The sequence below is a fragment of the Acipenser ruthenus genome, chromosome 30 (assembly GCF_902713425.1).
Source record: "Acipenser ruthenus chromosome 30, fAciRut3.2 maternal haplotype, whole genome shotgun sequence".
Taxonomy (NCBI): Eukaryota; Metazoa; Chordata; class Actinopteri; order Acipenseriformes; family Acipenseridae; genus Acipenser; species Acipenser ruthenus.
The window spans coordinates 565,466-709,644 of NC_081218.1; the positions used below are offsets into that span (position 1 = coordinate 565,466).

A 144,179-nucleotide genomic window follows, 5' to 3' on the forward strand; every position below is an offset into this window, starting at 1 on the left:
ATCTGAACAAAGTAATCTTTTTAAATGTTTTTTTTTTAAAGGCGTTTGCGGTCCTGTTGCCCCAACATTGAGTTTTAATCACGTTCCCTGTTATCTGGGTTTCAGCTGTATGTACGCCTGATTATAATATCGTATCATAAGGTGCTCATTGTTTATTTTTAGTTCTGCATTCTATTTTTTAGGAACGTTGGCACCCCTTGCTCTATGCTGTAATTTTATTATGACAAAATTAATTAAAATGGATTATTATTATTATTTTCTTAGCAGACGCCCTTATCCAGGGCGACTTACAATTGTTACAAGATATCACATGATTTTTTACATACAGTTACCCATTTATACAGCTGGGTTTTTACTGGAGCAATCTAAGTAAAGTACCTTGCTCGAGGGTACAGCAGCAGTGTCCCCCACCTGGGATTGAACCCACGACCCTCCGGTCAAGAGTCCAGAGCCCTAACCACTACTCCACACTGCCTCCCCCGGATTGCATTCTAGTAATGGCAACTAAGGTATCTTCTGCCCTGCATTTCATTGATCAATCAGTAATTGCATGATTTTTTTTTTTTTAACTTGAAATTAATATTGTAACGATACTGCAAGCAAACAGATCTACTAGTATTTTATAATGCGTAGACGATCAACTCAGTATTGAGGACACAGAACCACTCGAAATGACTGTAAACTAAAATATTAAGGGAATGTAAAGAAGCTGCTGTCATGACACGTGATATCCTTAATTGAATTGATAATTTGCTTAATTAGACCTTTTGTTTTGAGCTCCTAAAATGTTGCAGATTTCAAATCGATTGCGATGCTGTGGTAGCCTATCCAGCTTTCTATAAAACAAGTTTCGGGTTTGTCAGGATTAGCAATGGCCAATAAAATACACTGCGGGCAGAAAGAAATGGGGAATTGATAGCAAACACCAGTTTACAAATTCAAGATTCAAGGCAGTTCGCTGTGCTTTGAAGGCTCAGTTACGTGCAGACGTGTTTCATAAGGTTTTGCTGCCATCTGCTGTTAAAAAGAAGGTACGGCAGATGCATGCTTATCCATTGCGGGTTTTTTTTTTTTTTTCAAGTTTAGGATTATCGACCCTGGTGTTCTACAGTACAGTTAGCTACCCAGTAACACAGTGTTCCTTAGGACCTTCGTGTTTTGTGGCCTTTATATTTACATGGAATGTTGGCCCAACACCTGGAGATATTATTTGATCATTTTTATTGTAAAGCGTGCTGGGATGCTCTGCATGAAGAACGCTATGTAAAAGTAAATTGCACTGTATACAAATAGCAGATTCCAATGAAAAATGTGTCTGTCTTCATGCTTTATTAGTAGTTATTTTAATCTATGTATTATATTACTAATGCATAATACTGTTTCCATCCATGTTAACAGCTGTGTTTTGTGAAGTCGCCTGCACAATTTATCTTGCTTTTGAATACTGAAGCATTTTGCTATTTGATTAGTGAGTCGGTTGCTGATTGCACCGCATTTTAAAGTTGCAAATAAAACAAATGTAGATGGTACCACTACCAAACAATAACATAAAAAAAGAGATAACTGACATTTCTTTTTTTTAATGGTATTTTTATTGGTGCATCAGGGGAAGACGTCAAATAAATAAATAATTGTAGAGTTCTTATTGTACGTCACCAGTCGGAGTTAACAGCGTGCAAGGTTTGATTAAAAATGAAATTCCTGCCGTAGCGCTCTTGAAAAAGTGTGGAGCCACTGTGGGGAGCAAGCCTGGAACGTCGTGAGGTGTTTAAATTGTTCTAGAGGGATATGTGACCATTTCTCGATGATTCTCCCTTCTAATAAGTGTAGAGTAGTGGTTAGGGCTCTGGACTCTTGACCGGAGGGTTGTGGGTTCAATCCCCAGTGGGGGACACTGCTGTTGTACCCTTGAGCAAGGTACTTTACCTAGATTGCTCCAGTAAAACCCAACTGTATAAATGGGTAATTGTATGTAAAAATAATGTGATATCTGTATAATGTGAAATAATGTATAATGTGATAACTTGTAACAATTGTAAGTCACCCTGGATAAGGGCATCTGCTAAGAAATAAATAATAATAATAATAATTCCTTCTGTTAAGTTGGGAATGTAAGTCCGGAGGGATCTATTCTCCAGAATAGTTATCACTTTTTGAAACTGGCCCTCATGAAAAGTTACTGCAGCCTTGAAGCAACTAAGAATCTGCAAACAACTCTCCTTCAAATCACATTTCCCATTGTGGGCCACATTCACAACGCGTTTACCTTTGTGCTAAATTAACACCAGGTTGCAGATGTTAAAAAGCTGCAGCTTTTAAATTAAATTAAAGGTTCAAAAATCCATTAATAAAGTCTCAAATGTACAGTTTTGAAAGAAACAAATGTTCTAAGAAACGTTTGTTTAGTTTAGAACATTATACCTGGTACTACAAGAAGTTCAAGAAATCTATTTTAGCATGCTGTGCTTTCAGACAGTGTTGCGCTTCCTTGGTCGTTTAACCTGGAGGATTAAATTTGTCTCCAACCATTCAACAGCTTCTTTCCTGTCATTAACTGGCTGGCTGCATTTTAAAAAGAAAACACATATTTGTTGTAACTTGTTCTTTCAAAAAAGCACATTTGATACCTAGGTAGCTAATGGAAATGAATAACAGGCGAGGGCTCCTACATGCACCCTTGCTTGTCGTTTGCTTGTTCTGTTACGAAAGCAGTTTTTTCTTTGTTTGTTTTTTAAAGACACTGCCCCGTGATAATTGCTTTTCATATGTCTTTATGTTACAGAATGTTTGTTATCGGTACGCATGTCCAGTTACAGTATGAAAGCGAAGCCCAAGAAACAGGAGGAAACTTTTCAAGCGACTTGTAGGGGTAGTTTACCATCCACTTCCCCAACAAAGCGATCGCTCTCCTCGATGTTTCTTGGGATCAAGGGAAAAGAACAATATGAAACTGACATTCAATCCAATTCACGCGAATTTAAAACATGCTTTCAAAGAAACAGCTTAGAAATAAACAACAAAGCAGACTGATTACAGAAATGAGACCTTGCATTCACTGATTACAGGGAAATCATTTATAGTGGTGGCACAAACATGTCCTAGTTCGGTACATAAGCAAATTCCATTTACAGGTTTCTCTTTATGGGCAGGTATAGAAGAACAGGCAACCATTTCCCCTGCTGTGATTTCCACTGTCTTTAATCCTTAGTACTACACTATATTAAAATGTTTCTTCATATCAAGAGGTTGAACCTTGAAACAAATGTCTCGCTGCCACGTTTTATAAACTTTCCAAGTATAATAAATAGGGCTGTATTTTTTTCACAGTGAAAAATGGCTTATTTTACGGTCTAAAAATAGGTATTTAAAGATCTTTCAGGATTTTAAGACATTTTATTTTCAAACAAAATAAAAACATAAAATACATGCAAAAATAACAACAGACACATGAAACGTCTCCTTCTTGTACTGGACAGAGCGATCTTTAGCAGAAATATTTCTCAACTTTGATACAGCTGCTGTCTTTTTCTTTAAAGACATTTTAAAGAAAGCATACAGCTCTATGCAGCGTGTTCAGTCATCTACCGGAAGCAAACTAAACCATCGGTCAGGTTCCTAACGCAGTGTAACAGGCAGGGCGTCAATAAGGCGAACATCTGCTGTATTTATTTTCAAATAATACAAAATATGTACATTTACACTATTCTTTCAGAAATGAGAATTTTCACCGGGGGAACTACATATTACATGGCAATGGGTACATTTCACAGAAATCGAGAGAACGGTGAAAAAAATACAGCCTTAATAATAAATAACAGATTGAAACAGTAAAAATAATTGTTGCTCAGTTTGCAACAGTTGTTCACTGACGATCGAAATCCTTTTTTCTTATTTAAATTTTTTTTTCCAAGCTAACACTGTTCACATTCTATCCAGGACACATGTCTACAGTAAAACCTTGATTATCTAAACACCTCTGTAACCTGTCATGTTGTGTGTTGTGCAATTCTGCTCTCAATCTCCGGCACAGTACTGTATGTTTTACAGGTAAAGGGGATGAATTATATATATATTTTTTGCAGTTCTAACGGGTCTCAAAGGGCTTGGAGGCTCACAGCTTGGATTTCTCCAGTCTCTTCTTGGCTGGGTTGGGGTACTGGGGGTTCTCCACGACTCCTTCTCCGAATTTGAGCTCCAGGAAGCTTTGGTGATTGTTGGGGGCGTAGGCGGTGATTCCTGCAAACTGCATGGGGACGAGCGGGTGCAGAAAGTGCTCTGGAAACTCCACATCCTGCTTGTGATCCGTCCAGCTGTCCTTGGTCATCACGCCATTGCGGGAGTAGAAGGGCCAAAGGTCAACATGAAGGTGATTGGCCTCGCTGTACTGGACACGGTAGAAATTCCCTTCAACGGCTCTCTCCCATACATAGCCATTGGCGTCCGTTAAGGAACCAGAATCCAGGCTCTTCAGGTAGTCGCAATTGGGAATGTCTTCCAGATAGATCCCCAAATCTACATCGTAGTCCCAAGGAATGATGTCTTGGTGGCGGGCTGCTCCCAAAAGGGTGCCCCCTTCCAGCCAGTACCGGACCCCGGAGGTCTCTAGGATATTGATGACGTATTTGGTCGTTTCTCGAAGAGCACGAAGGCAGCAAGGAGGAGTCCAGCGATCTAGGTAGAGATAATCCGGAGTGTCATCTAGAACTGTTCCGAAACACCTCTCCGTCTCTTTCCTGCACCCGTACCACTGGTCTTTCCCTTCCGCTTGAATGACACGCTTGATACCGAATTCCCTGAACAGCCGAGCAGTCGATTCCTTCAGTCGGCTGTCCACCTTCCACTGGTTGTGGGCTGAGCTGAACAAGGGCCGCCGGTTGGAGCCAAAAGCCGGCCCTTCCAGGAGTTTGACTTTCCATCCCCTCAAGGAGGTCTGAATAAAGATGGAGGTCATCAGAGGCTTGGAAAGTGGGGTCGAGAGATTAAAGAGGTCCTCCGTCCGGATTAGGATGACCGCATCCCCTCGTAACGCGGTGCAGACGCTGCCACTGCTCCCGGAGGCCGCTGGAGCGTAGGTAGCCGTCCACTCTCGGAGGCTGACCCTCAAGTGAAGGCACTGGACCGCGGAGCGCGTTAACACGGGGGCTGCTACTAAGCGAACGGGCCCCCCCCCTTCTCCTTCCAACTCCTTCAGCAGCCTGTCCAGCTGCCGTCCCAAATCCAGCTCCACTCCGTCCGGGACTACAAGTACGTATTCCGTCTGGATGTAGAGCTCCGGTCGGGAAACCTGCGGAGGCTGATCTGGAGCGGGCTTCAGAACCACCAATCGGACCCCCTCTGGCAAGGCAAGCGGAGGGTAGGGCAACGTATCTGCTACCACCACAAAAGGCAGCTCGGGCCTGATCTTCAAGAAGGAGCGAGCCACATCTGCAACGTAGTTTTCAAAATCCTCAAACTCCCGTACCAGTATTGTGATACCTGGACCTCTGCTGCTGCTGCTGCCAATTCCCATGCCAGGGATGGGTAGGGAAGCCCTCTTAGGTGCCCCCTTGCCTGGTTCACGACGTTTCTCCATCATCTGCTGCTGCGCCCTGGAGACGTAGTAAAGAATCAGAAGGTTAAGAACTATGGCGCCTGTCAACAAGCCTTGGCAGAAGCTGATTCTCATTTTTGGATTGGCTCTTGGCTTTGCTGTACTTAGATCTGAAGAGAAGTTGGATGTCTGCCCTTAGTTAAAATGATTTCAGAAGTTTTGGGATTTGTGGATTTGATCCCATTTGAAGCTCAGATCTTCACAGTCGTGATGGAACCTTTTGCATCTCACATTCTCAGAACTATCACTTTCTTTGTAGGCGTGGATTTTCGATTTCTGGTGCTATCATCATTGCCCTGCTCATACTACGGGTGCCCATGGACTGCAGGGGCTGCCACCTGCCTCCGTTAAGACTCAAGATCCTGAAAGACCCAATGGGGCCTCCCTGTGACCTGCCTGTTCCCAGTCCAGCTGCAGTACCCTCTGTCTGACCTGAAACAGTAAGGCAAAGAGTACCAGTCAGTACTTACACCAAATTAAATAATTTAGAAATGTGGCAAGACCCCATTTTTTTTATTCTTACATTCCCATATACAGGATTAGAGTCATTTGGAGGCAAAAAGCAGTGCATTCCCCTCAACCAAATGAGAAATCCAAAACCCATTCTGGAATGGGAAAACTTGGAACCATTCCAGAATGGATGAGAACAATTCCAGAATTGCTCCAAATACCTTTTTATTCAATGCCCCATTACATATTTCCATTGGCTTTTTCAATAACGTCGCTCTGTGCAAAAATATTATAATACTATTAAAGGCTCACTGTAACTTTACATGTAGACAACCCTACGACAATGAGCACTACCAATGACATCAGAATATGCCGGAGCCGGATGTCGTGGTTCAAATCACACCACAACAGAACTATAAATGACGCAAGTCTTTCTTTATTGTGCAAAGAGCCGTTCTCATTTGACAAGAGGTGGAAATCACCGTAATAAATACTAGTACACGGAAATAACAATGGCTAGACCCATTTCCATGTGTAGTTAATGTATGACTCCCGAGAGAATTCCTTACCACAAAGGATATTTTGCCTAGCAACAAGTGGACTCAGCCTGCTGCCACCGCAGCAGTATACAGCATTATTAATTATCGGTATAATATATTGCCTTTGCAGTTCATTCATTCAAATAGTAAATCTACCGGTAGCGATTGAGGAGTCCTACTACTAGTAGTGTTTATAAATATGTGTGCGTAGGACAGACAGAAATCGATGCACATACGCGCTCACTGTCTATGTTTTGAGGCTATTTTTGTGTATCAAAGCGTGCATATTGCATGAGTTTATTTATTGATGTACAGCAATAATGTATGTTTAAATATGCTATCGTTATTTCATGCAAACAAACATGTATCGCCGGTACCGTTAACACATATACTAAGGTGGGAATTGGTTCCCCGTGGCTATACGTGTCACTGTTTAATTTATACATACACACATTTAATCCTGCAGTCCAATATTATAAGGCATTCAACACATTTTATCAAACACTACAACGTATTTTTTTTGTTTGCTTCGTAAACGTCTGCATCCGACTGCTATATGAAAATAAGTTGTTTTTATGGATTTGTTTATCTAAATAAACCAAACAGCATCTACTATCAACGTAAATAACCCCAAATACATATTTTATATACATTTATACATGCAATACATGAAAGGCACATACGCAGGTGAATAGCTTTCAATAAGATTGATATTTTCCCTACACAACCCCCTTTTCCAGATGAACAGTAATCAGTGCGCTGCAATTGTATCCTGCTCTTAAGTGACTTGAACGAAAGAGCTGTCTCACAATGTGGCAGGAGGTGACCGCCTTGGAAGTTGTTGTTGGAAAGCTGAAGCGTTAACAAGGAGTTCACTATTTGGCAGGAAAACAGCTGCCTGTTTTTTTTAGTGTATTGGCAGCGACTCCTCTGTCTCCATTATGGAGGCGGATCGGTCCGGAGGAGGAGCGGGCGGGTTGAACTCGAACCACAGCGGTAATGGTTCTGGTCGGAACTCGAACGGTCCCAAGTCTTCTCCAGTGGGATTAGGAGCGATGGCCGCGTCTGCCCAAGATCCGGAGTTTCAAGAGGGGGAACCGGGCCTGTCTCTGCCCGGGATTTTACACTTCATCCAGTTTGAATGGAGCCGTTTTCAGTCCGAAAAATACCGATGGGAGGCCGAGAGAGAGGAGCTGAGGGTACTTGCACCTTTTATCTTTTTAATAAAACATTCTGCCAAAAAAAAAACGGGAACCGGGCATATGTGTAAATATTTAAGTCACTCGTAGTCTTTAATTCGGAGGTGTATGTTTTTGTGTTGGTTGAATGTGTAGACAATAGCGCCGCTTCTGGGATGATATCAAAATTATACATTCAATTTAAGAGAAACAGATGCGAGTAATCTGTGTTATTACAGTCTATATTAAATATGCAAACATACACGCATACAAAAGGAAAGGTAGTATAGTGCGGAGATTATGGACGCATAGTTTGGAATAAGACTGGAGAAGCAGATACATGTATTGTTTTTATAGTTGCACGTAAATATGCTTTTCATTTAGTATCCAATGTAAATAAATACATTTAAAGTTTAAGATATAGTACTTTTTTCTTAAATTATAGCTTACAGCTGTAATAAATGTGTATTTGTCGCTCACTTTTTCAAAACGTTTGTGCAGGTTTGGTGTGTTCTAAGTATATTGCATACTGCTGTAGCAATGCACTCGATCATATAGTGTGCCATGTTTTGCATGGGAAGTAGTGTAACGTTGTCTTAAAGATAAAGTTTCAATGTTTGCAAGATTGTTTTTTGAAGTTGACATACGGCTTTATTCACAGTTGTATTTCGAACCGAGGATAAGATCCCGATGTTAGAACTAGGGGTGTAAGAATATACAGTACCAATGTCACGATACTATGTGTGCCAGGATTTGCAGTATGCATCACGATACATCACTGTAATCATTAATAACATAACAGTATTGAAAACAGCAGAAAAAGTCAAGGGACTGGAATAATATAGCCTATATATATATATATATATATATATATATATATATATATATATATATATATATATTCAGTTTGTACCGGAAATTTTCCACATTTTACTAAAGTTCGATACTGTTCATTATACAACGTTATACTTTGCATTAAGTAAATAAATAATGAATTGATATTGTTTTAACATGCTGCAGTACTGAACTGTTATCTGTATGTGGCTGCTTTTACCATTCTCAGTGCAGTGTGACTTTAAATCCTAGTATTTGTTTAGTGGGAGGAAGCACTTATTGAATGCAGTTAAGACACAAAGCATGGGGCGCAGTGTGACGTAGATGCATCGCATTTTCATTTACTTGCAAACCTTTCTTCAAACCTGCTTATTTTCAAGGACTTCATCCTGTAATTGTTTGGGGGGGTGACAAAGTAAATCCAATTGTCTCATTTAACTTGGCTGTTTTTATATCCCATCTTTATATCCTGTTATGGGTTCTCTCTTTGTTCAAATCTGTTTTTGTTTGGTCAGATAAGAATAGTTGGATGTAAGTTGTCATATTTTTAAATTCTGGTGTGATCTTGCAAGTCGTAGCACTGAAATCAGTGTCGGCCTGAGACAGTACAAGCAACTGATCTGCATTTCTCAGATCCTCAAAAGTCCAAGCAGGATAGAAAATAACTCTTGAATATTAATAATATACAATGCAGTGCTGGCTGTGACCACCTGTGTATTTGTTTGGTTGCAGGCCCAGGTGGCTTTCTTGCAAGGCGAGAGGACAGGGCAGGAGAATATGAAGCAAGACCTGGTGCGCAGGATCAAGATGCTGGAGTTTGCCCTCAAACAAGAGAGGTGAGGAATCATGCTGAGCTGCATTTACTGTTAGACCACCATTAAAGTACCTGACAAAACAGTTCTATAGTATTTATCTGCCACGTGCATCCCATTCATTATATAGGTCTCAGATGTGTAGTTTTGAAAGATAAGCATGTATTAAAAAAAAATAAAAATAGGATATCTGGTACTACACTGAGTTTAATGGGAATTCTGTTTACAAGTCATGCTTTTAGACTGTCTTGTACTGCTTCGGTCATTCCTTCAGGAGAGCGAAATCGTCATCACCACTTCACTGGCTTATTTCCTGTTAAGAACCAATCAGCTTCTTCCCCTACTGACTGACAGGCTTTCAGACAGTAAAATTCTCTGGCGCAGAAGACTCTGCTGAGGTGAAATGACCCAGCAAGCGCAGCATAGAAATGGAGAGCTTCCTTTAACCTGAAGTAGGACCAGATCTCAGAACTGTAGCAGATCCTGTGTTGGCTGTAATGCATGTGTTTGGTTTTTTTTTTTTAAACCAGTTAGTCATTGATGATACAGGGATGTGCTGACCTACAAATGAAATATTCATTAATTACCAGTATAAGACATTGTCCTTGGCAGGGATACTGTATATGCATTATTAAGTTTCAATTTTATTACAATTTTGAAACGGTTTTAGATTCACTTTCAGGTATATCTAGATTTTTTTTTTTCAAGAGTATCAGAATCTAGTGGTATATGAAGGCGCCTGTCTATAAACTTCCTCTGTTAAGTGTGTATGTGATACGGCTCATGGTGGTCTACTGTTTCATGTCACCGACGGCTCTAATTTAGTACAGCCGCATTTTCACCTCATCAGTGGCCTGTGATGTATCTCCCTGACATGCTCTTTTTATAAACTTCAACAGAACGAAGCATCAGAAACTCAAATCGGGGAATGAACCGGACCAGGGCGAGAAGACGCTGGAGACGCAACCAGAACTAGAACAAGGTACTGGAGCGATCCGGACCGCTCCCAACAAAGTGCAGTAGAGGGAGTGTTGGGTGAACAGGGAGTTGTTTGTCCCTCGTACCCTACCTCACGTACGTGTGTGTGTGTGTGTGTGTGTGTGTGTGACAAAACCTACCTTATTAGTACACAGGATATTTCAAACATAAAAATGCAGCAGTTTTTCCTTTAGCCCCTGTAAGTTTCATGACTGTATTATCACCCCCCCACCCAACCCCCCCCTGCTTTCCCCAGGCCACTCTGGATTTAAGATAAAAAATCTACACTATGGCAGTCAATGTAACGTTCTCATAAACACTATAAACAAACGTGTTTGTGTGCATGCTTGCGTGTTTTATTTTGCTGAGTATTAGTGGTTTTTAATTGTAATGTATTCATTTACCTTGTCTGTTTTGTTTGTGTATAGTACATGTTTTTTTTTTGTGTGTGTGTATCAGCGTCAGTAAAGTCACATGGGCTTTGTTTTCAAAGGTTTGATTTTTAGTACGTTTTTAGGTAATAAAATTGCTTTTTGTATTTCTTGATTTGGTATTGACCGTTTAATTTTTTTGTGAATAAAATCTGCTTCAAATTTCATTAACACATGCCTTTCTTGTACTTGTCAGTCATTTGCTGCAGGAAAAAAACAAAACAAAAAAAACAAAACACTTTAACCCTGGATCTTGAAAAGAATAATGTAAGCTACCCCCTGCTGACTTAATGTATTGGTTACCCATTATTGGTATTAGAAATGAATTCTAACATTCCTTGTACTTTGCATGATTGCTAACTTATCTTTACACATCAATGGCAGTCTCTTTTTACACGATACTCCACTTTCATTTTGTGTTTACAGCTGTGATGTCTACTTTGAGAAAGAGCCCCGTCTTTTTAAATTCTAATGCTTTTTAGTATCAGGCTTTGGGGAAATACAGGATTCAACATTTAACCATATCTATGAATGTGACTAATGAATCTAAAATATACGTGGAAATGATAATGCATTAGAGGCACTCGTTAAAATGTGTTTTCTCAAATGAATCGGCACTATGTAATGCAGGGAACATAATTAAGTTATGTTCAGTACACCCTAATGTACAGCTATGGCAAAAAGATTAGCACCACCCTATAGAATTAACACATTTAGTTTCATAAAGTCGAATGAAACCTGCTGAATAATGTTACGTTAACATATTGAATTACATACTGCTTTGTAGTTTTCAATGTACTTAATGAAAAACTGACAAATTGAGTACTGTGACATTTCAAAGTCTAACATGAAATACTGTCCCACTTATAGCTTCAGGTAGACACTTGCAATATAATTTTGTAGTTTATGATTGCATGATGTCAAAATAAAATACATATAATAATAAAATAATTGTATCCGTGCTAAAATTCTAGGTGATGCACAACTTTTGGCCACAGCTGTACTAAATTTGCAGCCTGTTATGTGTATCGGAAAACAAATTCTTATTTTAAGCAAAAATAAGGTTGACAACCAATGGCTTGAAGATGTTAGAAGTATGGTTTTAAAATGTGTTTCCACTGCTCCTCAACACTCTCGCTAGCACAATACACAGAACAGCCCTCTCCTTAGGTTGGTCTGCAATAATAAGAGCCCCCACACCATTGTCCTCTGTGCTGGAAAAAAGGACATATTAAACTCTTTCAGTAAAGGAACAGACTGCAGTTCTTACTCTGCCCAGAAAATACTGCACGGTAGAGGACGGTGAGAACCTTACAATAAGGTGGCAGTGAAAATGGGTCTCAAGCTATGAATAGGTAGAAACAAGGCTTTAAAACTATAGGGACTGTACTTTTAAGTAGGTCTACAGCTTTGTAGGACAAGAATCTACCCCCTTGTGTCTGCATCAGGCTGTGCAAGAACACCATATAAGACAATATAGGCAGTTTGACCTACAAAAGATGCAACATTGGACCCATCTGATGGGATACAATTATTTGAATGCTGCTAAATCACCTAGTTAACTATTACAGCTTGTAAAAGAAAGAACCCCCCTGTTCTAAACTTGCTTTATTCAACTTTAATTTGTGCCCTCTTCTGCCACTCTCTGAAGTAGTGACTTTATACCATGTAGGATTTTTACAAACTCCCCCTTTTTCCATTTAAGGAAAATTCTTTGAACCTGGCCTCACAGCTCATGCCATGAAGTTCTGGGATTAGCCCTTCTCTGTACCTTCAGGTCAGATTTTTGTGGTGCTAGTGATCCTTTCCTGATTTGACTCCTGTGTTTGCTTAGTGTCCAATGGGCCGGCAGAGTCGGACTCCGAGCAGGGAAATGCAATGTCCTGGAAGGAAGGACGGCAGCTTCTACGCAAGTAAGTGCAATAAGTGACTCCTTCTCAGAGACAATGGCAGCATTTGGATCCGCTGCACTTCAGATCAATTAAATAGACCCCAGTGCCTCTACTGAGTTTAATTTGTGTTTTTCCGCTGTTGGTTGATGGACAAAGAAACCGTCTAAATCAATGGCTAATCCCTTTACACATTCAGCATGTCGGCATTTCTCTTGCTTCTTGCTAAAGGTACCTGGAGGAAGTGGGGTACTCTGACACTATCCTAGACATGCGCTCCAAGAGAGTGCGCTCTCTTCTGGGGCGGAGCAGCCCGGAGGTGAATGGCTCGGTTCCTCGACCTGGCCAATCAGAAGAGGAGCCCCAGGCAGGGGGCGGGGTTGGGGGCAGAGAGTCTCTCCTTGTCAAGCAAATCGAGGAGCAGATTAAGAGGTGGGTGTGTCAGGTGGAAGGGCATGTATATCGTACGTTGCCATGTTAATTTTTCCATTCCCATCTCTTGAAGTAAAGCTGTGTGACCCCCAGTTTAGAAATCAGTTGATCCAGTAATCAAAATGTATTCATATCAATGGCACAAGGTCTAGGTGGTGACTAGTCAATTAACAGACTTAGAGAAGCTAAAACAGAGCTTGACTTATAAGCCTTTTCTACAGATCTGAGGGAGACCATCTGCTACTCTCATTAACTCTCATTGCATTACTAGAAAGTCTAGTTTACAGCTAAGGCCAGAAGTTTTGCATTGCCCTATAGAATTAACTAATTTTGCTTCATAACGTCAAATGAAACCTGCTGAATTATGTTACGTTAACATGTTGAATTACATACCACTTTGTAGTTTTCCATATACTTAATGAAAAACTGACATTTCGAAATATAACAGGAAATACTGTACTGCTATTATGGCTTCTGATAGATTTTGCGATATAATTTTGTAGTTTCTTTGATTACATGATTCTAAATAAAAGATAACAATTATGTTCATATAGTTTATTTATTTATTTTTTTATTTAGTATGGCTCAGTCCTAAAATTCTAGGTGATGCAAAACTTTTGGCCATAGCTGTACAGTCCCTCAGTGTTACAAACATGTACTGCATGCTACTCAGTGGAACAGTATTGAAACAAATGGAGAGCTGTGCGTCTCATTCCTTGATGTTGTTTATCAGGAATGCTGGGAAGGAGTCAAAGGACCGGATCACCAGCTCTGTCATGGACAAGATCCCCTTCCTGCAGGGCTGTGAGGAGGAGGATGACAGCGATGAAGAGGAAGACTTCCAGGGCATCTCCACAGACTGCCTCGACAGGTCCCGGCAGCACAAGAAATCCAGAGCCAAGGTAGCGCCCTCAGGGCTGGGAGTAGAGCTGAGGGACAGGGAGGGGGGATGTATGGAGTTTAGGGACTGGGAAGGGAAGGATGTAGTGTGGCCTAGTGGTTATAGTTGATGGACCAGGAAGGAGGGGAGGCAGTGTGGCCTAGTGGTTAGAACCGAGGGACTGTGAGTGAGGGAAATGGTGTAGACTAGTGCAGTGGTTCTCAAACTGTTTGGACTGTGCCCACCTTCCTCTTGTCTGTGGTACTTGACCTCACCCCCCTTCACACACATGTACATAAACCGGTAAAAAAAAAACATGCCACTGACTTCTCTGTATGTCACTGCTGTTGTGTTTTTTGTTCTGTTGCACAAACCAGCTACCGATCCATCATAAAATAAGAGCAAACTTAACACAGCAAATAAGTTTACCGATTGTGTCCAATGCTTAGTAAATGTGCACAACTTCGTCCAATGATATGCAAGCTTAGAAAAAAGGTACCAGTCAGAAACACCTAGAAACTTTGATATGCCAGGAGGTGTCAGCAGTAAGATTTGCTTTAAGTTTATATATATAGGTTAAGATGTGTGCTGCAATTTTTTTCAAAACCTTCTCACGCCCCCGCCCCCGAGCCCCCCCCCCCCCCCCCCCGATACATTCTACGCCCCCCAGATTGAGAACCACTGGTCTAGTGGTTAGATCTGAGGGACGGGAAGTGGCATGGTTAGGGTTGAGGGAAGTAGTGTGGTCTGTTAGTTTGGAGTGAGGGACTAAGGTAAGGAAGCAATGTGGCCTCTGAGGTTTCAGCTGAGTGACTGAGTGGGAGTGGTGTTTTTGACCTAGTTTGCTAGAGATGTGTTATATTCTCCATCGAGTTAACAAACATATAACATGTCCAGCATGTTTTTTTTACAGCTGTACAAGGTACTGCACCTTTTCAGTCTAGCTTGCCTAAATAAGACCATAGCATCGCTGAAAGCATGTGGCACTAACTAAGTCCTAAGCTCTATATTAAGAAGATATGTTCTTGAGTCAACACTAAAAAGGTAATGATTTCTGATGGGTGTACAAGGAGGATTGAGCATCGGCACCACACAGGTGTTTGAAAACGCAGCGTTTCTCTCGTTGCAGATTGGAGCAGAGCCCCTGGGAGCGGAGGTGGAGCCAGAGGATGACGAGGAGGATGAAGACGACTCTGAAGATGCCCTGAGCGAGTTTGACTTCCTGGGGTCGGGGGAGGATGGAGAAGGGGCTGGTGAGGCTCGTATCTCCGGAGATGGAAGAGAGCTCGGTACAACCTCTATTACAATCCATTTCATTAGCTATCCCTTTCATCACCCAACATTATTGTTTTGTTCAGATTTTTCTAATTTTTCTAAGTTTTCCTAATTTTTGAAAAATCAAAGCAGGAATTGGTTGACACTGAAATCCTTCCTTCCTAAGAGAGAGGCTGCTCCCACCAGTCCAGGGCAGGCTTGAGGCATGGAGACTGCACTCCTCACCCCCTAAGAGAAAGGGTGCTGCCTCCAGTCCAGGCCAGGCTGGAAGCAATGTGGGGAAGATCACATTGCCATAGCTTGGGCTGTCCCTGCTTTGTTTTGTAAACAGAGAACTGTTCATAACTCCGTTCACGTTGTTAATTTCCTGTTTATCAGAAAAGCAACGGAATAAACTGCAGGGCATGCTGTCTGATTACAGAGATGTGGACGGGCTCTCTCCCAAAGCATCCATTCCTTCAGCAGGGCCTGGCCAGTCTCGAGCTAATGAAGGTACACTGTGCTTACTATGCATGTTAATAAACTAGGCAGTGGTTTGAATTCTGTCTGGTAAAACTATAACGGATGGCAGGCACTAGCTGAAATGTGACTTAGCTGTTTCTTAAAGTTTTACCTTTAGAATATTATGGATGGTTTCCAAATTTAAATGCACAAGCCCAAACAAACAAAAAAAACAGCTATTAGAATGGCTGAATTTTGAATCAACCACATATTATAATTGAAATTCCATTTGCTATTAACAATCAACCATATACAAACAGCAGGTTTCCACTGTATGTTTCACGTTCCAATATTGCTTTATTTCATTTTCAGTTAATCAATGGGAACTTTGCAGGAAGGAAGTGTAGTTTTAAAAGGTGACTGTTCAATGAAACGAACCATTGTTAAACTTTACATTGCTGTATGCTGTAATGCAAACCTGTTGACTAGATGTCTTTTATACTTTGTCAAATGGTTTTGTCTCAAATAATTGTACTAGTTTCTTTTAGTATTACTGTAGATCTTATTGTTATAGTTTTGGATGCAGTGTTTTCAATTGCAAAAGTGAAATTAAATAAAAATCGAACTTTTTTTTTTATATACAAGGGAAGAAATGTGACAAATTAAATCGAAATAAAAATAAATGTATCTGTGTTTGTGATGATCGACACAATTGATCGTAATGTTAAATCTTGCCCCGTTTACTATCCTATAATTTGTATGAGCGCATTAACCCTTTCAGTCCTGAATTATTTTAGTTGGAATTAAGTTATTTAATTCAAAAAGGAACTCCTTCATGAGTATACATGACAAATATTTTTTACATTTATTTCTACACTGCCTCATACTGGGATCTAGAAGTCCCGTGAGGTTCCAACTTGATTTTTCAACAGCATGTGTTAACAAGACTGAAAGAGTTAAGTTAATGTCCTCTCTTTTACCTGTTCTTGCACTCCTGTGCTTTAGGGGGCGCTCTGGGCTTCTCCACGGATGTCTTCATCCTAGACACTGTGGGGGGCGGAGACATGAATCTGGGGGAGCTTGCTGACCTCACTGTCGCCAATGACAACGACCTTACCATTGACGTGAGTATGAAAGGAGTGTTAAAAAGGTTATTACCCTGAAAGTCTACCTTCTCCATCTATTGAACTAAATCCTACATGTTCTGTACATTTACAGTAGTAAATGCATATACAGTAGTACTTTTTCTCCTGTTCTATAACAGATAATTCTACTATGTGATTTTCTTTTTGAATACTAGTTTCTACTACAATCATTTTATATCAGTTTTTCTGTTAGGGCAAAGTTATTTAGTATAACCACAAAAGTGCAAGCCGCTTTTTGAAATAAGGGTTCGGCAAAATCATGTGATTTCTTTAGAATCCTGAAGTAGAGAGTGCTTCACTGCTCACACCTTAATTAAACTCTATATTTTAATTTGTTTAATTGAAGGCCTTAACTCTCTCAAAACTAGTATATTTGCAACAATAAAAAATAAAGCTGAGGGAAGCACAGTGGTTTGAAACCTGGTTCCAGGAGACCTAGTTTGAGGCAACTTTGCTGTATCAAAACCTAAGTCTCCCCTGATGTGACCTGAAACCTAGTCTCCTGAAACCGAGTTCCAAGCCACAGAAAGTGGCTTCGTTTTCCCTCCGCTTAACGAGATGCCTGTGTTTGTCTTTGGGCTGGCAGCTGCAGGACAGCCGGGAGGAGTTCAAAAAGACGTGGAACGCGCGATTCACGCTGCGCAGCCACTTCGATGGGATCCGGAGCCTCGCCTTCCACCCCAGCCAGGCTGTGCTGCTGTCTGCAGCCGAGGACGGGACCCTCAAACTGTGGAACCTGGACAAGGCAATTTACTCCAAGAAGTAAGCAGCAGGGCTGGGTCAGGGGGCAGTGCCTGTCAGTATGGGACACAGTCATCTTGTTATGAAGTCCCTTGCAACTTCCACTGTGGGGCTCCAATTCCCATAAGAGGTTTTGAGAGTTTTATCATTTATGTTAAGAGTCACGAATTCCACTATTGTGCATGGCTGCTGAAGCCCTCTCTTTGACTCTTTCAGGAACACAGCTCTGGATGTGGAACCCATCTATACCTTCAGAGCACACAGGTGAGGAGAAAATCTTCACAAACACTGTGAGCACTGTCATTACCAGTGCCTTAATAATGAGCACTAGTCTAAACATTCCACTCTCAGCTCTCCAGCACTGTACCCTGCACCTTAATAATGAGCACTAGTCTAAACACTCCATTCTCAGCTCTCCAGCACTGTCATTACCCTGCACCTTAACAATGAGCACTAGTCTAAACACTCCATTCTCAGCTCTCCAGCACTATACCCTGCACCTTAACAATGAGCACCAGTCTTTAGACCATTTTCAGCAATGTCATTCCCCTGCTGACTGCACATTGCATTGTGCTGAGATGCTCTCCTGCAGCGTGCAATATTTTTTTGCTGTGTGTCTAGTGGTGCCGTGCTGTCCCTGGCGATGGGAGACAGCGGGGATTGCTGCTACAGCGGGGGTCTGGATGGGAGTGTGCGCTGCTGGAAGATCCCTGACTTGAACGTTGACCCCTACGACAACTACGGTGTGTACCCTGCTCATGAAAGACTTGGCCATTGTCGCTCATTCAGCTCCTCTGTGTTCCGATTGTGTGATGCATGACTTGTTGTGCGTTACAGACCCCAGCATTGAGAGCAGCGTGCTGGCTGGCCACACCGATGCAGTGTGGGGCCTGGCCTTCTCCCCGGCTCAGCACCGCCTGGCGTCCTGCTCCGCTGACGGGACCATCCGCATTTGGGATACCTCCAAGACCCCCGCCTGCCTCAGCGTCTTCAACAAGGCCAAGGGTGAGAGCCAGCTAGGACGTATTAACAACGCTGGGGTGCGTTGCCCCTGCTGTAAAGTATGAAGTCACTTTGTCTGCTGCGTCTGTTCTCCAGGATATTAAGTGAGATGTTGCAAATTCCTCCCAGTGCCTGCCTCTGTACTCACTGTGTGTGTGTGTCTGTTTCAGAGCATGGGATCCCTACCTCAGTGGCCTTCGTGAACTCTGACCCCACGCAGGGCGTGGTCTCTTACAGAGGGGGTGAGACGTTGCTGTATGACCTCAACACTGAGCAGAGCATCCTGGAGCTGGACACCAAGAGCAAGGAGGGTGAGACTCGCCCGGGACAGCGGTTCAGAAAGATTGCATATTAACAGGCCGACAACACACATGTAGGCCGGAGATACACAAACTGTGTTTTCTTGGCAACTCAAATTGCAACATAAATTTAACTGTGTTACTAACGGATTTTCCAAAAGCACAGTAGAAGTATTTTCAAGTACTGGACTTTCTCAACAGGCAAACCGGTGCCATCTTAAAATAATCTCCAGCATGCGCGTGGCACATTTAGCAACAGCTGTTCTGTTGTCAATTTTGTTATCCACTAGATTGACAGTAAAAATTGCTTGTGTATCTCCAGCCTTCGGATCAAACCCTAATATTTAGCCAGCCTAATGCCTAGGTGGCTTGTCTGTCTCTTTCTCCTCGCAGGCAGCGCTCTCATTAACCGTGTGCTGAGTCACCCTTCCCTGCCCGTCTCCATCACTGCTCATGAGAATCGCAGCATTCGATTCCTGGACAATAAAACCGGTACAGCCCTTCCTCACACCGTGTGTGCTTGCTTTACACTCAGGCAAGAGTGTGGAACCCACCATCACCTATTTCAATCTCACTTTTCTTTTCTTTTTTTTTTTCATTAATTTCAATTTCCAATTCCCATTCCCTATCCCTTTTAACCAATTCCAAATACTTTCCTTTTGAAGGAATTGGAATCGATTTATAAGGGAATAGGAATAAGGAATGGGGGGGGGGGGGGGGTTGACCCCAGACCCCAGACCCCAGACCCCATTGTTTCCACCATTGTTTCCACCTTTTGTAAAGGAGTGTTTTATCAAGGTTTTTAAATTCGTACATGTTGTTAGCACAAGCATCTTCATCACCGGCCCCCTTTTAATTCTGTTGAAGTGCTTTTTGGATCTTGGCTTGTGTTTTATGCTTCAATTTTGAATACTGTGCATCTCAAAGACCACACTATAGCTAATGTATTCATGTATATTTTCCTACAGCTAACTTTCAGCTAAATACACCAAACACTGTGACCTTTCTACATTTTCTGGAATGAGGAAAGGAAAGACAGTCAGTGGGTTTTAGCATTCATCAGCAGGGTGGACTGAGCTTTGTGTTGGTTAGAAACAGCTACATTGGGGAGGCATTAACTGTTCTTTAGCAAATACAATAGAAAGCACAGAAATATGGCATGTGACGCTATTAACACACCAGGATGCAATGTAGAAGGGCTATTCTGTTGTTTTCAGTTTTTCTGTATGGTTGTTTCTCCAGGTAAAGTGATCCATTCTATGGTGGCTCATCTGGATGCTGTTACCTGTCTGGCCGCGGACCCCAAAGGCGCTTACCTCATCTCTGGCAGTAAGTGCACAGCCTTTGCCTTTTGCTGTAAAGATGTGCGGAACCAATCGGATTCCACACTTCCTTGGCACTTCCTGGCTCTACTGGAGGGTGAGATTACCCCCACCCCTCCAGTGACTTCTTTCCCGTCATTAACCAACCAGCTGTTCCCCTGTTGTCGTGACATGCTTCCAGCCAGTAACAGGCTCTGGTAGATTCCCCGAGACCAAGGCATGGAAAATGAGAACTTTCTTTAATCTGACGTAGCTCCAAAAGTTTTAAAACATACATGCTTTCAATAACTTTCAAAACTACACCTAATGAAAGTGCAAGATTTCATTGAATTATTTTGTTAGCTACAATCCACATGGGTCATTAATAATTTTTTTTTTTTTTTGTATTTATTTATTTATTTTTGCAGGTCATGACTGCTCGGTTCGGCTGTGGACGCTGGACAGCCGGACTTGTGTCCAGGAGATCACGGCTCACCGCAAGAAACACGACGAGGCGATCCATGACGTGGCCTTCCACCCGAGCCAGCCCTACATCGCCAGCGGGGGCGCCGACGCGCTCGCCAAGATCTTCGTCTGACATTCTCACCCAGACCCTCGCCCGGGTGAGAGCCGCACGCACTCGCACACAGCAACTGAGGGGCGGAGCTAAAGCTGAGGGAACACAGAGACACTTTGTGGCTTGGAAGTCGGTTTTAGGGCACTGCACGGCACACCAGGGGAGACTTGGGGTTTGGTACAGCAAAGTTACCTCAAACTAGGTCTCCCGGTCTCCTGGAACCAGGTTTCAAGCCACTGTTCCTGAAAAAGCGTCTTTGTGTTGCCACAGCTTAAGAAACTTTCTTAGTCCAGTCGACCAATCGGTCTTTAATTTGAATCAGGTTTGACTCTCAGGTGGAAGGCAGGAGCGCTGTTTGTTAGAAGTGTCTCATGGTAACCTTGTATGGAGATGGATACAAAAAACTCTCTTCTAGTCTTTTTATGGGAACATATGGAAGAAGCAAATGCAAGATTGCCTCATAGGATGATGCAATTTTCGTCCCCATATAAAGCAATGGGGATTTTTTTTATTTTTTTTTTTAATAAAATGTATTGTTCAAAACTACTTTGTTCAGCTATTTAATATTTCATGCATGGAAGGGTTAAGCAGCTTGCCCCAGTGTATGTGTAATGTATTAGTTTCAAGCATGTTCCCATGGCTGTTGGATCAGCCCATTTATATTCTGTACCTCCATTTCATTGTGCTTTCAGGCTGATGTCCTCTCCTTACTCGGTGGCAGGACTTGAACCCGGGCTTTTGCGTACACAGCGTAGCACTCGGCTCATAAGCAGAGCGAACCACACCAGGGCAGGTTGGTCTTCCAAACCAACATCACAGCGCTGCATTTCAACTGTATGAATAAAGCAAACCAAGCTCAGGGCTCTAACATCCACTCCAGAACAGCACTGCAGTGTTAAAGCTCCATCTGCTGCATTTCACACTAAACTAAACCTCTCGGTATCGATTGGGAGCCGCACACCACAGTCTCTATGGGAGGCTATTGATTAGGGAGCGATAAGGGACCAGCGTTGATATTGACCTCTTCCATATGCTAAACCATGTGAAGAGATCAAAGTCACTCCTCTGTCTGAATTGCATGGAATTTTAGGATTGATAATTGTAATTTTAAAAATTTTAAAATCCTATATGGACATGACTTGGGTCACATTTTTCAGTTTTGGAAAACTACAAAGGCTGTATAATTCAATATGGTAATGTAACACTATTCCGCAGGTTTCATTTGAAAATGAGTTCATTCTACAGGGTGATGCAAAACTATTGGCGATAGCTGTGTGTTTAAACTTCCAACTTCATTTTAAAAGGCTTCAAGTCAAATTCAACTAGTATCTGCGTTGTTTGGGGTTGAGACTCAATTTGTTAATTCCAGCTTGTCCATTCGTGTGTTGGTTGCTATAAGCTATATTAAATACGATATGTATGGTTAAACGTACAATGTAACCTAATTCATGTAATAAACATATGGTGGATTAGGGTGGCGCTATTAAGATCTGTTGCTGTTGTAGATCATAACCCCCATTGTGGAGTTAGGCTTTCGTAACTATGAAATCTCTCAAGTGTGACTTTGATCATTTTACATGTGTGCTGTTTGTATGTGTGTAGGGTGGCTATAAAGTCCCACATTGCATCCGCTGTGGAAAAGTACAAAATAATAAAGCCCCATATTTCTCTGTTTTATTGTGACAGCAACACCCTTTTCAAGAGCCTGTGTTGTAAGTGTCTTTACTTCAAGGAGTGATTTTTAAAATCAATTGTTTTGTTAAATTAGGGATACGCAGGCATTTTTCAGATCCCGTTAAAAGTTGCTGTTTCTTTCTGGTTTAGTACCGGATCACTTCCAGTGCTCCCTGTAAATTTCGGGCCAATGGTCTAGCTGCGATCCGATCATGTGATCTACACTACAGGAAGTGGGTAGGTACAGGAAGCAACAGTGTGTGTGTGTATATATACCACATCTCCCAAACTAAATTAAATATATATAAAAAAAAAAACCATCACAGCGTGAAGGGTACCAGTGATAAGATTACTAGCACTAATGGTCATAACCCTGTATTCTTTTGATTGAATGGCCTTGCCACAGCCGCTGCACAAAGTGGACTATATCGCCATACATGTGTCTGTGTTTTAATGCATTTCAGGTCGCTGAGATATTAAGTGTCATTGTAAAAAGGAAAATGTTTTTGATTTGTTGTTTTATTCTCAGTGTGTCAAACCTGTCTTACTATTTACTGTATGAGGAAATAAAGAAACACATGTGAAGTGGCATATGGACATCCCTGTCTAAACACTAAAATGGGGTTAATCCTGATGCTAAAACATGTTTTAATCAGGGACCAGCTTGAAGGGGGGCTAAAACGATACCGAGACTTGAATAGAAGTCCTTGCAGTCTTCAGTGCCTCACCTTGTTTGCCGGTCGAATCTGGTTGTGTTTGTGTTAAACTCGCCGCCACATTCCAGTACAATTTCCAGACCTCTCTGAAACAGAATGCTTTTAATAGGATTTCCTGCTTCTGCAGGACTGCATCAGCTGATCGTGGTGGTGTTTGCAATAACGGTGGCATCGCATTAAACGGTATTCTGAGTGCTATGCTGCAACAAATCTGTTTTAGACTTGAGGCGAATTTGGAAAAGCGCAGTTCTAAATGTTAGGAAATAAATTTATAGTTATTTTACACAATATAGTTATTTTATTTAATGTAATTTGGAAAAGGCATTCTGTAAAATGGCTCAGATAGGACTGTAAGTTAGTTCAGATAAGTACCACCACCACTATGCACTTCTGTTACTATCAGTTCAATGAAAATCATGATCAATATTTAGTGTTCCACAATCATGTTCAGGTTTACGTTATTGATCCATGATGCTAGATGCATCTTTCCATGCCATAGTTTTAACCGATTGTGGATTACTTTGTGAAAAAGTAGATCATGCTTTAGGCTGTATTTTCAAGGTTATCTCTGATTTCATGATTTCCGTGAAATGTAACCATTGCCATGTAATATGTAGTTCCCGTGAAAATTCACATTTTTGAAAGAGTAGTGTAAATATAATTATATTTATCACAAAAAAAAACAAAAACAGCAGACGTTTGTCTGTTACACTGCATTAGAAACCTGGCAGCCGCTTTAGTTTGCTTCCGGTAAATTATTGAACGCACTGTGTAGAGCAGCACGATGTCTTCAACAAAAAAAGACGCCAGCTGCATCAAAGATCTGAATTAATAATTCTGCTAAAGATTGCTCTCTCTAGTACAAGAAGGGGACATTTCTCTAATTTATGTTAGATTTTTGTTTGAGAATTCACTGATGGTGAAAATAGGTCTTTTAAAAGGTGGACATTAAAATCAGAATATTCTACAATTTAGCATTTACTGTTTTTCAGGTAAGCATTTAAATCTTTAGGAGCATTTGTTGTATAATAACTGTAGAGAAAATGATCAATTGCGATTTTCTTCTGCTTTAATAAATATTCTAAATATTCTGATTGGTCCTAAAAGTAGTTTTAGCCTCTGAAAACGTGCTTTTATTGCTACTTCCAGTAAGACGTCTTAAAACTCACATGTAAGAAATCACCCAATAACTACGGATTTCTTAAAAATCATGTACATCTTCTCCTTTGTATATATAACATGCAAAAAAAAAAAAAAAAAAAATTCCTCAAATCATGACCTCCATTCCTGACCCCAGACCTTGGTTTCCAAGTGAAACTGGGTAACAGGAAGCTTTGGGGGGAGGGTGTGTGCAGGAAGGGTCTTTTATTCCACTGTTTCCACAGCGATACAGCGGGGGATGGAAAAACATACCCAGCGGCTGTGGAAAACACATTTGTTGTAATCGACACGCTGGTGATATAGAAGAGTAAACTGCGCACACACACAAAGAAATAAATAACCAACAGTAACCAAGCACTGCTAGAATTAAAACGCGCTATTATTAGACGAGAAACAGGTTCTCACATTACAGAGGCTATTAGGCACACTGATGTACCGGTTTCTACAGTTGTTTTTGCTTCATTAAACATACATTAAAACACTTCTCTCACACACACACACACACACAAATGAGGTACTTACTTTGCAAAGTATGCTGGAACAAGAAGTAATGGTTCCCGAAGTAAAAAAATAACAATTAATATGTTTGTGGAAACATTTTGGCTTGGGACAATTCTTCAAGCATGGCACTCATTGATCAGGTGACTATGCAAGAGGATGTGGTCTGCAAAACAGTTGCTAAATTTGATAGATCTGTATTCAATGTCTGTATACTATCTTGTCACACCGCTGTACCTCTCAATGCAATAATAACCCTCCGTTTGCAGAACGTTGGAGCTGTGTGTTATTGTGTGTTCTTTGATAATGTTTTAAGTTTAAGAACAACTGTTCTGTACACTTTATACCTGTGACTGCATTGTGTGCTCCTGTAACAAGTTATGGTGCTTTGGTATTCAGGTTTCACTCAGACTTCATATTGGCCCCCTCGTGTGGTCCGATTTCTCTATTGCAACCAAAAGCAGCCTCAAGTATATTGTAACATATTTAAACCTGTGATATCCCTCAATCAAGTTCAATTTTGCACATACAAACACCCCACCATTACTACATTCTTGTGCAGTTTAGCCTTCAGTGCACTCCTTAACAGATAGAAAAGTTGACAGTCCAGTTTGTTTACATTCTGTTAGTTTTAGCTGGAGAGACACTCCCTTGAAATCTGCGGCCCACTGTGTCATTAGCTGAGCAGGTGTGTTTCTCTTGCAGCGCCAGGAGGTTATAAAAGATATGCTGAAGCTAGGTTAAGCAGAAATTTAAAAAAAGGATTTGGTGAGTTTTATGGATACTTTTTTTTTCTGGTAACACCCACAGATCATGATCTTAATGAACTGTATGGCTTCCACACACTACACAAGCAATCATGTCACATTCAGAATACGAGTTGTAAAATATAGCCAGTGTTTTGCAGCTGTCAAATTGTTTTATACTGTCTCTTAAAAGAATATCTGATTACAGTAGTTTTAGAAATGCTTTTTTTCTGTACTTGCAGATGCTTGTAAATGATGTAAAAAATAATAGTCAATGCCAAGATAATAAAAGGGCTCTGGTTTCTTTTTTTTTGTTTGTTTTATAGCTTTACAACTTATCACTGTGTGATATTTTGTACATCGTAATTTACTGTAATCTTTTCATTTGATAAGACCCTCACTTTTTTGTAATGTTCTAGCTTGTATTTTCTTTTCTTTTTTTGTCCTGTACTGTGTGTTATTAAAAAGGGGAAAAAAACAAAATAAAAACATTTTGTACGTGGCTTTACTTTGTTCTTTACATGTTTACTTTGGAATACCATCAAACAGACTTTTTTTTATATAAACAAAATTCTACCTGTATCCATTGCAGAAGCATGTTTTGAGCTATAATGAATGATTGCACTGCAGAGTCATTCTGCATTGATAGTAAATTATATCTGGGGTAGCACTGACCCTGTGGGACTGATTTTTTTCTGTGCAATCTTGATATTTTTAAAGGAGGCGGTAATTATCTATTCATTTAATACTGCGATATTTAGTGAGCAAGGGGCGGGAGTTGGGGGGGGGGGGCATATAATGTTTGAACACAAGCCGTATTTTTGTAATTTGATACATTTCGACTTAACTTCTGCAGTTAACACAATTAGAGTAAGTTATAACAATATAATTATTAAAATAGCAGGTAGATGCCACTTAAAAATGATCCAAAAAAATTACAAAGTAACCTGTCCTCAAATGAGGACGATGGCACTTAATGGGTTAATAATGAGCACAAGTCTAAACACGCCATTCTCGGCTCTCCAGCGCTGTCGTTACCAGCACATTAATAATAATGAGCACTAGTCTATAGACTAAATTCTCGGTTCTCCCACTGTTATTACCAGTACATTAATAATGAGCACAAGTCTATAGACTAAATTGGCTCGGCTCTCCAGCAAAGACAGAGGACGCTGTAAACAACACAAGCTCGTACAGCCCTGTACTGCACCCACGCAGACTCGCTCGCTCATTTGTTTGTTGTCTGATTCATGGGAATGTCACCAAACAGGTTTTAATTGCTGGCTGCTGGGAAAAACAACTGGGGTCCTTTCTCTGTTTGAACTGATTTTTTTCAAACTGAGTTCGATTCGTTTTGGAAGCATGTGTGAACACTCCAAAAGAACTTCAAAAGAAAATGTTTCTGAATGATGTTGGTTAAGATACTGAATTACATACTGCTTTGTAGTTTTCACATATACTTCACCAAAAACTGACGAAAAATGTAACATTTTGAAATCTGACATGAAATACTACTGTACTACTATTAAACTTAAACTTTTGCAAAATCACTTTGTAGTTTCTTTGATTGCATGATGTTAAATTAAATATCTAAATTTATATATATATATATATATATATATATATATATATATATATATATATATATATATATATATATATAATTTTAATTGTCTCAAGCCTAAAATTCTAGGTGATGCAAAACTTTTGGCCATAGTTGTAGAACAGTAGGTTCTCCCTTTCTCAGTTCATTGAGTTTACTCAGTGCTCAGGCTATTCAATAATTCACAAACGCCCCTCATCGCTCCAAGCGGTTTAATTAATCACAATATAAATATGGTGAATGGCTGAAGGACAAAGAAAACCACTTGAAACGTGCAAACAATGCGCTACAGTATAGCAAACATGCTTTCCCTCCCAGCTGCAACACTGCTCCCCATTCGCACACAGCAAAGAGAGGACAATGGTCCTGTACTGAGAGCCAAAGGTAGCATGAGGGGAGCTACTTTGCTGGCCCTTTCCAATCACTGTGTCTACTGTGAGTGAGAATGGATTATATGTCATGCATCTTTAGTTAAACTCTTGGTAACACTTTAAAATATAAATGATTGAAAATTCATAATGCTGTCTGAATGCCACAGGAGTAAAACCGGAATATCTTCTGCACTTCCTCTGAGTTCTGAAGGAATGCATTTTGTTGTTCTTTGTAACAAATGATTTTTATCACATGAATAATGCATGCATTCATGCATGAAGTACATAACACTTCTCAGAATCCTGTGGTGGGTGAGTCAGAGGGTATGTATGCATGTGATCCAAGTAATTTGTTATAAAGAAACATGGCATGAATACAGTTCATTCAATCCGCATGAATTAACGGGGCTGGATTCAAAATGAATGAGTTCAGAACTCAGAGAAAGATATTCAGGTGTTATTCCTGTGTCTTTACCACTACATAGCTAGATAACACAGGCATAAAAACACAGCTACAGGACTGAAGAACACCAAGTATAAACAAGCTACTAGCTTTTCATTTTTCATTCAATTTGTTGTTTTTTTTTTAAAAAGTTAATTGAATTGAAATTAAACTTTTATATAACCTAAGTCAGTTTGGGTTTTTGGTCATGTAAAGAGATTTTATTTATTTTTTTAATCTAATGTGGAATCTTTGTTGTTTTGCAAAAAAGATTAGGTTTGTAACTGCCACCGTATCCTATTGCATCTAATCAATCAGTTCTATCAGATGATTTCTCCATTCTGCAACAGAGGGAGGTTTTGATTCCTTCGAGTGGCACAAACAGTATTTTCTTTGCCAGCACGCTTGCTGAAAATATTACCCTTTCTTTGTGTTTAGGTAAATCCAGGTTCACAAGTCCCAATCTTAATACAGATGGTCTTTCTAGATATATAAATAACCCTTTTATATTATCCTTTTCACCAGAGCTGTTACTGGTACTACAATTGTGTAAATGTTACATTTAAAAAACAAAAGGTATTACTTTTTTTTTTTTTTCCACCAGAAGTTCTAAAATAAAACTAGTTAATCTTCTACCCAAAAAATACGCTGCAGATTCTGTTAAGCACTGGCACATTCCACAATTAACACAATTACTTTGTCAATGTTAACGTGTAGAACATTCTTTTTTTAGGTCTCTTTCTGTCACCGTGGTGATAGGTTCCATGCAAACTGATTTGTGTTCTTGAGCAATGTAATCTAGTCAGCCATTCAGGGACACATTGCCATAGTGACGACTCAAAACGTTTCCTCTATAAATGAAAGAAATTCAACCTGGTGCATGATTTCATGAGCTGTGCCCTGACAAAAATGTGTGAGACTTTTAAAGTTTAATCTGCAGTGCATCTCCTCTTTGATATAATCAACGCAATAATGGAGCCAGCTCTCCCTCAGTTCGCCCCACTATACACTGTATTCAGAACCCCAATGCTGCACCCCTCTGCCATACCCGGGTCGCATTTACCCACCTCGGGATGTGGGTCGACACTCTTTGACCAGAAATCTGATTGTTCCAGGTTTCAGCCTTCATTTTCTGTTGCAGTTGGAAACACTACCATTTTTTAATCGTCCCAGTTTTACTACTGTATTTTTTTTTTTTTTTTTTTTTTTAAGTACAAAACTGTAGCAGTGTGCCCGGCGGGTTGTGCTGGCTCCATTCAAAACTAAAATAATCTTATGGGTTATGTGTTTAATTATTAAAATTCTGTCCTGGACCATGTCTAGTTTTTAAACATTTTATCTTGGTAGTGACACCAGCCAAGTTCACCTTTGGGTTTTGTATATGTCTCCAGTTTTTCACCCTGAAAATCAGCTAACCCTATTCCAAGTCAAGTGCGGTCAATGCTTTGTATAACCATGGCAAAAGCATAGGAAATCCTGCACAATCACAATGGACTGGATATGGTCTGGCACCATTTCAGACAAACTGGGGCTTTAACGTTTCCTTCAAAACTGTGCGTACAAGACCCAGATATAACAAAGTGAAGTAGTGAAGTTAGATTCAAATAAATAGCTACAGCCCCTTTTAAAGTTGTGATATTTTGAACCTAGAACAGGTTATTGCATCTGATAAATGCTAGCCTTGCTTTATTTTAAAGGAACAACTTCTACACACGCACGTTGACAGCCCAGTTTGTTTACATTCCCCATGTCGTTCCTCTCTCCCTGGACATTGCTTGATACTGCATGTTACACTTCTGCATTGTGAGAGTAGTAAAAGGACAGAATTTTATTCAGCAGTGTGTGCTTCTGTTATTCGCATTGTTGTTATTTACATGAGCTGTTGTTTCTGAAATGGGTATATAGGTAACAACCTTCTTATTAAACAATAATTGAAAACTATGCCTTGACAGTAACTCACAGCACAGTAAAGTACACCATGGTGTTCCATGTATTTGCCTAGTAAGTGCTTTTGCGTGTCTGTTGATTTAATTCATTGTAAACTTCCCTAAAGGCCTGGTTCATTTGATGACACAGGTGTGGAATGCTGGGTGTTTAAGGTTTAAACTGTAAGCCAATTAAACAAGGGGAGGGAATAAAAACAACTGCTCTCGCCGCCAGTCTGAGACAGAAGCATAGTCTAGAAAACAGATTGAAGCACGACTTGTCTGACTGAGAGAGAGAGAGGGAGGAAGGAAGGAAGGAAGGAAGGGGTCTGTTTTCACCAGGAGAGGAGAGAAAAGAAAAGAATAACAGGGGCTGGCTCATGACAGAACCACTGCCATCATCTGATTGGCTGAGAGGCCTGTCAATTGGAACACTTCCTTCTCATCGAAACAAAGTTCAGAAAGTAGAGGAGACTGAAAGAGAGAGAGAAAGAAGAGAGGGAGAGTGAGAGAGAAAGAGAGAGAGAGAGAGAGGAGGGGGGAGGAACGGAGGGGGGGAGGTTCCTGGTTGTCTGTCAGACACACACACACACACACACACACACACACACACACAGAAATTGAAGGCTGCCCGCAAAGCAAGCTGAACCAGGCTCACTCTCCAGTTTCCTGCTTAACAACCAGGAGGCCATTTTGTTACTTTCATGTATGTATATATATATATTTTTTTTTTCTGAAGCTGTATTACAGTACAGCTAACTTTGTTTCTGGACTTCTGTGAGACCAGAGCTGGTGCTTTATTTTTTTTTTGTTGTTTTGTTTTGTTTTCAAAAGGAACAAACTAAGGACTTAATTTTTTTTTTTTTTTTTATAAAGCTGCTCTTCTCTTGCTACTCTGTGTGAAGCCCAGGTTGGTCCCTGGCTCTCCCACACACCCTGAACTCTTGCCCAGGGTTTAGGGATGAATGTGTCAGCCAGTCTCAGCCTGTCTTCTGCAGCCCCTTCCTTACCTAGCCCTATCTTCTTCCCTACTGGACCCTCCCTGACTGGCTCTGTGATGGGGCCACACGGGGGGAGCGTTGGTTCCGGGTGTTTGGGTGCTGATTTTGGGGCAGGGTCAGGTGGGCTCATGTCCCCCTCTATCTCCACACCTGCTGGGGTGTCTTTCATCATTCAAATCGGACTCACCAGGGAATCAGTACTGTTGCCTTTATCAGCGGACCTGGCTCATGTCAAACAGCTGGCCTGTTCTATTGTGGACCAAAAGGTAAGAGAATATTTGCATTTTGGTTGTTGTGTTTTGAGCTGTGATGTTTACAAATTGTTTAGTGTTTTGTTTGACCAGGTTTGATAACAGGAACCTTTTAAAATATATTTTATATACCCCCTTTGGTCACTGCATGCATATTTGTATTTTGTTTCCTAGCTATGTATCTGATATAGGGTTTTTCAAAGTTTTGGCAAGGTAAACCCTATAGCGTTCACACAAACTATTTTAAATAAAAACATTTTTTTTCCTATTTTCTATTTCACCTGAAGAAGAGACATTTGAGGTCTTGAAAACTTGATTAATTATTGTTTAATTAAGGTATTACATCTCCTTCTCTGTCTACGAAGATAGTGACATTCATGTAAAACATGTTTTTTTTTTTATGTACTTTTTAAATTAAGAGGAGATTAATTATATCCTCATTTTTATTCATTTCATTTTTAAATAATAGAATCAAGCTTTTATTTGATCACACTGTTGAAGGCATCAGCGGTAATGTTTGTTAACTGGACTTGGCCTCTTGCTATGTAAGTTTTAAACTTGTTTTTCTACTACAACCACAATTTCACAAATGAGGCGGATTGCAGAAGCTGTAACAGAAATACATTTGAGCAGCATGTGAAAAAAAACTAAACTAAACTAAAACCATCAAGAGAATTACTGTACTCCAAATACATACTTGAAAATGTTCTTCACATTCATTTAATATCAACATGTGTCCTCCTGCATTTTATCTTTCAAAGGCTTGGTCTCAATGTAACAAATGGTTTAAAGTTACACTTTATGATGTAAATATCAACGCCTTCAGATACTTACTTATTTATATGCTGTTTTGTGTCAAATGTGCAACATGTCAGACAGCTGGCGACATTAAGAAGGTGGGAGAAGTTGTTTGATTCACACGTGCAGCTCAGATGTCTTTCTCTGTTACTGCATTCCAAAATATGCCATTTGTGTCTCCAATAGTGGTCGCACTGCATGAGAAACATCTGAGACACCTCCTGTATTAGATTGAAATGGGAATTTCTCATAGTCCTTCTGTGCTTTTTAATGATCTGACAGAGAGCAGTGCAATTCAATCTTTCTGCTTTAATAAGCCTGTTGTTGTTTTCACATCGCTCAATACAATTATTATTATTATTATTATTTATTTCTTAGCAGACGCCCTTATCCAGGGCGACTTACAATTGTTACAAGATATCACATTATTTTTACATACACTTACCCATTTATACAGTTGGGTTTTTACTGGAGCAATCTAGGTAAAGTACCTTGCTCAAGGGTACAACAGCAGTTTCCCCAACCAGGGATTGAACCCACGACCCTCCAGTCAAGAGTCCAGAGCCCTAACCACTACTCCACACTGCTGCACAATGCAGATACAGTGTGAACGGGTCCATATTTCTCTCATTTAGCCAACGGAAGAATTGTTATTTTCCATCTACCAGTAAGTGACATGCCTATACAGCTTGACATCACTCTTTCAATACTGCAGTCTTGTAAAGAGGGCTGGGGATAATGACTCCTCTCCACACTAGTTTCAGTGTCTCCACATAAAACACTCCACCTATTGAATATAGCAACTGCAGAGTTATCTAGTGCTGAGCTTAAAGCAACAAACAGTAGCCCCTATTTTACTAGTAATTAGACACAGTAAATTGAAGAAGGAATCTATGAAAAAGATCTAGGAGTTTATGTTGACTCAGAAATGTCTTCATCTAGGCAATTTGGGGAAGTTATAAAAAAAAAGGCCATCAAGATGCTTGGCTATATAGTGAAAAGTGTTGAATTTAAATCAAGGGAAGTAATGTTAAAACTGTACAATGCATTAGTAAGAGCTCATCTAGAATACTGTGTTCCGTTCTGGTCACCTCGCTACAAAAAGGATATTGCTGCTCTAGAAAGAGTGCAAAGAAGAGCAACCAGAATTATTCCGGGTTTAAAAGGCAAGTCGTATGCAGACAGGCTAATTGAATATTCAGTCTTGAACAAAGAAGACCTTGGGTGATCTGATTCAAGCATTCAGAATCCTAAAAGGTATTAACAATGTTGACCCAGGGGACTTTTTCGACCTGAAAAAAGAAACAAGGACCAGGGGTCACAAATGGAGATTAGATAAAGGGGCATTCAGAACAGAAAATAGAAGGCACTTTTTTACACAGAGAATTGTGGGAGTTTGGAACCAACTCCCTAGTAATGTTGTTGAAGCGGACACCCTGGGATCCTTCAAGAAGCTGCTTGATGAGATTCTGGGAACAATAAGCTACTAACGACCAAACGAGCAAGATGGGCCGAATGGCCTCCTCTCGTTTGTAAACTTTCTTATGTTATTATCTACAGTAGTCACACAAGGGAATGAATAAACATCAAGGCAACTTCACCAGCTTTACACTGCGACTCAGGTGGTCGTACTGGTTCAGTAGACTGGTGTAGGAGCTGGTTAAACTGGTCCAAGAAAAAATAAGTCGATTTAAAAATCTTCTGTAATGTTCTACAGTCAACAGTCGTCTAGCTTCTGTGAATCTAGCTTCTGTAAACCTTTTATATGCATTTTAGATCTCTACTGTTCTCAATACATTACTTCAAAACGCACAATGAAAATGCAGGGTATAGTAAAGCTTATATAAAAAAAAACTAAGTCATGCCGACTGAGCTTGTGCCTTCATCGGGAAACTAAAAATCTGAGTACACTGAAGCACTGGCCAAGCCATTTGTCTGCTTGACTTGTATTGGAGCTGTCCCCCTCGAAGCATGCTAGCAGGTAACTGTAAGTGTGTGTGTTTGCATACCACACTGCAGTTTTCTCTCTTTGCACGTGCATTGATTTGGTTATGGTTTGAACTAACAGTAACTTTCCATCCAGTGACTTATTCAAATCCATTGCACTCTATTCAAAACGGTGCTCTGCTCTGTGCAAGCAGCAAGCATCATTGCTCTGGCACGAATTCTGTTTTTTACTATAGCAAGTCAAATAACGCCTACTGAGCATGTTGTGTGTGTGTGTGTACAGCTATGGACAAAAGTTTTGCATCACCTAGAATTTTAGGACTGAGATATTTAATAAAAAATATATATATATATATATATATATATATATATATATATATATATATATATATATATATATATATATATATATATATATATATATATATATATATATATATATATATATATATATATATATATATATATATATATATATATATATATATATATATATATATATATACACCACTACTCCGGGCAGCAGTGTGGAGTAGTGGTTAGGGCTCTGGACTCTTGACCGGAGGGTCGTGGGTTCAATCCCCAGTGGGGGACACTGCTGCTGTACCCTTGAGCAAGGTACGTTACCTAGATTGCTCTAGTAAAAACCCAACTGTATAAATGGGTAATTGTATGTGAAAATAATGTGAAATAATGTATAATGTGATATCTTGTAACAATTGTAAGTCGCCCTGGATAAGGGCGTCTGCTAAGAAATAAATAATAATAATAATATAAACATAATTTAGATCTTTTATTTAACATCATGTCATGAAAAAAACTACAAAATGATATCGCAAAAAGTCTACCGGAATCCATAATCGTAGTACAGTATTTCGTGTTACATTTTGAAATGTCACATTTTTCAAGTTTGTGAGTTTTTCGTTAAGTATATACAAAATGAGTTAACTATATATATATATATATACTTGAAATGTATTTGCTTACGATTGTAAGTCGCCCTGGATAAGGGCGTCTGCTAAGAAATAAATAATAATAATAATAATAATAATAATAATAATAATAATATATTGCATTTTTTAATTATTTTTATGTATGCATTTTCTTTGGTTTTGTTTTGTTTTTAAACCAGATCTCATTTTGGAGTCTTGCATTCATTGATCTAAGGAAAGTGGATATCTGCGTTTCGCATTTTAATTTAGATGTTATCTTTTCTCTATACAGTCCACTATCAACATAATACTCCATAAATGTTTATGGAGTGCTGTGGTTTTTTCACTCATGAGGATAGCTGTAAACATTATATGGTGAACAACTACTGCATCATTCTCTATGTCCCTAACCAGATGAATACCTCAAACTTACCACCATTTATTCACAGTATCAAAATGGTGTATATGATGGAAACTGTCCATAATACATACAATGGACGTAGCTCTCTGAACTATTTGTAGTAAGAAATACTAAAAGAAACTGACAGATGTTTCCGTGTATTCTGTTAATCCAAAGTGTTTACAGAGTAAATGGAAATACTAAAAAAAAAAAAAAAAAAGACGACTTGGAAAAAACAGACAAGCACTTCAGAACACTGAAGACATTGAAAAAGACTTTTAGCCGAACCGTTTTTATTTTCATTGAATTTAAATCTCTTTAGTGTTTTAAATTAAGTGTTTAATAATTAACCTTGGCTGGAGATTGCTAGCGTGTTATAAATGATGTACCAGTGGGGATTTTCAAAGTACACTTTGAGTTTGAGAATGAACACTGTGTTCTCTGATGAGCCCTCGCTCTGTAAAATAAACAGGTGACCTCATCTTGGGTGGGTGCCAGTCTGAATGGAGGTCTGTGTGGGCCTGGCGCAGTGCTTGAGCCAGGGATTGTAGTCTGGATTCCAGCCTCTCAAGAGAGGGGATGTGTGGGGGTTCTTGTGCATACTAAGCCAGTCACTGTGTCAGGAAGATATCACAATGCGTCTGTTCATACTGGAATTCCAGTACGCCGGGGGGGATCTTAAGAGCCATTTTAAGTGTCAGATATTTTTTAAAGTATAGTACTCAACTTTTTTTTTTTTTTCTAGTAGTACATATTACAACAAAGGTCAGTACTTTGTCAGAACCTTTCAGTAATGTACAGCAATTCACTTATAACTTCTTCTGCTTTCATTATTGACATTTTAATGGTCTAGAAATATGTTGACTGATAAATATGAGTGATATTATCAAGAGCTAATTCTTTCAGTACCCTCATAAGTTCAATTCATTTATATCTCAAGCAAACACTTAACGTTTTACTTCAAGCATTGTTCAGTTTCGCATTCAGTTACGCTCTATAAATGTGACTTAAAGTTTCTAATTATTTTAAATACACTTCATTTGCTGTTCAAATATAAACTTCATTGTTACAATAGTTTTAGCTCCTGCTACTGCATGCAGCAGAAGGAAATACAACAAACATGTAAACGAAGGAAAAGCAAATGAGAGGTTTTCTTTATTCCAAACGGGGTTTGTGTTTTGAGAGCATTTTCTAGGAAACCCGACATGATCTTTTGAAGGAAACCTCCTTCAATCCTTTATCTTAAATAATGAGCATCAAGGCTCGTCAAGGTCTTTCACTTTTACGCTATGGCTCTTTGTTGTGTCCCATTCAAGGTTTTTAACGGATTTGAAAAGACTCTCTTGGGTATATAAGCAAGTACAGTAGAAGCTCAGAGTTACGCACACCTTGGGAATGGAGAAGGCAATATATTAGTTACTTATTAAACTTTCAGGAAACCCACCCCACTTTTGAAACTAAAGTTACGCCACGGTCAGGACCAAATTCCTATTTGTTCCACTTTAGGGGTATTGGATTCTGTTTAATTTAATAAACATTAAGATTAAACTTGTTTATACTTGCATAGAGAATGTTGGCTACCACTCTGATGAGCCATACAGTTTAAATAAATACAATAAAATTAGAAGTCTTGGCAGTCCCAAGGCTTCGTTTGGGAAAACCATCTTTCACCTTTCTCAAAAATGTAGATCTCTTTTACTTTATAGTATGAAGAAGGAATTTGACATGTTCTCCTGTCCTTTGTTCCATCCCTGTTTTAAATTGTTTTATTGACTCAATTAAACCTCCATCCAGACCCTGAAGTAGTTCATGATCTCATTTTACCTGTTAAACCTGGAGTGGAATGACCCCCCAGGACCGTGATTGGACCCCCCCTGATCTAAGGCATTCTTTTGTGGTTTGTGGTTGAAACAGGGCTGCTACAAACCGGACATCTAACAAGGCCTGCATTCTTGACGAGGAAGTCCACTACACAGCATGATAGTAATAGAAGGGAATTTGTTTAGAAAAGGTGAACCTGGTTCCATGATCTGTATTCAAGCCAGAACGCCGCCTCAATCCTGACCTACTCGCCATTCAGTCCTGGACAGAGCAGACTGCTGACTTTAATGCTGAAAAATGAACCACAAAACTCATCCCTCAGACCTCATTGTAGGTCCAGGGAAAAGTCCACTGTGTCACTCTAGCCCCCCTTAGGGTTGCCACCTGACCGTGTTTTCCCTGGATCACCCCGGTTTTGAGAAAGGTGTCCCAGGATTTCAATATACCCTCCCGGGACACTAAGAGATCCTGCTTTTTAATCGGATCCAGTTTTTAATCTTATGCTTCCACATCCGTGTAGATTATACAGCAACACTGCAATGCCAGTGCCGCACATTGAGCGCAGGTTAGAGCAATCAATATTACTGCAATAGACGCACGGCAATAATTGGTTGTCGCTACTATAATAGTAATATTATCAATGTTACCCATTGGATGACTATAGGAATTCTAGAGAGTCTAAACTTTTAACAGGCCGCCCTTCCGTTCAGATGTCCCGGTTTTCTGTACCTCAGAGGTGGAACCCTTGCACCAGTTCACTGATGTTCTTTTGAAGATAGACAATAAGAAGATAAACACGAGAGACTGCCTGTATTACACTGACTGTGTATCCAGAAACAGGAAGTGCTGCAACAACTACTCTACTTCCTGGCTGTCAGGAGATCAGGTTTGCTGGCTTTATTGTCTCAGATTACTGGCTTCCTGCTCTTTTTTTTAAAGCGACAGCCTGCAAAAACAAAATATCAAAAAGTAAACACTTTTTTTTTTTTTTTTTTTTTTTTTATTACACTACTGAAACCTTTGGAATATCCTTGCAAAGGAACTGAGTAAAATTGTCCCCAACAATCAGGGAGTAAGGAAAACGGAAGCTTAATAAAACAAATAGGCTTGCTGTGTTTATTACAATACCTTTTATTACAACTGTGTAACTAAGTAAGTGATGCAATCTTCAGCTTGTCCCAATTTAATGAAACTAGGCAACCTGTCTTTGAGTTTTGATTCAATGGGAAATAACTGTCTTGTTTTGAGCTGAGATTTTAAGATGTTCTCCTGAATAATGCAGAGTCTATTCGAACAAGACAAACTAACAGATATTGTCTGTTGTCTATTAAGGGAATCTTCAAATCTCTGCTCAAAGGTATTTTGGTTTTGCCGTAAAACACCTTGCCTTGCCAAGTTTGAAGTACAAAAAACCACGATGGACTCGCATCAAATTATTACTTTCATTCAAGGGCATGCTGTCAACCAGTGTGGAGTAGTGGAGTAGTGGTTAGGGCTATGGACTCTTGACTGGAGGGTCATGGGTTCAATCACGGGACACTGCTGCTGTACCCTTGAGCAAGGTACTTTACCTAGATTGCTCCAGTAAAAACCCAACTGTATAAATGGGTAATTGTATGTAAAAATAATGTGATATCTTGTAATAATTGTAAGTCGCCCTGGATAAGGACGTCTGCTAAGAAATAAATAATAATAATAATAATAATAAGCAGCATTTGACATGACATTGTTCTCCTCAATGTTTATTTTTCAAGCCAGAAAAGTGTTTATGGATACTTTCAAAGTATTTTACTAAGACTATTTCTGAGAAATGAAATAATCCAAGCAGGAAAACATGCTGGCTAATACAGTAGCTGTATTTTTTTTGTTTAATTATTTTTTGTAGTTTTTAGTTTCATGAAGTGATACTCAATGTAAAGCCAGTCAAACCATGGAAGATACATAGTCAAAAAACAATTGATATGCTTGAGACCTGGCGATTGGTGGTCTTAATGCTGAATGAAGAGGTGGTCTTGATTATGATGGTGAAAAACGTTTTTTTTTTTTTTTTTGCTTCTAGTAAATTGTCTGGGAAAGTTTCACTTCCCTCAGAACAATCCAAAATGATTACATCAGCAACACACTGTTCCTTTTAAAAGCAGGCACAGTTTTGTCAAAAAAGTACTTTCAAGAACACAGCAAAGAACACTTCTCTTCAGGCTGTGGCCTGTATTATTATTATTATTATTATTATTATTATTATTATTATTATTATTATTATTATTATTATTATTATTATTTATTTCTTGGCAGACGCCCTTATCCAGGGCGACTTACAGTCGTAAACAAAAATACATTTCAAGAATCACAGTACAAGTAATAATACAATTAAGAGCAAGATAAAATACAATGACTTCGGTTCTAGCAAGTACAAGTATAACACAAAATACAAATCAATATTGGAGCAGATAACAGTGTCAGTGATAGTTACATCAGGATATAATTAAATACAAAATACCCACAGATTAAACACTTGTGACAGATTACAGTACTCTAAAGTACAGGATTACTATGTTGTTGAATGTATGTTGAACACTGATTTGTTTTTAGGGGATACTTCTCCTTTAAAAGGCACACCTGACTTGTTGTGATGTAATACACTATATCAGGCAATAGGGAGGCCAGCCCTGACTTCGCTCCTAGGTAACCACGGTAACAAGTCCAGGGAGCTCTCTCGAAACATTCCTGTTTCCTTTTACAAGAGTGAAGGAAAATTAGGAAATGGAAACTTCCCAAATAATTCAGAAACTCTACTGAATTTTGTTAAAGGAATGCTTTTTCCCACCTCCTAGTACTTGTCTGTTTTAATATTGTATTATGTGACTTGTGTAAAATGACCTATTAAGAACATAAGAACATAAAGTTTACAAACGAGAGGAGGCCCCATTCAGCCCATCTTGCTCGTTTGGTTGTTAGTATCTCATTGATCCCAAAATCTCATCAAGCAGCTTCTTGAAGGATCCCAGGGTGTCAGCTTCAACAACATTACTGGGGAGTTGGTTCCAGACCCTCACAATTCTCTGTGTAAAAAAGTGCCTTCTATTTTCTGTTCTGAATGCCCCTTTATCAAATCTCCATTTGTGACCCCTGGTCCTTGTTTCTTTTTTCAGATCAAAGTCCCCTGGGTCGACATTGTTTATGCCTTTTATTGTTTTGGCTTCATTATTTGCCATGCTTACTAACCAACAATCTAAGCAGATATTAAACAGATAAGAAATGGATTTTAGGAAATAATGAGCTGAAGTATTTTGTAATTAATCGATCAATTAATGTTTCATCGCAAAATAAAAGCTACGGTGATCAATAATCGATTTCCTTTAACCTGATTGGTCAATCTGCGGTCCCTAATCTCTAAGTTCTTTATCCTGGTTGTATAGGAGAGTTTTAGTTTTCCACACTTCGCCGGGCAGACGTCAGCCGGTCTGATTTAGGCATGGGTTCCTCACATTGTTGAGAAGAGCGGCCTGCTTATTTTGGCAGAGAAACTGGGAAAGCCCCACCGGACTGTGTGTTACCTTGTTGTTTGCGTATTTCATTTCCTGTTTTGATAACTTCCCTTCAACTGGCTGACAGGTTTTATTTTTTTTTGTTTAGTTTTTAAACTAAACTAGGTGTTCTGCTTTTTGTCTGAAACTATACTTCAGTTTTGTCATATTCAAAGCTCCCCATTTTCTCTAGTTATTAGAGAACAAATTTTCCTGAAATGCTTACCTGAAAAATCAGTAAAAGCTAAGTTGTAGAATACTTTGTTTATGTCCAAGATATTCTACAGTATTTTCACCATCATCAAACAAAATAAAACCAGTAATAAATGTACAAATTGCATTTTAAAGAAATCATGCAGCTCGGTGCAGTGTGTTCTATCATTGACCAGAAGCAAACTAAACCGGCTGCCAGGTTCCTGAATGCAGTGTAACAGGCTTCAATGAGACAAACGTTTATAAATGGTGTAGTCGTAATTCTGAAGCTACCAGAACATCACTGATCAAAACTGCAATTCACAGTATTCTGTTAAAATGAGCTTCTCACAGTGGAAACACATTAATTAAATGGAAGTCGCTGTTTGTCGATTAAATTGGCTTCAAATGATAGCAGCTCAACAAGAACAACAATGATCATGTCTCTAAAATTTATAAATTCCAATTCCTTCAAAGGAATTGGTTTTAAAAAAAGGAACTGGAAACAAACCCAACCCTGTTCCCGAGTACTGCAGAGGCAGTATTAAGGGAATCTTTCCCAGACAATTTACTTGAACCAAAAAAAATAAAATAAATAAAACCGAAATGTGGCTTATCCCTGGAGACTAGTGGCTGATCAAATCAACCCTTAAGTGAAGTGGAAAAAGGCAAGCACCTTCACCAGAGAAATCCTTTAGACTGTCCATCAGATGGCTCTCGGGTCTTATGTGGCCCACTGAGCTTCACAGTATGGCTTTTTTTGATTGCATAGGGAAGGAAAGTTAAAATGCAAGTTTGGTTAAAGAGCTTTCTGTGTACAGGATTTATATTTGTCTTCTTTAAGAACGTTACATCAGGGTTGGTTAAAATGTTTGGATATATATTGTAGATCGCTCCATTTTTCTGTTCAACCTCTGTAGTAAAAAAAAAGTACTTCTGTTTTTGTGTTGGTCTCCTGTGTTTTATACATCACTAGCTATCACATTGTTACCATAGTGATTTTACTGACGACTGTTAAGATTTAGTGGTTTACCAAAGCAGATCAGAAATGGCGCTACATCACAAAATCCGCTGTGTTGCGTAGGGTTAAAAACAATATCAAAATAAAGTAAAGGAAACCCTGCAGCTCGCACCTCAGAAAATACTTTATTGCTTAAAAAAAAAAAAAAAACATTACAAAACTGACGAGTTTCGGTTTAGACAAAGGTATTAATTTACGAGCAAATTTAACAATAAATGAGTTAATAAAAATACACGACTAATCAGAGAAATAGTCGGTCAATTGGTACAAAAAAATTCAGTTGCAAGTGGTTCACGCAATCATTCTTTGTGCATGTGACAGAACTGAGGACAGAGAATGGGAGAGCACACCAGCCCTTATCATGACAGTCCTATGAAAGGTTTCTCTAACTTGGGAGATACGCAGGACTATTAATGAAAAATTCCCATCTCATATAGACCCTTTTAAAATGACCTTTCTTCAGGGTGGCCACCATAGACAGTTTGACTTGTTATAAAACAGGTAACAGAGGCTATCAAGTCCTTGAGTATAATATATGTTTTCTTTTCCGTAGTTTCCTGAATGTGGCTTCTATGGGATTTACGATAAGATCCTGCTGTTCAAACATGACCCCGGAACCAACAACATTCTCCAGCTGGTCAAAACTGTGTCGGACATCCACGAAGGAGACCTGGTTGAGGTGGTGCTGTCCGGTACGTCCTTTTCCCATCTATTCAGCCCTGAATGAGCTTCACTGTAGCAGTGACTCTGCATTGGCAATGGTTCTGGACAATAATCAATGCATTTGAACACTCAAAACAACTGAAAACATGCATGTGCGTATTATTACAGAGCTTTAGTCTAGCAACGTGTGCTGGAAGCATGTGTTTCTGGGTGCAGCTGAGCGGAGAGGAAGAAAGAGGAAGTCCCCTCTGCTCTAGTTGGTTTGAGGTTGCTGTGCTGCCACCAGTGCAGTGCATTTACATGCACTGTTAATGTGCTTCTCAGCCAGTTTGCAGCACACGTACAATACTGCAAACAACTGCAGCTGTAAAACTGGTACAGGTCTCCTGTATCAGACTGAAGTGGGCCACGTTGCTGTCGAGCTTTTTGTAAAACCTGGGGGAGGGGCATGCATGCTTTGTCCGCTAAGGACTGACATGCTTTGCACCCAATAACATGCTTTGACCCCTTAGACACTGCTGGGTTGAAATGACCTCGGAAGTAAAGCAGTACCAGACTTCCTGGCAGACAGGGCAAGCAAACTCAGTACTTTCTTTAACCTAGTGTAGTAGCAGATGTCTTGTTTGAAAATTGAAAAACAGGTTTGCAGTGTCTTTCTTTCAAAACTGTGTAAAGGGCAGGATGTGTGACATGATTTTACGATTTACTTTAAATCACAGTCTCGCCCCCAAAACCTTTAAATTAATCCGAACCAGAAAGATTTCAATATTTTTATTTCCTTTTCGGCTATCTCTACACAGATGCCAGTGCAGCACTATGATGTGACTATGGTATAGCAGTTAGTGCCATTGTCCTCAACATTATAAAAGAGGAAGGGTTATACTGTTGTTTATGAAATCCGGGGGGAGTCCCCTTCTATATTGGACCATGAGAGAACCCAGGGGACTCTGATGAAGATCCCCCACCCCCCTGACTATCACCAGCCATCTGCGCAAGGGGGTTTGCAAAAAGACTTTTTTGTTTTTTGTCAACTTCTGTGAGAAGGGTCTAGTCTGCTTGTAACTGAATGATAGACTGCCTTAAGACTTTTTATTTTGTCTTTTGTTTAAAACATATTTTACCTGATGAAGACTTTTTTATATTATTATTATTATTATTATTATTATTATTATTATTATTATTATTATTATTATTTATTTTATTTAGTTTATTTAGTTTTAGACAGTTTACCTTTCAAATAAAATGTATTTCTTCGACTGTTTGGACACCTGCTTTTTATTTATATTCTTGCAGCTGCTGCCACGTTTGAGGACTTCCAGATTCGCCCGCACGCGCTCAATGTGCACTCGTACCGCTCGCCGGCGTTCTGCGATCACTGCGGGGAGATGCTGTTCGGACTGGTGCGGCAGGGACTCAAGTGTGACGGTGAGTGCCGTTGTGTCCACTAGAGGGCAGTGGCGCCCGTCGCACTTCAGTGCAGTGCTGTAGCACCAATGCCAAGTGGCTGTAAATTGCAGTGTCGCCCAATCCTGCTCAATTTTTAAACTGCAATGTTCTCTGTTTCATCCCTTCTAGTTTACCTTCTGTGCCCTTTATTGAATGGCAATGGTTCATAATGTAGGTGCTCATTAGCACAGGCACATGGTATAGTAGACTTTAACCAGGTTACATACAGCTTTACAGTTTCCGTGCGCCTTCAAGTGAATGAGCCCTTCACCAGCTCTCTGTCTCCCCCTGCAGGCTGTGGGCTGAACTACCACAAGCGCTGCGCTTTCAGCATCCCCAACAACTGTAGCGGAGCACGCAAGAGACGTCTGTCCAGCACGTCCCTGACCAGCACTCCATCCCTGCGTCTGTCCACTACTGAGTCCATCACGCCCATTAGCGCTGTAGAGGACACCATGGTGAGAGTGAAAATCTATGTTTAATATTCCCGCTGCGGGATCTCCCAGTGGCTCGCCAGTAAAAAAAAAAAAAAATCGGGCATTCTAAATTGAGGAGCAAATGGGGGTTAGAAATATTGGCCACTATATATATATATATATATATATATATATATATATATATATATATATATATATATATATATATACTGTACAAATTGTGCTGAAAGTTTGTGAGGACATTAGCCCAAGTTATCGTATTATCATAAGTACAGAGTATGTTTTTTTTTTAATGCTTCTGCTATATTGGTGCAATATATGGACATGGGCTTATATTCAAGACAATACAGTATTGGAGAGTAGCTCTCAGTCTTTGTTTACACACTGTAAGCAGAGAGATATTGTGCCTACTGTTTCTGTACCACAAAGATTACAATATCACCTGCTTTCTCCAGTCTACAAGCCAGATGGCAACCAGCTATAAAGCAATAGAGGAAATTGATAAAGATTTCAATATTACAGAACTATCATAAAAACAAGGAGACGGGGGAGAAAATATGATTAAAATATGATTAAAATATTATTAAAATGTAGCTTTATGTCCTTCAACTTTTTCAGAGCAAGTTGGGTTGTGTGCTGATGAAGTTAATCATCTTTGTTTTTCCAGCTGTTAGCATGACAATACCCCCATCTGATGGCAGAAGCAGGTAGTGCAAGGTTACAGAATGTGCAAGCAGTTTTAAAGCTTATATCAGACTCACATTGGCAAAATAGACAACCCCAAGGTCATCCGTTGTCCAGGATCATGCCGAAAGTACAAACTCTATTATACAGTAGTGTGCAAATTAATTAAAACACCTGCAAATAGATTCTTTTAATGATGCTAAAGTAACTGAGATTTAAGTGAACGTCTTCTCTCTCCTCCTGCCCCCTCCTCACCCCCAGCCTCGGACCCCCAGTGAGGCGAGCAACCCAGCCCGTCGGTTCTACTCCGGACGTCCCATCCAGCTGGATAAAATGCTCTTATCCAAAGTGAAGGTCCCGCACACCTTTGTCATGCACTCTTACAAGCGGCCCACTGTCTGTCAGTTCTGCAAGAAGCTCCTCAAGGGTTTGTTCAGGCAAGGCTTGCAATGCAAGGGTAAGAGCATACAGGCAGCACCGCTGTACTCTCTATGCAACTTTAGAGTGCCTCAGTCTGAACAGAAGGCTGCTCTGTTGTTTTCTGTGTTTTAGTTTATAAGGTGTACACTGGAAATGCTCCAAGTTGCCTTACATCTCTGTTAGAGACATGCAACTACCGATGCGCTAACATCAAATGATGTGCCTCATTTTTTTAATTTGAGATCTAATATGTGCCTTTGTACATCAAGCACCTCCATCTTTTGGAATTGTCTTCGAATATTAAAAAAAAAACAGCTTCTTCACAATACTTTTTTTAAATAGTCACGTTTTGAAATTTGACCAGGGCTGCAAATCCAGTAAAAGCTCCCTTCAGTTTGGGTCACTTGAAACAATGTTATTGTGTCAAACCCTCACGTCACTGGCACGTTGCTGTGCAGTTAGTGGCCACTCTGTTACATGCTGATAGTGGATGGGTATGGCAGTGCATGGCCTTGTTTTATAGTCTTCTTTTCTTCCAGACTGCAAGTTCAACTGCCACAAGCGCTGTGCTTTGAAGGTGCCAAATGACTGCTTGGGGGAGCCTTTAATAAACGGGGGTATGTTGAGTTACTGGGTCATTTATCCTCCACACTTACTAAGGGCTGCTTCTGTTTAAGGGACTAGCTGGGATAGGTTCTACTTTTAACTTAACCCTGTGATGCCCAAACATTTTTTTTTAATTCTCTTTTTATTATCAGCTTTTAGTTTAGAACAGAAAAGAATATCATGTTAAACATATGGAAGCATACATAAGTAAGGATTAAATCATAAATAAATATATTATTACATTCAATAAATCATAAGAAGAAAATGATACAGCAATACTCCTCAGATACTACCTTTGTCCAAGTTTGGATATGTAGGTTCTCAAGTACTCCACGAAGGGCAACCACACCTTGTGAAACTTGTTCAATCCTAAAAGTTACTTTGTGACTTTGACCAAGAGGTCAAACCTATTTTCCACCTTCTGTTTGGTAACACTTTACATTGTGTCTCAAACGCATGTGAACTTACACATCATTACAATGTTATTATGCATAGTTACAATGTACTTTAATCTGTAAACAGTTTTGCATGACTAAACTCAATTTAACCCTAACCCTTCTGATACAATTCTGTACTTGCATCTGTCCTGCAAAGAGATGTACACATTAAGTACATTGTAACTATGCATAGTAACATTGTGATTATGTGTAAGTACACATGTATTTACAAAGTCACTAATATGTAAATACACAGTAATTTGAGACATTTAATATAAAGTGTAACAGTAATGCTCGTAATGTATTTAGATATGAAGGACTGATTCATTGTTTCAGTGGCTGCAGATAAATGCGTAAATCAGTAGATTGTAGTGCTTGGCAAAGCTGTGCATCTATTCAGTGTTCGTGGGCTGTGGCTTGTCCTCTGTTCAGGGTTGTGATCGAACCCGTTCTCCTCAGATCTGCTGAGCCCCAGCGTGGATGCCGAGATGCCAATGGATTTTTCCAGCGAGTACAGCGACGGAGACAAGGCCTCTTTCATGGACGACTCGGACGATTCCGGAATCATCCCTGGATCTCACTCTGAGAACAACTTCCCAGAGGACAATCCCAACAGAACCAGTGGAGCAGAGAGGTGTGGGAACGTGGGAGGCCCTTTACCAGATAAACAGATAGAGGTTTAGCCGAAAATTAGGTTTCTTTTTTATTGATCATCCACAGAGCTCTGGTGTTTGCAGTTCTAGCTGGCCTATTTATATATTAACTAACAAGGAACAGATAAAGAAATAATGTGTATTAACATGTATATTAGCTGGTTCTTAATAGGTGGCCCTTAAAATAAAGCGTGACCAAAATTCATATAACAAGGTCACATTCTGACAATTCAGGATATGCCATATGTATCACAATTCTTATTAAGGACCTGATTGTCAACTTTGCATGATGAGTAATGATTCTGCAGGACTGTATAAAGATCTAGGAAAAATAACAGCAGAAATCTATCTAGGAAATAGAACTCCACACATGATGGGCCATTTCAACAGATTTAGTTACAACTTTCAATACTAAGCAGCTACAGAAAAAAAAAAACCCTAACTACCATTATCGAAGGACAATTTGTCAGGCCGTTGGATTATTTGAATTCAGGAGTTCTGTGAAGATTTTCTCTGGGGTTTTTTTTCCCACTGGTGTGCATCAGCGAGTCTAGTGCTTTTGTTTGAAAGCCTAGTGTGTGAGAGGAGTATTAGCTGTGTCTCTCTGTGTCTCCTCAGCTCCATGGGTTACATTCCTCTGATGAGGGTGGTGCAGTCAATCCGGCAGACCACACGCAAGTCCAGCACCACCATCAAAGAAGGCTGGATGGTGCATTACAACAACAAGGACACGCTGGTAAAAACCTCTGCCAAAAACCAGCTCAATGTATAACCGATTCCCCATTCCTCGCCCCAATACAGAGAACCCAAACGGCACAGAAATACAGCTTTCTGCCTTAACAAAAATAACTTGAGTTATTGCTTAAGCAGGAAGTAGATTCAAATTAATTTTTTTTTGTTTACGAATTATTGCAACATTTTTTACTCTCTATATACCTTTTAAATAAATGTTTCTACCATCTAACACATGCTAAAAAGCATCAACTTTTGGTTCTAGACGTGCTTCTGGGAGTATTGGCAGTAGCCTTATTATCTTGTCAGTACCAATTTCTTTTGTTCTTTCATTTCTTTCTTTCTTTCTTTCTTTCTTTCTTTTCCTTCCTCTGAATTTTCTTACCTTTTTTTTCTTCCAGCTCCTTTCCTGTCACTCCCTTCATTTCCTTCCTTCCTTCCTGGCTAGTCTGGCTCTTGTTGACCCTCCCCCTACCCCCCATCCCTCCTGACCTCTGACCTATCTCCCCCCCCACCAGCGGAAGCATCACTACTGGAGGCTAAATTGCAAATGGATCACCTTGTTTCAGAATGACACGACCAGCAAGTATTACAAGGTACGAACTTCTCTTACTCCCCTGACTGGTAAACTAATGAAATAATGCCATTCATTTTAGCTGGTGGAACTCTTGACGTCCTATTGCAGTGAAAATACAGAATGTCTTATCCTTCATCAGTATTGAAACTTTCCAGAATTGTAAAGTGTTGCTAAGAATAAGGAAATCAACCAATTCCAGAGTGGATTAATGTATATACTTGTGAGTGAGACGTAGCGTTGCCATCGGTACAAAAAAACCGGGACATCTGAATGAAAGGGCGGTCATTAGAAGTTTAAACATTGATAATATTAGTATTATAGCGTTGACAACCAATTCATAGTGTCTATTGCTGTAATGTTGTATCCTGATTGATATAACTTTTGCTCAGTGTACGGTACTGGCATTGTGGTGTTGTTGTATAATCTACATGAATGTGGAAGCATATTAAAAAAAAGGGATATATTAAAAAGCACGATCTTTTAGTGTCCCGGGACACCTTCCTCACAACCAGGACGATCCATGAAAACGGGGACAGTCCCAGTTGAGACGTCGATGGATGAAGCCTTGCTTAGCACTGTTCAAATGGTACCAGTAACAGGTGTTGTTCCCCATAGGAAATCCCGCTATCAGAGATCCTATCTGTTGAGGCGGCCCAGAATTTCAGTCTGGTCCCCCCCGGAACCAGTCCCCACTGCTTCGAGATCGTTACTGGCAACATGCGCTACTTCGTCGGGGAAGAGCCTGCCATCAGCCCGGGCTCCCCCCATAGCATCGTGCCTAACAGCGGAGTGGGCAGGGAGGTAGCCAAAGCCTGGGAGAATGTCATTCGCCAGGCCCTCATGCCAGTCATCTTCCAGGACGCACCCACTCCGCAAGGACACACCCCTCACAGTGAGTATCCAGCAAGGGTATTGATAAGCCCCGCCCTGACATTCATTATTCATGTTCAGCCCCGCCCCTCTACGACAGTTATGTGGAATTCATATCAGCAATAAAGGATATCCCTGAATGATAACATGAACTATACTATGTAGCATTCTTTTTCTGTCAATGTATTTGCACATCTCTATATCTGCACATCCTCTTCGTGTACATTAACGGCAGGGTTTTAATGTTGCAGGACAAGCCTCAGTCAGTATATCTGTGTCCAACAGCCAAATTCAGGAGAATGTGGTGAGTGAAGGAAGGGTGGCCGGGTCTGAATGCAGCCCAGTTATCGTTTTAAAATAAAAATATGTTGATAATAACTTGGAGACCTGTGAGGTATATGAACATGCAGGTATTATTATTTGTATGACTCATTTAAGAAAGTTGTGATTCTTTTAAAGTTGAACTGCCTCGCATTTCTCATTTCAAAATAAAAATGCACAGCTTTTGATTCCTGTACAAGTTTCTCAAAGAATTTAAATATATAATATAATAGACACTATGGTACAGACAGTATATGCTATAGTGCAGTACTATAGCGCATACCTGGAGTACACTACAACGCTGGGTCTACAGCAGGTATAATAGAATTCTATAGATTCCTCAAACATACTATAGAACACAATACAGTAGATTCTATAGGATCTTTTTTTTTTCGTATGTTAATTTGTTGATGAATCTGGCAGGTTATTTAGTAAAACCAAATAGTTGCAGAGAAATTGGAAACGAACAAAATAAACAGAGACTTAAGTATTTTTTTTGCAAAGCCAATCTTCTTGTGCATGTCAGTGAGCCCTATTATATGAGCCCTGGTTTAGAGCGTTTCCGTGGGAAGGATGCGAGTTCAAACCTTGTGAGCACGTGTTTAATTGGGTGTACAGCAGCAGCTGTAAGTCAGTGATGATTCTGCTTTTGCCTCCTGTAGGATATTGGGACGGTCTACCAGATCTTTGCGGATGAGGTGCTGGGCTCAGGCCAGTTTGGAGTGGTGTACGGAGGTAAGACAGTTAATATTCCTACTGCTTTACAAGGCACTGGTAGGCTACTCCATGCATTTATAACTCTTCTGTTCCAAACTTACTGTTACTCTGCATTCATTTGCACTCTCTCTCTGGCTACATTTGAAATAGTGACTTTGGTTAACGTTATCTATACCATTTAGGATTTTAAAACCTTCAGCTAAATTGCCTCTTTCTCTCGAGCCATGAAGGCCTGGTATCAGCCTAGTTGTACCTGCTCAATAGGTACAACTAGGGGGTTGACCAAAACTCTTATTCTAAGGGATCAAGCATTATGTAGCCTTAGCATGCATTTCTACACTTGCACAGCATTCCAGAAATAAACCGTTTTTCTATATTTTCTGAAGGGAAACATCGGAAAACCGGGAGGGACGTGGCTGTGAAGGTTATCGACAAACTGAGATTCCCGACGAAACAGGAGAGCCAGCTTAGGAACGAAGTGGCCATCTTACAGGTAACGAGACGGGCAAAGGGCTGGAAAGAGAGAAGCAGGAGGTGGGATCTCCAGCCTCTGCCTTATTACACACACACACACACACACACTGTGTTCCAGTCATGAACCAAACAGCTGCCTCCCCTATTGACTGACGGGCGTTGCAGCCAGTAATATGGCTTAACCTAGAAGACACTGCTGGGGTGAAAGTAAAACAGTAACAGGAAAGCAAGACAAGCAAACGGGGGAACTTTCTTTGACATAATGTAGTACCAGATGTCTGTTTTTGAAATGCAAATGCATGTTTTCTATAGCGTGTGTTTCTTTCAAAACTACACATTTGAGACTTATGTAGCCAATAGAAGTGCTCAATGTAAGGTAAGCTTTTGTTAGCCACAATTACTCTTGCAGTCTTGTAGTGATCCTCCAGTCTCCGATATGCACGTTTGGCTGGAGTCACTCGTGTGTCAGATTCCATCACAGCTCCCCCGTCTCGCCCTCCCGCACAGAGCCTGCACCATCCTGGCATCGTGAACCTGGAGTGCATGTTTGAGACTCCGGAGAAGGTCTTCGTTGTCATGGAGAGGCTCCACGGCGACATGCTGGAGATGATCCTGTCCAGTGAGAGAGGACGGCTTCCTGAGAGACTTACCAAGTTCCTCATTACACAGGTATGTAGTAGTTACTTAGTAAATACATTAAGCACATTGTAACGATGTATAGTACCATTGTAATTATGTGCACATGTATTTGCTAAGTAACTACTATCTAAATACAGTGTAATTAGAGACACTTCATGTAAAGTGTTACCGTCTATTATTTTAAAGACAGTGCTATACAGTGGACATGTATTTTGATATTAAATATATAGGCTTGTTAGCGGTAACTTCTCTTCTCCCTGTTGTTTTCTCCCCCGGACAGATTCTAGCAGCGCTGAGAAACCTCCACTTTAAGAACATTGTGCACTGTGACCTCAAGCCAGAAAACGTCCTGCTGGCTTCGGCTGACCCCTTTCCTCAGGTATAACGAAACTCAACGCTGAATAGCAACGCCACTGAAAAATACTTTCATGAAATAAAATCACGAAAGCAACAAAGAATGAATACCAACATCATAAAAAAAAGGTATTTGGGTAAAAACCAGTGCAACGCACACACAGACAAATCATATCACACTGAGAGTTTATTGGATTGCAACATCAATGAGGTTTGAGTGTACAGTATGATATAAATTTACCTGAGTAAATGAAGTGTGAGTGTGCTTGTTGTCTTTCCCCCCCTGTCCTCAGGTGAAGCTGTGTGATTTTGGCTTCGCCCGGATAATTGGTGAGAAGTCGTTTCGGCGCTCTGTGGTGGGCACACCTGCATACCTGGCCCCGGAGGTACTCCTGAACCAGGGGTACAACCGCTCCCTGGACATGTGGTCTGTGGGGGTGATCATGTATGTAAGCCTGAGCGGCACCTTCCCCTTCAATGAGGACGAGGACATCAACGACCAGATCCACAACGCAGCCTTCATGTACCCGCCCAACCCCTGGAAAACCATCTCCCCCGAAGGTACTCATCAACCAGCTGCTTCACAACTACCCGGTGCTCCACATCAGCTGCGTACTGGCTGTCTGACGCATTGAAAAAAAATCTGAATTCCGTATGATATTTCAGTTGAATGTGCAAAGAATTCGCAGAGCAATTTTGCTTCTCTGCTTGAGTTTGCATGTTATCAGGCTGCTTGTACTTTGTTGGCTCCTGCGGGCTTCTCAGTGGTCAGTTGGGTGAATGTACTGCACTTCATAGAAATGCCAGGACAGCTAACAATAAGTCCGGGTTTTCAATTAATAAATAAATAAAAAGTCAGTCTGAAACCACTCACTTGCATAAGAGACTGATAAAGGAAGAAAACAGCTGCAGAGACTGGAACAGTCCAGTATTGGTGAGAGGGGACTCAGTGAACACAGTGGTGAGGAGCGACTTACCAGACTATAATATTATTAATGGGACTAACGGTGGAAAATAAAGAAAGCCAAATGTACTGTATTTATTGAAAGTACTCATGCCTTCAAGGTAACATTGCATTTTAAATACTTTTTACTTGCATAGCGTCTAAATTGGAAAGTTAATTACTCCATGACCCAAAACCTTATCAGGAGAGCTGCGTTTACCTGTTCAATATCCTGCTATTTATTTATTTCTATTTTCTGTTGTTGTTTCTGATTTGCTTTGTGTTTCCTCCCAAAAGCTATCGACCTGATCAACAACCTGCTTCAGGTGAAGATGAGAAAGCGCTACAGCGTAGACAAGTCGCTCAGCCACACCTGGTTGCAGGTAAGAACGCACACCTCCAGTGTTAACCTGGTTGTCCTGGTTACCTATCACTGCATTCGCCTTAGCCTTATTTGCCCACTGGTTCTATGATAAACATTTCAGCGCAGGGTTTCAACTTCTTGTCTGCTTTTTGGAAACAAAGCTGCCCATTTTTTTCCAGTCATCTCTCTGTAGAACAAATGGAACTGCAGAGTCATTGTGTGAAGTAAAGGGCATCGGAGGGATATGTAGCAAAGTTTACAGATTCACTAAAAGTGTTGATACAAATCTGTTTGCAGTTACTTTTGTAAATCTATGGCAGGCCCACTCTAGAGTTGTATATAGACTTGCACTAACTGCTGCTACCATTAGGAGGTGACATTGTGCTTCTAGCAGGTAGATATGTGAGTTGTCAGCTGTAACTGAGTTCATCTCAGTGTTTTTTTTTCTAGCAAGTGGGGCAACACTTTACATTAAGTGTCTCTAATTCCTGTGTATTTACATAGTAGTTACTCAGTAAATACATGTGTACTTACATATAATTACAGTGTTATTATCAGAGGTTCACATAACTTTTATCATTAGGTTCTCAAGTGAGTACCTGCAGAAATGGTTTGGTACTCACCAAAATTAGGGGTCATCTTCCAAGTCGCTGTCCAGCTCCACCTCCTCCTCCTCCAACAGTTTAAACAATTGGGGTGTCAAGGATCAGGGTGCAAACTTGGAGCTAGAAGCTAGATTCCAGTAATAATCGATTATTATTATTATTATTATTATTATTATTATTATTATTATTATTATTATTATTTTCTTTGTTAGCAACCATAGATGATAATAGTTTCTCATTGGGTCAGGACTAGTCACATGACCCACGCACACTCCTCCACATACACATGAGAGAAGGTTTGTGTCGTTGTGAGGGGTGGTGCACTTGATTAGGGCGGTATTTAATAATTTAGCACCAGTAGGCTCTCTGGTGCTAAACTTTCAAAACACACATTTACACATTAAGTACATTGTAACTGTGTAATATGCATGTGATTACTAAGTAACCACTTTGTAAATATGTGTTGCCTTAAGTGGTTTAAAATGGAGACACAGCACTAGAAGTTCTCAGTGGTACCAAGTTGGATCAAGAGCCTGTGACATTGGTTTCAATGAGTGCTGATCTTTTTAAATGCTTCTAATTAAGCTCCTGGCTTTGAGCTTATATTCAAAGTGCTGGGACAGAACACACTTCCTCGTTGCATTTAAATCCTGTAACAGTGTGACATTTTCAAACAACTGAACAAAACAATCCCTAAAAAACATTCCTTAAAACAGTCCTTGAAGAGGCTCGAAGACTTTTAAAACGTGTTTTTTTTTTTTTTTTTTTCTTTTCTGTATGGCAACAATTGTTATTCTAACTGTGTGTATTTATCTAGATCTATGATGCCATACATACATTTATTATTGTATTTAGAGATCCACGTCAGAAATATATATTCTGTACAGTTCACAGTTCACAGGTCTTAACCACAAACCTTTCCCCTGCTCCACATCGTGACATATACGTCTGTGTGTGTGTGTATATATATATATATATATGTTGATACAGTAAAAAACATTTCAGCTTTTTGAAATTTGACATGTGGTTCAGAAAAGCTTCTAAGTGTAAGAACATTTCTCAAAAGTATTTCTCGTCTCACAAAACCACCATGCAATTGGACGTGCTTTTTATTTCCTTTGTCATCTAAAGAAATATCCAGCTAAGTTTGTCAGCTGCATGCAAGCCCCTGCAGATTGCACATGTTTACACACACATAGAGCAATTCATATCGTGGAAAACAAGATCACCGTGACCTACATCCCCTTTACTGTAGGTCTATATTAAATGTAAGTGTGGGGTCCCTGAGTGGCTCACCTGCTGTAGAGTCCTCCAGTCAGGGGAGTTTAGGTCCACGTCTTGGCTGTGCAAAGTCACTGGTCTTGGCTGGGGATTCCAGGGGAAGGGTTGCGTTGTCTCTGGCACGCCAGTGTGTTCGGAAACCATTGGGGTCTGTTTCTCCTCATTGCACTACAGTGGATCCAGGAGCCTGGAGAGTTCAAGCAGACATCTGCAAGGCTGGTCTTTATCATCCAGGGGTGACACCTGCTCTCGAGTTCCTGGGTGTAAAGGCAATTGGCTAGTTGGATCGGAAGATAGCCAGTGACCTTCAGTGCCCTAAGTATGACATATACTCCAATACCTGCATAAAGGAGTAATATAAATGTTCCTCTTTCTCCGCTAGGACTACCAGACATGGCTAGACCTACGGGAGCTGGAGTGTAAGATGGGTGGGCGTTACATCACCCATGAGAGCGACGATAACCGCTGGCAGCAGTTTGCCCAGGACCATACTCTCCCCTACCCAGCACACCTCGTCGTAGCCCAGCCAGCGTCCAGCGAGGACTCGGACGACAGCGAACTGCACGGCCTTACAGAGAGAGTCAGCATTCTCTAAATGCCACACCTCCAAAGAACACCCACATGGGACTCCAGCAAATGGAAAAACAGTAACCCTTTCCCTGCTCTCTATCGCCTTCTGCAGACCTCGTACTGCAGGCAGGAGAGACACCCACACATCTGTATCTGGGACTGCAGCGGTTGTTTGACAGTTGTGCAGTTGTTGCACAAGCTGTTTTGATAGATATGCAATCGAACTTCTTTAGTCTGGGAATCAGCTGTGCCGGCAACAGTGAGATTGCAGTTGATTTGTATTGTGGCAATGCACAGTAAAAAGGATGTTGCACCCAACCTACTGCACAGCGAGTCTAAAGTTCATTATTAACACATGCTTGCACAGGCTGGTATGCAATTCAAATCGGAAGCCTTAAAAAGTGATGATCCCAGGAAATACAGCAGCCTTTTAAAACTCCATTCACTACAGTAAAAGCCCTCTCAAGCGTTGTCTGGAAAACGACAGTCCGCACCCTATTAAACCTGCAATACAACCTACCTGGTAACAAGCTTTTTACAATAGTCTGGTAGTTGGAGCTGGATCAAATTTATACTAGTGCAATAGAAACCTGTTATTTATGATATTGTATTGGGTTGCAAGGCTATAGCTGTCTTATCATTATAGTTGCATTCTGTCCTATAATTGTTAGGATTCTAGTTTTTTTTCTCAGCAAACACTGTAGCACTGGGGTGAAGGCATGAGCAGAAACGTTGGTCTGCTTGGCTTTTAAGTTTAAGCTCAGACCTGGTAAACCCTTCCTCCACAGCATGGCTTTGGACAATGCAGAATGGCTGGGGTTGGGTGCTTTGTTGCCTATCTTTACCCCACTCAGCAGACCCCTTGCTTAGTTATATCTTGAGATCCATTTATCTATATGTATTTTTAAACATAACGCAGATATTAAAATGAAATCACGAAAGCACCCTAACCAGTACCTTAAAGCAATATGTCCACATGGCAGCCATAGCTTAATATGACGTGGCCATATCCATTCATTTACAACCAATGCAGTATGACAAAGATGTGTTCTACATTTTACCCCCACATATAAGGTTCTGTAATAGCTAAGACTGGCACCACATTCAACCACACCAAACTTAAGCTTAAAGGGACAACATTGTCTTTAATATTTTAATAATATACCTGATTAATATTGTAAGTATTCTGTATCATTCTCTAATGTTGTTTTCATTATTTACCAGGCTTACTGGCTCTTTAAGTTTCTGAAAAGACTCTGAAAATGATTTTTTTTTTTTTTTTCCTGAAGTGAGGATGGGAAGCATTTTAGTGTTGCACAGGCAGGTCCCAGTGCTTCACTGTGCAACACTAATATACTTCCCCACTCCCTTCAGAAAATCACCCTCCAGTATGTTTTTGCTTCAATAGTTGGTAAACCTGACAAATAATTGTCTATGCAGAAAGGATCTGCATAAAATAAAAGTAGATTTCATCATCTCTATTTTTTTGGTGTTTATTTTAGAAGAAGGGTATTTTATAGAAGGGTCACAACAAACTAATTTAGCCCACCTAATGTAAGGGAATTAAAATTCAGTATTTTTAAATTGATTGTACTTAACAAAACAATTCCATAAATTGGACTCGTCATATGCATCTAGGGTTGCCATATGACTCCATGTTAACTAGGAGAGTTCAGGCTTGTGCCTGTCTGCTCATCTGCATAGCAACTGTAGTGATCAGCGAATCAAATGGTTTGAGAAGCCAAGCTTGTACATCCGCTGCTGAATATACAGCCCTGTGCACATTTATTAGAACACCTCAAGAGATATGCTATATCCTGTATATACCTACCTGCATGAAAACCTCTGGCTGTGAGAATTTCAATTTACCGTAAATAAATGCTAGACCACATTGTGCTTTAATCAGGCATCTTAAACAACTTCTGAAAAGTCTCCTGCATTTTACCACGTGTGGCTCTGTGTTTTTTTCCCTTACTATTTTAAATGAATTGCATGCGTGACCATTTAAAGTCATCAATTAAATGAGACAATCACTAATTTGCTTATTTTGACAATTTTCCAAGATTTTCAGTTCCAGTGTTTTGATCTCATCTGCACAATAAAGCAAAACTACAGAAGCAATGGGGTGTTCTAATACATTTGCACACTTGGGGAATGTACACAAACTGGATAGCTATCAAGGTCCAGTTTTTGATTACTTGTCGGATCAACTGTGGAAGATGAAGTCACCAAGGAGGATTATCATAAAACTGAACATGATTGTGGAGTACTGTAGCTTAGAGATTTAATTCTGACATAACCAGATTTAATGTCTCTTTTTCTGAGAATTTCCTTCATAAACATTCTGTTTTATGGCAGCAGCTGCAGAAAGTGTGAGATTATGTTTAGTGTGGGGAAATTCTGATTATGTACATTGCATGTTAAAGGGGTAATAGCTGATCTATTTTTTTTTTTCTAATTAGCTTTTTGTACATTTTACATGCTTTGATCAGATGAGAATATGAAGAAAACAATGCTTTGTTGTGACCTGCAATATATACAGCCAATGTTTCATTTTTAAATTATGATTGTGTTATTATATACTGTGATTTTAATGGCTTCAGTGAATTGGAAAAAAAAAAGTCCCAGTTTTTCACTCTGGAAATCAGGTAACCCTACTCTAAATAGAAGAGTTGTTTTTAGTAAGCCAATGTTTCATTATAAGGAATAAGCATGCATTATTTCACAGCTCTAGTAATGCTACAGATGTTTAAATACATTTATTCAAAATATTCTGTGCATTTCAATCTAAAATTAATCTTGGATTTGGATTTGTATCCAAGTACAGGGCTCATCTAGGAAGAAAGGGTTATTTCAAGTTTCTTTCCCCAGAGAGGAATACAGTGCTCCCTGTGTCAGCCTGAATGCGGGATCCTGTGGTTCACAATGAGGCCAGGGGCAGGGCTGAGCCTGCAGCCCTTTCTGTTTTTTCTTTCTTTCATTCAGTCAAGTTTTAAAAACTATAAAAGGGATTCATATAATGTATTTTAAAATCTAAACTTATTTTAACAAAATAAACTGACTGTAGAGTTATGTTTAATGGTCTGTGTTGTCTGAAGTTATTGTCAGTCAGACTGTAGTAATGGCTTTCTGGATGAGGCATTAATCATGTTATCAATGATACATTTTGTGTTATGTGTGTCTCTTTTACAGTTGTTTTTAATCAGTATGTTTAAATTGTGTGTGAAAGTGCTTACTCTTTTTTAAATATGCTTTTATATTATGTTTTAATGCAGTATTGTCCAAGCTTAGAATTCTCACATTACGCGTGGCTGACCTTGAGATTGGGGGGGGGGAGGGTTCATTAAAGGACAAAATGGATGCGCCCTGCTCGAAGTAGCACATGGTGGACCGTACAGTCAGAGAGCACCGCCCCCTGTCCCACAGAGGAAGTATGTGGTAGGCTCACCGTGTGTGATGAGAGAACGACTACCTCGATTATTGGACAGAAACCTGTCGGGTTGATGGGCAGTCAATAATTGTTTACAAGGTATAAATATCACACATTGTAAAGCTTTGTCAGTCTTTATATCTCTTTTGAATTGACTCCATGGATATCCGTGCTTTCTGATACAAACATATCATGCACTGAGCTGTACTGAGGCCTTATCTAATGTCAGTTTGGAACTTGTGCTTATATGATTGTATTGGAGGTATACCTTTCTTGTATATAAAGTGTTTTTCACTCACAATTTGTTCACTACAGATCCTATAGTTTACCATAGCAGATACCCCATACATAACAACACACTTTTTCAGTCCTATTTTAATTTTATTATAATATTTTTAGTTTTAAAATTAAAACTTATACCGCAGCCCTGTACTGCACAAGGCAGGTAAAAATGTGAAAAAAAAAAATAAAAAAAATAGCAGAATACAAAATCCTCCTTCCCTCCATGTATTGGACAGGAGTTGAATTTGAATGCTATAATTAATACTTTATACTACTTGTGCTTAGTTTAGGATTAATTTATCATATCTGCTACCGTTTGGTAATTCGGGTCAATGTGTTTAACGTCATTTGGGGTTGTTTTTCAAACTCTACAGAGAATTCAAATGAAATGGCCTAAATACATTTTAACAACACATGTACAAAATAGCAGAGAACGTAGGCGTGCAAAAGTACAAAGTGTATTCGTCAGCGTCTTCAATCTGCTTGAGCAGTTCTTAACGTAGCTTCTGTCGTCATTACAGTAACAAATACTGTGTGTATCTATCTATCTAATCTTAAAAGGGTCTTGAGTACCGTGATTTGCAATGCATAACTCAAACGCTTTAGAAGATTTTCAGATAAGTCACATTTGAGTCATTACTGTTGGGCTTTTATGACTGGTTAAAATGTGAGTACGTTTCTCGTAAGAAAAACCTGTGTTTGTGTTCGGGCATGCTTTGTATTACACTTACCAAAGAGGGAAATTCTGCCGGTTCTCAATGGTACCAGAATTTATTTAATCTGTTTTTCAACTCCTCTCTTCAACCAGATTTTAATCACTACAGTATCATGCTGCTTGCATTCGGATTCCTCATACTGTTTCTGTTAGCTGCTATTGGACAGCAATAAGAACATAAGAACATAAAGTTTACATACGACAGGAGGCCATTCTGCCCATCTTGCTCATTTGGTTGTTTGTAGCTTATTGATCCCAGAATCTCATCAAGCAGCTTCTTGAAGGATCCCAGAGTGTCAGCTACAACAACATTACTGGGGAGTTGGCTCCAGACCCTCACAATTCTCTGTGAGGATAACTGCCAGTATTATAACTGCATGTTGATTGGCTGAGCTGTCATTCTGATTGGATTTAACTTTATCCTGCGTCGCGCATTTCCGCCCTTTTTGCTTTGTGTCAGTGCTCATTGGGTGATCAGCTAGAGAAGACTTTAGCAGTGCGATGTGAAAAACGGCCCCTTTCAAATATCATGCATGCGTCACATTCCATTCGCCACAGCGAGACTAGGGCCTGGACCAAATCAAAACTTTGACCCACCTGCTAATTGCAAATTAGAAACCTGGTACTGATGGCGTGCTTTTTTTTTTGGTTTGTCAGGAGGTGGTGCCTTCTACCCCAGAAGGAACCCACTATTAATACTGGGTTTGAAATTTGCGATTAGCGATTTGGCCTTGGAGGGATAAAAAGGAAGCAGAGAATTGCCGACAAGCAAAACAATATGTATTGACTACACTGTTCATGCTGCGTGCTAATCTCTGTGAACCAATTAAACAAGTGATATTGTGAGCTGTGAGTCAGACTATCGGTAAATGTTTAGTGTCAACGTTTTGTTTTATTGTGATCCTATTTTACATACACACTTATGCAGTAGCTGCATCAGACCATAAAAGGAAACAAAACAGCAACCGTCATTTTACAACACGTGTGGAGGACTTTCGACCCAGTAAACAATATATTGCTTGTATATGCTGGGAAGTGCTTGGCATCGATTCTGGTGCTATGATAAACTGATTGTTTACTGTACATCTGAATTGTGGTAGTTTAAAATGTGATTCAGATGTCTGAAGCGAGTCAAGGCTTACAGTGACCGACAGTCAGATGGAACTGTAGCTATATTTGGGATAATAATTGACTACTGTTGTATTTTTGTATTACTGTCAGTATATCTGTAAGTGGATTGATTGTTGCACCTGCAAAAATATAAGGAAAGCAAGATTATATTAATATGTTGTCCCAATGGCAAATAATATGAATGCTCCCTCTAGTCCACAGCAGGCTTGAGGCATGGAGAATGAACTGCTCCCTCACCCCCTAAGAGAAAGGGTGCTCCCTCCAGTCCAGGGCAGGCTTGAGGTGAGAGGTCAGGTAGCTGAGGGTCTTTGCTGGGTGGAAATATATCCTACTATATATGGGGATACACTTCAAGCAGAGATGTATTAATGACACTGTACTCACACTTTTGTTACAGTATTTAATTAATGTATTTACAACAACAGTTTTTTGCTTTGGGAAAATAACTTTGTGAAATATTATGCAACAGCACGGGTGTGAAACGTGCAAGCAGTAAATGGAGACAGCGGTGTGCAATAACTACAAGTGGTTGTAGATTTTATTGTTTTTTGTTTTTCTAGTATGTTAGATCTTGACTTTGCTCATACACAACCACTCAGACGTCACATAGTTCGGGTTCTATATACATCGCACGTTTTTTTGTTTTTCAATTAACTTGTATAAAGTGTAACTTTACAGGAAATAACATGAGACAGCTTGCTCTCGTAACACTAACCACTCTCATACGCATGTGGTTTGGGTTCTTGTTGAAGAGCAGTTTCTGGGGTTAGAAGATGATACTGAAATACATTGAAGATCAAATCCTGGTTACTATCAATATGGTTATAATCATGCTTTCGTATCATCATCATTATGGTATTTGTTCTGACTTTTGTAAAATTAAAGTTTAAATAGTAGGTAGCTTCTAAAGTCATTTGAATTACTTTTCATATTCCTGTTACTATTTTGTGTTTGCAGTGGCTCAGGGTAGTGTTTCTCCCATATTGAGTTAAATCTGAATTTAGGTAGGTTTGAGCTTGTCCGGTGCCAAACTTCACAGCCTTCCTTATTTATTTCAAATCATGTGACTTTTCAACATTGCTAATGTAACAGTGCAAACTGGCAACCCCTTGCACAACAAGCAAGAGTCTTAACCACAGTGCAAAGAGCCTGACTCTTCTCCATTCGTGATTTTAGAGATTTTAACCTGAGAACCTCATCTCATCTCACTGAAGGCGGTCACAGTATGCTGGTTTCAGTATCCCCACCCACTCTAAATACACTGTAGACATTGTCACATGATTTCAATTACATTTGAACATACTTTCTCTGTTTACAGAAACATTCCAACAGTACTAAATATTAGTAAACTACAGTAAGACTTTTTTTTTTTTGTTTGTAAGAAATTATAAATACTCAGTAAACAAGAGGTAAACATTGAAACAGCTTTCCAGAAACTTTCTTTTAAAAATGTCAAAACTTGCTAGATTGTGCTGGAATATGCTTTCTGAGATTCTACTTTCGACAGGCATCAAATGCAAATCCCGTCCTTTGCCAACAAAATTGCCTTACAAAGGTAACTTCAAAGACACTGAATACGTTTCAAACAGCATTGTTCCTGATCACTGTAATATAATAAGTATTATTATATTAGATACTTGGATCATTATATCAGACCCTTTTTTTTGTGAAAATGCTTAAACTAAACCAGTGGAAGTGGTCTGTAGGTTAAATACTATTTTCCTGTATAATATGGTCTTTATCTGTCAGTCAGAAGTGGTCACCACTGTTTTACAGGTGCATGTTGTGCACTGTGACTTCATCACCTTTGCTGTGTTATTTCCTGTATGGTTTTCATTGCAAGCTGTACACCACCACTGTTTGCATCACTATGCATTACCAGACAGAACAGTCCTGATACATTTGGAGGCTTGGTGGTCCAGTGGTTAAAGAAAGGGGCTCGTTAACAGGAGGTTCTGGGTTCGATCCCAGCTCAGCCTCTGACTCACCATGTGTGACCCTGAGGAAGTCACTGAACCTCCTTGTGCTCCGTCCTTCGGATGAGACGTAAAACAAACAAGCTCCTATTGGAAGTGACTCTGCAGCAGCAGTCTTGATGCATAGTTCACCCCCTAGTCTCTGTGAAGCGTTTGCTAAATGACAAAATAATAATAATATATTTAGCCCAATGTCATTATTCAAAATTACAATGTACATAATTGGGTAATCTTTTTTTCACCATATATGGCAGTACGCAATTGTATTGGAAAAGGGTTAGGGTTATATCGTGCAAAATGATTTACACATTAAGTACATTGCAACTATGAATAATAACATTGTAATTATGTGTAAGTACACATGCATTTACAAAGTAGCTACTATGTTAATACACATGTAGAGACACTTAATGTTGCTGGGGTTTGACCTGATCAGCTGGACTTCTCTAAATAGGTAATGGCCTGAGTGGCTTGCTTGTACAGATGAACAGATAGGAGTCCCTACCTAGTCAAGTCTCACAAACTGGCTTCTGAAGGGACGCTGACTCTACAGGCTGGAATCAAAACTTACAGAGAACGTCTACCACTTGTATCTGAATCAGTGAGCTCACAGATTGCTCTTTAGTGTTGGAAGGGAATAAAAAAAAAAAACATTATCTCCAGAGAATCAAACATTTTTGGGGACTTTCTTTGCTATTTTTGGTGTTTTCTGTGTTTTATTATAGGAAAGTTCTCTGTTCAATATGACAGTATCTCGCCCACAGAGATTGTGCCACACATACAGATACACTGGATTATGGCAGGGTGATAGATACTATCTTGCATTCTCAATGGCTTGGATACAAATTAACCTGCCATAACACTGTCAATAAGAGCAGCCAGGGTGGCACCAACATAAAAGGAATGCTGCAAAGTGATTACATTACCAAAATAGATATTCTAGATTTGCTGAAGCGTTTTAGCTGATTAGATTATTTTACGCATAAGTTACGGAGTATTAACTAAACATTAATAAAATATATAATAAAACAGGAACAAACACTAACAGCTCACAATTGTGTGATAACAGTGCTTTAAGCTGTAGTCTGGAGCCTTATAATTGATGCTAGTGTACTAGAATGATGGGTAACATAGGAGCCATGACCACACTGCCATACAGCGTGTTCCAGGAAACTTATAAATAGCAAAGAAATATAGCAGCTTAACCATGTTGAAGTGTTATTGCTGCTTCCTCTATCGTCTCCGAGAAGTCTCGGTTCGCTTATCAGTTTATGTAAGGAAACACAGAGATAAGAGGTCAGAGGTGGACTCTCGACAGCAGGTGTTTACTGATAGAACTTTCCCTCCAAATGTGTGCATTTGTGTTCTTTTTTTATGACTCCACCCACCCACATGAAGCAAACGGATTTCACTTGTTCGCATGCCACTCATAACTAAACTAGTCCTTAACACAGGTCAGGTCAGAGCTTCTAACAAGATACATCTGCACAACTTGCAGGAGTTTCATTAATTGCTGGCATTTTTCGGCATGCTTTCTTTTTATGCTGCACAACATTAACCTGGACTTTTAGGAAATCATCTTGCTTTTGATACACAACGAATAAGAAGTTGCACATTTTCTTGGAAATGTTGAGAATAGTTTGGTAAGCAGTACATACCAGTACTATGATTTGTTTAAATTTTGTATTTCTTTATTTTTAAAAGAATAACATTTTGATATTGCAACTGTCATAAGTGGGTGCATTGCAAATACTATGCTCTAGGTTTATGTTTGGCATGATTTTAATTTTGAATCTGTTATTGTATACATATGTACAGATATAGTTTCTGCTTGAAGGAGCCAACTTCTTTTGATGCTCTGGGAACTGCACTCACTTACTTCTATTTAAATCTATTAATGTGTGTGTGATACAATTTACAATATAGTTAATGATGACACAATCCTTAATTCCTTCCTATTTAAACCTCCAGGCATCATGGTACCAGTACTGATTCTATGTATCTATTTATTTTCCTTTATTCTATTTTATACATTATCTAATTGTATTGTTCTATGTTGTACATTGTCTAAAGTTATATATATATATATATATATATATATATATATATATATATATATATATATATATATATATATATATATATATAAGAACTGCTTTTATGGTCTATGATTAAACCTGCGCACATGTTGCAATCCTATTCTTCCGGTCTTGTCTGTCCGTACGTCTGACTGCCCACCTCAAGGATACACTTACATTTATGACAGCAAAATGATTTGGCACGAGTGACGTTGTTTTTTTTTTTTTTTTTAACTTGGTTAGTTTTTCCTTGATACAATAAATGCATTCATATGTCTTCACCTAAATGATGTTGGCACAGAAATACACAAAAAGCCCAACCCTGTTGATTTAATAAAATTCCAATTGCTTACGATGGAGATATATCTATTTATCTATCTATCCATCTATAGATATAGATATTAAGGGAGGAGTTGAAAAATTCTGCCTCATAACCTAATACTTAACTAAAGAAAAAATGGTTAAGTAAATTCAGTAACTGGAAATGCATTTGGGTCAGGTCAGGAAAACCCTACATTTGACAGTTTAGTTGAGCATATTGGTACTTCTGCATTGTGGTCAGTCTCACCCCTATTTCAGTGTTACGGTTAACAGAACATTGTACGCACATTTTTTGTCTTTTGCAATACACTGAACCAAAATCAGAAAGCTTAGAGGGCGGTTTAGCATTTATTTCCATAGTTCAGTTTCTATAGCCAAAACGATTTCTGTTTGTCTGTGGTTTCTTGGTATAGCATTGAAGGTGATTGCATATAAACACATGGTTTTGTTTGCCATTGCTAGGCATCAAGGAGTTTTTGATTTTCATTTTTTTGGCAGTTAAACTATATTTTACTAACTTGGTAAATTAACTTCTGGGGTTTATACAATAATAAAACAGGCTTGAGTCAAAGTAAAATACAGTCTGGTTAACAAATAAATTAATTAATGATTACATCTTAAACAATGAACTGCATAATGTATACAAGCTATGTCCATTCCACTTTCACACAATACAAACAAGCCTGTGTTTGTTTGTTTTTTTTTCACTCCAGATTCTTCCATTTCATAAAACATCACAAACCTTCAGGTAGAACCTTCTAAACAGCCAGGAAGAATGAACACCACAAACACCTCAAACTGCGGGATCGATTTCAAACCAGGCAGCAATCAGCTGATGACCATCTACATTATAGTCTTTGTCGTCGGCCTGATAGTCAACTTGATCACCCTGGGGCCCATCATCCAGCAAGTACGTGGTCACAATGTCCTCGGGGTGTACCTGCTGAACCTGTCCATCTCGGATCTCTTGTATACCTTGACCATGCCTCTCTGGATCCACTACTACCACAATAACCATGTATGGACACTGGGGAGGCCAGCCTGTTTGATTGCAGGCTTCCTCTTCTATTCCAACATGTACGTCAGCATTGGTCTGCTCTGCTGCATCTCTGTGGACCGCTGCTTGGCTGTCAAGTATCCTCTTCATGCAAAGGTCTTTCGGAAGTGCAGGTACGCTTGCGTTTTAAGCGCTGTTGTGGTCCTGGTAGTGATGGGGACTCACGCTGTAGCTGCATGGCTTAATTATGATTTGAAAGCCCAGGTAGGATGCTACGAGAACTACCCCCTCACGATCCACGTGGCCCGCGTGAACCTCATCCGGGTGGCTTTTGGTTTCCTTGTCCCTCTGCTTCTCCTCACGTTCTGCTACTTTAAGATATTTCAGGGGGTGCAGAGAAGCATCGGTGTGGAGGACCGGTGGAAACGCAAAGTGAAGCTGCTCTCCATCGCAGTCATCGTCATCTTCTCCTTCTGCTTTGCTCCGTACCACATCATCCTGTTACTGAGGACTGCGGTGTTCTACCAGGATCAGGCCAACTCCTGCCCCTTTGAGAATCAGGTCTACCACTACTTCACAGTGTCTCTGGCCATGTCCATCCTCAACAGTGTGGTGGACCCTATACTCTATGTACTGCTCAGCAACGGAGTGAAGGAGGACATGAAAAATATGGCCAGGTTTCCCTTCAGAAGAAAACGACAACTAGGGAGCAGAACCTTCTCCATTCTAAGCACCATGCTATCGCAAAATCCTGGATCGACAATAAGATAGGACTGGTGAGCAACAGCAGCCCACACTCACATACAGGTTATGTAAATCTGGGTCAGGTTAGCAATCATGCTGCTACCGTCCATTGCGCAGTAGCTCTGAATTAGGCTGAAGCAGTCAATTGCTTTAAGAAAGGGTGGGGGCAAGTTTGATCCTGCGGTGGTTTGAGATAGGGACATCCACAAAGAATTAGGAACTTACTTATATATAGAAGGAAATGACTTCTCATAAAAGAGTTTTATTAATGCTGTAAGCTGAGCTTGACTGTACACTTATTGAAGAGATAACACCCCTACAGAAACTGGAGTAGTCCAATCTTTTTTTTTAGGAACATTACAAGAGTTCCGCGCAGGCCGTGGACAAGTTAAGTTGGGCCAGTAATATATGCTAAATCTGAACTGCTTACCTGTTTGATTCCACCTTGATAAACAGTAATCTTGAACTGCTTAATGCAACCCCAGGTAAAGTGAATCAAGGTTAATGCTAATCCGGGTCTGTGAAACCAGTTGTAATTATTCCAGCAACAGCGCTAGTCAGTGTCTGTGAAACCAACTGATTTAAATATATATGTGTAGCAGGGCAGCACCCTGCCTGTAAATAATATGGTTGTGTGGTGATTTGGTGGTGGTTGGCAGGGATGGGGTTAATTTCCTATCCCTGCCAAAATACATGTGAGAATGTGGCTGGAGCTAATTGAATAATTGATAATTAGGCTCCAGCCACATGCTATAAAAAAGGGGAAAATCCTTTGTTTGGTGGAGGTGTTTTGGGTGAGTGGTTGTTTGTTTGCGTTGTGTTTATTTTTGGGGAAAAAAAAGAAGTGTAGTGAAGGCTAATGCCCAGCCTACCTTTGTATATTTTGTTTAAACCTTTTGTTTTGGCCCTTGCGCCAGTTATTTTGTGATTTGTTTTATTGTGAAAGTTCTGTTTTGTTTAACTGTTTTATTTGTGCTCTGTGAGCAGTGTTTTGTTTGACTTTTTGATTTATTTTTGAGATTAAACAGCGCAGAAGCGCGTTAACTGCAGTTCCTTGTCTCTGAGTCTCTTTGCCTGCCGAATAACATCTGGGCCCACGACGCTACCCTGTCACAATATGTAACACTTTACATGAAGTGTTTGTAATTACTGTGTATTTACATAGCAGTTTCTTAGTAAATACATGTGTGCTTACACATAATGGCTATGTTATTATGCAAAGTTACAATGTACTTAATTTTCTGATACAATTGTGTACTTACATATATGGTGCAAAAAGAAGATTACACATTAAGTACCATGTAACTATGCAAAATAACATTGCAATAATGTGCAAGTCGGCATGTATTTACTGAGTAACTACCATGTAAATACACAGTAATTAGAGACACTTGATGTAAACTGTTACTCAGATGTCATGCTTTTTAGAAGATAACGGTTGTATGCAAACACTAGCTTTTAAAGACACCAATATGTCTGTTTCAGGAGGATGTCTGATAGTACAGAAAAAAAACCATTTGGGTCACTGAATGGAATCTAAACTGACTAGTGACACAAACTAACTGTAGCAGCAACTCAGTGCCAGTGACATCAATTGCCAATCTGGTCTTGGGTAAGCACAGTTTCAATTTGCCTCTCCTGCAGGTAGAAGAATGCTTCCTTACTCCACTGTTCTCTTCCTGATCCAGAAGAGGTTTTCTGCTCTGCCTTGATATGAAAAGTGATCTCCGATATAAGGAAGTGCAATCTGGCCATGTTCTTCATGTCCTCTGTTACTGATAAAAACTTGCAGTAGAAACCTCAGAGTTATGAACGTCTTGGGAATAGAGGTTGTTCATAAGTCTGAAATGTCAGTGACTCTGAAAATGAGTTTCTACAGCCTTCATCTGAAGAATACTACTAGGATGCAGCACAGTAATGCAATAGTAATATTGTTATGCTTTCAAAGTGTTTCAAATAGTTCTATACATGGAAAAAGTCTACATTTAAGTTACCATTGAAATTGTGACTGAAGTTTTACTTTACTTATAGGTCATTATTTGGTTACTTGGTAAGAGTTTTTTAAGCTGCTAAAGCGAAGGAGCTAATTGTGGATCTATTTCAGAACAGGGACTGTTCCTAGCATTTGGTTATTTAAATGTCCTATTTACTTATTCATGGGAAATTTCAGCTTTCACAAACTTGGGAGTAGAAGCTGGGTGTTCAGCTCCAATGTTGCCTCATATTAACTGTGATCATGAAGAAGACCCTCATCCTTCTGCATAGCAATGGAGCGAGCATGTATTGTGCAAGGTTCATTATAATGGTTATCAATGGACCGTCAACCTTGGATGTCTTCACTTTTTATGGATTACCAATGAACAGAACAAATACGACTGCATGATGTTGTGTTCATCATGTCATGTTCATCAATCACCAATCTTGTAGCTACCCTAAGAGAAGCAACCTATCTCCAATCTGCCACTTTGCAGGGGTGTCTAACCACTCTGTGTCTCCTCTGATGTTCTCTCACTGAAGGGTAAAGGCAAGAAAAGAATTATATTCAATCCTTTTTCTGAATCATATGTGCACAGGTATGAACAAAACGTCGTCAACCAACTTATGGCAACGTGCACCAAAAGGCAACTTTTTTCTTTTTGTTTTAAGTGGCAATTTGGTTTGATTCACTACTGTTACGGACTCTGTAGAAGCTCTGGCAGAGAAGCCTAGCTCTTTTGAAAAGCGTGTTGCAATGTTTGTGGTTGCCTGTTCACACCCAGCCCCTTGTGACAAAGGGGGGTAATTGTTGGCACAGTTTGTCGGTTGCCATGGTTTTCTCGTGTAAAAATGATACTCACCTCAACATATTTAAACAAGATGGTGCTCGTATGCTTATTGTTAGTTTTCAACAGGTTATTCAAATACTGCCCAACCGCAGCTTTTGTTAACAAAATAAAACAAACAAAAGCCTATCGCCACATGGAGAGCCAAACTATAGAAACTAAACTATATTATGGGACGGCTTAGCCGTTTACCGATTCAAAACACTTTATGCAATTGCTTCCAGATAGCAATAGAAACAGTACCTCTTTTGTCACCCCCCCCCCCCCCCCCAAGGTCTGGGTGCAGGACTGAGCCTTGTCAAAGACACCCCCATGTTGCTTCAACCCCAGTTTAAATACCTGTGTTAATTGTTAACAGGTGCCTTATCAGGTCTTAATGTTTCAATCCTGCCTGTATTGCATCTTGGGAAGTGTAGTTTATTAGGCAAGGGACCCTGAACTATATGTCCCTTAGAATTCAGGGTTAAATCGGGGCCGAACGTACATTCCATTGCTTTGCCCTACACTTTGTTACATGCTGTACCGGACCTGATTGTCTGCTTGGAGAGCGATCGAAAGAAGTATGTTGTGGTGCAGTAACAGGGCAGAGTTTGAACTGGAATACTGCCTCGGACAGAGTTAACATGGGACAGAGATAACTGGAGTACAAGGGACTGGACTTTAAAATCGATAAATCCACCATGAAAGCTTTTTTAATAGTGTGAAAAAGCATTGCATCGATGTACTGTGCTTCGCTTATTCCTCCATTGCCTGTCAAAGTGTATGCATGTAAAGATGTACAATAGTTTTCTATTAAAATTGCTTTTGAACTGTTGATTTCAAATGTTTCTAAGCTAATACAGCTGGAGCAATCATATATCAGCCACTCTGTATACATGTAGTTGTGTCAGGATTGCTCAGTTTGACACTAATTAGCATGCCTTGGTGTCTGGTTACCACAGTCTTCCATAGTTCAGCATACTTACCTTGTTGGCTAAATTGTCTGCAATGATAAGACTATAAGAAACTAAGCCAAATGGACAAAAGTTTTGGCTGCTGTCCTTTTCAGGTACATTTGTCTTGGTTTCTTATATTGTTACTGAACTTTTTAATATAGTTTTGTATTTATTGTTTGCAAGCATTTCCGAAAGTGAGCTTTATTCCTTAAAACTTTATCTTATGTCACAGGCAACATTTTAAAGGACATTTTGTTTTAAAATATTTTCCGGCTGTTGTGATGAGTTCAAACAACAAACATAAACAGATGGAACCCATTTTTGGCTTAATTAGTCAAGAAACCCTGTAGGATTGGGACTCTCCAGGACCAGAGACCCCTGCTGTGACTATAGATTGGAACAGGGCTGGCCAAAGCTGGACCCTCCACTCTTGGTCTTTGTTCCAACCCTGTTCTAACTTGTTTAATTGAACCAATTAAACTTCCACCCAGACCCTGAAGTAGTTAGCTATATAATTGTACCTGTTAAACCTGGAGTGGAGCGAGCTTCCTGGACCGTGATTGGACACCCCTGGATTAGAAAGGGAGATTAATTTGATTACTTGTTTTACCTTCTACATCTGTGTGACTTGACCTGTTGACAATTGCATTGTGATGGGCTAGGTGAGTTGCTTGCTGCTGCTAATGAGATGCAATGAGTCTGATTTTTTTTTTTATTGTACAGGTGTTTGAAGGTGAGACTAATAATCACATTAGACCTTTAGTCTGACATTGATGGTGAAAAAAAGCCATTGTATGACACTAACTAGATAGAAGCATCTTGTAATGGTCTTTACTGCTTTGAACCATGCCGTGTTAAAACCCTTTTTTTCAAGTTTGAAGAATGTGAACTGGAATTGGAAACCAAATCATATCAATGTTACCCAGGTGAGAGAATTACATTGTGTACCCCACTTTTGTTCTACCTATAAGTTCATATGTACTGCATTGAAGGAGCTCGAAGCCAGGTAGAGGCAGAATTTAAAAAAGAATGACATTCATTTAATATTGGAGCAAAATAACTCAGGATTGTTCGCCCATTAAGTGCCTTTGTCCTCAATTTTTTGGAGCATTTGTAAGTGGCATCTACCCGTTATTTTAATTTTCACTTAAACTATATTGTTATGATAACTTCTGTTCAATCCCAAGAGTTAAGTCTCAATGTAAAGCATCAAATTGTATAAATACAGCTTGTGTTCTGATTTTAAAGGGAATTTTAAAAGGAAGGATTGTTTGTGTCCTTTGCACAAAATTCCACAAGGGGGAGCAGAGATGCCAGACTTTGCCAGTAGAGGCTACACCAATTACAAGACTCGTATTATTATTATTATTATTATTATTATTATTATTATTATTATTTATTTCTTAGCAGACGCCCTTATCCAGGGCGACTTACAATCGCAAGCAAATACAAATACATTCAAGTGTTACAATATAAGTCATACAATAAGAACAAGAAATACAATAATTAAGACCCCATATCGCTCAGCAACCAAGTACCAAAACTGAGCATGCGCAAACCTCAATTGGCAACAAGGAACAGGTACGAGAAATAAGCACTCGATTTTTTTAGTGACTAATTACAGCTAATGATGTGAATTGCGTCTTGCGAGCTAGGGAGCGGGCATTGCAACTGGGCTCATTTCAATAAACAAAGTAGACCGAATTAATGAGTCGGAAAAAAAAAAGTCTTTTATGAGTCAAGCACATGAATATTTAGCAGATGTTTACATTTGTGAATTATTCCTTCTCGTCTTCCCTTTCATTAGTATGGCGTGTTTTGTTAATTAGTATGGCATGTTTTGTCAATAGGCGTATGGTTATTGAAGTTACACAAATGTAACTACAGTGTGCTGATCAATGTAAAAGATACAAACAGTAAAACATTTCGGATTGTAAGTTTGGTATGCCATTGGATAAAAAATACAATACCTAAAACAATTATACAAGAGACACAAATGTAACAACCCTTATAGAACTACAGAAAGAGGATTCTTTATGGTTTAATTTATTACAGTAGGCTACAGTATCGATCACAATGCATATAACTGCTTCAACATACATTCCCATATATTACCCTTTTTTTTTTTTGCTCAAAAGAGGCAGCTGTCCATATATTGACAATTATTCCTGACTTGAAAATCAGCCCATGCACATATAATGCACTATTTAGGCCCTATCTACCTAGAAAAGACATGAAGGCCTCTTTTTAGGAATGCATTTTTAATTTTTTTTTTTTTAAACAGGTATTACCATCATGTTCAGTTAAGCAGTGCTTTTAAAAATGACAATGTATTACTGTATCCCAGTTGCACGCCATTCCGCCTTCTCTGTGAACTACATGCTACTGATAGGGGGGCTAAAAGCATTGGCAGCGTTTTGTCCCCCATTGGCCCCATACAAAGCTCAATTCCTGGAGCCCCTATACCTACCAGTAATACTATGCTACCAAACAGCGCAACAACAGCACTGTTAAAATGCATTGCATTTTTACTACAGCAATCTGTTGCTAATGTTGAGTAAAGACACTTCTGTTAACACTAACTCTGGCCTTGTACATCACCACTGTAACCCCAGTGCTTCTTTATCATTCAAGATGTTGTCTGTTCTGGGCAGTTGATTCACCACTTAGAGTGACAGATTTAAAAAAAGATTGCATTGTCCATGGAATTACTCACACATGAAAAGTGTTGGCAGCACCTTTCAGCTCTAGCAATGGGAAGTGACAAATTGATTTAATTGCTTGAGGTTTGACACTCTAGAAGAAATACTGCATTCATGTCACCTTTTTTTTTGGTTTAATGGAGGTAGTATGGGTGTGCTGATTAGTCATATTTTCAGAGTAATTGTCTTTTAAGAAGTATTTATTGGCAGGTATTAAATAAACCTGACCATTGAGGCAGTGTGGTTCAGGGCTTGTAACCAGAAGGTCACTGGTTCAAATCCCACCTGTGCCACTGACTGACTCGCTGTGTGTGACCCTGAGCAAGTCAATTAACCTCCTTGTGCTCCATACTGCAGATGAGATGTTAAATCAATGTCCTATTGTAAGTGACTCTGCATATAATGCGCAACTCACAGCCTGCCTCTGTAAAGCGCTTTGTGGTGGTGGTCCACTGTGAAAGGCTCTATATAAAAATAAAGATATTATTATTATATTATTAATGTGATATCTCAACAAGAAAAGCTGTCCTTCCCTCACCTTTACAATTGAGTACCAATCAATGGTAATTAACTTCTGTGGTGCAGACATTGTTACTGCAGTAACGAGGCCGTGATAACAATGTAAATATATTGCAAAACGAACGGAACTCATTTGTCATGCAAACATGACCTTTCCTTAACCCTAACACGAGCTACTGCTATGGAAACTGGGATATGTATTTGGGTAACTCTTTTCATTAAGTGTCTCTAATTACTGTGTATTTACTTAGTAAATACATGTGTACTTGCACATAATTACAATGTTACAATGTACTCAATCTGTAAATCTTTTTGCACGATATATGTAAGTACACAATTGTATCAGAAAAGGGTTAGGTTTATTATTAAATACATTGTAACTTTGCATAATGACATTGTAATTATGTGTAAGTACACATGTAATGACTCTGCAAACACACAGCAATTAGAGATACCTCCCTGAGGACTACAATCCCACAATTCATCAGAGAAATGCTAATATTTAGTCTGGCCACCTTTAGCATCAGTCTGAGTATTATTATTATTATTATTATTATTATTATTATTTGTTTATTTAGCAGACGCCTTTATCCAAGGCGACTTACAGAGACTAGGGTGTGTGAACTATGCATCAGCTGCAGAGTCACTTACAACTACGTCTCACCCGAAAGACGGAGCACAAGGAGGTTAAGTGACTTGCTCAGGGTCACACAATGAGTCAGTGGCTGAGGTTGGATTTGAACCGGGGACCTCCTGGTTACAAGCCCTTTTCTTTATCCACAGGACCGTACTTTCTCAACATCTCCGGTGTAATTTGATTCCATTTTTCTTGAAGTCGTATCCACAGACTTTCTTTTGTACAGTTGGTACTTTTTTTCCAATCAACTACAGAAGCAATGGGGTGTTCAAATAAATGAGCACACGACTGTATATATTTTACAATGGCATGGATTGCCCCTCTATTCATTTCAATGAGCTATGTCATGCCATGGCATATCTCGGGACGTATTTAATTGTAATTAAATCCTGACTTGGAACTGGGTAGGTGACCTCCTATGTGCACCAAAGGCTCTTACCTCAATGCCCTCAGCTGCCAAAGAGTAATGATTTCTGAACAAGGTATTGCTTAATGTTTACTGCGCCAAACCTTTTGTGACATCACCCTTTGAGTATGCCTTTGTTGTATTTCTGTCCTCAACCTGCCACATCAAAGAGATCTCATTAGTGCAAATGGTTACATACGCATTCATGGCACCTATTAACAGCATCATTAATTTAAAAAAAAACAAAAAAAAACGTTTCTTACACACTATAACAGGCTGCTTGTTCCAGTGCCAATGATTGAAGAATTGCATCTAGACCATTTCTGATTTTAAAGACTTCAATCAAGTCCCCTCTTTCCCTTCGTTTTTCTGGGCTGAAGAGATTTCATTATTTTTACCTGTTCTCATAGCTCATGTTATTAAGTCCTACGACCAGCCCAGTTGGTTTTCAGCTAGTAATTTTAGTAATTACGGCTCAAAACTCTCTCCCTTATTTGCTGGGATTCTCCTGTTTTTTGGACAAGTCTCCAGGACAGATTTTCTCCTGTATTTTCCTCAAAACTCTACTGTTAAACCCCTTTATATCAGCAAACCTTTAATTTCTGCAGAAGTCATGTAAGGTCTGTGGTTACTGCAATCCCTGTGTGTACCCAGCAGGGTTTAGGACGCAGTGAAGCCCTGTGGCAGGCATGCATTCAGTAGTTGATGATCTATGATGACTGCGCGTGTGATATGCCCTCTGGTCTGGTAAAAAAATATATATATATATATATGGATCCAACTGTCAAGCTTCTTGGATCACAACATATTCTCACATAATCCCAAGCAATGTTTGAAAAATACATAGTTTCTGTAAGCTATGCAGGACTGATTTTGACGGTGGGACATACATACTTCAGCCAGGGAGTGAATCAGTGAAACCTAATCTACAAAAAGATCTAATGCAAATTGGGCAAAAAAAAAAAATGCAAAAATAGTATACAGCATCCGTTCTGTCAACAGGAAAGAATTAGTGCTGGGGTCATAGCATGTGACTTTATTGGTAGGGCTCTTATCACAAAAGCTTACTGTTTACCCATCCTTAACACTGATTCCCAATCTGGGTGCATCAATCATGGCATTCCTAGAAAACAAGATTTATTTTGAGTGACCAGTGTGCAATTTACCACTCCATTGACTCCCCATAAATAACAATTCTGTACAGATTAGTTTGAATCAGTTTTATGATATCATTACACAGTTCATTTGACATTTTTTTCCCCAAGGCAGCAGATTAGGTATACCTAGAACATTGCAGCCAGTCTCCCCAGCGACCACAATTTATGAGGGACATTATGGGGCACGCTTTTTGAAAGTGCAGAGACAGTGCTTTCTAAGGATCCACAGTGGACAACTTGGTGCAGGCAGGTTTTGGACCAGTGACCTCCCAATCGCTTGACTCATCTGACTGTGTACCATTCATTTTCCACAAAATATCACGGTTTATTCTGTTTTAATTGCTGTCAATATTGTTTTAAACTCAAATATATTTTTTCCAATGGTCTAACTGCAACCCACAGGTGGTGAAATAGATAACCAAAAGCAGATATTCAGTTTTCAATTACATTTGAATATACAGCAGAGAGTCAATGATCTGATCTTTGATCAACCGTACTCTCTAATGAACCGAACGCACCTGCAGTCACGTGATGAATTGATTTGTCTTCTATTTTGTCAGCAATGACTGGAGATCCTGTCTGTGTTATTGTGAAACATTTTACTGAATTTTTGAAGTTTAATGATTCCTAAAGTTCTGTAATGTGTCAAAGTTGTACTGAATTGTATTCTTTGACTATTTTCAAAGTTTGGCATATGGTATGTTTAATTACAGTATTTCATTACCTTAAATGTAGGTGTTAAAGTCTTACTGAATTGCATTCATTTGATGATTTGTAGAACTTTGAAATTCTGTATGCTTAATGTGATAGAATAGGTTACTAGCTACATATCATCAGTAGGTACACTAAGTACTTGTATGTTCACTTTATTCTAAACATTATTAAAGGTACAGTAATTCTGGGCTAGTCGATGAAACACCGAGGATGGAAGGTGCCCACTTGAAGACTGCAGAGATGTAACCTACTTAGCTCAATCCAGATGGATGTCCTGCTGATGCGCTGGGGAGGCCGCACTGTGGTTGAACCTCGGAGCCAGCATTGCAGCCGTTGTGTGTGCTGATGCGCCAGGGAGGCAAAATAAGCTGATCCCTGGAGCCAGCATTACACTTCAGCCATTAACACCAGGCAGAAGGATATCTGCATCATCAGATGGAAGGAAACGCAAATGCATGGAGACGCAGATGGATCACATTAGTTTACTGTAAAGCTACGTCTTAGTTGGTGCTTATCTTGGCGAGAGCTGAGTTCAAATCAGCATGAAGTTTTAACATCTAGTTGCAGTGTGGAAGGTAGTGGGTCTGAGTAGCTCAGTGGTTAGAGAAAGTGCTATCCTGCAGTGTGGACGATTGTGGATTTGATTAACTTAACAGCCTTGACAGAAGTCTGTATATTTAATTATGAATCATGTGGACTAAATTGCAAACACAAATCTGCCGTGACTTATCTGATATATGCTTTATTAATATGGCAGTGTTTTTTTAATGAATTTCTGTACAACGGATATTGTAAATTTATTTTACATAACACTGTAGATTGGACTGCCAGAAATGAAGCTGGTTTCAGTATTGCATTTAACTGATTAAAACCCTAATCTGCCGGGATATCAAATTATTTTACACATACTGAAGAAGGTTTGCCAATCAGACAGAAGACAGGGTACATGTAACAAAATAGATTGTATTAACATGCGTGTTATACATTGCATGCTAATGTGTGTATCTATATCAGCACAACCTTTGATTATATTTAGGGCTTCTGTTTTTCTGATTTTATTAATTTCATTTTTCTGTGCTTATTTTTTTTAGCTATTTAAGTTTTATGTGAATCGTTTATTATTTTCGGGCCTTTTGCTTTCTATATGAAAGTATTGCTTTTGGTTACTTTCCAAAATGCGTGGGCCTTTTTTTCTGTCAATATGTAGTAGATTGACAGTACAGTAAGTTGTACCATCTTTCCTTTGCTGTCTTCCATAACAAAGTCCTTCTGGCCACGGGAGCATTCTTCTGGGGGTTTTTAATTTTTAATTTCGCCACAATTTGCAATTCTGTTTAAAATCCTAACTTAACTGTAATATCTTTTGATCCCGCAAACAAGCCTCCATTCCTAATTGTAATCTCATTCTAAATCTTGCAAGCAGAGTCTCCAATAGAAATGTAGGAATGTGCTGCCACTCAGTAGTTGGAGTGTGTTTTAAAGTATTCAGAATGAATCAATGATAGATACAAGTCAGGAAGGCGGGACATTGTCCAGCTGCACTGGGAAAGGTTTTTTTTTCTTTTGTAGTCGTAGTAGTTTTTTTTAATGATGGGGAAAGGGGTGGTCAATGTGAATTGGGGAACCATTTCCACTGTTTTCCGTGTTTATTGGCTAAACACTGATTTCATTTTTTTTTGTATTGTGGGTGTTTTATCGGGCTTATCAGTTAAAACCGACAACCAGAACCCCTAACTATATTACACTGTCACCGATCTTTGATGCAGTTGTGTCTTTTTGCGATGATCATTTTAAAGAAATCATGCTGCTCTATGCAGTGCGTTCAATGATTTTCCCGGAATCAAACTAAACCAGGTTCCTAAATGCAACAGTTAGTGTTTGCTGTGTTTTAAGTTATAAAACATATGTATATTTACACTATTCTTTCAGAAATTAGATTTTTACAATGGGTACATTTTTGATGGGTAAATTTCACGGAAATCGTGAAATCCAAGATAACAGTGAAAAAAATACAGCCTTAACTATAAACAAGGTGTGGTCCAGTGGTTAAAGTCCAGGGCTTGTAACCAGAAGGTCACCGGTGCTCTATCCTGCAGATGAGATGTTAAATCAATGTCCTATTGTAAGTGACTCTGCATATAATGCACAGTTCACAGCCTACCTCTGTAAAGCGCTTTGTGATGGCACTATATAAAAATAAAGGTTATTATTATAAACAGACAATAAGGAATTACATTTCACTGTTACACGGGACACAGTTTGAGACCTTGTAGTATGAAAATAATTCATGCTCAATATGCTTCTGTCTAGCTGAGAAAGGATGGGTTGTGTTCTCATCATGCAGACACCACTGCCAATAAAAAAAACAAAGATTATGCTAGGATCAAGCATGTTTACAGCAGGAGATAATGCAAAACACTGGAACAAATAAACCGGCACGAGCCAAATTATAGATTCAAACAAAACAAAGCAATGCCATGTTAGGTAGGCTGGGCTTCCAAGCCGTCATTAAGTCGCTTTTTTTTTACATGCACTGCCTTTTAATTTTGACCTCTGCAACCTCTATGTTTTCTTTTTCTCAGGCCTTGGTTTTAATATCGTGCATCTGTCTTTTGAGTAGTCCCATGCTCGCTTGAGCTTTACGGAATTACTCACCTGCCTGAGGGATGTAAACAGACCCACAGGGAGCATTTTCCAAATTGGAAAGACTTGGCGTGACTAAGCCCTAACAATTTAGCACATTTATAAGCAGGTCTGCGTTGAATGTACTTTCAGTTGTGAACATACTCCTCAAGCAAGGCCCCTGCTTCACCTTGACAGATGGCTGTAAAGTGTGTTCCTTATGGTGTCTGCATTATGACGAATGGATAGCTGCAGTAGTTTTTCTAAAAGGCTGTCCACAGTAAAGTTATCCAGAGTTCTATTTGTGTTTTTTTCTGGGCGGGTGTGATCCTGCTTTTTCTGCTTTTATCCACATTGTTGAACTATCACTCTAAAGATTATTATTATTATTATTATTATTATTTATTTCTTAGCAGACGCCCTTACCCAGGGCGACTTACAATTATTATTATTATTTATTTCTTAGCAGACGCCCTTATCCAGGGCGACTTACAATCGCAAGCAAATACAAATACATTCAAGTGTTACAATATAAGTCATACAATAAGAACAAGAAATACAATAATTCTCAAGTGTGACAAACCACAATTCAATAATACAGCAGATAATAGTGAAAGTTACATCAGGATATGATTAAGTAGTGATAGTTACATCAGGATATGATTAAGTACAAAATACTACAGATTAAACACTTGGGAGATTACAATATTCTGAGGTACAGGATTAAATGCAGTAAAATAGGGGGCAGATAAGAGCAAAATAAAGCATATTTAAATGAAGGGTGATAGTGTCCCAGGATACAACAGAGGAGTTCTACAGGTGCTGTTTGAAGAGGTGAGTCTTAAGGAGGCGCCGGAATGTGGTCAGGGACTGGGCAGTCCTGACATCTGTAGGAAGGTCGTTCCACCACTGCGGAGCAAGGGTGGAGAAGGAGCGGGCTCGGGAGGCAGGGGAGCGTAGCGGAGGTAGAGCCAGTCTTCTAGTGCAGGCGGAGCGGAGAGGTCGAGTGGGGGTGTAGGGAGAGATGAGGGTCTGGAGGTAGCTGGGTGCAGTCTGATCAAGGCATCTGTAGGCTAGTACAAGAGTCTTGAACTGGATGCGAGCGGTGATCGGGAGCCAGTGGAGCGAGCGGAGTAGTGGAGTAGCGTGGGCGAAGCGAGGTAGAGAGAACACCAGGCGAGCAGCAGAGTTCTGGATGAGCTGGAGCGGACGGGTGGCGGACGCAGGGAGGCCAGCCAGGAGGGAGTTGCAGTAGTCTAGGCGGGAGAGTACCAGGGCCTGGACCAGGAGCTGGGTAGCATAGTTGGTGAGGAAGGGTCGGATTCTTCGGATGTTGCTCAGGAAGAATCTGCAAGTGCGTGCCAGAGTGGAGATGTGCTGGGAATAAGAGAGGCAGGGGTCCAGGGTGACTCCAAGGTTTTTAGCTGAGGAAGAGGGAGAGAGTGTGGTAGATTCCAGAGGAACAGAGATAGAGAGATCAGAGGAGGGGGAGGAGGAGGGAAAGAAAAGGAGGTCAGATTTAGAGAGGTTGAGTTTGAGGTGATGCGAGTGCATCCAGGAGGAAATAGCAGACAGACAGGTAGAGATACGGGAGGAGATGGTGGAGTCAGAGGTGGGGAAGGAAAGGAAAATCTGAGCATCATCAGCATAGAAATGGTATGAGAAACCATAGGATGCGATGAGGGGGCCCAGGGAGCGGGTGTAGAGAGAGAACAGGAGAGGACCCAAGACTGACCCTTGGGGGACTCCAGTCAAGAGAGGGTGAGGTGTGGAGGTTGCTCCACGCCAGGTTACCTGGTAAGTGCGGTTGGAGAGGTAGGAGGAGAACCAGGCCAGAGCAGTGCCAGAGATCCCCAGGTCAGCAAGAGATGATAGTAGAATAGAGTGATCAACAGTGTCAAAGGCAGCAGAGAGGTCGAGGAGAATTAGGACAGAGGAGAGAGAGGCAGCTCGGGCACACTTAAGTGAGTTGGTGACAGAGAGAAGGGCGGTTTCAGTGGAGTGAGCAGAGCGGAAGCCAGATTGGAGAGGGTCAAGCAGAGAGTGGTTGGACAGGAAAGCAGAGAGCTGGCGGTGTACAGTCCGCTCGAGGGTTTTGGAGAGGAAGGGTAGGAGGGAGACAGGACGGTAGCTCTGGAGGGAGGTGGGGTCGAGGGTAGGTTTTTTGAGGAGGGGAGTGATCAAGGCTTTTTTGAAGGCAGAGGGGAAGATGCCAGAAAGTAGAGAGGTGTTGAGGAGGGAGGAGATGAAGGGGAGTAGAGCAGGAGCAGCAGCTTGAAAGAGGTGAGTGGGGAGGGGGTCCAAGGCACACGTGGTGGGTTTGTGACCCTGGAGCAGGGAGGAGAGGTCAGAGTCTGAGAGGGGCAAGAAGGTGGAGAGGGAGGGCGAGTTAGTAGGGGATGTAGTGGGTGTAGGGGTTGGAGCAGGAGGGGGTGCGGGGGAGGGAGAGGTGTTAAAGAGTTTGCGGATATCTGAGATTTTAGAAGAGAAGAAGGAGGCAAAGTCGTCAGGGGAGATAGAGGAGGGAGGAGGAGGGGGGGGAGGGTTACAAGATATCACATTATACATTATTTCACATTATACAGATATCACATTATTTTACATACAATTACCCATATATACAGTTGGGTTTTTACTGGAGCAATCTAGGTAAAGTACCTTGCTCAAGGGTACAACAGCAGTGTCCCCCACTGGGGATTGAACCCACAACCCTCCGGTCCAGAGTCCAGAGCCCTAACCACTACTCCACACATAAAGGGTCTTCCCTTTAGATATGATTGTAACATTGTTTTTTTTTTTTTTTTCTGAGAGAAGGCTGAAGGAAAAGGATCCAGTCATGTCAAGGTTGGGTGGGATACTGTGTGTGGAAGGCTAGAGAGGATTGGCTGCCTCAGTGTGACTGAGCTGTCACTGGTCCTGATGCTGAGCAGAAAGCATTAAAACTGAGTGCTCAGCCTGGCAGTGTTGAGAAGGGAATCAAGTGTGGAACTGTTGAGAAGCTCAGAGGAGAGACCAGAGTCCAGCACAGAACACAACACACCTGTCCGACTGTCAACTAGCCAGGTACAGCAACTTTCTTTCTTTCTTTTCCTTGATTTTATTGTTTTGGTTTTCTTTCTTGATTTATTCCTTAAATCTTTCTTTCTCTTTCTTTCTATTCCTTGACGTATTTCTTTAAATGTGATTCTTTTGTACTTTTAAAGCAGCAATGTAATATAAGATTAGTAATAAAAAAAAGTGTTTAGCTAGGGATTTATCTTTTAAAGTGTATTTTTAAAGCCCCCCCCAATTTTTTTTCAAAACTAGAACCTAACAGCTAAATACATTGAATTGTGTTTTAATGTTGTAAAAATAACCCAGATTTTTTTAAGCCTTTCAGAAGAACATAAATAAATAATTATGCATAGTGTGTTAACATTTATAACATGTACACCCCGATTGATGGAATATAAAAGCAGAATGAATCAAGTAGCTTTTTTTAAGGTGCCCCCGTCATTCACCTTAATAAATGAAGAAATAAATACCTAAATGAAGACATAAATAAATATCAGCCTTTGACTAATCTCACATTGTTATGTAATATAAATACCCAAAACGGCTTAAATCTGCAATTCATGTAAAGCAAAATGTTATTCAAATGATACAGATTTGATTCAAAATAAAAGGGAAAAATAATGTGACCAAATATTCTATTGCTTGATTTCTTCTGTTGCATTGTGTAAGATATTTATTGACTTCTTAATGGTTAGGTTCTATCTATCTATCTATCTATCTATCTATCTATCTATCTAGCGTTGTGTGTGCTGGGAGTGGGTGGAGAGTGAGTGTGGTAGCGTGAATCGGTAGGTTTTTTTTGTTTAGTTATTTAATTAACTTTTTTTGGCTTGAACGGCCAGCGTGGCTGGTGTGAGGGGAAATTTCTCCCTTGAATGACTGCCTTGCAAACATGGAGTCAAAGTTGTTACTGAAGGTTTCATACCCTTAGAGAAGTGTGTGGGGATCAAATGTGAGTGCTGGAGTGTCATTCATTTAGAGGGAGTTTTAAACCTGATTCCATTATTACTACAGAAGTGTTAAAAGGCCATTGGCTCAAATTGAAAGCAATAATAGGCGATCGATCATTTTCTTTTATAAATGATGCTCCCAATGATGGCAAGAAGAGACTTTTTAAAGATTTTTGATCAGGTTTTTAGCAAACTGTGCTTCAGAAGAAGGATTGCTTTTAGCAGGGGATTTTAAAGAGGACATAAATCATCCAGAGGCTGCCACACCCTCAATCTGCCAGGGAGCTCATTTGAAAACAGTGTGCTTTAACTGTTGTCTGGAATAAATCTCAATTTTCACAGTAGGCAGTATGTGTGGGTACATGTTATTAACAGTAATCTCTCTCTCTCTCTCTCTCTCTCTCTCTCTCTCTCTCTCTCTCTCTCTCTCTCTCTCTCTCTCTCTCTCTCTCTCTCTCTCGCTGGACTAGATCAAATGTGTGTTTTTAAACACCATTTAAACTCGATTAACCCTTTAATAACTGGGATCATATAAACACGATCACACTGAAGTGGGCTTCTTGGACCGCGATCCTGTAAACACGATAAACCCTCTTTGTTTTGATGACTTACAGGGCCACCATACTTTGCAGTAGGGGAGGGATTAAATTTCGCTTATATTTTTTGTGTGACATCACTGAAAGGGGCATTTATTTTCTAAAGGGCAGAGACAGTTTTGGCAGCGTGGCGAGACTGCCAGCTTCGAGAAACTTGTTTAGAGGTAAGATAAACCCAGAAAATGCTGTAAATCTGATGTATTTGACATTATTATTATTGTAAGGCCCCTCGTCTCATAGAATAACACTTTTTTAAAACATGTATCTCTAAGCCGAATACATAATAAAAAATACTTAAAGATACCATTTCCAAGACGCTGCTTAAATTTTTTGTGAATTTTTATAGGAAGAGAGTCAAATACGGCCAAAAAACGCCTGGTCCTGGGGGAGCATCCCACTGAAAAAAGTTTGACCCTGAAAGGGTTAAAAAATGCCCCCCCCCTAGCCTCTCTGATCACCATATTGTATCTCTTTCTGTTTTATTGCCCTCTTTTTTTAAACACAGCCGCTACTATTGGAAATGTAATATTAGATTATTGAATGACCCACATTTTATAAAGTGTCTTAATACAGCTACTCCAAGATACTTTGACTTATTAAATATCAATTTAAGGGTCTAAGAGGATTTTAAGACCACCAACATGGAGGGTAAAGTGGTTAAGGGTTGCATTAAACTGCACGCAATTACAAAGTGGTACAGTAAGGTACTTTTTAAAAAAAAGTATTGTCAATTTCTGCACTAACAAGCTGAAAACTGACTTATCTGTCCTTTCTTGATGGTTCTCATCTCATAGTAATGGTGTGTCTTTTCAAACAGGCCAAACCCATTCCTTCTTGTTTTTTGCAGAGGAATTGGAAACCAAACGAGCAGAGATGGAAGCCTACCTGGGAGAGGAAAGCAACAGGAGTCTTGCTAGCGTGGACGCCACGGTTGGCCCACGCAACTACAGTGACCCATCCGACATGTTCTCCGGCCTCCAGCTTCTCCTGCGCTTCAAGCTGCTCTTCGTCCCACTCTACTGCCTCCTGGTGGCCGTGGCCTGCATAGGCAATGCCTTCTTGTTGGCCTGCATTGTGACCGATAAAAAGCTACACAATGCCACCAACCTTTTCATCGGGAACCTGTCTGTTGCTGACCTGCTCATGTGCCTGTGTTGCGTTCCTTTCACTGTGTCCTACGGCTTTGAGGCTCGCGGCTGGCTCTTTGGCCGTTTCATGTGCCACTTTGTCACGCTCATGCAGACCTGCACCGTCTACGTGTCAGTCTTGTCCTTGACCGCCATCGCCGTGGACCGCTACGTGGTGGTAGCATACCCTATTCGTCGCCGGATCACACTCAAGTGTTGTGGGATGGTTGTGCTAGGCATCTGGGTGCTTTCCCTGGTTCTGGCTGCTCCTACGTCGGTTCACACCAGCTACCTGGATCTGCACCAGATTGGCCATGACCTAAGTGTGTGTGAGGAGTTCTGGATAGGCGCAGAGAAGCTAAGGCTGCTCTACTCTTGTCTGATGCTTCTCATGTCCTACATGATCCCCCTGCTCTCCGTCACTGTATCTTACTGTGCCATCACGGTTCATCTCAAGCACCGCTGCCTACCAGGAGCTGTGGAGCAGAACCAGGCCAAATGGAACAAGAAGAAACGCAAGACTTTCATGCTCCTGGTCACCTCTGTTCTGGCCTTCGCCCTCTGCTGGCTCCCTCTGCAGGTAATTCATCCGTAACTTCAAAAACTCATTCAATGATGTGCAGGGTGAGTCCTACAGCACAGAGTTGCATCCTGGCTGTGCGGAGTCGCCGGTCTTCACTGGGGATTCTGAAGTGAGCTTCGCATTGGCTCTGGTGCTCTTGTGGGTTAGGGAGACAAAGGGACTGTCTCTCCACATTGTGCTACAGCGAACCCTGCTAGCCAGATGATCTCAAAAGCGGACACCTGGGGCTCCCGAGTGGCACATCCAGTAAAAGCACTTGTGTAGAGTGCAGGATGCGCCCTATAGTCTGGACGTCACGAGTTCGAGTCCAGGCTATTCCTTTGCCGACCGAGGACGGGAGCTCCCAGGGGGCGGCGCTCAATTGGCCGAGCGTCGCCCAGGGGGAGGGAGGGTTAGGTCGGCCAGGGTGTCCTCGGCTCACCGTGCACCAGCGACCCCTGTAGTCTGGCCGGGCGCCTGCGGGCTTGCCTGTAAGCTGCCCGAGAGCTGCGTTGTCCTCCAACGCTGTAGCTTTTGGGTGGCTGCATGGTGAGTCCGCAGTGTGAAAATAAAAGCGGTCGGCTGACGGCACACGCTTCGGAGGACAGTGTGTGTTCGTCTTCACCCTCCCGAGTCAGCACAGGGGTGGTAGCGGTGAGCTGAGCATAATAAAATAATTTGCCATTCCACACTGGGAGAAAAATAATAAGAATAATTGGCAACAACTAAATTTATTTAAAAAAAAGCGGACACCTGCAGGCTGGCCTTTGTCTCCACAGGTCGGTAGCTCGCTGACATCTGCTCTCAAGTTCCTGGGTATAAAAGGGGAAGCTGGCTCGGTCGTCGGATCGAAGGACGCCTGCTGAACCTTCAGGTCTCCTGAGATGTGTGGGGAATGTGCGGGGGGGAGGAAAAATTATTGGACATTCCATATTGGGGGTCTTGTGCAGAAGATCTTTTGGTTCTTACCTTGCTTGTTGTTTTTTTTTTATCTTCAAATCGGTATGCTGATTTTCCATGTATAGCATGATAGATTAACAGCGGCTATATTTTATTAAGAATAGGCAGATGTTTTGTGTTTTTAATGCACTAGAAAAAACATTTGGATAGAAGGATGTCTACTGGGAAAAAGATAGTCGTGGTAAGTTACATTTAAAGAAAAAGAGTCAGAAAGGGAGAAAAAAAAAACAAAGTGAGTTAAGGAGAAATCTAGTCAAGTAAAGTGGTGAGATGTTTGTTAATTTCAGATCCTCAACCTGATCCGGGATCTCGACGTGGATTTCAGCATCATAAACAAGCACTACATCAACGTCATCCAGTTCTCCTGCCACCTGGTGGCCATGAGCTCCTCCTGCTACAACCCTTTCATCTACGCCTCCCTCCACCACAAGCTCAGAGTCCACCTTCAGGGTTACCTGCGGCCCCGGAAACACCGCCAGAGCAGCCTGCTGTCCCTGCGTGCCTCCCGTTACAACAACACCTGCCTCAGCCTCGTCTCTGAGCATCCCCCCAGGGACGGGAGGGTGCTGGAAAGCTGAATGGTCAATGTGCCAGGTTTGTGCAGAGACGGTTGTGAAACTGCTGCCCGGTGTCCGCCATGTTGGCTCTAGCTCCTCTGGGGTTTGATGCTGGATGCCGTCTGCTTTTTCTTGAGACGCAGTGGCGACAGTTTCATAACCTCCTCTACTGTATTAATGTTGTTCTCGTCTAGCCCAGGTGACAGTCGTAGAGAGAGTAGGCAGTGGATGCAGAATCCTTCTGACAGGAGTCAATTCGAGAAAAAGGATTTTCACTTGCCGGCAGGACTCATTTAAATAGTTTCAAATGACGTTTTCACATATTGTTGCTGCTATTCTTATGACGTTGCAATAGTTTTCAGACCAGTTAATCAAAAATTGAGCTTAATTTGTTATATAGTCTGTGTTAACTAGTGGCTTTGATATAAGTTTAGGAATGGTTCTTGAGTTATAGTTAAGTTTGATATACATTATATATATATATATATATATACACACACACACACGTCAAAACAACAAAAAGTCTGTTTAGGTTTCCTTTTGTAATGCTGTCTATACAGAACACTTGGTCACTTTGCTGATTTAATATGTCTATAGTATAAGATATCTGCCAACTACAGTTGATAAAAAAATGGAATTTAAAACGATGTTTGAGTCGCTGTGATAAGACCTTGGAAAGATTAGAAACCATACAGAGAACAGTATAGAAAATAGGAGGACCTGTAATTTGAAGTTATTTACCGCTATCTGGTGAATAGGCCTGCACTAAGTAGGTGCACGGGCTTGGCCTAGATTATAGGTCTGTGGGTTGCTTTGAGGACAAAAATTGTTCTAAACAATTTAGAAAGAAAACAAAAGATATTCTGTCTCTAGACAGTAAATATTTGCAAATAGTTCTGTAAAAAAATAAAATTGGCCTTTTTTGTAGATATGTACCGGGATAGAGTGTGTTGAAAATGTAAATGTTTCCCATAGTAAAAATGTTGAAAAGTGTCATAAAGCATTGTGAAAGCATGGCAAAACAAAGAGAGGTATGGTATAGAAAATAAAAAAAAAAAACATGGCAAACCTTGGTATAATATTGCAAACACATAATATAACCAAGAAAATGAATGGGGGAAAAATACACAATTGCTGTGCAAATGTATCGTAATTAACTTTTACAAGGGAAAGGCTGCTGGCCATACAAGCGACATGCCTGTGGAAGCAAGGGCTTAGGTTCTTGATCTATATATCCGGGACAAGTTGAAGTTGCTGAATGGATTAATGGAGGTAAAAAAAAATGCTTATTTCATTTTAACAGTCTAAAAATAGGTATTTCAAAGTTTCCACGGATACACTATTGGCTTCTACTGTATGTATGTCTTTTATATCTACATGCATGTTCAGTACTTATCTATGTATTATTTCAGTCGGGTGTTTCCTTCATGTTGTGCCAAAACTTTAATAAACTGTGTCAAACTTCACAACGTCATGCATTGAAATAATTTAAACTAGAGAAGGTTTGCTAAGATTACATAATACAGCACTTTACCAGACTAAATGTATGAGCTGTACTAAACAACTATGGCCAAAGGTTTTGCATCCCCCTATAGAATTAACTCATTTTGCTTCATAAAGTCGAATTAAACCTGCTGAATAATGTGACGTTAACATGCTGAATTACATGCCACTTTGATAGTTTTCTATATACTTAACAAAAAACTGAAAAATTTTAAAATGTGACATTTTGAAAATCTAACATGAAACACTGTGCCACTGTTATGGCTTCCGGTAGATTTTTTTGCGCTACCATTTTGTAGTTTCTTTGATTTACGTGATGTTTTATTTAATCACGTGGACGTGTACAACATTTTTATTGTTGTACACATTTGCATGAAACGGAACATTTGCAAATATACAGCACATTTTCTCAGCTGAAGTATTGTACCATTCCTCGTATGGGATTGGGGTTTGATCTTTCCAGTAACACAGAATAACTCTTTTAGCTGTTGCAGCTGCCAGCGCAATCCAATTAAATATTTTAACCTCCGCCCTTCATTCAAAATTATCTTTGTGTAAAAGACAGTGCCGGGTCAGCGTTAACTTTTATCCCAGTCACAGAGCTGATAGTCTTGTGAACCTTCCTCCAAAAGATTGTTACAAGTAGGCAATCCCACAGCACATGTACCACCTATCCAACACTCTGTGTACGTCGCGAGTCCCTCAGTCCCTCTCTATACATTTGATGGAGGCCACTACAACCAATGCAGTATTTTAAACTGTGATTACATGATGTTACATAAAATATCAAAATTATGTTCATAGTTTTATCATTATTTATTTATTAGCAGACGCCCTTATCCAGGGCGACTTACAATTGTTACAAGATATCGCATTATTTTTACATACAATTACCCATTTATACAGTTGGGTTTTTACTGGGGCAATCTAGGTAAAGTACCTTGCTCAAGGGTACAGCAACAGTGTCCTCCACCTGGGATTGAACCCAAGACCCTCCGGTTAAGAGTCCAGAGCCCTAACCACTACTCCACACATCTGCCCTTATGTCTCAGTCCTCACTGGACAAACAACAACCTGTACCTGGCTCCATTATGTTTTAAACCAGCCAGTGGAGCTGCATTGTAGAATATAGAAATGGGTTTGTATAATAATAATAATAATAATAATAACTCTATCCCATACTGTGTGTTCAATTCCTACCTCAACGTGCGCCCCGTCTCTGTGGAGAAGAGCCTTTATGCTTGAAGTCTCCTCTGAAGAATTATCTTCTGGAGAGAATAATCTTGCTCGCCTACTGAAGGAGCCCATTGTGGCACTCAAGTGCTCGGCCGGGAGATTAAGGACTTTTGCAAAGCTAGTGAGTCCAGATTTTCATTTTAATTAGGCTTGCTATTGCAAAGTGGATCAAGAATATCTTACTGATACATTTCCATCAAGGGCTTTGCTGTGACTGTTACTGTGTTGCAGTGTGGGATTCATTTTAAGGTCAAACTTAATATCATCTATATTACCTGCTCTATGTCTGTTCTGTGTCATTCTCATTTGCTATTTCTGCTGTCATCCTTACTAACTGTTCCATGCGAAGAGTGCTTCTGAAAAGTCTCCTCAAGGCTGATTATGGAAAAGTGAGGTGGGGAAGCTTATTAATGTTGCACAGTGTGCTTGTCTTCAAAGTCTGTGCAACGCTGATGTGCTTCCCTTCTTATTCCCCACGATCGGTCGTGGGGAATCTTTTCACAGTCAATCTTTTGCTAAGAAAGTTGGCATGCAAAGTAAATAAGTGGAACCATCAATCTAGAATCCTATCGAACACACACAATGAAATGAAAACTTTAAAGTTAGGAAAATGCTGATAAGGCTGGTGGCTCTTGAGACATATGCTGCCCAATGAGCTCCACAATGTAGCTCTTTTCAAGTATCCCATTCAGGTGTTTAAGAACACAGGGTTTAATGTGTCTTCAAATGAATGAAAGTTGTAACCTATAGCAGGTAAAACTAACATTTGTGTATTTGCCGTTCTGCCCAAAAGCAGGTGTTGTTGCCAATATTTATATTGACAGTTTGCAAAGGGCAGTAATCCACTGGGTTGGAGGAGACAAGTCACTTCTTACTTTTTCTATTTACATTTGTAAAGGTTATGTGAACAGTTACATTTATGACGCAACCTTATGCTAATTAACAGCACGGATGCAATTTTAACGAGCATGTTGAAAATGGCGTCCAGAGGGGAAAATGAGCTGTAGGTTCAGGGATTGTGGTTTCTTTGATTCAGCTTGACGTATTCCCATTCCACTGTGTTCTTTTTCACAAATCCACAGTTTCAAACTTTAAAATGGGCAGGCAAAGAAATGTTTAATTGAGATAAAAAAAAAAAAACTGAACTGCCTCTGTGAACCCGAAGCTTCACTATCTAGTTCTGGTTGTTTATCCTGAGATTTACTGAACAAAGCATTGAAAACAACCTATTGTGCCAGAGGAAAAAAATGCATTAACTTCACAGTCTATCACTAACTGGAATAGTGTCCCGCAATCTTTTAATATAAGAAACAACGAAGTGAGATAGGAATCAGCGTGAGGCAGAGAAATCTTCAGTAATGATCCAAACTTCTGAATAGGCTGCTCCACACGCTGTGCTCTCAAGGATAAAGATAACAGATGACTTGTATCTTTAGGGCTTCTTCCAGAGAATTTTGATTTGATATCCCTCTGACTGTGGCTGTACCTACTAAGGTGTGATTAATAATGTGAACTGCCTTTCTAATAATGCTTTTCTTCTTCAGTACAGAGCTTTCAAGGTAACCGTTTAATATCACACCCAGGTTTTCCAATTTCAGGTCTTGATTTTGTTATGTGTACGTTGTTTCTGCTTTGCTCATAATTTTCCAAGCTTTTGTTAAGCAAAAATGACTAAAAAGAAGTCATCTCTTATTGGGGTTGCGCTGTGCACTGAACCTTATAGGTGAACCATTATACACGGAATCCTGCGCTACACTAATATGTTTCCCCACTTTACTGCCCCACAATTGGAAACAATTTTTACTGGAATAGTTAGGATGAATGTGTATACTATTGATACAAGAAGAAACAGCAATAACATTATATGCACAGGATACAAATTAAATATTCGGAAAAGACTATATCTTTTTAATAATGTTAAATGGGTTTCAAATGCCGTTCTACATAAATACGCCATTATCTGACGAGTCATCCCAGTGTTACAACATTTGAAAAAACGAACTGTTGTCCTTGTTTTTCAAATGTTATCCTGTGTGTGTGTGTTTTTTTTTTTTTTGCTTTCTTGATGTCTTTCATTTTCCTGAGAAATACTTCTTGTTTTTGCAGATATAGAGAGATTATGGCGATAATTGTGTGGGAACTGTTGTATATCTCATTGCGAGATATGCCTGAGACATAACAGAGAGATAGGGCGTTTATCAAAAGATCTGTCTGAGAAATAGGAAATATGTCTCAAATGCTTTTTAATGCCTGTCTCTGAGAAATAAAAAAAACAGGTTTCAATAGCATTTATTTCCGTACTATGGGGTAAAATAATAACTTTTTGGTTTACTTTTAATTTGTAAACAGCCTACGGCAGACAGGGCTATTACGCAGTTAATACAATTGTTTAATGGTTTCTTCGTAATTCGGAAAAACAGATTTTAATGTACGAGGAACCTGGACAACAAGAAAAACAATGATACCGAATATGAACTGTATTCATAGCAGCAGGGTCTATTTCTAGAAATTGTTTAGTCTCGGCATACAAGCTCAGGTCAGCTACAGACCAAAGGTACTTTCTGTTTCTCTGTCTGTCTGCATCTTTATCCTGTTCAAACAAGCACAGTTTTGTTCCCTCTCCTTGCCTAAGCAAAGACAGACACAATAACCCAGACGGGCTGTCCCTTTTCCTAAGAGTTGGGCTATTTATATTCAGATACATAAAGCCATTTTATATTTTAATTAGTTTGGTACCCAATAAAGGAGTTTGTAAAAAGTGATACAAATACAAACAAATAAATTGACAAATAAATTACATTATTGGTAACACTTTACATTAAGTGTCTCTAATTACTGTGTATCTGCATAGTAGTTACTTAGTAAATACATGTTTACCTACACATAATTACAATGTTGTGATGCATGGTTACAATGTACTTAATGTGTACATTTTGTGGTATTAAATAACCCTTACCCAAACTCTAATTCTAAACCTACAATTGTTTACTTCCAAATGTTATTATTAATTATTATTATTATTTATTACAGAATTCCATTTGGAGGTGCAAATAAATATACTGTAACACAATCCTGTAGTTAAAAAAAAAACAACAACAACATCATCATTGTGGCCCTTATTTATGAAGTAAGTCAAACCTTCCTGTTTAAGCTGTTAAGTTAGGACATCAAACCATGTCAATTCATGCGAGACACACTGGAGGTATGTATCAGAACCAGTTGTCTTTAAAAGGTAAAAGGGTTAAAAAGGTTTTTTTTTTATATAAAAGTGAAAATATATCAATAGAAGCCTGCATTTTTGCGTCAGTCACTCTCTGAGAAATAACCAGCCCGGCTAAGTGGTTTTATGAGTAAGATACAGCAAAGGACAATGGCACTATGGGGTGCTCCAGTATCACAGTGTTCCAACTAAACTTTAGGTTTTTTGTCAGCAGGGATTATTAAAGAAGTCACCAGTTACACTCCAGGTTTAGCAGGTGAAATGCACTAAGGAACTACTTCATGGTCTGGAGGGAGATTTAATTGGTTAAATTATGCAATTTAGACCAGGGTTGAAACAAAGACCAGGAGAGGAAGGGCCAAATTTGGGCACCACTGATTCTAGCATGTTGGTCTCTTTCGTGTATTTCTGTCCGTAAAAACCATGTAAGATACTAAGAGGGTCATATTTTTTGAGGTGAGATCCACAAATATATTGCGTAGAAGACACTGTACAGTTTAATTTAACTTTTACAAAAACAAAATAAACAAATAATTCATACATGCATACATTGAGACCTGAATAAATCTGCTTTTCTTGTTAAATAAACTTTTGGGCTAATTTCTGTTTATAATCTACAATATCAGCACTGGCCCAATGTTGGAGTGCACTTACTGTAGAATAAATGACTGTTCAAGAATTCAATCAATGTGTTAAATTGATATTGGAGGTGGGCAATTGGGCAATTAAGACACCTGTGGTGGACACGAAATGGCTTTTTAAAATATAAGTAGTAATTAATATTACCTTGCTTAAACTGGGCTGTGTTGAGAGACTCATTTGTGTAAAACTACAAATAGTGACAGACTTTGTCAACCAGCTGCTCAAAAGAAGCATTTATAACAAAACTGTGGAAACTGCAGGGATCCACAAAGTTAACACACAATGTCATGAATCGTGTAGTAGGTCAGACCTTTTAGATTACTGAAGTTAACTTCAAGGTGCACTAGAAGAAGGGACAACAGCATCGACACAACTAATGAGAAGCAGGCAATATTTGAACTGTGCACCGGTAAGTACCACTGGGGTTTTATATGCGTTTCGGCTTCAAGCCAATAGCTGTTTCATTTAGTCAATACATTAAAGGACTGAAAAGTGGTTGCTTTGCTGGTTGAAGGGTCTGATGGGCTCTTGCTTGTGAATACATGGTGCTGCTCTGTTTTATGAGGCTGTTATTCTAACACTTTACCATAGGTGTATGAAGTGGAATACAAAACTGTTCAGTTTAATATATATGATTCCAGGTGGTGCACTTTATGTTATGTGCTACTTTACACACCGTAATGCTTAAATTAACACCTGGCTGTGCCAACGAGACTCATGTTGGCTGCTTAATAATACAAATGCAAAACTGATAAACAAGTAGATTTTTTTATCCAAAAGTTTCCCTGCAATTCTACTCTGGATTAGAAGAGTACATTTTTTCCCATTGTCTATCCACATCAGCCCATACGTATTTCTCCAAGCCTCAATCATTATTATTATTTTTTTTTTTTTTCGTGGCGCTATTTTGCAGGTGGTTTATAAAGAGAGGGGAGTGGGTGGTGGCAGCAGTGGTGGTGGTTTCAGATATAAAAACTAAAACTCCTGAGAGCTCCTTTCAGCTAATTGGACTCTCAGCCAACCTTTGCTATGTTCTCTCTGCATTTACCAACAACAAACAAAGCCGCATGTACTCATTTAAATTCAAGGAACATCTAAATTAGCAGGCAGGCTCATTAGTGTTGTGCAGTATTAGAAACATCTCTCCCTGATTACCACTGAGTATGCTTGAAAGAAGGAAAACTAGTTAAAAACCCTGCCATAACACTGTCAATAGGGTGTAGCCGACAGCGTGGATTTGACAAGCTGCAAGGTGTCTAAATTGTGAATCTAAAGGGATGCAGTTGGACATCAAGTGAAGACTAGGACAGAGAGGAGGAGACACTTCTTTACAAAGAGAGTGGTGAGGGTATGGAAGGGGTTACCTTGTCATGTTGTTAAAATTCAGACCCACTTCGATGCTTTTGAAGATCCAGCTTGAGATCAATCAGCTACGAGGAACGAGTACAGATGGGCCTCCTCTCATTCATACATTTTCCTACGCACATTATTAGGGCCATGTGAGGTAAACCCTCCCTTGTCCAACTAGCTAAATAAGTCACTAGCAAACACTCAAATTAGAAAGTTAAATTTCAAGACGCAAAGGAGCAAAACATCTGTGTATCACCCACTATCTGCCAACTACATGGAGCTCCCATAAATCTCTGGGGTCACTGGTCTCTTAAAGGAGCTACAGTAATATAAAATAGGGTTCTAGAACTCTTAAAGGGGTGATGGCAATATAGGACAGGGTTTGTTTCAACATCCGATTTCTTCTTAAAGAGCTTCTAGCTTCAACTGTCATTTTATTTTATTTATTTATACCTACAAAATTATTTTCTGTTTATCATTAAAAGAGAAGCTCTCGATGGTCTATCTGAATCAAATTGCATACATTATCAAGCTAGCAATAAACACTCCAGGTCTCTGCGGCTCAGCCTCAGTTATATTATTGTAATTACAAACTACTACAAATAAAAACATCGAAAGCCTTCACTGCATTGCAAATCCCATTACATTACTGCGTTAGGCTTACTGTGCGATCTTTCACATGTCGTTACTTTGCATAGCAAAAGTCTGAAAAATAAAATCTTGTGCACAATATTTTGTAGTTTTGGGTAGCGGTATTATAGCCCTACTTGGGTCTGTTGGTCTTTAAGAGATGACTGCCTTTGTTAAAACCTACTGTCATATTTCAGGAATTGTCTTATCATAGATACTTAGCCGCTAACTCATATTTCAGATTATGTTCCTGCGCGTGCTTTGTTCACAAACACACACCTCATTTTCAGCCTCGTCAGGAGGTTTGCAGTCATACTGTGTCAAATGAGAAACAATCAATGACTGAGGCAGCACCAAGTGCCCCAAAAGGTGAGATCGAGCACCAACACCAAGCTTTAATGTATATGAGGTATATGAGGGAATATCAGCACATTGGCTGTAAGTGTCCAAGGACCAAGTTACATGTCACTAGTGTCAATTTAACAGATTACACAGATGTTGCCTGTCCTTTCTCTAGTATATGCTACTTTATGGTTAATATACATCTAAGGCCAAAAGTTTTGCATTACCTACAATTTTAGGATTGAGACATAAAAAAAACTATATGAACATAATTGATATATTTTATTTAACATCACCTAATCAAGAAACTGCAACATTATATTGCAAAAGTCTAAACCATATAGGAATCCATAATAGTAGTACAGTATTTCAATTGTAAAATTTCAATTGTACATGGAAAACTACAAAGCGGTGTGTAATTCAATATGTTAACGCTACATTATTCAGCAGGTTTCATTCGTCTTTATGAAGAAAAATGTGTTCATTCTCTATAGAGGGTGATGCAAAACCTTTGGCCATAGCTGTACAGTAGGCCAATTCCAGCTATAAGTGTTCACTGAAAATGGAACAGGATTGTGAAGAGAATACTGTTAGGAGGCTGAGATGTGTGTCCGATTGTGATGTCATTGCTTTGATGACCTGAATAGAATTCCAAGAGGTGTCTGAGGTATGATATTGCAAGCAGCTGATGCTAACCTTACTGAAATTGAGAACAAAGTGCGGTAGAGAAACTGTGCAGCTGATATCATGAATGTTTTTTTTATGTGTTGTGGGATACAGCAGACCAAACTGGGGCTCTGATTGTCTGTAAGATCCTGAGCAATCTATATAATATAATCATCTACTGATGTTCAAAACCAGCGGAGCAGGGAGAAGTGAATCTCATTTCCAGTAAGCTGGTGAATCCCCTTGCTGGTACGTCGTTTTAATCAAATGTTTCACTTATGCACAAGAGCTGGGTGGTGAAATTGAAGCAGATTTCTTAGTAATGTGAGAATTCCTACTGTCAACTTAGAACTTCTCACTAATCAGCCGGCTCCACTCAAGAGCTTTTATCCTTCTGACGCTCGGGGTAAAAAAAAAGTTACTAAATCAATGAATGAATACATATGATATTATTAACCATAAAAGCAATTTCCTGCTTGTAATGGGATTTCATAAGTGCCAGTACTTGACATGATCAACACACACTGTGATATTGATTACAAATACACCTTTTGTTGACAGGATTTAAGACTGCTAATTTAGTGATGGAGTGGAAGTGCATTCCAGGTGGGTATTAGTGTTGACACTGAGGGGGAGTCGAGTTGATAGTCTATATTGTTTAAGTTGGAAGTAGGTTCAATTGTATTTGCAATGGAAGTAAGATCTGCTTAATACAAAAACAAAGTACTTTTGTTGGCTTTTTATGAAGAACACACAAAAAATGTATGAATATACAGGTTCATTGCATATCGTTCAATATAGACCTATAGTATGCCAATATGTTAAATATATTCAAATATTCATATCATCCTAATGTATAGAAAGCAGCAATAATATTATACGGTCCTGTATATTTCACAAAACCATTTAAAATTCAGTGCAATGTGATATTTCCGATTGAAATGCCAATCTAGAATGGCGAGATGACATTTAAAAGTGTAGTAAAGTCATTGCTATGATAAATATTAACTGACTTTTCTTTAGTTACCCAGCATGCTAATTTTAGTTGCATTTATTTTATGAACCTGATTAATATTGGATATTAAATGAACAGTGTAGCAGAGGTTTAATGTGAACCCTGATTCTTAATGCTTAACGAAAGGTCTGAGCCTAAAAGCATTTACCTTTGTTTAAAAGGAACCCTTTTATCCCAGAGGATGCATTAGTTAGATCTTTTAAAATCCAAATCTTAGCGAGATTAAGGAGTTTTGCTGATGCCAAACAATTATAGACATTTGAGAATAAGACACAGAGAGGTACTATTCCCCAGATAACACAAGCTGTGTTCTCAAGTCCAGCTCTTTGAGTCTAATCACATTATAGTCCCAAGTTTCATCAACTGGAATTATTATTATTATTTATTTCTTAGCAGACATCCTTATCCAGGGCAACTTACAATTGTTACAAGATATCATATTATTTTTACATACAATTACATTATTTTTTTACACATTATTTTTACATACAATTACCCATTTATACAGTTGGGTTTTTACTGGAGCAATCTAGGTAAAGTACCTTGCTCAAGGGTACAGCAGCAGTGTCCCCCACCAGGGATTGAACCCATGACCCTCCTGTCAAGAGTCCAGAGCCCTAACCACTACTCCACACTGCTGCCCGAATGCTGGTTCAGATGATTTGCTGATGATGGGGGGTAGGGGTATCTCCCATCCTCCATGAATGGAGTGTGCATATAACTGTGTGGATATTGACAGCCTTTCTGAGGCCACACAGGAGTTTCAAAAGACATCAGGATGTAGACTGAAACAGAAAATGATACACAAAATGATTCTAGACAACAAGAAGAATACATGAAGTAAGATAGCTATGATATTTCATACCCATTTTGGAAGTCTGATTTCCCTTAAGAATGTTCAGATTGTTCTTTTCCTGTAGAAAGTCAGTGATATGTTTTCTTGGATAGCTGTCAAATAATGGCAATGCAATAATAGCAGAAACAGAAATTACTTTTAATATGCTTTTGTGTTTTTCAGCTAATCATCTTATTATCAATCCGTTTAAGAACCCGATATACACAGCTTGGTAGAATAACAGTGTTAGTCTCTTGTTCTTTTGTGCATTTCATTAATGGTGCCTGCATTTTTTTTTCTGTCTGCCAGTTTCCTTTGTTGGATTCCAGTCTCTCAAAATTGAAATAACAGTGACTGGTCCCTTTATCACCTCTCCTATTGTTTGAATATAATTGCACAATATCTGATGAAGCGTCTTTCAACATTGTAGCACAGTACTAGCAGTAATATTTATAGCAAACTAAATGATCTTTTTCTCTTCGCAAGATGCCCACTGACCCTCAGCTCTCCTGATCTGCTGTCAGGTTGCCATAGTGATAGAGCATAATTGGACATTCTAAATGGGTGAACCAAACAGTGGCCACATAAGTGGACACTAAATTACTTAAAAAATGCTACTAATTGGGTGCAGTATGAGGTTATAAATATGAGGTTACATGCGCCCTACATAGCTTAGGAGAAATATGTGTTTTCTTTTTTTTCAAAATTCATTTTAGTCCCATTTCTTGTAATGCCCAAATTCCAATGTTGCCCCACTACTGCAATCCACTCACTTATCAGGAGAAGTGAATAAGGAATTGGAATTTAGATTTTAGAGACATTTAAAAATGGTTGTGATAGTTCAGCTGTTTTAATTTGAAACCATTTTGAGTGAGGTCAGTTTTAAGTAATCAGTTGCCACTGTGAGAAGCTCATTTTAACAGAATACTGCTAATTGCAATTTTTGCTCAAGGATCTGCTGAAATTGATTCAAAGGGAATCGGAATTGGGAATTGGTTTTACAAAGGATTTGGAAATGGAATTGAAATTGAACAACAGGAATTGATCCCCACTCTGGTTAATGACTGTATGCTAATTAAATGAATCAACGCCATTGTTTACAAGTGACACTGCTTGTATAAAATCTGAGCTAATGTTCTGAACATGGGCATGCTTAAATGTAGTCTTGAATGCAGAACCTCCTGATGAAGAAAGGTTCAGTTTTCCTGAGTGCAATTCATTGTGTATTAGTGTTGGAAAAAATGAATCATGCTCCATGTTCTATTAATCACCATCAAGTGATGCTTCTAGTAATAGGAGAAAGTGGAGTAGCATGAGGATGTTTCTATTAAAAAGTCATGGATGTGAGTCCAAACATTAGTGGCACTGACTGTTTCCTGCGAGGGAGAAATGTATCCCAGGTACTGTAGAGCCCAGGTCCTGCTCTACGCACCACGTTACTGGATCCTCAGCTGATGCACTATCCTTGCACTATTGCACTACTAATATATAATTGTAAATATAACTTGTTATAATCCTAACCTGTTGCATCCTAGTTCATATTGTATTTGAGTAATATTATTTGCACTTACTGTAAACTACAATGTATTTAAATATTCATTTTGCATTGTAACCTTGTACTGCCCTGTGACACCTGGAAGTGGATAAAGGTGTCTGTAATAATATTAATAAATAATTCTAGGTAGAACTTTGAATTACCGGGCATATATAACCATGCAATCCATTTCATTTATTGTGTATTGAAGGGTTACGTTTCATTGGTCTGCTTACTTCGTTGATGCTTTTGAGAATTTAAGTGTAAGGACATTATTCATATACAGAGCCATGATAATGGGCTGCTTATAAAAATAAACCAGGATACTAAACAATATATATATATATATTTTTGGAGGGTCGGCAGTATACCTTAGAAAGAGGCTAACAAAGTTTTTGGTACAGTACTACATTTTTAATACTTAATTAAGAGAACTAATTTAGCTTTGCAGTTTTGAAACTGCTGTTGGGAGAGATTGAAGCATTGGTGTCTGTCTCTCGGATTCAGCGCTGCGAGAGCGAGATAAGGGCCTGACTGCAATCACTGCATGACTGCTCCTACTCTGAGGAAGGGAAAGAGGGTGAAGCACGTCTCGGACTACAAACGGCGTTGTTATGACAACCCAGGCTGCTACATTAATAGTGATAGAGCTTTGAGTTCTCCATTGGTAAGGAATATTGGTTTTGTTATGCATTCTAGATGAAAACAACTGATTCCTTGTCTGTGGGTGGAGTGGTTTTACTTGAGGTAAATCTATAACCACCCCAGCATTACATTTGTATAGTGCCTTTCAAGATTCAATTCTATGAAATTGTTCAAAATACAGTGTATTATACTGTCATGTTGGAAGTTAGTGAATTCATTCATAAATAGCAATTATGCAAAAATGTGATGCATACAGGTGATGCTTGATATTTGGGTAATGTTCTGTTGTGGATTGTAGACTGCAGATGGAACCGGCAGTTTGATATTGGAACAAGATGAAATTTGATTGATGGATTGATTGATTGATTTAGCGTATGCAGCCACCTTAAAGCATTGTCCTCACCAGCATGGAAAGTTCAAAGACCACCAGAGAAAGTATTGTTAGCGTACTTGTCTGCAAAAACATTTTGGCAGATTTTCAGTGAAAGGTTTAAAGAAAGATTACAGAATGGCAATGGGACGATTACAAAAGCCCAATTAAGTCCCATTTAATCAGCACACCCTTTATAATAGAGTGGAATGTGTATGATCAGGCTTGCTACCAGGCATAGACAAGCACTGAGCCTGCACCTAAATCTTCATTTAAAAAAAAATGCATTACAGAAAATGGAAAGCTGAAGATGAAGAGTTTTAAAAAAAATTGACAAAGCTCATGTCTGTTAGTGGCTGTGTGTAGATCTACAGTAATTTGAATGTGAGCTGTGAACAGCTACAATCAAACTAATGAGGCTAAACTGTTACATGTCAGACCTTCTGGGAGATCTGTTGCACATTAGTTGAGGTCCTCAACCAGAATAAGCAGTGAATGGGACGAAATAAAAGTGATGCAATGGGCATGGGCACCCTCAAACAGAAACAATAACTGTGTTATTACCCCAGTGAGTTACTCAATGCCATCTTATCCAACACGATTCTCACCCATAGGTGAAGGGTTGAGACACACTGTTCTTGTCCAGCTCAAAAACAGTTAAGTGGCACCCAGCTACGATGTGGCCAGTTGACTCCTGGTTGTCAGTGATGATGTGGTAATTTATTGGGGCATCTGCTGTCCACGCTTCATGCCAGTGAGGTGGTAAAGAAAAATCGAAAGATTCGAGAAAGGTAGGATTCAGTTTTACTTACTGGTTTGAGGGACCAGATGAACAATGTAGCAGTAATCAATTGGTCACACCTAACAAACCTGAAATGGAATGGCACTGTAGAATCATGCCTACTCATGAGCTCAACCGCCATGCTATTTAGTGCCACTTGGATCAGATAAATACAACCCAATATCTCCTTATTAGAGTTCCTAGACCACATCTCGCAAATTGCAAGACTGTAGCAATGCCAGGTTAAAGTTCACATTACCTTTGCATGTCAGGTGGTGTGCATGTCTGCAGCATTTGGAAATGTAGCAACTTATGGAAAAATGGCACATACTTTTCCAAATGTTGCCTTAACCCACATCCCCACTCAAATCACTGTGATGTTTTTCGTAGAACTCCGCACAGAGGCATGGTAAGGTCTTTAGTCAATTTTTCTCTTTGCTTATCTTGGTGGATAAGCCTCATCTTGAGTGCCATATGTATCTTCAAAGTAACACAGCAGCATTTATTTTAAATTGTCTGAACCAGTGCAAGCTTTTATTTGAGGGCGGCGTTTATTGGAAGTAGTGAGGTTTTCAAAGATGGTGACCTTGGTAAATCTGTTTCATTTTTATTTGCTGTTTGTTGACTATGGTGTTTATTCAAGGACGGCATTAATTTTGTGGATATACGGTATTGACTTCCAGATATAAAAAAACTCTTCAACTTACAATTAAAACCCCAAATGACTAAACCCTCACATCCTCTCCGTCATTTTCAAAACTGTTTTCAGCAGTTGCCGCGCTAGTGATTCAGTAAGTGGGTTCAGTTGGGAACCTTTTGACTTTGCAAAGAAGGGTTTTCATCAATTTCCCTGCGTCATCACTTAAAGATGTCACACCTACGACTTTAAACATTTTCATTAACACATTACAGTTTGGTGAACGTGCAGGAACATGCTGGAAAAGATGAGTCCTTGAGGGCTGCACAATATTGCTTCACAAGATTTTTTTTTCTCAAAAACAAACTGCCCCCTCCTGCAGATACAGAATAGGCAGTTGAAGTAATCAGCTGCTAAGTGAAGGCTGTATATTCTCTTCATGTGCCTGAGCTGTTCATAATTGTTTTCTTTTCTTAAATATTACACTCTGTCAGCTTCCCTGATGCTTCGAAGCAGGTCACAGCTCCCCACCGCCTTGTAAGCCTGTGGATCTCCACAGTGAACCTCAGATGAAAGTTTTTGTCCCTTCCACTTTTCATGCATCACTTAAGTGTCTCAGAGCAGACTTGAGTGACTGGACCCTCTGTCCAGCAGTGCTTGGAGATTAAAGTTTATTACCCCATTGAAGACATGAAAAATGTGATTTTCATTTGGTGCAAGGGTCTTATTAACGGTAGATTTGTCAGCTGAAACAGACCCCAGGAACATCTGGGACACCAGAAGTATCTACAGTTTGGAAACTGTGCCTTTTTAAAGCTTTATTTATGTAAAAGCTGGAAAAAGTTTGCTTTTTACTTTTCTTGTTGCACAACTGGGTTTCAGAACTACCATCACTTAAACAAATTATTCTAAAAAAATATATATATAAACCCGAAATAATACCTATTAGGTTATAAATTTGAAGCCCTCTATGATGACAGCTGCCCATTTTATTTCCTTAACAAATCTGGGCATAACAAAACACCTGTTTCCACCATTTCAGTCCACTCAGTTTCATAGCTCTATTACTTCTTAGCTGGCAGAAAGATTTGACCTTAATCTCGTGCCATGTTTATTCCCCCAAAACTACTACTACTACAAAAAAAAAAAAGAACTCAATTGAAATGAACCGAGACGCAGCTTCTGCAATTACCTTTAAATTGTCTTAAACACTGCACGGAGCTTCCCATCCCTAATGCAGAGACCAGGGAGATGTGTTAGCTGCTGTCGGCTGTCCCAGATGGATTTAAAGCCGATGAAAATCGTGCTTCCCTGGTGTATCAGCTTGCTTGTGTATGCAAATGCGCTAAAACTGAATTTATGGCTCATCACATCTCAGCATATCCATTTGCAACAAAGTCAAGTCCATCCGCTGTCTCCTGCGTGCTCAGAAATAAAACTAGTGTTCACAATTCTGTCCTGTCCCGTCAGTGAGATGAGTAGAGGTTAAAACATCTAAAACCATGAATGAGTGAAATACAGATATTTCTGGACCATGAGTCATGTTTGAAACAAGCATCAATAGGAATGGTCTGGCAAGCCTGTGATTATATTGCACAAGGCGCCCAGCACAGCTGCTCTGAAGTGCTAGTAGTGATAGGGTATGCCATGCTGAAGTAATGCACAATGATAAAAGCACTGGTTCTAAATGGGAAGATGAAAGATTTACAGGGACTTGTCTTGTGTGGAGCATCACTGCTTGCTGTGACTCCAATGTACAGATTGGAAATATGTACTGTAACTGAGCTTTCGTCATAATTTGTATCTGTAATCTGCTTATATATTTGATAAATAAACCTGTCTTTTATATTTTCGCTTTTATTCATTTGATACATTTGTTTTCAAATATATATATATATAATTATATATATATATATATATATATATATATATATATATATATATATATATATATATATATAAGTACATAACAATAACGGCTCCTCCATTTTGTCAGCAGTTGAATCATTCGTTATAAATTGTACTTGTTTGTTCGAAGCAACATCTTTTGCTGTATCGGGAAACCAGGCTCGTTTTTAGGGGTGAAAGGCAGGCAGAGAGAGACTGATTTACGAGCGCAATCAAGCGTCCGTTTATGGAGGTGCCAGTTTTATTTAATTTTTTAAAGCGGCTTTTGAAGATAATAATAATAATAATAATAATAATAATAATAATAATAATAATAATAATAATAATAACACATTTTAGTTTTGTCAGCAAAGAAAAAACCCCATAAGGAACGTTTTAAACAAAATATTTCAAAACTAAAACAAATGTCAACAGGCAATTGCTAATGAATAGACCCTCGCTGGTGACAAAGCTGTCCGATTATGAATTGCAGTGAGAACATTGACAGATCTGAGATGCAGCCTATCATACCACATTGTGCTGTGAAGAACGCTGGTCTTCTATAATAATCACCTTGAATCAAACTGAGTGCGAGCGACTGAAATATCAATACAAGCTCGATCCACGGCTAAGGGAGATGATGACACTTCGCAGGGTAATTGCTTCCAAGATTCATTCGAGCGCTTTCCTTCCGCGCCAACACGCCTTCTGGTTCTAACAAAATATACTTACCGATCGGAGCCACGCTTTTACAACAAACTGCTTAGATTGATCGAGAACAAGTGCAAGTACTGGTGCAAATACATGGTGTCTCTAATTGCTGTGTATTTACATAGTGTCCAATGATTCCTGTGTAACTCAGAATTGCCTGTCCCATTCCTAGCCTCTATAGTTCTTGTACCTCTTTTAAAAGCGCTCCCGAATAATAATTTAAAAAGATCAAAAAGGAAATAAAGGTGTAGTTCAAGGCAGAGCGTAATGTCAGTGAACAAATGATTCAATGGGACATTGTCAAGCAAAAATCATCCCATGGGAATGGGCCAGTAAGTAGAGCAGGTCCAGATCAAGCGCTTTAATGGACGTGAGATGTATTAGCCGCTAGAGGGTGCTAAAAAGCGGTTTTGAAATAGTAGTAAAAATTACTTTAATAGTAACACAGTTAGGTTTAGGGGTTGAGATTAGGTTTAGGGTAGAGATTAGGTTAGTTGTAGACATTAGGTTTAGGGGTTAGGAGGCTAGCAGGTACTTATTGGCCCATTCCTATGGCATGATTTTTGCTTGATAACGTCCCATTGAATCGACTGATCTCAGATCAGCTGGGCTCAGAGCGAAAGATGTTCCGCGCACTCGGATCACCAATGAAATCCGCTCTGCATGACGTCACGTAGTTGATTGCATTGTACGATCACAAAAGCAGAAAACCTTGATATTTATTGGGCTCGTTAAACTCAGCGAAAGAATGCCCTTCCACTTCCTCTGAGCAGCTCGGAGCGCGGCCGAGCAGATTTCGTCTGGTCAGTCATTAACGATCCCGATATTTAGATATTGTTAGGAAAACAGGGGGTAAGCAGAGTTCCCAAAGTTCAGCTTCACACACACACAGTTAGGCAAGATGTGTAAGACAGGCACTGATTAGTGTGAGTGAGAAAAGCTACCTGAATCCTCTCCTGAAGACAGTACCTGAGCTATCGCCCAGAAAATTAGGTAACCGATCATTATCAAATTTCTGTTTTTAACTAGGTGCTACATTTGTTGTGTCTGACGATTTTAGTGTTGTAACTACATGTGTGTAACTTGAATATTAGAATCAGTAAATGGAAAATTACTAACATCGCAATTGGTATTGCGCGCACTCATTCACAGACATCGAATTAGTTTCCTTATATTATTCAGTTTTAAAATCCTTTGTGAGCTGAGCTCCACAAAATTGTAAGAATTGGTTGAACAATCCAATTTAGTCTTTTGCTGACCTCTAGTGGTTAGAATTATTTTTGTATTAAACAATAGGGGGGAAATGGCAATTGAATGGGTGCAGTAATACACCCCCCAAACATCTCCATTTTCTCACACTTTCTTATTACAATGGTTACATTTGCCCTCTGCTAAGGGGATCCAATTTAATAAGACTGAATCAAATTGCTTTCCTTGCATTTATAACTCTGTGAAAAATAGCTCATGTCTTTGCCCTGCGATCAGCCTAGTTGCTCTTTTATGTAGGTACCAAAACTGGACACAATATTCTAGGTGGGGTCTAACTAATATAGTTTTAGCATAGCTTCCCTGCATTCAATATGTGTTGAATTAGATCTGTCTTACTGTAATGTTTTTCTTTGTACCTCAAATATAAAAACCCATTAACTCTTGAGGATCAGCTGTAGCCCGTGTGGTTGTCTGGATCACAGTAGATGAAGGTGAGCTGAGAAAAAAGAAAATAGCCAACAATATCCAATTACAGATAATTGCAGAGTGATATGGTAATTGATGGTCAAGTGTATTCAGAGCCTGGGACAGTGAAGAGGTCTCGGTGTAAAACACATGCTAATGGAGATGTTTGAGCAGTCTTTTGAGCTGAGCATGTATTGGTTTTTAGTTAAAGGCAGTGAAGCACAGAGCTTCTATTATGTCGCTAGACTGTACTGTAGAAATCCATACTGTGTAACCTAGAAGAAAGTTGATATTAAAGTAGCTGAAGCTAACAAAATATGACGACGATAATTGCAGTAATTACCTTATCTATTGGCACAGTCTTATTTTCCGTGTGCATTGAACACTTAAGCAAATTATAAAGTCATTTTCCCCCTACTTTGCAGCAGTTGTTCACCACTATGCGCCATTGTCCTTGTTTGAGGACGGGCTACTTTGTAGTTTTTTTGAGCAGGATGGAGCAATAAGCAAATTCATTTGAATTTCCATAGTAAGTATTTCCATTGTCTTGCCACGAATTCCCTAAAATGAAGCCAAGCAGATTTAGAACTTCCTTTTAACCCTAGCATGTTACCAGATGTCATGATTGCTATAATATGTGTTTCTTTCAAAACTGCACATTTGATACATGGATTGAGACTGGTAGTGACCAGACTTGATGTCAATGACAAATCTACACTGTGTTTCTGTACTTGTGGTTATTGCTGGGTTATTCAGAATAAAGAGAGTAAAAATGTTTATGTGGGTAGTGTTTGCTTTAGTGTAATTGTAATTACTGCAGCATAATTGTAATTGAACTGAATAGCACTGTAATTGCAATTTCAATTTCAGTAAACAATTCTGCTGTATTTGTAATCATACCTTAGGTCTTTTGGTAACTAACAGGTAATATTGTTGCAATTACTGTGTGAGCTGCAAAGATTTGAAGTTACCTTACTGAAGTCAATGTGAAGAATATACAGGAGTATGTCCCTTGTCTGAATTATCAGCACAAGAACATTATCGCTTATAGTTAATGAATAATTACAAGTGAATTCTGTAAAGTTTATTTTTATTGCTTTTTCTATATAATACACAACAAATCTTCCTAGCAATACAATATTAAAAAGCATTCTATAAAAGCAGCTCAGTGGGAGCTTTTTATAGTGTTGCATTTTCAAACATACAAATACAGTTATCTAAAATATACACTAAAATATTGTTTATTTCTAAATGATCAGCATTTCTTTTTGATCAAATGTTTATACTATCCATAATTATTAAACACTCAAAAGCACTGAATTAAGATATGCTAAAAGAAACTAAAATCTTCAAAGACACTGTCGTTCAAACGTTTGTCATTGAATCAATCTTTACTTTATATAATGCCTTTCATAGAGTATTTCTTTTAGTATTTCTAAATATTGAATATTGAAACTACAAAAAAAACCCTTGTATATAAATATAAAAAGAAGAATCAATCAATCAAATGTTCAGCCTTTTAAAACACTTGATTCTAGGGATCCTTCAGTTAAAGCGCTGCCGCTGAGAGCTTAGGATGAGTCACGCAGCTTGGAAAGCACTGGTTTCAGGCTGTGCAAAGAGGGCGAATTTTGCTGGGGACTCCAAAGGGGGCGTCACATTGGCTCTGATGCTCCTGGGTGGGGGACGGGAAACCAGCACTTCTCCTCATTGCGCAATAACGAACCCTACTGGCCAGATACTGCGGACATTCAGAATGGATAAAAAGCAGGGCTGATCTCCTGGATCGGTAGCCCCGCCCACCTCTGCTCTGGATTGCTCGGCGTAAAAGCGATTCTGGCTTTAGGCTTGTGAGATCGGAGGACGCTCACACGCCCTAAGAACATCTGTGCTGTGTGAGGAGAAAAAGTATAACTGGACATTTCAAATTGGGGAAAAATAAATACAAATAATTGGTCACTCAACTATTGCTTAGTTGCTGTAAACTACACTGTATTTAAATATTAAGCTTGCATTGTAACCCTGTACTGCCCTGCGAGTCGCCTTGGATAAAGGCGTCTGCCAAATAAATAATAATAGTAATAATATGGTTGTTGATATTGTGGACGGGTTACAGGATGGCACAGAACAGCTTCTTATCACGGAAGGGGTTTTCTGAGGAGGGCACTGAGGTCACCATGGGGTCTTCCTTCGCATGAGCCTCGCAGAACGCCAGGAGGTCAGCAGCAGCCTTCGAAACCTGCAGAACCAGCAAGGACCTTGTGTTCAATATATATACCCTTTAAGGTATAAGGGATATCCCACAAAAAAAAAATGCAATGAGGTGCATGAAACAGGGTTTACAATTTACTGTCAGACTGGATCTGCTCATCCGAATGATCAGTTTCCTCCTCGTGATAACTGACTCACTCTCAAATGTATTTACGAAGAAACCATCTGAACAAACGCTCAATTCCTTGTGTACCGTAAGGGATTCATTATAGATCTGTCTATCCTTAGAGTGTCTTTTACCAAATAACACATTTAAGTAAGTGTAGCTAGCCAAACAATTGGCTGCTTTAGTCTCAAAAGTTCTCAGTTTGTTTACCTTGCTTTCCAAGAAGTTTTTGAATGCATTACTTCCTTGGTCATTTCACCCCAGCAGTGTCTTCTGGGTCAATTACAATGTTATTATGCATAGTTGCAATGTGCTTAATGTGTAGATCTTATTTGCACGATATATATGTAAGTACACAATTGTATCAGAAAAGGGTTAGGGTTACATATTGTACAAAAAAGATTTACACATTATGTATTATGCATAATAACATTGTAATTATGTGTAAGTACACATGTATTTACTAAGTAAGTAGTATGTAAACACAGTAAGTAGAGACACTTAATGTATGTGTTAGCAGGATGTGTCTTTGCTGTATCTTTATGAGTTTATCATGACAAATAACACAGCGGAGATAAAGAAGATAATTTCTGTTATATCGCAGACTGACCTTCATCCTGTCGATGTTGACCTCCAGTTTGAGCTGCTCCACTGTCTTGCGTGCCTCTGCGATCTTTGCCATATTGTTGGACATGGTCTCCCCTCGGCCCTACCACTCACTGGCCAGGCTCTGGACAAACACAGAAAGAGATGCAGAGGAACCAAGGCTGGATCAGGAACAAACACCTCAATCAGAATGAATCATTCAATAAGCGACAGCTTGATTAAGGCTTGAGGCGAGAAGCTGTCACGGTTCAACTCAGAGAAAGTTTGTAACGAACTATGTTCACGCTGAACAACAGTAGTTGAACGCTTCGGAGCTCCACGGACATTTCATCAAAATCGACTTTGCAAAACGTTTCCTTTAGCATAAAAAAAAACATCCAAAAACAACAGAGGAAGCCATTATCTCAGCTACATTAACATTACTTGATGTAAGTGTCATATTTGAAATGTCCGTGGAGCGTTCAACTAGCATTGTTCAGTGTGAACATAGTTTGTCACAAACGTTCTCTTGTTTGAGCGCACCTCAGGTGACCCATTGACAGTGCTTCGGGCCCAGTTAGAAGACTCAAGAAAAAGTGATATCTGTAACAGTTCTTTACAGGCCCCTGACAGGCCCAACCCCGTTGGAACCCCCTTTGCACGGCCCAGCCCATCGACCCTAGAAAGAGAGCTGTAGAGGAAGAGGAGGGGAGGAGGAAAGAAACACCACAACTGAAAGAGGTATAGTAAGTCCCAGCTTAAAAGGAACAGCAAAAAGCCTTTCAATGTGTTAATTGCATGAATTAGAAAACTGTTTTTCTTAGTGAAATGAGGTCTGATAGAAAGCAGAGCCCTGCATCCTCTAGCTGGGTGAGTTCTGCTGTCTCCTGTTCCCTGAAATCATTAGAAAGTAACATATGGGGCTGTGCTCATTACAACACTGTTATTTATTAGCACACCGCCTGAGCCAGCCCTCGAGATGAGATCCCAGCTGAGGTAACAAGCTGTGACATGCTGGAACCAAATCCCTGTAACTGTTATTCCCATCTCCTCGTAGGGATTGAAATACCAATGAGCTCTGTTACACACCCTGAGTAAAGACACTGCACATAGGTTCAGGATGCTTTAAGTATTGTTGGAATAAATACCTTTCGGTTTTGCGAAAATTGTCACAGCCTTGAGTGTTGTCTATTGGGTCAAACCCTTTTAATATCAAGAGGCTGAACTTAAATGGTGACGATAAGCAGAACTACGTAAAACTACGTGGTTTTGAATTTGTGCTTTTAATTATTACAATGTAACAGTGAAAAACAATGGGAAGCTGAAAAAACACACATTACAGTGTTCGGTATACTGGATTGTGCTTCTAGTGCTGTACAGGAACTTCTATTGCATGAGTAACAAGGCAGAGGTTAGGTGTGAGCCAGGCTCGTCTGCATTCGTGGTTTTTAGAGCTTTTAAACTCATCTCATCTCACTGACAGGGGAGAGGACAGAATCCGTAACAGTGTATCACACAACACTGCCTGTTACACATGCAAACCTTCTAATTCAGTCTTGGTTTCAGATACAATTTGTTAGTATTACGACATACAGGTGGCACAGCACAGATGTCATACGTGCACCCATAACTTGAAATCACTCGATCAGTAATGTAAAACGATGAACTACACAAGCTGAAACGTGTGTCTGCTTCACTGTCTTAACCCATTCAGTCTCATTGTCCTTATTTGAGGACAGGCTACTTTGTCATTTTTAACTGCCATGTACCTGTTATTTTAATTCCCTCTTTAACTATATTCTTATGATAACATATTCTCATTTTGTTAACCACAAAAGTGAAGTCTAAATGTAGCTGTTAATTCAGACGCTTTTATGACACCTCAATATAAAATAAACTCAAGCCTAAAAAGTATACATGTCTTGGTGTTTTCCTACTCACAGTGATGATAAAGCTCTAGGTTTCATAGCAAGGCGTGAAATTTCACTGCTCTGATTACAGGCACGTTTAACTTTCCTGTCATCAAAATAGGATGCAGCAGTTTGTAGCCAGTAATTTTTTTTTTTTGTCTGTGAAAAAACTACTGTTTTAGAATGCATCGAATTACATAAATACAGCTTGTGCTCTGATTTTTGTTGGTACTTAATGGGTTAATGGTTGGTTTCACAGACCCTGGTTAGCACTAATCTTTACCGGCTGCTTTACTCAATGGCAATAGAACTTGGGGAAATAAATTAAAAGGTTCATTTCTCATTTACGCATTAGCAACAGTTCAAAGGAGATGAAAATCCGGATCGTACAGCCTTGGGGACTTGAAGGCAAAGTGGGGCGTCTAATTATCAGCCTCCCGCACCTGCCCCTCCAACGGGCCCACAGCAGGGCACCTATTGAAGGCCAGGGGAAGGAAATTTAAGTCTTCATTATCTCCGCAGGCTGTGTTGGACTGCTTGTGGAGGCATAACAGGTGATGAGAAATTCCAGCTGGTCCATTTGAATATCAGCCAATGTCATAGAAAGATAAACTAGATCCAGCCGTTCTACTTATAAATAAATTAAAACAATAACACATATTTTTTTAAATGTCCTCTTACACACTGAAAGCTGGTGTATGGATATCCACAGTTAATAAACTGTATTAACTTTTCAAATCTTGATATTAAAAAACAAAAAAACAAAAACACAACTGTTGCTAAAGGATTTATTGTGCTTATTAAAACTAATTAGCATTTTAATTATCTGCCAAAGCTGTTTACAAGACAGCTTTCAGGGACTTCATAGTAATGGACAATAATATATTCTGAAACAAAGGACACTTAATCTGTGTTGTGTGTGAACAATTTGAAGAGCCTGTCATTTATTAGCAAGGTGCCAGCATTAAAACTAGTGGGAGGCATCTAACATTGTTTTTTGTGGTTTGGCGACAGGGAGAATGTAGGATAATGCAGCATCTCCTGGGTTTGAATTATGTTTGCTGGAATGGGTATAAGGTCAACAAAAACACAAAAGCACAAAATGTTTGCTTCTGAATAACTGCCAAGTCTCTGTTGTATAGTCTTGCCGTGTACATAACTGAATGATCAGTGAGATTTTAATACTTTCTGCTCATGCAATGTTAGTAAATGCACATGTTCATTGCTGTTGATAGCAGAGTGGCACACTTTTGTTTGCAACTCATTGCATGGGACTCTTGAAACAATTTTACATTGTTAGATGATAAATATATTTTCCTGCAAGCTACTGAACACACACGCACACACAAATATACATGGCTGTAACTAGCTCAGAGGACACCGAGGTCGTGTCCCCGGTTGTTTTTTTTTTTTTTTGCATCATCGATGCTGATGCTCATGTAAAAATTCTAGTAAAGTACAATAGACCCTTTCATTTTCTCTATTGGTTTGCCATGTAACATAGATCTGGAGGTTGACTAGTAAATACCAAGCAGTCGTATAATACATACTGGCAGCTATAGCCTGAAACCTGAGTTTGACCTCTGTAAAGTGTCAGCTCTGGTTACTACGCTGTATATACAGTAGATATTTCCTTAATTGTTAAATCTGTATTCTCTGACAGCTACTAAAATAGGCTGTGGATCTACAGCTAAGGGTTTATAGTACTTTAAGTGAAATTAGGTTTGTGGTCACAACCCATTAAGTCCCAAATGAAGTTCTTTGAAAATCAGAACACAAGCTGTATTTATGTAAGTTGATACATTCTAAATCAATATTTCTTCACTGAATATATATATATATATATATATATATATATATATATATATATATATATATATATATAATTTGTATCCATAGTTTTGGCTACAAACTGCTGCGTTATATTTTGAGGACAGTCAAATTAGACGTGCCCGTAATATGAGCAGTGAAATTTCACGCTGGATGTGAAGCTATGATCACATGGAGCTTTATCATCACTGTGGGGAGGAAAACACCAAAATATGTATCAGTTTTAGGCGTCAGTTTCTTATTTTATATTGAGGTGTCATAAAAACATCCGGATGGCAATATCTGTAGAATCAACAGTTACATTTAAACTTAATTTTTGCGGTTAACAAAATTAGATTAAAAAAAAATGCTCCACAAAATGTAAAAGCAGCCTGTCCTCAAAAATGAGAACAATGGCACATAATGGGTTAACTTTACACCATACGATTCATAAGAAATACCGTCAGCCCAAGGTTTGGATGGGCTGAAGTGCTCCCTCATCCCCTTACAGGGTAGTCCTTCTAGGGCAGGCTTCTGGCACACTCGTGGGGGGGGAGATGTGAAGCTCACATCCCCACTACATGGTATATCCTTACTAAAATAAGTACCACTTTGGTTTCTTCCAACCCTGCCCTAGTAGTTCATCGCATCATTTCCATTACTGCAAGCATTGCAATTATCAATGCAGAGTGTTCCAATCCACTTGTAAAGAAGACTGCACGTTTTAAATGAGAACCAAAAAAATCATTACATACCCAAGCAAACTGGTTTATCCCGCTCTTCGCGCTGTGGATGGTTGAAGTCTTGATTCTGTATAGCCAACTAGGTCCAGTAAATCTGAGTGTGAGAGAAGAGGAGGGATAGATGGAGCGAGAGAGAGGGAGGGAAGAGCAAGTATCCTCCCACCTTCTGCTCAAGCTTCATCCAGTCAGTCAAAACACTTCCCCCAAGGGATCCTTCAAAGCAATTATTACAGTTTACACTTTCCAAGAGCTTCCTGTGTACGGTCATTGCTTTTTGTGATCAATAATAAGTTCATATGTCATGGGTGTCTCCTTATTATAAATTATTTTGCACAGTTCGAGCAGCCAGCTAGCCTCAAAGAGACTTTGCTATGGCTAGTAACAGGACTCTACCTAAAGCCCTATGGGTAGCAAGTGTGGACTACACCATAGTCAAAGTGTCGAACTTACAAGAAAGTTGTCCTGCTTTTATTATATTGATGTGAAAATGCACAGCAACCAAGCTGTATAATACTATATGATACATTTCCACAATGTATCCATGTTTGGTTTGACATTGGGGAAGTGGTTTAGAGTTTAAACATTTTGAAAGTGTTGGTATGCATGAGAGAGAGAGAGAGAGAGAGAGAGAGAGAGAGAGAGAGAGAGAGAGAGAGAGAGAGAGAGAGAGAGAGAGAGAGAGAGAGAGAGAGAAACTGTGGTTTTTATAAAGTTGGATGTGTACAATGTAAGTTTATTCAATATTTATTCATATTCTTGTTTCATGTTCACTTAAAGATTGCATACATGCAGTCTCATCTACATAGTGATATAGAACACAATATCATCAAAAAGTAAAGGCACTCTAAAGCACAGAGAACACAAGGCCACTTTGTGACCACTGCATGGCACACAAGGGGAGGCTTGGGGTTTGATACAGCAAAGCTGCCTCAAACTAGGTCTCCTGGAACCAGGTTTCAAATCGCTGTCCCTGAAAAAGCGGTTTTATGTTCACTCAGCTTCATGGCTTCTCATTGTGGCTTTTTTTGATTGGTTACAAAAATCCCCAATATTTGTATGTTTCAACATGCTTAAACGTTTAGGGAACTCAAAAAATGTATTATAAAAAGATTATTGCATGTATGACTATTTCTGTCCATTTCTTCTCCCGGTTGTCTTAAGCGGGGGGGGGGGAGCGATCGCTTAAAGAATCATATATTCAGAAAAGCCAAATGCCAAGAGACTAATTAGCCTGACGTGCCTCTCTGCAGGTGTCCTCTGTAACACCATGGCCTGATAAGAATGTCAGGGAGAATGCCAAAGCTGTAAAATATTCCAGCTGTTTTGCATGATAAGCAAAAGGGGGGGGGGGGGGGGGAGTGTGCAACAGACTTCGCTATTTTTAAAGTCAGGCTATAGTAATAATTTACAGTGAAAAGCTAGAAAAGGGGAACGCAATGGGTGAGTAATGTACCCTACTGTGATTCATATACTGTATATGGTAGCATTGGTTCCTACCATTTGCTATGTCACCTCTCAAGAGTCTCATTCTAATTTTGGTTGGACCTGTGGTACACTAGATTCATATTCTGTTTTTCATCATATTTCAGGGGCATTGACACCCATAAGGGAATATAATTAAGATACCATAATTAATAGATATAGTTTTAGTTGAACCCTAATCACACACAATCTGAAGCGTTCAGTGCTTTAACTTATAGTTGGTAAAATAAAACAATGGCATTTAAACTAGACAAAAATGAAATGCAACTCAAATGTAAAACAAATAAGTTTTATAATGTGGAAATAAAATAAATGTGGACTCACTTGGCATGCTAAATTCACAAAGAACCCCAATCTAGGAACTTACTCAAGAAATGAAAAACTAAAACTAATTTTTTTTTTAAAAAGGGGGGGTAATATTTAACTGCATTGCTAAAACATTACTTCTGCTGCATAACGTACTGAACTAAACATTGCTCAAGATAAAGCAAATAACATACAGAATTAATTCAGCAGCTGCTGTTTCTTGAGTTTAATATTTTAGCGACTGATTTAAAGCAGGCATTGTATTGCCTTCATACCTTGTTATTCCAAAGTTACAAGCTATACAACAGACGTCCAGTAGAGGGCGGCATAATACAACGCCTGAACGATAAAGTCCGCTGCATTAGTGAAACAGTGTGACAGCGAGAGAGAGAGAGAGCAAGAGAAAACCTGAAGTGTGTGGTACAGCTTATAAATATTTTAGATACCAATTGTGCATCTTGTTATATGTAAATTGAGTTTAAATAGCTATTTCAACATATTTGCAATACAATTTTATATGACTAATATTTCTGTCCAATTTACACCACGTAATATTGAGTAAACGATTTAATTTTATATATATATATAAAAATGTTTCTTTTTTTCTGTCAAAAATACGGATGCTCCAGGTGAGGCTCGAACTCACAACCTCGGCATTGCTCTGCTATGTACTGCTGTATAAGTACCGCGCGCTAACCGATTGCGCCACTGGAGCCCCGGCGGTACAGCCTGGAAACTGCTCTCTTCACCACACAGCGGTGAAGCGAGCGTTACAACGGTGAACGTTACACAATTTTGGCATTTCAAATAATGAAATCTTCACAGAATGTGTTAGCATTCAAAAAAAAAAGCTTGAGACACGGTCTTCCTAAACTTTATTCATTAGATCTGTTTTCTATTGCTTTGCCCTAGTTACAATTTAGTGTTTTGGCTTATCATGAATGCTCAAAGATTAGCTTAGTACTTATTTATACGTGATTCTCTGCTTCTGATTTAGATTAACAAGACAAGCAGTGTAAGGGGTGTATATTTTGCACATGTCTAAGCATCACATCTGTTCTGTTTCTTAGTACATGACATGACAATTGAAAAGAAAAGGGTCGTGCCGTTCTGCAGATTGGAATATTTCTCAGAATTCTTCTTGCGGAACGTTGGAGTGCTCTCCATTTAGATTTCACACTGCAAGCTCTTTTATATGTTACTTTAGCACCTGTTTTGGATTTGATACTGTGTAAATGATTGCCTTGTAAGTCTTTAACTGTGAGCATGGGATCTCAAGATACGAACTCTAGACAAAGATAGGTCTCAGCTAGGTGTGCCAAAGAAATTGCTCCCTGTTTCTGACTGGTAGAAGTTCCATTAGTAGCCTGGTCGGTAAGTGTCGTTCTTTACTGTCAAGAAGTTCCACCTTTTGCTTATTGTATTGTAAACACTGTTGTGGGGCTCCAATGCTGAGATGCCGATATTCTCCACCTGGGGGAGCTGATGAGTCCTGCTGTTCTGTTTTGGACACGCCCCCTTCAGGTGTAGTCCTGACTCTGACCACGCCCCCCAGGTGTAGTCCTGACTCTGGTCCCGCCCCCTCACCTGAATCGCAGGTGCAGCGAGGAAGATGGCGGTAAGGCGAGTTTGTGCTGCTGGTCTAGCTGAATTTAATTACATTTTTCATTGCTTTTAATGATTTTGTATCCCTGTGGATAGTTTTAGGGGAATATAATATAATATTTGCTTAATTTAAGGTGCCGCGCTGCTTTTTTATGAAGTTTGAACAAAAAACATTTCGTCCTTATAAGGTAACTCTGTTGCTTTGTTCTTAGCATTAAATTCAACATGCTTAGCTTGAGGTTGAACTGACGAACTGATTAATTATTTAACATGTGTAAATGCTAATGTTTATTTTTTTATTTTATTTTTTCATCGTGAGCTTCAGCTGCAATATCAGTTTGGCCACATTTTAGGAATTTCGTTTTGCAAACCGTTATTTTTGTTGCTGTTATGTTTGTAATATTAGTTACATTTCGTTCAAATACTTTTTTAAAAAACTTAAATTATTGCTGAACAATGTTCCAGCATGAGGCATTTAAACGATATATATATATATATATATATATATATATATATATATATATATATATATATATATATATAAATGTGAATATGTTATTTTAAAAAAATCTATTACAATATAATTCATTTGTTTTATGTACACAGGGTTAAATGATTTAAAAATCTAATTTTATGTGATAAAAAAAAATCACTCAGGGTTTTTGTCCGAAACAATTCTTTTTTTTTAATTCCTTTGTAAATGTAATGTATTAGTTTGAAGAACGGTGCGTGTAATTTATTGCAGTGGCTTTACTCTAGTAATACAGCTGGCGGCACGGCACAGTCCGCAGTGCTGTTGAAATGCTTTGTATGTAAATCATAGTTTGGATGTTGTACAAAGTATACGAGTTCAAATGCCACTGAACAAGAGAGAGAATAAATATGGAGTGACTTGAGCCAGTAGAAAATTCTGTGCCAGAAAGAATCTCCTAAAAACACTGCTGCCGCTAGTTTAACATCAGGGCCAAAGATGAGGGGAGTCTTTTTTTTATTTTAAACATAATATTAAGTTTATTGAAAGGGAATGGATAGTTATAGAAATAATGCGTTGTATGAAGGAAAATCAGCTGCCGGTAAAAATCCTACTTGTAATAACCCGTCCAAACAATTATAGTACAATACAAATCGAACCATCCCCACTCTTTACTTTTCTGATCTGTACACGGTGTGTTTATAGCTTGATTATATTGTTGCCTCAGTTTTTATATTTTTTTTCACAAACAGATGCATCGCGGATCAGACCGCAGGGCTCTGTCTGTGTGTCTATTAATATGAGAGGAGGTGAAGTGGGTGACTCCTTCAGGCTTGTTTCATGGTCAGTGGAGAGTTATTTTCTCTTGCAGATTGCTGTGCATTATTAGATTGCATTGTATTGAATACCATGTTCTGCATGATAGCATCATATTGTTAGGCTGCATACAGACATATATGTTTTAATATTACGAAAAACGATGCATACATACTTTTAATCACACATAAAAAATGTATAATTACTCAGGGTATGCATTTGCACACCCACGTGATTCGTGCATCCTAATGTACACTTTATTAAGATTTACGGGTGACGGAATGCGCTCTCAAAACACAGACATGGGCGTTGCAGAATGTTAATGTCAATAAAAACCATCTATCTGGAATAGAACCTGTGTTTGTTTTTCACATGCAATCAGTCATTTTTTAAATGTAATATTTAGCTTAAAAAAATACAGGAAAAAACAACCTTAGCAGAAAAAAGTAGCAGGATTTCTGTATTGTGTATTGGATATTACAATAGAGCGCAATGACAGTAACACACATTATATATATATATATATATATATATATATATATATATATATATATATATATATATATATATATATATATATATATATAGCACAGTATACGAATGGAGTCATTCAAACTCTCCCCAACTGTGAACGGTACAGGATTGTTATACCTTGATTTCTAACAGTTTGTTTATTTGTTGATGTTCACAAACAGATGCATCGTGGATCCTGTCTGTCTATTAATATGGGAGGGTGTGAAATGGGTGACTCATTCAGGCTTGCTTCATGGTAAGTGGAGAGTTGACTTTCTCTTGCAGATTACTGTGCATTATTAGATTGCATTGCCGCCTTCATATTTGCTAAGAAATAAATAATTTGCGTTTTGCTTGGTTTTTGGTAACTATTAATAACTATAATTCGCCACACATATTCTGCAGCATCACCATTTATTCAAACGGGACATTTTGAGTAAGCTACAGCAATCATTCTGGACTTTAAAAGTATGAGAAACGCAGCATATCTAAGGGAAATCAGTATTATCTATTTGTGTAAAATACATGTTTATAATTGAAAACATAAAATCACGGACTTTCCACAAAGTAATGTAGCCTTTTCGATGTAAACATGTACAATGCAGACATGATCATTTCAAAATAGTTAGTTCGGTATGGCCAGGAAATGTATCTTAACGTTATATGTCATTCAGACCAGATAGATTACGTGTTAAAGATAGCTAATGATGTTTGAACATTTTGTTAAAACCGTAGCAGTACAGGCTTGCATGTATGCGACTTATCCGGGTGTTCTGAAGCACGGACGATTGCAGTCATGCTTATCCGTGCAGATTTTGTCAATTCTGACTTCATGTACAGTTAATTCTGTTTGAGACTTTGCAGCCAGTACTCTCATTCACATCCTTCGGAAAGAAGTGTCGCTGCTGTGTATGCTGGTGTCGTTCTTTATTCTGTTTAAAGTGTTTGTTTGTTCATTATTGTTATTTGTTTCAGGGAAGCAGTCCGATTTCTGATGCACTTTTCATTTTCCTCGGCATCTTTGCTGGTCCTGCCTTTCTCCAGAATTCCTGGGAGGTTGAAGCAAGGGGCTGGAGTCTGTGACTGTTGGCAAGTTGTCGTTTTTCACCAGTTGATACATGCATCTGTTTTGCTTTTTTGACAGTAATGTTACATTTCTGTGTTAACCCAGTAATGTAAAGTTGCTTATTTCCACGTACTTTGTGTATTTTATGTTGTTGAATTGTGGTCGCTATTTCCCTGCTTGATTACGTCTTGGATTCATTGTGTAATAAAGTTGTATTGTTTATTTCTGTGTCCATCGTTTTCTTCTAGATCCATGTTGTCTGGCTTTGGGTAAGTTGCTTGGTGCGGAAACCTTGCTGAGACCCGTGGTGAATACAGTATCTAACAAACGATGCGATGGAGATTTTTTTTCCCCAACTTGCGCAAGGGGAACTCTGTTTCATTTTTTGTTGGATACTGCGGAGGCCACCCCCTTTTTGTGTCGGTGCAGATTTTCCCGCCAAAAAACTTAGTATATAGGGTACCCGAGGGGGGGGTTGACCTTTCACATGTCAATCAAATGTATCCAGGATGTACCCAGCCCACCTCCCTTCCCCACTGGGGAAGGGAGGTGGGCTGGCTACGCCCTTGGGTGTGTATGCATATTTACACTGCCCTCTATCAGATATTGGGATGTTCACGGTTGACCCAATATCTGGAGGAGGGCAGTGTACATGTGCATACACTTGTATGGTGGTAATATCACAACATAGTTACTTTGAGCACACCATTGCAGCCAGCTCCATCCTTCCTTCAATGGGCGCTAGGCTGGCTAGCGTTTTGTTTGGAGTGTTCAAAGTTACAATACAGCGATATTGGCACCATAGAAGCATTCAGGTATATACAATATCAAGAGCACAGCTGGAGCACTCCAAACAAGGCGGTAACCAGCTCACATCCTCGCCCAGTGGGATGGGGAGGTGGACTGGCTATTGCCTTGTTTGGAGTGCTCCAAGTACCTCCGCTCTGGATCCCCTATATACTAAGTTTTTTGGCGGGAAAATTTTCTCCGGCACAACCAAGGGTAGCATCTGCAGTATCCAGCAAACCATGAAATAGAGGTTCCCCCTTGTCGCTAAGAGCGCAACTTAAAGAGAAACGGCATCGCATGGTTTGTTGGGTACTGGCAGCAAATGTACCGGGGAAGATTTTATTTTACTTGCCAAAAACGCCACCAAACATCATCATCAGTAACCCGTCAAGTCAAGAAACAAGGCATACTACAAAAAAAAAACACACATTTATTGAATCAGTTGATGCATTCTGAAAATGTAACATTTCCAAACGTCAGCAACAACCGGTTGTTTTTACAATTGCACGAATACTGCCGTAGCAATTAAGTTATATTTACTAGAATAAAAAAACAACAAATTAACAGGAATTTAAAAAGATACAAATATTGTTAAACTCAACAAGACATTACATTACATTACTCCTCCTCGTCATGGCAACAGATACAGTCAACGGGGAACAGCAAGATGAGCGGACCCGGAGCATCATCGTTTCACTGAAATAATCAAATAATAAGCAATGAGACACACACACGGTGATTAACTTGCAGCATGTACACAGTGCATCACCCAGGCCGTGTTAAGCTCTGTGTTTACACGTGTACCATCACTGCTGTGCAGCTGGATCCAAAGGAAACGTTACAAGCAAACAAACAAACTGTGCTTTACAAGATGTGTCTGAAAGCAACTCACATTCTTTAAGTCGTTCTGTATTTTGCACCTTTTTTTTTTTTTTTTTACAGTACACTTAATCACATACTTTCTGTAGCCAGCTTGTATAATTTCAGCATCTATATTAAGTGAACGACCTCACATGAATAGAAATGCTGACAGTTATTGCATACATGATGGTTGTAAGGAAGTATACAAAACTAATTAAAAGTACTGTCTGTGTTCACAATGAGTGGAGGAAGATACACGCTTACTTACCATTTAAACTTGAAGTCAGTGAGCCTCGGCAGGTATGAGCAAACGCGGGACCAGCGTTGGCAACACCAAGATGTATCTCATTCTGCAATACAAGTGATAAAAAACAAACAAACACATAAGCAAACAGAATATCAAATACACAATACAACAAACAAACACAGGATTGGAAAATATCTTCCTTCAGAAGAGTCAAGTTCTACACAACGAGTTCAGAACATTGATTTCTGGAACATCATTTACATTGTTTTTTATCCTTCAAATGGTTCTAGAACCTAAAAACTACAACAGAATGTTCTAATGATCTTTACGGGTTTACACATTAACACACAGCAATCACTTTTGTAAGAATGTCATTCTCATTTTAACATGCGTCTGTTGTGTTAAACCGCACATGTGAGCATATCAGTCTGATACAAAAACGGATATTAAACACTACTGTGTTATATCACTTACACACAGGCGTATTAGATTATAAAAGCAACAACGAAGCACCTACTTTACGCATAGATCTAACGCTTCATATGGTTGCCCTTAACAAAGTTAACAATTTGACCCACTAAACCAACAAATTGCTTTTATTGTATTACTTGTATTGTAACACTTGAAATGTTTTTGCTTACGATTGTAAGTCGCCCTGGATAAGGGCGTCTGCTAAGAAATAAATAATAATAATAATAATAATAATAAGTTAAGAAAAGATCATGTGTTTAAGCATGAGACGGAAGCTCAAAACATCTTAATCATCACCAGATCTCCCGAACATACAACTTCGGTATAAATGTATCCATCTATTTTCAAAGTGAATTCTGATATACAGAGCATACTGTCAGTTTGTTGCATCATTGTGGTCATCCCTTTCTATGAATCAAAACGTGACTGCATGGCTATCCTGGGTACTGTGTTGTCATTTATAAGATGTGCTTACAGTAGTGTGATGACCGTACATCATCTTGAAGTGTAGTTACTTCGAGACCAGACTTCAGGTGCATCAGTAAAATATATAAATACATACATAAATATTATATGCGACTAGCAGTAAACAACAGAATCATATTTTTGCGTTCAATATACACATCACAAATAATGTATTATTTCACAGGCAGCAAGCGGGACTAATATATATATATATATATATATATATATATATATATATATATATATTTATTGAATTAGTATTTTTCAGTTTTAATTGTTACACGCAAAGTCTAATATAAGGTTCACAATACGTCACCATACTGCTACCCATTATCCTCAGATGACTGAACAATACATTTTTTGAAATGTGTATCAGAGGGGGTTAGGAATGCCATTATAATACCCTTTCTTGTAAAAATCCTAAATTGTGGAGCGCTCTGCCTTCTGTCAGGGAAGCTGGGACTTACAGTTTTTAAAATCAAGATTGAAAACGTATTTTTTACAAATTAGTTTTCCTATTTTATAATCACAACTGCATTTTCTGCAATTTATTATTGTTTATTTTTAATTGTTCTCTTTTTACAAGTTGGCTTTGTAGCTAATTTTTGTGCTGTTGTTTTAAACTTAAATTAACAGTTGAGCCATTATGTGTGTTAATAATAATAATAAATACATACATATATAAATAAATGCACAGGGAACACCACTCAACCGTTTAAGACACGTAAAGGACAACGTTTTAAAAGGACAGAATTGAGTTTCATACACAGTGTTACATGTTGGCGTTGTAATGCCTCAAACACGAGTTGTATTAAATTACTTCAGTTAAATGCACCTGTATTTAAATTTTAAACAATTGCAACGCCTGGGTAGTGTAAATATTAGTACCGGCAACATCTAAACTTAAACACATTAAAACAAACAGCTAGCATTATGCGAAATGCAAAACAATATCTTACCTTTAAAACGCCGGTTTCCCCTTTTCCTCCCAAACAGAGAAATAGCCATTTAGAAGTCCCGCAACTGGATTTGGAAAACAAACGCTATGGATTCTTCCTAGGCTATCCCGCAGGGAATAAATAATTTAAAAATAATTTTTAATTTAGCAACAGCACAAACTCACCCCCGCCGCCATCTTGTCCGCAGTACCTGCGATTCAGGTGAGGGGGCGGGGCCTGAGTCAGGACTACACCTGAGGGGGCGGGACCCGAGTCACGACTACACCTGAGGGGGACGGCCTGCAGTGTCAGCGCCCTCTGGTGGAGAATCTCGGCATTTCATCATTGGAGCCCCCATGTGCAGAAATGACCTACCGTATTTAGACATGTTGGGGGAATCGCCAAAAAAGAGAACAGTCCTTCTATTCCTGCAACATTCCACCTTTTAACATTAGCTGTTATTATTATTATTATTATTATTATTATTATTATTATTATTATTATTATTATTATTATTATTACTTTAAGATGCAAATAAAGCATATTTTAAAACTGACACTTTTCTAACGGGCATAAATTATGTTATATTTAATTTCGGTATTTTCACTTCAAAGTTGCTAACGCTATAATGGTGAGCAACGCACTAACAGGCTTTGTAGCTGCAGCATTATTAACAAGAGCATAGGAGTGTGTGTGTGTGTGTGTGTGTGTGTGTGTGTGTGTGTGTGTGTGTGTGTGTGTGTGTGTGTGGTGATCCCTATAGATATACTAGTGGCCATATTCATAAAGAAATCAGGAATACATTTTAAGGACTGTATTTCTTACGCTAGTTTATAAATATTACCATAGATTGCTGAAACTGATTTCATGAACTGCGACAACTTTGATTTAATTAATCAAAATTTACTTCAAAGAAACAGTTTTACACAAATATTGCCGAAAAGGGTCGCTAAAGTTTTATGACTAGTTAATATTGTGCTTTCGTAACACAGGACACACATACATCATTACGTTTATTTATTTATTTATTTATTTATTTATTCATTCATTCATTCATTCATTCGGGCGTCTATATGTTACTATATATGGTCATTTGGTTTCTATGGTGCAGTATATCTATTCAAACTACTGTACGTCACTTTCCCTTATTCTTTGATCACTAGGCCTCCCACATTCTACTGAATTGAATGGGACTAATTGCTGTAAGTGAAACTATTTGGTTTGCATGATAGGCCTATAGTTTATGTTAATGAATATAAGAGAGTGCACGGAGAGTTTTTGCTTCAGGCAGAATGAATAATTTACGCTCACTACCGGCATACACGACCCCGTTTAGAAATAAACTATTTTTAAATGAATGAATGCATTAAATAATTAATGTACGTTATTCCCGGTCAGAATAAAACGGTCATATTTAAAACAAATAATATTCTAATAACACCGGCAATATTATTAGAAGTAGTAATGGAATGTATTCACAGAAAGTTTTTTGTTTTTGTTTTGTGAAACACATTTTCGTTGACTACATCAAATTTGCAGTTCACGCTTTATTTCCAGCAATTTATTTATTTTAGAGAAGGCAACATCGTCATAATCAGTTTTCAAACAATTCTATAAACACTATTTTCTTAACCCACACGGTGGCAGTAGAGAATTGATTTTCCATTTTGGTGTGGCTGTTACTTGTAAATAGAGCTTAAGATTTTTCGGTTTTTATTTTCCAAATCTCTACCTCCCTTTAGTTTAGTAGTTGTTAAGGGGTCTGTAGCCTGATAAAGAGTGATTTGCAATTAACAGCTTTTACTGAATTTAATTAGGAAACAGAATCAGCTCAAAATAAATTTAAAGGGACGTCATGTGATCAAAAATAAAACCCGAAAACTTCTATCCCTACTTAAAACGAAGGTACTTTTGGTGCTGTAATATATCTGTGCATATTGCTTTGTTACCTTATAAAAATATATCCAAGTGGCCAGAAAAAAAAGACATCTGTGAAGTGTTATTTTAGCCTATTTGTAAGTTTTGTTAGGGTTTTAATGCTGGGTTTCTTCAGAAGAACCATGCATAAGAACTAGCAATTATTGAACCTACCCCCCTTGGAGTTACTCCATTCATGTCGCAGCCAGCGTGTCGTTATGAGACGCCTCCTGTCATTAATTACTTTTTATATCTTCCACTGCGGGCTTAGGGTTACTTATAGGTGTGCGATCACTTAGTATGGGGTGAAGAGACGCTTCTTTCATTCTCATGTTAGCTCCTTAGAATGCGACAGTGCTTAGAAATGCTGTTTCAAATGAGAACATTTTAGTCGTGGTTCGGTTAATGCCCCCGATTTGAGGCCCCGTTTATCTCCAGAGCAAATTCACTTTTAATACTGTCAGTGCAGGCATTTCTATAAGAAGGGGGGAGTTCAGGAAGCATTCAAATATGTTTTGGTGTTATTATGAGGTATCACTGCACCATTTACCACATGTAAAATATTGTATTCATGGTCTATGCTAAAGCATGTTTGAAGTGATAACACAATCAAGCACATATATTAACAATATCTGCCTAGGCCCAGCACTTGTGTACACTATTTTCTAACTACGTTCCACACAAGAAAATAAATGCTAATCAAAGCACCCTTAATCTATAGGGGGGTAAGTTAAGGGGTCCGTCAGGCATCAATATTGCTTATAGAGGGTCTTATTGCTTTTTGTATACACCAGGCCTTGTGGAGTGTTCATATTTAAAACATTAGAATACTTTAACCAACTTACCCAACACCAAAATATTCTTTCCATAAAGAAGCACAGACAGATCTGTGCTAGATTCCAACCCTAAGGTCTAGTGATGCCATTTCTATCGTGAATAGGAAATAGAACTATTCTGAAATGCAAAGGAATTGATGGGGATGAGATGATAACCCACACAGGTGTGCAGACCATCAAACTTGAAACTCCAGAAAATCAAACTTGATTTCTCTTATTAAAAATCTCCTCTTCCTTGACATCATGCAAACTTATTGCTGTCTTGACAAGGGTCGCTAGGGCTAAGCAGAGGGACAGCATGCATCACCCATTTCAATAGCTCACTATGTGGTAGTTTGTGATTACATAAGAGTAGGGCCATCAGAGATTCTTTTGAAAAGAGCCCAACTCCACAGCAAACAGTTGGACATCCCATTGAAAAAGTGGCAGGTTTTCCCCTCCTCGCTAGCTGGCAATAAATCTGCTTCCAAGCCCTTTAGCCTCTGAATGGAGCTGCAAATGACCCCCCTCTAATTTACATAAGTCACATTACCATACAGATGTTGTAAAAGAAAAGAGAGAATGTTTTCACAAAGCACTTTTCCCAAAGGAGATCTGACCATGTTCTTTCTTTCTTTCTTTCTTTTTCTTTCTTTCTTTCCAGAGAATGGTTATTGTATGCAGGTTCTCTTTTCAATAGAGTTGTCCAGTCTGTTTTGCAAGCCAGTCTTTATAAAGTTTATTTCATTATACTTCTAAAATACCAAAAGAAGAAAGCTTTAAACCCTATGACCATCACATACAATAAACCGAGAACCTACATGATATTTAAAAACACTTCATTCACTTTTGCTAGAGTGCCAAATTATTGTAATTATTCCAGCAATTATTCTGTAAGGTTGCCAAATGACTACACTACAAACCCCTTAACATAACACAATACATGGCTCTGGATCTCAGATATTGTGCCCTATTTGTAAGTTTCATAAGAATGCATTTAATCCATAAGAAACATTTAAAAAATGGTTTTAAACATTTAAAGGACAGTTAAGAAACACTATTAAAAAAGAAAGGTATATGTTTTTAGCTTTAGTTTTACTTAATAATTTGATTTTAAAAATAATCATTAGTACAACAATGTAGCTATCTATGGCTAAGTGGTTGTCATTTATTTTGTGTTTTCTGTAATGAAAGTTGCACAACAATGCTAAAGACAGGATCCATAACATTCAAATAATAAACACATTGTTTCATTTGACCTTTTTCTTCTGAATAACTAAGAAAACAGAAAGACATTTTGTTTAATTATTTTTTAATAAAACTGGTTTATTTTTTTTAAAGGTGTCAAAATATATTAAAGGTAAAAACAAAAGGAATTTACATGCAATGGAATGTAAACAAAGTTCTTAAATTTAAAAAATAAATCCAAACAAACAAACATGTACGACCACAACATAAAATAAATAAAACATTTTAAATTAACAAACGTAAAAGCTCTTTTTTTTTCTGTCATGAAGTTAAGGCAAGGATTAGACAGACAGTCATGTCTACGTTTACACTGCTATACAGTACTACACAAAATACAGAACAGGGATTTTAAAAAGCCAATTCTTAAGACGTTTATAAACTTTATACGCAACAGGCACTGTATGAAAACCATTAAGGGAGATTTTTATACTTTGTTTTTCTTTTAATTATCATCTTGGTGAACTTCAGAGCATTTCATAGTGCTAAATAAGATGCCATTGCTGAATGGTACCACATTGCTTCATGTGGTATGGGGAACCCGCATTTGTATAGTGTGCTCAACCAAGTAAATATGTATCACAATCTCTATTGATTGTATACAGGACTTGCTCTAACAAGATCACACAAACTTTTTAAATTATTATTATTTATACTTGCTTCTAAATCCTGAGATAGACCTACATTCAAGAAACTTGTTTTCCCAAAGCTACGAAATAGCCAACAGACATACTGTAAAGCATTGAAAAAATACAACAAATAAGCTAGGTTACAATATGTTTACACTAACATTATAAGAAAACACTATGACACAATAATAATAATAATAATAATTGTATACAAAAGAACAAAAACGAAAAATTCAATACAAATAAATAACGATAGAAATGTACAGGGCACTAGAGTTAGCCTAGAGTCAACAATACTGTCTTTTAAAAAAATGCCTTCAGAGAAGGCTACATTTTACATACATTTCAGAATAAACATAATATTTCATGTTAACTGCACTTACAAAAAGTAAGGTAACTATAGCAACCTCAGCTTTGGTAATGTGCACTGTAATGGCAGAGGTCATTGGCTTAACCATTGTTATAAAGCATGCAATTTTCTGTAAGTGTATGCATTGAATAGTTGCTTTGCTCCCCACCCCCACCTCTTGTATGGCACTTTTAAATAGGCGATTTGCACACACACACGCACGCACGCACCCTAACACACACACACACACACACACACACACACACACACACACACACACGGTAGGTTAAAAAAGCCTGTTCAAGCTTGCCAAATGCACATCACTAATATAAAAAAAAGTTTCAACCTAACAATGGTTAGTCCCTACAACCCCTACAATATTATTACTTATATTATTATTACTTATTGGGTACAGAAAATTCAGAAATAGGACTTGCGGTAAGTCAATATATAAAAAGTTTAAAGCTAATACAATAGAAGTACCCATAGTCGCTACATAAGGTATACGACAGTATACCTAATCAGGGCTAGGGGACAGACAACTGCAGGACTGCTTCAATTTCATGTTGATAACGAGAAATGCAATATGCACTTGAGTAGCGGGATTGCTTTAAGTAAAAAGCTGCTTCTTTTTAGTCGTCTGACACAGAGATTCTGCTGAATATGGGGAGCCGTCTGCCTTCGAAGCTCGGGGACTCGGAGCCACTGAAGCTGCTTGAGCTGGTGTAGTCTTCCTGGTCCGAAAGTGAGTCCGCTGAGGCGCTTCTGTGGAGCAGAGGCAGCCCCGGGAAAGTAAAGGCAGTCCTATGGTGGCTGTGGGCTGCGGGTGGTGTCTGCAGCCCGTTTTGGGCAGGGCTGTACCCTCCCGGTGCGCAGTTGGAGTCAGTGACCGCGTAAAAGCGTGGGGCGGCAGGCTGATCTTTGCCGACTTCCCCATAGAAGGAGTAGCTGTGTTTGAGAGCTTTGGGTTCGGGAAAGATGGGGGAGAGTAACTCTGGGCTACCAGTGGAAGGTGGAGGGGACACAGAGGAAGCTCTCGAGAAGGTTAGGGGCTCATTGAGATTTTGGAGGCCGGAGACGGACTGGGTTGAGAAACCAGCGAAGCTTATACTCTGGTGGAGTTGGGGTCGTTCTTTAGCTTGCTGCGCATCAGTGGCTGCGGCAGGGCGCTGCTCGTCTTCGTTGTGGATGAAGTGGCAGCGGGCGCCGTAGGGACAGAAACCGATGGTGTGGAACGTACGGCAGGGCTCGGTTTTGTACTTGGGGTGCCTAGAGAGACCTCGAACCTCGTCCATGCCGTGTGCAAACTGGCACTTGGTGCCGTATTTGCAAGTGCCACTCTCATCGAAGGTACGGCACAGCTCAGTTTTGTATCGGGAAGACATGGGGGCAGGGGACGTGGGCGATTTGGACGGCAAGGAACTGGTGCTGCATCCCAAGCCGGGAGGGGGTGCCAGAGGAGGGGGAGCGACCTGAGCAGGACCCCCAAAATTGCTGACCTGGCTTTCGATCATGCTGACCGAGCGGTCCACCTTGAACGGGATCTGATTGAGGCAGGACCGGGGAAGCTGCTGCTCCATCTCCCGGCTCCAGTGCTGACTGTCCTGCGGCTGCAGAGGCCACCCCGAATACTGGCCGAGCTGGTCCGCGCTGCCGCTGTTGAATTTGGAGTTGGGGAGGGTGATGGGGCAAGTCGAGTGTCTGCGTTGGAATCCTCCTGTCTTCTTTGGCGTCACACTAGTCATAACGCCATCTGTCAAATCCATGCTGAGAAAGTTCTGTAATGGTGTGGGGGGGGGGGGGGGGCACACACACACAAGACTTTATTAAAAAAACAATGCGTGAGTAAACTATATCAAAACGTTTTAGAGAAATGAATCCCAAAGCTTTGTGGCAAGCATTTCCCTATCGAAGTATACTTATACATCTTCTTGTTATCAAGTACAATCAATGGGTGTGGTACACTTAACTCACACACTCAAAAACACAACCTTCTAACAACTGTCTCATCCTTGACCTTTAATATATTAATATAAGGAAGAAAAAAAGCGGAAAATAAATTTCTAGACTCATTTACAAAAAAAAAAACAAAATACAGCTGTACCATTATAATACATACAACTACGGTTGCGGTCGAGCAGCTTATATTTTCAACACTCAAACAAAAAACAAAAACCTAACCGCTACCTCCCTACCTCCTAAACAAACTCTGTTACTATTGTTTCAACAGCGTTTGTTTCGTACCCCCTAGCGGCCTCTAGGAGCTACTACATCTGACGTTCCCCTCCTGAACTGAAAGGCAATACGCAGTAATATTCTGACCTAGATTTGATAAATAAATCCATAATTTCTGTATTTTCCTCAGTTTATTTTTCTTAAAATGACCTCTTAACGCTGCACTGCATGTTATATTTTTGAGTGCGTGAGTTAAGGGCACCGTAACGATATCAATAAAGGTCTTGAAACGATTTAAATCAACATTGAAGCGCACTATATATGTTTTCAATGGTGTTATGTATTAGCAGTCCCAGACTCGATGTGTTTATTATCTGGTAATACATCTAATAACCGTTGGATGAAAATAACAATCCTCAAGATTTTACAAAACATACCAACAACTAAAAAAAAAAAAAAAACTTTTGCAAAATGACCTAACAGCTATGGTCAGAAGTTTTGCATCGCCCTATAGAATTAACTAATTTTAATTTCATAAAGTCAAATGAAACCTGCTGAATAATGTTACGTTAACATACTGAATTACATACCGCTTTGTAGTTTTCCATATACTTAACGAAAAACTGACAAAAAAAATTAAATGTAATGTTAAATCACAAAAAAGTCCAACTTGAACCAAGAACACTACAGAAAGAAATACTTGCTCAATTTGTTAGATACCATTGTATTCCTTTTAACAGACGCATAACTTCGTTTCTCACCTTGCAGAATTCATCGTCCAACTCCAAAAACGGGGTGAGGAAGTCGGAAGGCATTTTTGCTGAGCGGGCTTGGTGATGTTTTGGGACCTTCTCCCAGTTAAATCAGTCTGAAAATCAATCTAATATTACTCCTCCCATCAACTCTGAACAAACTCTGGAGAACTTCAAAACTCTTTAAGTGGACTGCGAGCACGAGACTCCTCCCAGAGGGGGGGGGGGGGGGGGGGCGTTCAAAGTTTTGTTACGTCACTCGTTCTAGTGACTACTCGCAAACAGACAGGCGGTGCTCTGTATCAGACAGTTCTGTTCCACAAGGTGAAAACCTGGTTTAGAGTCATTCATCACGCTATCACGTAAAAGAGGTAGTTACGTTAAAAAATAAACATATATTGGTGTGCAAGATGGGCTGAATGGCCTCCTCTCGTTTGTAAACTTTCTCATGTTCTTATGTTCTTCACAAAATCCATTTCAAATGGTGCTAACCCTGCCTTATAGACAGTTGAATGACGGTTCACCTGCCTCACAGTTTCAGCAAAGACACAAGATGGCATATCATATCTTATATAGTGGTAGCTAACAGAATTATTCCATCAATAGTATTCATATAACACAGGTCTCAAATGCAATGTTTTGAAAGAAACACACATTTAGCAAACATGTATTTTCATTTGTTTCATTTCATTTACTCTGTCATCAGTACACAGTATATTTCACTGCTGTTTGCAGAAATAAAGCAATTCTATATTTGACTTAATAAATAGATTTAATAAATCCCTAAATGGAGATCTAATATGGGCCAACATGCCTTTCTATAGCAAGCACCTCATCTCTAGAATTTATTGCCTTCGAAACATAGAAACAGCCTCTTCACAATACCTTTTTTAATCAATCCTAAATATGTATTTTAACTCCGACCAGGGTTTCAAAGCCTGTAAACACTGCCTATGACCAGGATTGTGTAAACTGGAATTGTTAAAATGTGTTCTGCTTTTATGTCGTATTGCTATTTTTAGGATTGCTGCAGTGAGATGTCTCAGTGTGATAATGTTCTGTAATCTGAACAAACTATCAATATTTAATTGTGTGTGTGTGTGTGTGTGTGTGTGTGTGTGTGTGTGTGTGTGTTTTAATCCCATCTCACTGCTGATGACTTGACTGCACCAGGTAGCAAGCCTAAGTGACGACTTTGACACCTTTTTACAAATCAAGCCACAAGCTTGGCTCCCTATGGCAAACATAGTCTCAGGGTAAATAAGAATGTCTCTTATGCATAGTGTATAAGCATGGGAAAAAACAAATTTGCTTCAGTTAAAAACTAAGCAAGCTAACAAATCATGCAGCCGGTTTGTAAAATCTATGGGTGCATCATCCACAGCTGTAAATATATTTTAGAAATATATAAAAACAACAACGAAACATGTTTGCAGATTGCTAAAACACTCTTAAAGGTAAAGCCTAATTGATCAATCAATCCTTCGGTGCCCTACCTGGAGCCTCACACATACAGTACATTCTATTAATATGTACATACATGTTTTCAGTATTCAAAGGGTTTTGTGAAGAGTCTACTCATTTCTTGCTTTTGAATTAATCAAAGAAACTACAAAATGATACTGCAAAAATCTACTGGAAGCCATAATAGCAGTACAGTATTTTATGCTAGATTTTGAAATGTCACATTTTTCAATTGTTGTCAGTTTTTCCTTAAGTATATGTAAAACTACAATAATTCAATATGTTAACGTAACATTATTCAACTTTACGAAGCAAAATGAGTTCATGCTATAGGGTGATGCAAAACCTTTGGCCATAGCTGTGCAGTGCTGCAAAAAAAGTGCATCTTATTTTAAAACCCTTTTGAATCCCGCTTTTAAGTTTTATACCAGTCGATACAGACATTATTAACTACATCACAGTTCCTACAGGTACACCCTATCTGAACTTTTCTCTCGCGAGAAACAAAACAAAAATTCCAGAAACAGACTGGCCTCCATTAATTATTGTATTCTAAATGAAAAGCAATCATGATAAGTGGACCCTGAATGCAACAGTTTCCCACATTGCTACATACAAGCCGTACACTGTGTGGTTACAAAATGAACAGTCTCCTGCAGCGATACACGACTCCACGGAACAGACCTGGCTATTTATTGATTGATTGAAACATGCTCTGGGTTAGGTTGTGCAGCAGGATATTTCAGCAGGTCTGAATCAAATAACATTACGTTAATCACACAACTAGCCCCAAACAATTTAACACACTTATAAGAACATAAGAAGAGTTTGGGAATGAGACAAGGCCATTCGGCCCGTCAAGGCTCGTCCCTTAGCGCACCATTCTCCCCTATTTGGAGGACCTAATTTAAAAGCACAGAATCTAGTCTTTTTTTTTACCCAGTGTTTTAGATCCTACTACATCACCTGGTAGACTGTTCAATTATTCCTACCTTCTGTTTTAAACTTATTTTTACTCAGCTTCCACTTACAACCTATCTCTCTGTGCTACATTTCAAGTGCCTCATGCGTTCAGGCACAGATCAATAGTAATACTTTGCCTTGATGGAGCAGGGCTCCTGGATTTAACCTAACTGTTTTTATACAGTTGCTGATGAAATGGGGCTTGTTATCTATCTTGGCATTCTTAAAAGGGCAACATACAAGCTGCATTGAAACACACGTTTATTTTAAATTTATTTTATTTAGTTCAGAATTACAGGAGAATAAACTAATGAGTTTATTTAGCACAATGTGGTTTAGGTTGGCCTTTCTGAATATCTGTTAAAATAATTTCAAAATGATCCATATTTGGTACTTTGCTTTAAAGGAACTGTAAAATTAAAACTATTGACATTAAAAATGAGGGGAACTGTCTAATAAAACAACTGAAATAGCTGAAAAACAATCATCACATTCATTTGTTTATTAAATTGTATATTTTCTTAAAACTTCCATGCGCCTATCAGCACCAATCTTAACACACAGGGTACATTATATTGGTCAGACCACTGCTAATAAGGAGAAAAATACCCACTTTCATCCACTTCAGTCAGTGTAGTAAAAAAGAGAAATGTGTTATTGTTTTTCACTTTAAGGGCTGTATCCTCTTATGCTTTGAAAAATATCCCCACCCTTCCCCATCCCCTTACATGCTCTCTCTGCGCCTTGAGGAAATAGTTTTGGCCGTCATAAACTGTAAACAAAAACTTTTCAACTGGAATAAAATGGGAGAATGGGTGCCTGCCGTTTAACTGTATTGCCTGAGAGATAAGGTTAAGTGGGGTAGTTGTTAGCAAGCCATTTACTGTGGGGGGGGGGGGGGGGGGGGGGGTACCATTTACACCTGTATTAAACCCTCCCACAGGACAACAATACAGAGCTATTCACTTCAATGGTTCACACTGCAGAAGAATCTCCAGCAATGCAAACTCATTGACAGATCCACAGGCATGTGATTTAGGTTGGTGCAAACAATCACATTGCTATCAGGAAACTGTTGCTGTTTTGGATAACTCCTACCTTCGTGGAGCCTTGTTATTTAAGATGTTGGTTGTCACCTGGGCCATGTAGGTAATGTTAGTGTAAACGACAGTGCTCTGTGGTGCACTGCTGTTACGGATTCTGTTCCCTGTCGGTGAGGTTCAAAGCTTGAAAACCACACATGCAGGAGCCTGGATCTTTTGCATTGTGGTTAAAATGCCCGTTTGCGGTGAACGGGGTCGCTGGTTCAGCCCCAGCCTCTGCTCTGTTGCATTAAGATGCACTCACAATTCACAGAGCTGTCCTAAACACCGAGAAAGGGGATACAAGTCTACCATAGGATCTTCTCTTCTGTAAAGCATATTAAACAAAAGAAGCACGGCACAATGGGAAAGTGTGGTAAATGCATAGCACGAGAAAAGCTTGGGACAACTGCAAAATGACCTTGCAAATGTACCATAGTAAACTTATATAAGGGCAGTACCTTAATGGACAATCCCCCCAATTATTTTGACTTTATTCATGCACAGTTCTAGCATGGTGGATGGATGAATTATCTTCTGTAAAGTAGTGATCACTGTTAGGGTGCAAGTCCAGAAATGTGGAGTGGACTTGATCCAGGGCAAAGAGTTAGACTGCCCCAGTGAGCATTTTCAGTGACAATACGCCTAACCTCTTGAACTCAATTACAAAATGTATTTGTAACATGTATTAGGGACAAATTTGCAGCTGTTTAGGGTTGTTTATCTGAATGTTATAGTGTAGGTTTGCCTTTACTTTCTATAGTAAAGGTTTGAACATTGGAGGAGTGGTAGGCAAGTCCAAGATTAGTGCTAATCAGAGCCTATGAAACCAAAAGATTATTATTATTATTATTATTATTATTATTATTATTATTATATAAAATGACAGCGCATGAAAAATATCAAGGGGCTAAAAGTAACCTTTTCTCTCGGGAAAAGTTACCCGACCACTTTTTCTCGGAGTGACAGCTTCGACCTAACATAGTGGTGTTGTTGACCAATTCACATCAATTCACTAGAACGCGTTTCACATATTCTGTCTTTTGATCATTGCGATCACATTATATTACCCTGAAGAAACCCCAGCAGAACCATTAGCAGACCACAGCATTGCCAGCAATGGCAACACAATGGATTTGGATCAAAAAATGTACTAGGTTCTAATATGGTAGAACAATGCGTGGTGCTAATATGGTTCCATGGTACTGCAATGGCATACCAGTGTGTATTTTCACTCTTGTGTAAATGTAATCACAAAGTGACTACACAATTCAGCACAACACACATTTGCAACAAGCAGTCAGATCTCCGTAAGAGAAAGGGTGGTGCCTCTTGTCCAGGGCAGGCTTGAGGCATGGAGACTGAACTGCTCCCTCACCCCCATAAGAGAAAGGGGGCTCCCTTCAGTTCAGGGTAGATCTGAGGCATTTTTGTTGGGTAACATTCTCTCTCTCTCTCTCTCTCTCTCTCTCTCTCTCTCTCTCTCTCTCTCTCTCTCTCTCTCTCTCTCTCTCTCTCTCTCTCTCTCTCTCTCTCTCTCTCTCTCTCTCTCTCTCTCTCTCTCTCTCTCTCTCTCTCTCTCTCTCTCTCTCTCTCTCTACTGTATATATAATGGTGGTTTTCATGTAAATATTAACCTAGGGTGAGGAGAATCCAAGGATCCAATTTCCCCATAAAACACAATGGTCTTTTCTTATTATTAACAGGAAAAAAAATATGGCTATAAACTGGATTGAGAAAAGCAAACACTCACGCACATTCACATACACACACACACACACACGCACACACACGCGCACACACATGAGCACACACGCACACACGCGCACACACACATACATACACACTTGTTTTCCAGTGACAATGGAGGTTGCGATGTTTAATTAGGGCTCTTTTTTTCTCCTCATTCTTATCGATTGGAGGTTTACTCACCTACAGCGTGAGTTAATATTTGCTAAAAGTGTGTCGGTAAACTTGAAGAAACTTTGTTCAAGGTGTGAGAAACCTTTGTGTTCAATTATATAAATACAGGATTATTATTACATTACGAGGTAAGAAAAAATACACTTTCAAATTCTATTTTCACAACGCTGGCAATAAGATAGAGGCTACAAGAATACAGACTTCCAGGTTTTATAGGTATCACTTAATAATTAACTGATTAGGACCTCAAAGGAGTTTAAATTGGTTTAATTCAGTAATTTAGGTTGCAGGTGGAACCGGTACCATTAGGCCCCCAGACCTACAGGACACCATGGGCAGCTACGATTTGACCTGACAAGTTTACATTGTTTCGTTCCAGCAGACACCAGGCAAGCGGAGAGGACAACCCATCCTAAACAAAGTGACCCTGGGTTTGAATAGGCAGGGTCTTATCTGTCTCGCCCTTCTCCGAAGGTTTTCCTGCCTGTCCTCAACAGCAGCCCAGCGTAGCCACATCAGGAAGTGTACCACAGCAGCCACCCTGAGGTCAATGACAGGTCTCTGCAGGTGTGTGCTTTTAACACTTAATTACTCGCTTCTACAACGGTTTGCACCTTGTCAGCGGAGATGCAAAGTTTCTGCAGGGTCAGCAATTCCCCAAGTGCAAGGCAGAACTCTTACATCTCATTATAATGTTTGGGCCCAATTAGTACTCCGCACAAGTCCATGCTATTTTCTTCATCTGAATACATTTCAATATCATTTAAATCAAAGGTGTGCAACCGAACTTTTATCACAGGCTGCATATCCAGAAAACTAGTTTAACCTAATGTTGAGAGCGAGCCGTACATTACTAAAGAATAATTTCAGTTTAACCCTTAGCTGGCATATATGCAATTTCCCTTAGAATTACTGTTAATTTTATTTCATACTGCACGACACACATCACAAATATATACAAAACAAAGCATTAATATCGTACTGTTACCGTATACACACACATAGTCACAATAATACAAAGCAAATTAAATATCTACTTGTTGAAGCGGTTTTTATTTTAGCCAATGCGCTGTTCAGTTGCAGCAGGCAGCATTGCAACAAAAGGTACAAGGCAGTGACATCACCAGCCTAGCAACAAGACTCCTATGTTGGGAATGTGTTCTTTCAATGCGTTTGAAAACGGAGAGGAAGACTCTTGAAATTAGTTGGACACTTTATAAGCTGATGAGAAGCAATTACCCTCGGCAGTACGAATTAAAACGTTTTGCTGCTGTTTGCGAAAAACGAGAAAAAGCAAGTTAACAAAGTTTTAAAAAAATATATTTTTTACGATTTGTTCATAAGTGAAATGCGATTAATACAACGGCCATCAACGGGCCGCATGTCCCTGATGTAAATGGATGAATGATGGCACAGTGCTAATTTGATAGAGGGGGCACAATGCCAGGTGAAAAACATTCTGTACATGCACCGCATTTTTAGTGACCGCTAAAGTCCCATTTTACGACAGCTAAACACGGTTTTTAGTAGCCCAATATGGATGTTTTGCAGCCGTAAATCACTTTGCACTTATCCTAACATCGGCCCCTAAATGTTTTCACCGCGGCAACCGGCAAGCAGTGTTGCTAAATCTCACGAGAAAAAAAGCGGCCCGCCTTTCAAAACAAACCAAACCCATTTCAGAAGGAGGGGAGCGGGGGTTACACAAATTCGATATTGTTTTCTAATGACGTGCATATACATTGACACCAGACAATCACCCAAACCACTCCTGCAACCACTTGTTAACTGTTGAAGTCATGTCACCTATTACAAAAAAACCCGCGACTCTCAAAAAATTAAAGCGACTCTCAATAAAAACAAGCGGACTTGGCAACTGTGCCGCGTGTAGTACCAAATTCAGTTACCCCATGAAATTGAGCGGCACGCTGTTTGTTGTGCGCATGCGCTAAACAATCTTTCGCTGCCCTGCTCATTTATCCAAAGCGCGTTCCCGACGCTTTTGGATCTTCCGCGGATACGCGCAGAGCTTTAAATGATTCATAAAAAATAAACGAAACATTTTTTTTAAAAAAAGTTTAAATGTAATATATACGTTTTCTAAATAAAGAGCACCTATAAACACTGCGTTGCCCATAATGTGACTCTTATATTAAGAAAACAAGGGAAACCGTATTTTATGAGGAACTCAATTTGATACGACACCTGTAAGTCATTAAAAATAAACCAAATATACGTTGGGGTTACAACAGCAGGAGATTAATCTCACCCCTTTACCCCGTTTAATAATTCTTGTCATAATGAATTATTTATTTGGCTCTGCAGTTGCTACGCCCTCGCTTCTATGAACATAAAATATAGTTTGGTGGTGTTGACTCTTAATATTCAGAATGTTTTATTGTTTCCTAACGATCGTTTCGTGGCGGCCAGTTTTTGCTCACGCCGTATTTATGTATTTCAAAACTCTCAGAGTGGTTTCGTACAAACTACCCGCTGTTAAACCTTTCAGACACACAATATTCCATTGCCGTGTTATCAGATCACACTCAAGATTTCTGATGCCAGGAAGGAATGACTTTGCAACTGTCAGTGCTTTTCAAACAACGCTTATATCATTCTTACAGTAACGGTCGTCTGCCACTAACCATTTTATTTCGTTTTGTGTGTGTGTGTGTGAGAGTGACAAGTTGTGAAGTGAGAAAAATTATCAATTCTCTTAGGGGGTGAGGGAGCAGTTCAGTCTCCATGCCTCAAGCCTGCCCTGGACTGGAGGGAGCACCCTTTCTCTTAGGAGGGTGAGGGAGGGAGGGAGCAGTTCAGTCTCCATGCCTCAAGCCTGCCCTGGACTGGAGGGAGCACCCTTTCTCTTAGGGGGGTGAGGGAGGGAGGGAGGGAGCAGTTCAGTCTCCATGCCTCAAGCCTGCCCTGGACTGGAGGGAGCACCCTTTCTCTTAGGGGGGTGAGGGAGGGAGGGAGCAGTTCAGTCTCCATGCCTCAAGCCTGCCCTGGACTGGAGGGAGCACCCTTTCTCTTAGGAGGGTGAGGGAGGGAGGGAAGGAGCAGTTCAGTCTCCATGCCTCAAACCTTCCCTGGACTGGAAGGAGCACCCTTTCTCTTAGGAGGGTGAGGGAGGGAGGGAGCAGTTCAGTCTCCATGCCTCAAGCCTGCCCTGGACTGGAGGGAGCACCCTTTCTCTTAGGAGGGTGAGGGAGGGAGGGAGCAAAGAAGCAGTATCAAATTCAGTTCCCCGTGAAATTCAGTGGCCCCTGTTTGTTGTGCGCATGCGCTAAACAATATTTCGCTTGTCACAACACGTGCCCTGTTCATTTAATCAAAGCTGGTTCCCGGCGATTTTGAATGGATTCAGAGGTTAAGGATTTGGACACAAACACGGACTACTACTACTAATATTACTTGCAATAATAATAATAATAATAATAATAACAATAACATAACAAAGGGCCTTTACTGTATTATACCATTCAACAAATTGAACTCTAAGGGTTAACTCTGCAAGGTTCAAAACGCTGCTACCATATAAAGAGTCACGTTCAGGTCCCTCTCTCCAGTTGCTGTTTATCAGCTCTGAAGCAGTGGGGTATGTTGCTCCACCCCTGTGGCAGCCCTCCCTCTCCTAGCCCTGCACAAGAGCCCCTTTGTAGCAGCTCCCCATATGCCAGGCTAGGTCTGCGTCTGGCCCTGATAAACACTCTCCCTTTTCAATAAACAAGTCTGAGGGACCCTAGGTCACTGTCGACATCCACTGCACACGTGTGCCATCAGCCACTAGCATGTGTGCCCAGGGGGCTGACACAATAAAGACATCCCTGTTTCCCTCTCCTGTTTCACCGACCTCAAAAATCGCCCCATTGGTGTCTGACAAGCGTTGTTGAGTTGTATTTTTGGACGCCTTCTGAGCTTTTTGTTGGGGTCCTAGCTAATGAGACAAGTGTGTCAGTAACACCCATCCTCCAACCCGTCCATGGCTCTAAATTCAAAATGAAAGCTATCAGTGTGATGAAAGAGCTAAGGACCATCACATATCTGTACAAAACAGTATTAAACGCTACTAATGTATTTCAAGAAATTCTATACTCATTAAGTAGTGTACGGACAGACAGACAGACAGAAGACCACTGTGGGTCCATTCTACCAATAGAGGCCTTATACCATTATGGCTGGCCTTGTGCTACCGTTGTCCCTCAGTAGAGAACTATTGCTTTGCTACTGAAGTGCCATTGAAGACCTAGAGGAAGCACACCCTTCATGTTGCTTTGTAACTATGCAGCTGAAACTGCTGATATTTCTTGAATAATCATTTTTATTTTTTTATTTTTTTACACAGCAAAGACAGACAAAATATAAATTCGAATCAAAATACAATAGAGAACTAGAAATAAAAATGAAAATAAATTATATTCAAAGAAAAATAAATAAATACAAATAATATATATATATATATATATATATATATATATATATATATATATATATCAAATTACAGTAATAAAAAAGTAATATAAAGACAATAATGAATGCACATAAAAATACTTGTCATAATGCAGTACGTGTGTGTGGAGCAAGTGGCCTAATGGGGCGCCCCCTTGGTAAGGCGCTCAGCTACTGATATTTCTAGTATAAGAGGCAAGTGCAATTGTTATCCTGAAAAAGCATGCCTCAGCACTTGTCAGAGTTTGAACTTTCACCTTGACGATGCCCAGCAAACCACATGCAAACAGGAAAGGCGAGGCCCTTTCATCCCTGATTCAGATTCTCATAATGATGGCTCTTAAAAGATATGTGTCTTATTCTTAAATTTTACTCAACCATTACCAAATGTTTCCATATAAAATATCCTATGTCAAAAACACATTGACCATGCCCATATATGTGAAATCAGTCATGCTTTATATCAACCAGTAGTTAATAATGACCAGGAAAGCTGCCATTGTAAGCTGGTTGGTTTATCAATGGCACATCGCATTTATATGATTATTAAAAGCATTTTATGTGCAGCCCTTGATGCTGTAGTATTTTATTTGTTTATTTTTTGCAATCTTGTTTTATCATTCTTATTCATTTCCTGTTTTCTTCAATTGTTTTGTTTCAATTTATTATTATTATTATTATTATTATTATTATTATTATTATTATTATTATTATAACTTTGTACATTTGACTACTACTTTCTGTTTTAACCGACATGTAAAGCGCTTTGAGATATCGAGGTATGAAAGGAGCTATATAAATAAAAAAAAATGAAATTGAAATTGAATTGATACTATTACTACTAATAATAGAACAAAAAGTCCCACTCAAGGACAGAGTGTGTTTATAGTTGACTGTTTATTTTATTATTTATTTCTTAGCAGACATCCTTATCCAGAGCAACTTACAATTGTTACAAGATATTACATTATTTTTACATACAATTACCCATTTATACAGTTGGGTTTTTATTGGAGCAATCTAGGTAAAGTACCTTGCTCAAGGGTACAGCAGCAGTGTCCCCCACCTGGGATTGAACCCACAACCCTCCGGTGAAGAGTCCAGAGTCCTAACCACTACTCCAATACACTACATCTTTCTTTTTATCTGCTTAGGTAAGGTTTGCAGGTTTGTTCAAATGACACACTCTCTCTCTCTCACTGCAAAATAATACGATGGCTTCCAAAGAACTAAAGGCACACTGTGTGGTTAAACCATGCAAATAGTACACATTTGCCTTTTGTATGAGAATGTTTCTAAAATAGCCTTAGGAACAAAAAGTCCATGCCTGGGGTGGCTAAAGATATCTAAACGTGCCAGCTGGCTGAGTTTGACTGTTTCATTACCATCTAGAATACTACTGCATTACTATTCCGCCTTCACACAGGTAGGTCACCGCGGGTTGTCATTTACTGTACGCTTGCATGACCACCTGCCGACATTAACATGTAACTGATGTCCAGTGTTTAAGACGCTACAAGCAGAGACAGACGATCTCTGCTAACTCATTAGTTGGAAACTTTTTCTCTAGTTTCTCATTTGTATTTGTGCATTGCTCAAAGAATGAAATCAGGACGTCATTTCGAGCTGTCGATTTCTGCCTATGGGTTTGTAGATCTCCAGGTGGCACAGCGCAGTTT

At 39.4% G+C, this 144,179-nt stretch overlaps 7 protein-coding genes, 2 long non-coding RNA genes and 1 other non-coding gene across 19 annotated transcripts; 5 read left to right on the forward strand and 5 right to left on the reverse strand.

Moving 5' to 3' along the window:
• Positions 1 to 3,750: 3,750 nt before the first annotated feature.
• Positions 3,751 to 7,481, reverse strand: fkrp (fukutin related protein). Of its 3 annotated transcripts, none has more exons than XM_033994813.3 (2): positions 7,389 to 7,481; positions 3,751 to 6,022 (listed from the first exon to the last, which is right to left on the reverse strand). In XM_033994813.3, exon 2 carries the CDS (start codon positions 5,663 to 5,665, stop codon positions 4,112 to 4,114), a length of 1,554 nt encoding a protein of 517 aa, XP_033850704.3. In that variant the 5' UTR covers positions 5,666 to 6,022; positions 7,389 to 7,481; the 3' UTR covers positions 3,751 to 4,111. The 3 variants fall into 3 exon arrangements, with proteins under 3 accessions (XP_033850704.3, XP_033850695.3, XP_033850687.3); XM_033994804.3 differs by lacking the exon at positions 7,389 to 7,481 and adding an exon at positions 7,303 to 7,379; XM_033994796.3 differs by lacking the exon at positions 7,389 to 7,481 and adding an exon at positions 7,263 to 7,379.
• On the forward strand, positions 7,413 to 24,456 carry LOC117396655 (striatin-4-like). Of its 2 annotated transcripts, none has more exons than XM_033994774.3 (18): positions 7,413 to 7,778; positions 9,324 to 9,427; positions 10,303 to 10,385; positions 12,647 to 12,725; positions 12,933 to 13,133; positions 13,867 to 14,035; positions 15,143 to 15,302; positions 15,667 to 15,780; positions 16,735 to 16,853; positions 17,461 to 17,636; positions 17,832 to 17,879; positions 18,237 to 18,358; positions 18,453 to 18,620; positions 18,788 to 18,928; positions 19,310 to 19,408; positions 20,159 to 20,245; positions 20,646 to 20,840; positions 21,487 to 24,456. In XM_033994774.3, exons 1-17 carry the CDS (start codon positions 7,521 to 7,523, stop codon positions 20,813 to 20,815), a joined length of 2,298 nt encoding a protein of 765 aa, XP_033850665.3. In that variant the 5' UTR covers positions 7,413 to 7,520; the 3' UTR covers positions 20,816 to 20,840; positions 21,487 to 24,456. The 2 variants fall into 2 exon arrangements, with proteins under 2 accessions (XP_033850665.3, XP_058860554.1); XM_059004571.1 differs by having other exon boundaries at positions 15,143 to 15,266.
• A 6,085-nt stretch (positions 24,457 to 30,541) lies between these two features.
• Positions 30,542 to 58,689, forward strand: LOC117397044 (serine/threonine-protein kinase D2-like). The gene is made up of 19 exons (XM_033995555.3): positions 30,542 to 30,636; positions 30,807 to 31,197; positions 42,371 to 42,509; positions 43,774 to 43,905; positions 44,221 to 44,384; positions 45,309 to 45,504; positions 46,007 to 46,084; positions 46,970 to 47,144; positions 47,782 to 47,899; positions 48,414 to 48,491; positions 49,088 to 49,364; positions 49,594 to 49,646; positions 50,326 to 50,398; positions 50,767 to 50,873; positions 51,362 to 51,523; positions 51,774 to 51,872; positions 52,141 to 52,408; positions 53,088 to 53,173; positions 55,423 to 58,689. The coding sequence occupies exons 2-19, from the start codon at positions 30,892 to 30,894 to the stop codon at positions 55,633 to 55,635; spliced, it is 2,724 nt and encodes a 907-aa protein (XP_033851446.1). The 5' UTR covers positions 30,542 to 30,636; positions 30,807 to 30,891; the 3' UTR covers positions 55,636 to 58,689.
• Positions 58,690 to 59,594: 905 nt separating this feature from the next.
• On the forward strand, positions 59,595 to 68,333 carry LOC117395617 (G-protein coupled receptor 4-like). The gene is made up of 2 exons (XM_033994628.3): positions 59,595 to 64,787; positions 66,257 to 68,333. Exon 2 carries the CDS (start codon positions 66,319 to 66,321, stop codon positions 67,309 to 67,311), a length of 993 nt encoding a protein of 330 aa, XP_033850519.3. The 5' UTR covers positions 59,595 to 64,787; positions 66,257 to 66,318; the 3' UTR covers positions 67,312 to 68,333.
• A 3,229-nt stretch (positions 68,334 to 71,562) lies between these two features.
• LOC117435107 (prolactin-releasing peptide receptor-like) lies at positions 71,563 to 89,087 on the forward strand. Of its 7 annotated transcripts, none has more exons than XM_059004971.1 (5): positions 71,773 to 71,967; positions 82,613 to 82,861; positions 85,246 to 86,105; positions 86,867 to 86,961; positions 87,335 to 87,398. In XM_059004971.1, exons 3-4 carry the CDS (start codon positions 85,272 to 85,274, stop codon positions 86,951 to 86,953), a joined length of 921 nt encoding a protein of 306 aa, XP_058860954.1. In that variant the 5' UTR covers positions 71,773 to 71,967; positions 82,613 to 82,861; positions 85,246 to 85,271; the 3' UTR covers positions 86,954 to 86,961; positions 87,335 to 87,398. The 7 variants fall into 7 exon arrangements, with proteins under 7 accessions (XP_058860951.1, XP_058860954.1, XP_058860952.1 ...); XM_059004969.1 differs by lacking the exon at positions 86,867 to 86,961 and adding an exon at positions 84,505 to 84,562 and having other exon boundaries at positions 71,774 to 71,967; positions 87,335 to 89,086; XM_059004968.1 differs by lacking the exons at positions 71,773 to 71,967; positions 86,867 to 86,961 and adding an exon at positions 71,563 to 71,703 and having other exon boundaries at positions 87,335 to 89,086.
• Positions 89,088 to 108,363: 19,276 nt separating this feature from the next.
• On the reverse strand, positions 108,364 to 114,840 carry LOC117398186 (guanine nucleotide-binding protein G(I)/G(S)/G(O) subunit gamma-8). Its single transcript, XM_033997175.2, has 3 exons — positions 114,719 to 114,840; positions 110,270 to 110,389; positions 108,364 to 109,521 (listed from the first exon to the last, which is right to left on the reverse strand). Exons 2-3 carry the CDS (start codon positions 110,351 to 110,353, stop codon positions 109,393 to 109,395), a joined length of 213 nt encoding a protein of 70 aa, XP_033853066.1. The 5' UTR covers positions 110,354 to 110,389; positions 114,719 to 114,840; the 3' UTR covers positions 108,364 to 109,392.
• A 2,275-nt stretch (positions 114,841 to 117,115) lies between these two features.
• On the reverse strand, positions 117,116 to 117,209 carry trnai-uau (transfer RNA isoleucine (anticodon UAU)). Its single transcript has 2 exons — positions 117,172 to 117,209; positions 117,116 to 117,151 (listed from the first exon to the last, which is right to left on the reverse strand). It is a non-coding gene; the product is annotated as a tRNA-Ile (tRNA).
• An 871-nt stretch (positions 117,210 to 118,080) lies between these two features.
• On the forward strand, positions 118,081 to 121,148 carry LOC131702766 (uncharacterized). The gene is made up of 5 exons (XR_009309521.1): positions 118,081 to 118,112; positions 118,234 to 118,287; positions 119,324 to 119,414; positions 120,083 to 120,156; positions 120,876 to 121,148. It is a non-coding gene; the product is annotated as an uncharacterized LOC131702766 (long non-coding RNA).
• Positions 121,149 to 122,162: 1,014 nt separating this feature from the next.
• LOC117395165 (uncharacterized) lies at positions 122,163 to 124,979 on the reverse strand. Its single transcript, XR_004543479.3, has 3 exons — positions 124,759 to 124,979; positions 122,885 to 122,966; positions 122,163 to 122,451 (listed from the first exon to the last, which is right to left on the reverse strand). It is a non-coding gene; the product is annotated as an uncharacterized LOC117395165 (long non-coding RNA).
• Positions 124,980 to 128,764: 3,785 nt separating this feature from the next.
• Positions 128,765 to 132,786, reverse strand: LOC117395004 (mRNA decay activator protein ZFP36L1-like). The gene is made up of 2 exons (XM_033993832.3): positions 132,629 to 132,786; positions 128,765 to 131,470 (listed from the first exon to the last, which is right to left on the reverse strand). The coding sequence occupies exons 1-2, from the start codon at positions 132,680 to 132,682 to the stop codon at positions 130,325 to 130,327; spliced, it is 1,200 nt and encodes a 399-aa protein (XP_033849723.2). The 5' UTR covers positions 132,683 to 132,786; the 3' UTR covers positions 128,765 to 130,324.
• Positions 132,787 to 144,179: the final 11,393 nt, after the last annotated feature.

Bases quoted from the DNA above. Each gene is read 5' to 3' on its own strand.
- LOC117397044 (XM_033995555.3), top strand. From the start codon at position 30,892: ATGAATGTGTCAGCCAGTCTCAGCCTGTCTTCTGCAGCCCCTTCCTTA. The intron at 46,085-46,969 runs GTATGTTGAGTT...CGTTCTCCTCAG, and splicing joins GGAGCCTTTAATAAACGGGG to ATCTGCTGAGCCCCAGCGTG. The intron at 53,174-55,422 runs GTAAGAACGCAC...TTTCTCCGCTAG, and splicing joins TCAGCCACACCTGGTTGCAG to GACTACCAGACATGGCTAGA.
- LOC117398186 (XM_033997175.2), bottom strand. From the start codon at position 110,353: ATGTCCAACAATATGGCAAAGATCGCAGAGGCACGCAAGACAGTGGAG. The intron at 109,522-110,269 runs GTCAGTCTGCGA...CTGGTTCTGCAG, and splicing joins TCAACATCGACAGGATGAAG to GTTTCGAAGGCTGCTGCTGA.
- LOC117396655 (XM_033994774.3), top strand. From the start codon at position 7,521: ATGGAGGCGGATCGGTCCGGAGGAGGAGCGGGCGGGTTGAACTCGAAC. The intron at 19,409-20,158 runs GTACAGCCCTTC...TTGTTTCTCCAG, and splicing joins ATTCCTGGACAATAAAACCG to GTAAAGTGATCCATTCTATG. The intron at 20,246-20,645 runs GTAAGTGCACAG...TTATTTTTGCAG, and splicing joins CGCTTACCTCATCTCTGGCA to GTCATGACTGCTCGGTTCGG.
- fkrp (XM_033994813.3), bottom strand. From the start codon at position 5,665: ATGAGAATCAGCTTCTGCCAAGGCTTGTTGACAGGCGCCATAGTTCTT.
- LOC117395617 (XM_033994628.3), top strand. From the start codon at position 66,319: ATGAACACCACAAACACCTCAAACTGCGGGATCGATTTCAAACCAGGC.
- LOC117395004 (XM_033993832.3), bottom strand. From the start codon at position 132,682: ATGCCTTCCGACTTCCTCACCCCGTTTTTGGAGTTGGACGATGAATTC. The intron at 131,471-132,628 runs GTGAGAAACGAA...ACACCATTACAG, and splicing joins TGGACGATGAATTCTGCAAG to AACTTTCTCAGCATGGATTT.
- LOC117435107 (XM_059004968.1), top strand. From the start codon at position 85,272: ATGGAAGCCTACCTGGGAGAGGAAAGCAACAGGAGTCTTGCTAGCGTG. The intron at 86,106-87,334 runs GTAATTCATCCG...TGTTAATTTCAG, and splicing joins TCTGCTGGCTCCCTCTGCAG to ATCCTCAACCTGATCCGGGA.